Source organism: Falco punctatus (genome assembly GCF_963210335.1).
Source record: "Falco punctatus genome assembly, chromosome: 1".
In the NCBI taxonomy this organism is placed as follows: domain Eukaryota; kingdom Metazoa; phylum Chordata; class Aves; order Falconiformes; family Falconidae; genus Falco; species Falco punctatus.
The window spans coordinates 22001875-22146053 of NC_137580.1; the positions used below are offsets into that span (position 1 = coordinate 22001875).

Below are 144179 nucleotides of genomic sequence, written 5' to 3' on the forward strand. Positions count from 1 at the left end.
AATGAGCATTTACAGCACTCCTCCTCTTCCTAAAATTGCCCAGTGACAACTTCATCGGGTTTATTTGCTCTCTGATCCAGTGGAAATTTAAGAGGGGCTCTGAAAACAGTCACCTTTGTGGCACTTGTCAACAGAGTTTTATTACTATTCTGATCCTGATGGCTATCATGATAAAAGAAGCAGTTCTTTCAAATCATACAATGGATGCAATTTAATAAGTGGTCAACAAAATTGCCATGAGCAAAGAACTCCTATTGTCCTTTTATTCCCCCCCCCCCCCCCCCCCTCCCTTTCCTCAGCGGTCAAATTATTAGTCTCCCATCCCTCGTAACTCCCCGTATTAATTCTCATCTGTGACAATGGTGCATACAGAGCAAGTACTGGGGACATGCCACGTCTCCCATGTCCCCTGCTGCGGCTGCAGTTGCTGCAAGGTGATCATCCTCCGTCCACGACACTCCAACGGAGCTGCCTCTCCTCAACGCTTCATGGGAAGGAAAGTTTTCCACAGGCATGTTTTCTCTTGAGGGTCGTTGCGTCTTCAATCTGAGCAGTTTGACTTTGGTCATACATTTTCCAGCCGACTTTTTTTTTTCCCATGCAGCCAGCCATAGAAGTTTTATCTGCATTTTCCAAAGCAAGGCACTTAGGTTTTTAAGGACATACTTAAAGCAAGAGGATATGTGACAGTGGAATATTCCTGACCTTAAATTTTGGGCAGACGGTGAAATGCCTACCTGAATCATGATCACTTATGGAAAACAAAGATGATTTTCTGAAAAAGAATCGGGTTTTGCACACTTACTTCCCTTGTAATTAATTCCCTCTCTTCCTTTATATATCTTTGTAATACAAAATTACAACGCCTGGCGCCCTACTCCGAGAAAAATGTCACGACCTATTTTTTTAGCGTCATCTGAAATCTTCCGCTCAGAGAAATGAAAAATAAAACCCATTTTAGACTTCTTATTAACAGGAAGAAATGTGCTGGCAGTTTAGCAGTACATGTGAATTATAAGAGCGACAGCATGAAGACAAGCTCTGAGAGATTTATAGCTAAAACAGAACCATCCATACAGCCCTGGGGCTCCCGTTCCCGATCCCAATCCAAATGCCATCTGCCTTTGCCATTGCTTGGGAGAACGGCCCAGCACCAGCTATATTCATCAATATTCTGCCACCTCATAAAGCACTTCCTTAAAAAATGAGGTCTATGAATTTCTAGCTGGGTCTCCCTAGTTTGGGGGGATCTCATAACCTCATTTAAATTACTCAGTGCTTCTTTCCCTGAGGCCTCCACCGACAGATCCAACCGCAGGAAAGGACCGCATACATTTCATAGTAACCCTTCGGCAGGGGAAAAGTTACAAAGGCTTGAACACAACTAAACTGTGTTTCAGCAAATCAACAACTAAACCAAAAACCTAAACTCTTCAGGAGGAGCAAAGGTGTCTCTTGATGGAAAACAGCCAGCCATTGCTATTTAAAAGTAATAGTAGAAGACCCTCACAACCATGCAGCATAGCTGCTGGATGCGTAAATATTATAAGAGGTGGGTAAATTGTTCCCTGAATAAAACCAGTTACCTTAGCTTGTGTAAACAGTCCTATTATTGCCGATTGCACTGACAAATGCTTTGTCTCTTACCTTTCTGTGGACATACCTATGTATGGACATAGGTGTGTTATGTCCAGCTTGTCACCCAGCCCTTTCCCAGATCTACCTACTACCCCACACCATCAGACCAGGGTACTTGGTAATCCCAGGTCAACCAGTACTCCACGACACGGGAGAAAAAGAACATTACCATTTATCCAAATTGGTTTTAAAAATCGCTGATCAGTGTCACTGGGAGCGAAGCTGAGCAGTGCCCATTCCAAATGTCTTGGTTGATGTGGCGCTTGGGGCCATGGTCAGCGGTGGGCTCGGCAGCGCTGGGTCTGCGGCTGGGCTCGCTGGGCTCCAGCTCCTTCCCAGCCTGAACGACGCCGTGGTTCTCTGATCAGGATTTACTGCAGCCTTGGCCCTTCCGCGGGGCCAGGCACCCTCCCCAGGCTCCTCGCACCCTCGCCCGCAGCTCTGCTGGCTTTGGCAGATGCTAATTGCATCCTATCGGGCCCACAGATGATCATCATTCAATGTAATTTGCCGCTTGGCCAATTTTTAAATTATTTTGGGAACTATAATACTTTGTTCTGTAAATGTTTACCCACTAAATATCTGATGTGTTAGTTTCCCAGCATATTGCAAGAGAAATCTGCATATGAATGAAAGGGAAATAGATGCAGTCTCTGGTATACAGATGCACACAAAATTGCGAAGGCTTTGGATCCAGACACTTGGAAGACATTATGTCGTTTCTCTGATTTATCTTGTGTTTTTCCAGCCACAGAAAATAAAACCATAAATAATTTCATAATTTTTGATGTCCGGCTTTTATGAATTCCAAGGGACATTTGTGGGAACGTTTCCCACTCAGCTAGCTTCTAATTTGCTGGAGGTTATTTGAAACTCGTTGAGTATTTTTCCCTTTACAGATAAAACAGCCCCTCCAGGAGGACATGGGAATAAATAGCAAGCAAGGGAGCCAAGCTTGGAAACTTCAGGCACCAGGTAAAGATGAAGATATGATTTTTGCATGCCACAGTTATTTTTTTTTCCTGTAGAATGAAGACTTCTGCAACAGATGTAAGTGCATGAGAAATAGGAAAGATGTTAGTATTTTAGATATAAGGGGGTTTAGTGACCGCTTTAATAAAATTCCTCTCCTGACAGAAAGTGGTCTTACACTGAGGCACGTAATATCACTGTTGGTGCAGGCTGGGTGATCTGATGAGACACTCAGCCCGTGTTTGAACTCCTCCATTAATTTAAGGTACATCTTTAACTTCTTTTAGAGAGGCGCACTGTCCTTTGCTCCCGTAGCTTTTGGCGTCCATCTTCGTTAGGACAATTCACAGCAAGGGATGAACTGGAACTAAACAGAGGCTATGGGCAGGATAACCGGAGGCTTCACAGAGCCACAAAATCCTCAAGGAAGCAGCACCAGGTGCTCAGAGTTACAGGCCGGTAGATTTAACACGCTTCGCTCCTTTGCTACGTTTACAGAGAAAAATCCCTGCAGGTACAAACCCCGTGGCCTTGCCAGGTCCCGGTCATCCTGAGGATTGCGTGAGCTTCAGCTGGAACAAAGCAGAAGAGTCCGCTAGGCAGAAAAAGCACTGCTCTGTGTTAGTCATTAGTAACAAAGGCAATTTCAATCCTATTATCTGAAAAAAAGATGGGACTTCTCCTGTATCCATGGGGCGAGAAGTCCTGCTCTGAAGGAGGAAGACGGACGCGGGGCTGTGGTGGGAGGGGAACACAAGTCCGTGTTCTGAAGGGACATACCAGCCGTGCTGTTTTGAAATGAGGGGAATAACAGATGGAAAATATTATTGCTGATGCACCGGGGCTGTGCCTCTCTGCCACATGCCAGGTGTTGGGGCCGGGGTTTAGGCAGGAGAATGAGCTCCAGCAGTGGGGTGATGGCAACCTCGTGCAGGACAGTAATCTGGAGACCCACTAGACAGGACTTGACTGCTTTATCTCAAAGGTTTTTCGAGGTCAAGAACTACCAAGCAAACACCTAATCTTTTCTTTTAACATAGATCCTTGTGAACCGCTGCTAGCCTGGCACCTCCCTGCACCTCCACGGGGAGGACCCAGGCTGTCTTCTGCAAGAGAAGCCAGGAGTTCCTGCTGCCCCTGATCCTTTTTTACCCAGTGTTTTTGGACAAGTCAGCAGGGCCATGGCTCTGCCCTGCAGGGTTTTGGGGTCCTGATGGAGGGTTTTCCCAGGGGACTGATCCCAGGGGGCTCTGGGCTACCCTAGCAAGGCACAGCACGGAGTTGGGTTTGAGTTGGGTTTTTTTTGTATTGCCTTTCACAGACACCTGGGAGAAATACGGGTGGTTGTTTTCAAGGGGATTAGTATCTGAAATGAGTTAATGCTACAGCACGTGACCTGCTTGTAGAGGACCATAGGAAATTTTCATAAGGTTTAGGCGATGCTTGTGCTTTCTTTCTTTTCACTTCTCTCTGTTTGGGTACTAAATCTATACAGATGGTCATTCCCCAAAAGCCTGAAGAAATTATAGGGATGCATTTTCCACCAAATGATATACTAAACCCACCACAATTTCAGTATCTCACGCTAATATCAGTTCACCCTGCCAAGGGGCCCTAAAGCTTCTGCAGGGTCTGACCGGCTGTGGTTCATCCACCACGGGACATCTTCAGCACAAGGGTCCAACAAGAAGAGAAAACAAGCAGATGGTTGCAAAAGTGGTGGCTCTTCCAGGCCACGGCAGCCAGAATGACTCCAGGTGAGATACCTAAAGGTACACAGCAACTGCTTGTACCTAAAGGTACAAGCAACCCATGGAAAATTAAAAATACCAAGGGGTTTGAATGCTCATGGCCCTACCACCAGGGCAGCAGGGAGCATGGGCATCTCCCTTCACTGTTGCTTGGCTGATGTCCCTCTGTAAAACCACAGCTTTTCTGCCGATTACGAGGCGAGGCAGAACTCTCTATATCTCAAACCCAGGCCCCCCAGAGCCCGGCGGATCAGGCTTTTGGCAAATTATTTCATTATCTCATTGAGGGTTGTGGTGTTAGTTGGGTTTTGGTGGGGCTTTTTTGGTTTGGTTTTTTTTGTGTGTGTGTGTAACTAATATGCAAAAGGTTTCATTCCCTAATTCCCACCAATCACTCCGTGACAAGGGGATTTCTTTCCCTAAGCACGTCTGTTGTCTATTGATGGCGAGGTTTCTGCAGACACCCAAGAGCACTGCTGGCCATCCAGACCGCACCGCACCGCACCATCGCTCCTCCCCAGCTCCCCCGTTGTTTTCTAGACGGGGATTCAAAGCCTGACAAAACAAAGTAATGGAACTTTGTATTTACAGGGAGAATTTAAATACTGTATAGCTACCAGTGTGATTTATTCTAAGAGCTTCTGTCAAAAGAACGTGCTTCTGACAATAAATAAACAAGGTTATTCATTCTTTCCACCAGCAGAAGTTAGACAATTTGGTCAAAATGTGTGGGTTCAAGCCCATTTTCTGTAGTGCAAACCTAAGCTTACTCAACCTAAGCTTATTACGCTTCTTGAGGACTGCATTCAAGCGTGAAGATAGAGTCTGATTTAATCTTCATGGCACACAGGCAAAGTAAAGGGAAAAAAGAGTAACCTACGTTAAGCTCCTATTATCACTAGAAGTGAATATATTGTCTATATATTTAGTGAGCAACAAAGGAACTTTTTAACAGAAATTTTTTGCATCTGCTGCACTAGGAACCAACACCAATTAATTTTGCAGATATTTTATATTTAATTTTGCAATTACTATGTTTTTTGTAATTATCTGTAAACTAATAATTTCTGCAAGTATTTATTTGTAGAGAGAAAAAAAAGTTACTTTTCTCCATTGCAACAAAGCTGCATTGCTCCAGAGCTCCATTTCTCCATTTTCCCATTACTTTTCAAGCATTTGCAACAGGCTGCCTGGGGAGGTGGTGGCATCACCATCCCTAGAGGTGTTTAAAAAACACATACATGCAGCGCTCAGGGATATGAGTAATGGTGGGCTTGGGAGTGCTGGGTTAGCGGTTGGACTTGATGATCTCAAAGGTCTTTCCCAACCTAAGTGATCCTATGATTCCATTTGTGCAGCCACTCTTACGAGAAGTGGCATCTCTTCAGAGCTGGGGTAACAGGAGGCAGCTGCTTCCCCTTCTTTGCCAGAAGTCTCAGCCCTGGGTCTGGTCAGGCCATGTCCCATGTGCTCAGCTCATATGAGACAGCACCCTCCAGATGGTAAATTCATGAGTTCACCACACTGTTCCCACCTTTCTCAGAAACATGGAAGAAGTAAAAAGCCTAATGTTTGCTTTTTGCAGTCATTTGTTCTTTTCTGGTAGCTCCAAGAAAGACATCAAGCATTTAGACCATGAGTCCTTAGCTAGGTCAGATGGAAGACCCCCGGTTGATGAGCATAACACATTTGTAAATAAAGAAATTTACTCTAAGCTGTTGTCAAGGATTCACTCCAGGAGCTGTGGTAGCCCTGTGGGTACGTGGTGTTCACCAAGCTGCTCTGAGCACTTCTGCAGGCTTTTGCTACGTGAAGCAAGTTTTGCAGTTAAGACAGCCTTGCTCCCGTGTCCCCAGCTAACTGCAGGAGAATACCTTGACAGGGTTTCATTATACCACCTGTGGAGCTCTTGACAAGTAAACATACTAGGAAGCGTCCCGCGGACTGTACCTCTTGTTCATTTTGCATTTTTCATTTTCCTGGCACGCTGTGTATTGGTAGCCCTTCGCAATAACACAGACCGTTGTCTTTCTATCACTGCTCTGTCAGCTGCCTTGGGGGAATCAAGAATCAGACAAAACGTACAGCTTTCACTAGCCAGTATTGGCATTGTCCTCCTTCTGTCTGACAGCAAATCCCCTGATCTTCCATATGGGTTTATTATCCATATCAGAAGTGTCTCCATTTTGCAGGCGATGATTCAGGGGAGCAGAACATATGCAATGACACTCCAGAAGACGGTGGCAGGCTGGGGAATGAGCCATAAAGCGTGGGTCAACGTGCTTAGCATGTTTGTCCTCGTTTATATATACATTTTGACTCCTGGGTTTGTGCACTTAATTTCCCTGCAAATAAAGCCACTGACTGAACTCACTCACCAGACGTCAATCCCTGCTGTCAATCAGCTATGCCACAGTATACATCCCAGCAGTGACCAACACTACAGGCTTTTGAGAAAAAGAAATTCAGAACTCACATAAATCTTAGTCTCCAGGGAGTTTTCCCCTACTGTGCCATACTTAAATTTACTCTGCACCGCTGCATTCAACTCCCTGCCTATTCCCACCTCACCTTCCCTCACCACCTGATCCCCAGGTGCCTGGCAGGCTCGCTGGCACACACACCTTTCATGCTTTCCTCGTGTTTTCCTCCAAAACCTAACTGAAGACAGGATTATTAAGGAAGTACCACTGGAAGAGTGAAAAAAAAAAAAAAAAGTTCTATTAATTTTATGACCAAAAGCAAAACCAGGCAGTAAATGCCACCCAACCAATCCCCTTCCAGAGTCTGTCCCCAAGAACTGGATTAACACCAACACGATCCCAGTGACCCTTGCAAAGGAAAGCACGCTGGGCATTTTCTCATTGCTGAACAGTTTAAATACACCAGGCTCTCTGCAGGGGCAGAGCTCCCTTAAACCAGGGCTTGATCCTACAAGAACAAGCATTTAGACCCTGTTCTAAGAAGAAATGTAAATGTGAGCTCAGGCATGTAAAAATTCCCCATGAAGGCTGTGGGACTGTGAGTGTGCTGGAGGGCAAGCGTGCAGTGGATCAATACGCCCTGCCTGGGCAGGCTGAGCAGCTTCTGCTAAGGTTTGAAATACACAGAAACCTGCAGTAGCATTGGGAACACATTTTCTAGACTCTTTGCTAACTTGTCTGGAGCTCTGTCATCCTTAGCTGGTGGTACCAGGAGTATGAAGGAGGAGATGGTAGAGAGAGGAACATGCATCTCCCCATGTTTTTACCTGTTCTCACTAAAAAATATTAGGCAAACAGCCCCAAACAAACCGTGAGACCACCAGAGCCCCGGAGCACACGTGTGTTGCAGATTCTCACGCAGCAGCTGTGGGATGTGCTAAAGCACCAAGAAAATTGCTGCAATATGTGAAATTCTGGTCATCTTGGGAGACCTGCCAAATTGCTCAGGCTCAGAGCTCCAGATTCATCCATCGTGATGGATCCACCTTGTCTACAAGGTAGCTTCTGTGTCAGATAAAAATCTATCTGATGACATTTTATTTTAGAAAGCACCATCCATCCAGACTAAATGAACCTCTTCTTTATCATCTCTTTGGTCCGTCTCCAAAACGTGGCAGAGCACTTTGTAAATGGGGATGTTACTGAAAACCTCTGCCGTGTCAAAACCTTTGTATTCCTTCATGTGTCTCAGCCACCAGCGCCACAGAGTCCCATCTCACCAGTAGTGTGGAATCTCTGCTTTTCATTTCGTTTTAGTTGTGTATCAGTCTTTCTGAGTATTCCTTTTGTAGGGGAAGAGGGATTGAAATTACTTCTATTGCAGTCTATTCTGCTTCATTGTTATAATCAGGAATTTGACAAAATATTTTTTCTCAAAGCCTTTGGCCAGTAAAATTATTTAAGCCGTCAAGATTTCAGTCGAGCAGCGTAAGCAAGGCTATTTTCCTGCTTAGAGCAATGACCAGAAAAGCCTCTATGCATCGCTGTTTATTATACACCTCATTTACTTTGATATAATGCTAATACTAAACCAAAGTTCAAAGCCTATGAAAGTCATGTTTTCCTATGCAGGGAAAGCAAATTTTGCTCATCTGAAGCATCTGAGAAGGCACAATATAACCCTGGCAGGGACAGAGGGTGCTCAAGCCGTGTGCTGTCCTTCCAACACCCGCTCAGGTGCCCCCATCCACGCTCATATCTCCTTCTGAGCCACCCAAACAGGTGGGGAGCTCCTGCAGAAAGTCTCAAAAAAAGGGCACAGAGAAGAAAACAGAGGAAGAAGGAGAAAAAGTGCCAGAAGCAGCACGGAACCATTTCCAGTTGAAGAGACACAAAGCAAAGCAGGACCCTTTAGCTCAGAAGAAAGCCCTGAGGGAACTGCTCAGTGGCCAGGCAGGACTTCCACAGCCCAGAGAAGGTGGCAAGGCACCAAATACCTACTGATGACACAGGGGCTGGGGGAACTTGTGGGAAGAGCCACCCGGGTCAGAAATCACAGGGACCATTTCTTCACAAGCAGTCCAGTCGGACCTGTACACGTTACATTACTCCAGCCCAAAATGTCAATAGGTGCAAGCAGGAATCACCCAGATGTTGGGGGCCATCAGCCAGAGGGCAGACGCACTGGGGCACGTGCGGCTTGATGCCTAGGAAGATGTTAGCACATGGATTCATGGACATGGCATGAGCAGGATTGGCTCTAATAGCTTTGTTTCCTACTCTGTTTCCCAAAGCTTCAGCTACAGACTGTTACTGTTCATCAGAAATTTTGCCAGGCCTAGGTTTAGCTTTCTGCATATACCGAGAGCACAGGAAAAATCACAATGACATTATTTTAATATATGTGACTGACTTCTCCAAACTGTGATCCACCTTCTTCATCCCCATCCAGCATCGTTCTGCCCAGGCTATCCCCTTGCCTTCCTTCACTTAAAACTTTGGATCTTGATTTATCTGTTATCCAACCTATAGATCACAAGTGCTGTGGAGCAGGATAATTTTTCTCTTCCCCCCCAAAAAAAATATTGGAAAACACAATAGATTATTTTAACATTAACGTAATAAGATAATAATGACAAGATTTGCAATTCACCTGTGCAGAAGAAAGCTACAGACATGCAGCCCCTTGCAGACAAAAGGCTCAGGGATGTTATGGGATACTGGGACAAGCCGTAGTCTCCAGGAGAGAGGCCAGGAAAGTCCCTCTCTCATCACCAAGGAACTGGACAAAGAAAAGGACCATAAAAGATCACTTAATCCATCCTTTAGCCCCCAGCCCAGTTCAGATGCACCTACAGCATTGCAGAAAGGTGCCTGACCCTTCTCTCTTGGATTATCAGACGATGCCTGACGCCAGAGCCCTCCCTGCATCTCTTCAACGCCTCGCTGGCCTTGACGTTACACGGCTTGACCCACACCTAGCCAGAACCTTCCTCACTGCAAATTAAGCTCCTTATTTCTTGTCTGACCCCCACATTTTGCCCTCGAGGGTACCCCCAAGACCACCTCCGTGGGGAGGGTGTGCCACCAGTGTGCCTAGGCAAGGCAGGGAGGGCATGTTTTGAGGAATGTTGTCTGCCTTGTGCTGAAGAGCAGGATATTTCATCTATTTATCCTTCCTGAGGACGAAAAAGATGCAGTATCGTGTATGTCAGCTGGCTAACACCTGGATTTCTCGAGGGCTTTTCTAAAGCCATATGAGGATCCCACATTCTTTAACATCCTTCCTATAGCTTTTCCATTTGTTTGCTTGCTTTTTGTCTTTGTCACAGGGGATTTCTTGTCTCTCCAGGTGTCTTCATAAATTGAATATATCTGCAGCAATGGAACTCCCAGAAATGAAAGGCAAAATAACAAGGCTGCAAACCCATGTGCTTAATTTCACAGTCCGCTTCCTCAATAGGGAGGGCAGAAGTGTCTCTTTCCTGCATCCTCCAGCCTCACAGGCCTATATTGGTCAGCAATTTATACTCATCAGCCACTTGACACACATTTTTATGGATTAAACTTTCAGCCTGGAGCCTATAAAATGCCAAGTGACGATGCAAAAATTATTAAAAGCTTAAAAAAACGTGCATCAACAATTACCTGGCCCCATGCAGTTTCACTGCAGGTTACAAACATTTAGCAGCAGGCTTGAATACACACTGCACCTAAAAACTTTAGGAGTTTGAATTCATTTTGGCAGGGCAAGAATTTCAGTTGTGTCATTCAGGAGTAATTCCACTGAGGTCAACAGAACGATGCTGTGGCCGGAGAATTCCCTATTTTTTTCAGACCTTCCTATCCTCTTCCAAATGCAGCTATAGACCTGCACATCTGCAGCTTTTGTCTTTGCACCGTGGCTTTTCTACGAGGCTAAATGTTTGAGTAGCAGATAGTCCCTGGAGCTTCATGCTACATCTAGGGTGTGTTTTCATCTTCTTTGCAATATTTTTTCCTATATATAAGCAATCAAATAGCATGGTCTGGTGCAGCTAAATATCCCACTGTATTCATGAAGTTTGAAGCAAAAAGTGTTGCCAGAACCCACATATTTACCAACAAAATCAGGAGGAAACGTGTCCTGATACGTATCGCATATTCATATCTGCCACAGGAATCGTCTCACAATAAACTGCACTCATACGGTGTGATGGTTTGTATATGGGTTAAATCGAAATAGGACGTTGGAATTAAAACCTTTCTCTTCGGTGATGGTCTGATTCATCTCTGCTGATAAAGGACCTGTGGTGCCACTTAAGCTATAAAACCTGGAGTACCTTCCCCTCACTTGGTGGATCGAAATGCATCCGAAATCTCAGAAGAATGGTTAATCACGGAAGATTTTCCCCATTCTGTCTCAAAAAAGAGGATCTCACAAACCCCTGGCTGTGGAGACCCAGGCCTGGAGCTCAGGTTGTTGTCCTGGACCAGCCGGGAAGCGGCCGATGCTCAGCCCCAGCCCCGGTCCTGCCGAGCTCCGCAGCAGCCGCAAGCACACAGCCCAGAGAGAGGAAGCAAAACTGCCTGTATGTCACCAGCTTGATTTGGGTTTACACTGAGGTGACTAAACTATTGCAGCTGTTTCATCTTGGTGTAAAATAATAGTTCTTTAAGGGGGCATCTCTAAGGTACTTTGTAATGAGCAAGGGCCAGCCAAGATTTACTCTAGAGCCTTTCAAGTATTAACTCCCTTGATTTTCTTCCATAAACGATTGCAGAATACGTTTTGGCTGAAGATGAATGTCACAGAAAAGCAATTCAACAATGCCACTGATGCTCTGAACAACCTTCAAAGTGGCCTTGAGCAGGTTAGTGTGTTAATTTATCAGGTACAAAATATTTGCAATATTTGGTGACTTCCACTCCGTGACTCGTTTACATCTTTCCTGAGTAAGAACAGAGGAAAGGAATACACTAAAGTCTTGAAATGGCAACCGTCCTTCAGTACTTAGTACCTGATTATACAAGTTACTCGATACAACCTACGTTGTATTTGCATCTGACAGCAAGGGAAAATACATGGAGAAAATGTGCTCACTTCTCATCTGGGAAGGTGAGGAATTCCTGAATTAAAAAGAAGAGGGTGGCAATACCCTCTTGCTTACAATATTTAAAAACATGCACACCTTTGAGAGTATAGATGCAGCATAATTAAGGGGTAAGACACAACCCTGCATACCTGCAAATCGCCCCTGCCAGAGGAGGCTTGGGCTGACTTCAGTCTCCTGAAGTCTCTCTCCGGGCTGACTGCCCCGGGACATTATGGAAACTGGGAACTTGGCTCCACGCTTGCATGGACGTGATTCTCCCATGCACAATAGATCTCTGCCTGCACATCCTGGCTATATTTTTATATTGCATTCCTTTGCCATCAGTAACTTCTTTCACAGCTGCATTTCCATCCAGATTTTCTTTTGGTCGGATTTCACATTGAAAATGCTGCAGAGCCACAGTCGATTAGCAAAACAAGGGGCTGCAATTTCATCCCCGAGATTCAGCTACTCCACTTGAATTGTGCTTTTGTGTTTTATGGCATCAACAGAAACATCTCGCTGAATTGCCGCCTTGTATTCAGTTACAGACAGCACTCGGTATTATCCGGCTTTTTGCAAAACGGCATCTCTGAACGTATCCCCAGCACACTGGAAATAAAAGCCTGGACAGGGCTGGAAGAGGGAGCAATGCTTCCTTTTTGTTTTTGCAGAGCCGGAGTCAGTGTTATTTAGTCCCCACACTTCCACTTCAGCTGTGGTCCCGCTCATTCAAGACCACCGTTGGCTACACGGCAGGTTGACGGTGGCTGTCACAAAATGCCACGGGGTGACGCGGGCTGATGAGCTCAGGTGAAATAGCCTGGATACAGGAGCGATCCTGTAAGTTTGTGCTTCAGAAGGCCGGCTGAGGTTCATCCTCCGTCCTGGGAGCTCACCCTGAGCACTGATTACTCCGAAGCAAGGCTCTGCCAGGGTTTCATACGAGTGAAAAGGCTCATTCGCTCTTTAGAGATGCGGCACCACCCCAGAAAGCAGCGAGAGCCAAAAAGAGCAGCTAGCATTTGCCAGGCGGATTTCTTGTAAAAGAGAGTAATTTCATATTCTGCTAAGGAAAAATAAATATTATCCTTATCTTTCGCCAGCCTTCGCCTCCAGCATCAGCACCTCTGATTTTTACCTCTGACAGCGAAGACCTAACTCTGCCCTCAGAGATGCGCATGATCCAGTTGATGTAAACAGGTGAAATCAGTGAGAAATCAAATCTCCTGCACCGCAGCCATCCCTCGGTAGAAAGGTAACATGTGCACACGGAGGGCTCTGCTTTATTAATTACAGATATCATTTACATCATCCCTATTTAACTCTATGTACGTTTCACAAGCATAGCAGCTTTCTAGAAGCCACCAGTGGCCTGCAGCAGCAGGGCAAAGCGTTGCCCCCGCCGCCTACCCAACGTCCCCTCCGCCGGCAGTGGAACCAGAGCAGGCACAGAGAGCGGGGGGCAGAGGCCCTCCAATGCCAGTGTGGGGGCACCCACCAGGTGGCAGGGAGCCAGTGCCTGTTGGCACGGAGCCTGGGGCATGAGGCAAAGGAAAGGGATAGCGACAGGGAAAGGGGAAGGGATAGGGATGGGGTAGGAAAATGGATAGGGATAGCAAAAGAAGGAGAGGGAGAGGGAGAGGGAGAGGGAGAGGGAGAGGGAGAGGGAGAGGGAGAGGGAGAGGGAGAAGAGTAAAGGTAAGGGTTAAGGGGTAGGGGTAGGGGCAAGGGCAAGGGGGATAAGGATAAGGATAAAGAAAGGGACAGGGACAGGGAAAAGGATAAGGATAATGAAAGGGACAAGGGAAAGGGAAAGGGATAAGGAAAAGTATGAGGATAGGGAAAGGGACAGGGAAAGGGAAAGGCATAGAGACAGGGAAAGAGATAAGGAAAGGGGCAGGGATAGGGAAAGGAATAGCATAGTGCAGAATGGCTCAAATCCCAACCGAACTATCTGTTAATAAAGCGTACGTACTGACATTCATTAAAAAACTTCGAACGAGGCAGGTCGAGCTCTCTGGGAGGCGCTAACGGTATTGCTCTGCTTTCTTGTTCGGTTCGGTTTGGTTTTGGGGGGGTTATTTGTTTGTCGGTGGGTGCTGTGCAGGTCACAGCGCCCCGCAGCTGCCGGGGGTCCCCGCGCGGCCCGCCCTGCCCGGCCGCCTCCGCCGGGACACCAGGGGGCAGCGCAGCCCCGGCCACCGCCGGCGGGGACCGCCACAGCGACCGGGACGAGGACAGGGGCAGGGGGGGAACGGTGGGGAGGACAAAGCAGCGGGTTTCCCCCAGGCTGCGCGCGGGGAAAGCAGCCCTGCTGCGGGGAAAGCCCCGCGGGATGCTGCGGTTTGCAGTCCTCGAAAAAGGCATCTGCGGCTGCCGTGCGGAGGCTGGCACAGGGGATGTGGGTGCACGGATGCAGACATGCACATGGATGCAGACACATGGACACGGACGCAGACACAGGGACACGGATGCAGACACAGGGACACGGACGCAGACACATGGACACGGACGCAGACACATGGACACGGATGCAGGCACAAGGACACGGATGCAGGCACAAGGACACATGGATACAGGCACAAGGACACATGGACACAGGCACAAGGACACGGATGCAGACACATGGACATGGATGCAGACACAGACACAAGGACTCAGACACAGACACAAGGACACAGACGCAGACACAAGGACACGGATGCAGACACAAGGACACATGGACGCAGACACAAGGACACGGATGCAGACACAAGGACACATGGACACAGACACATGGACACAGACACAGACACAAGAACACGGACGCAGACACAAGGCCACATGGACACAAACACAAGGACATGGACGCAGACACAAGGACACAGACGCAGACACAAGGACACAGACGCAGACACAAGGACACATGGACACAGACACAAGGACACGGACGCAGACACATTGACACGGACGCAGACACGTGGACACGGACGCAGACACGTGGACACGGACGCAGACACGTGGACACGGACGCAGACACGTGGACACGGACACAGACACAGACACAAGGACGCAGACACAGACACAAGGACACAGACACAGACACAAGGACACAGATGCAGACACATAGACACAGATGCAGACACATAGACACGGATGCAGACAATTTTTGCTCCTCCTCACACCCATCCACACCACCACCACCCCCAAACAACCAAAAGCTTATTTCCAAAGAGGAACACAAATTTCAAAAAATGCTATAAATGGGATTTCAAAGCAAAATACTGGTTTAGGCTGATCAGCATGTTTTGTTTAGATTTAGGCCTTTTAAAATGTCTTTGTAAAGCAAAATAGCGTGCATTTCTGGCAAAAGCTATCCTTCAAAAAAGATAGCAGAAAGAAGCAAAGACTATGCTAGGAAGTACAGGAGCGGACTGTTTCAGCACTGAAAACTTCTTGCCAGCTATTTTCCAAACCCAGAAATGCCTAGAAATCAAGAAGCGGGAAGGGTTTTTCAATCTGTGTGCGTGGCAGGATGTGCAGGCTACAAGTTTATCAAACTCAGGGTGAAACCAAGAAGCATTTTCCTCCCGTAACTTCATCTAAAAGACTGTTCTGATCCCACACCATAAAATCAGCAAATTACCAACCCAAATATTCTCCTGGCCAACTTCTGCTCATCTGCTTTTCTCTTAACATCATTTTTTTGCTAAAACACCTCTTTCCTCTCATGCTGCTATATAATCCCAGTTTCTCCTAGCCTTTGGCTTTTGGCTGAACTGAGCAACCTGCGAATCAGCCTCTCCTTTCCTGAAACTGGTACTTTCAGTGTCAACAAATTTGCTTTTTCCCTTTCACAAAGGGCTGGGTTTCTCAGCCGGCTCCCACCTTGGGGGCTGCTGTGGCCAGGGATAGCCCACTGCGGCTTGCCCAAGCCCTGCCCAAGTTGCGGAGAGGGACAGGGTGGATCTGGGGTTGTCACCACTCTCCACATTAAAGGTTTTGGGAATATCTAGATCAGGGGTCCTCAAACTTTTTAACCAGGGGGCCAGCGCGCGGATGAAGTGGCAGGCAGCCATCTGCGGCTGCTTGGTTCCCCCCCCCAACCCCCAGCGGGGGGGGGGGGGGGGGGGGGGGGGGGGAGCGGGGTGTTTTGTAAATACCAGGGGCCGGATTGAGGACCCTGGGGGGTGTATCCAGCCCATGGGCTGTAGTTTGAGGACCCCTGATCTAGACCAAAGAGCAGCATTGAAATGCCAGGTTCTAACTCCCACAGATACCATAACTCCCCAGCCATTGCCCCTGGACCATGTGGTCCACTCCACCTCTGCTCACTGAGGACTTCAGGGCTCATTTCCTGATGGCTCCTTCCTCCTGTAATACCAGAATATCCGAAGACATATTTATCTTCTGCACCTCTGTAGTAACCCTTCTTGGGGAGCTGGATATTCACCAAGTCCTTCCTTGGCTACTGATCTGGTCTTAAGTTTGTTAAGCAGAGAGCCAAGGGTAGGCTGTAGCGATCTAACCACAAAACCCAAGCGAGCAAAAGGCATACTCGGTATTCAACACCTCGTTTCACAACCTAACAGGTGAAGGCAGCACCCTTTTCCCCCTTTCCCACATGGGTAACCTCTCTGCCTACTTTTTTCCACATCGGCATTTCATGACATTGCTGGGGACATGAAGGTGAACTCCTGTTGATCAGGGACTTTTCTGGGAGGTCATTGTGCCTCCAGATTCTTATGGGGTGAGGTCAAGAATGAGGAGGAAAACACAAATAAAGGCAGCAAGGAGAGGGAGAGGACAGCAAGGCTTCAGTATTTGTAGGAATAGTGGTGTTCAGCTCAACTGAACTGAACAGGGCTGACACACACACACAAAAATGTAAATAAGAAGTATACTGGTTTGCTTTGCATGACTGCTATCTGGAAATGGATAATAATCTCTCTAATGCCACGCATGACATACCTGTTCATGGTCCTGTGGCTGGCAGGGACTGGGCACAGTGTTCTTGGCGATCTCCCGAGAACTGATTGTTCCGTACTGAGAAATGTCTGAACCACGCAGACATGGGAGGCTTGAGGTCCTGCCTCGACACCCAGATCTCCCACAGGCACCGAAGGTGGACCTGCCACTTTGCCTTAACTTTAGGACAATCGTGGAGATTCAGGTAACTTGGCCTAGAATATAGTTGAACTCGATCATTGATAGTCAGAGGGGCTAAAGGCTTGGGAAATTAATCTTAAAAGAGAGCAGCAGAAATGGTGTGTTGCCTCCGAACACCCTCCAGCTGAACAATGCTATTTTCCTTTAAACTTGACCTGAGCAGCTGGGCAGTCTCTGGCTGTGCTCACACACCACCCATGCTCACAGCTCCTTTATTCCCCATTCCCATCCTGGGATTCAGCCAATGTTCCCAGACATCAGTATGAGAAAAGGGGTGTCTCCCCCCAGCAAGCACCTGCAGCATGGCCATCGCAGCATCCCGTCCTTGGGGGGTCCCACATGGCACAGGGCACCTGCCTTCCCTGCATCACCCCGGCAGGAGACCTGGCTGCCAATGACACCAGGGGGGAGAGGGAGAGATGTGGCGGCATCGTTAGTGTATTTCTTTGTAACATAAGGAAATGAATAAGCTGATGATTCCCAGAAATTCCCATTGCACAGAAAGATCACACTAACAGAGGTGGGCCAGCAAGCTGGTATGTTGCAGGCACACGCATAAAAAAAAATATATATGTTGCACAGAATGATACAGGTCTAATACTCAATAAATAGCTCAAAAATGGCAGTCAGGAACGTCTGTGGCAATATCTGATCCCAGCCAAGAGCACAAGAAGAGTGATGTGGGTGAGAGAGGGGAGGGCATGAGGGGAATCCATCAGGATCCCTACACAGAACGTAAGATCAACCAGTAAGTGGTGTAAATAGTCCCTTCTCTCCTGGAGCAGAATGGGGAAAATTCCACACACGGCTGGAGGAGGGCTACAGAGCACACTTTTTTGGGAGGACAAAGATTGGGAAAATGATTCAAGGACATAGAGGGAGCATGAGACAAAGTAGAACTACAGCCAATGCCATGGTGGGACAGCCCTAGATCTGATGTCCCGTAAGCTTTCACAAACGTGTTCCTCATGCCACACGATGGAAAACCAGAGAAAGAAGGCGGCCACATCCTTGCTCTTCCTCTCTCACCCCTCGAGACCTACTTCTTTGTCTCTCTTACAGCAACAGCAGCATGGCAGATATATTCAGGTATGCCCTCAAGGCAACTGGACGTGTATTGACTTACGTGACATTGTATTGTCTGGAAGAATCAAACTTTGCCAGCAGTGTAGTCCCTTCCTCCCACCCCCAGGAAAGCAGGGCTGCCCACAAGCTGTCCGTAAGAACAGATCTGGGGAAACTGTTTGGGTCTATACCCAAAGCAGAGAGGCAGGTTGCCCTCCAGAGGAAGGCCCCGTGGCAAGTCTCTGCCCTTGCTCTTACTCCTGAGAAGACACACTTGTGGGGAGCCTGAGCTGCCTCCTGCCACCATCACTCCCCCACCCGAGTTCCCCCAGCTCTGAAGCCCCTCCAAAATAGCTTCCAGAAAAGTTATACAGGCTACATCCACCCAAATAACTTCCCTGATGGGCAAAGGTGGAGAGGGTGAATGATGATTGGGATCCAGGTGGATCATTCTCCCCCTGGATTACAACCCTTGGGTCCATTTCCAATACGAGGGGCTGTTGATCTCCAGGCTGGTCAATAGAGCGGTATTTCTGAGGGGGGCTGCTGGCCAAGCCCAACATGGTGGGACTAGACCGTCTCCCTGGAGCTACCTTCCAGCAGTTCTCGTTGATGTTACCAGCACAGGAATGGCCCTAGGTTGTCTGTTCTTCTCCTTTCCCATAAAACAACAGATGAAAGAAGCCAGGGAGAAGGCTGATCAACAGCTGAGAAAAACAAGAGCTGACTTGACCTACTCGCAAGACATTGACGTATGGCCACCCTGGGCACTATGATGAAAGGCAAGCAGGAGAGCAGCACCAGCCATGGCTAAAGACCTGCTTCTCACCTCAGAGTCACCCAGAGGTCACAAGCAGGCTGACAAAATACACCCACAAAAGCAGAAGGCATCATCCCAGCTCCTTTGGTGTGATCTGAGAAGATGCTCTCTGGAGGTTAGGGGATCCCAAGGGTTGCTGGCGGGAGCTGCCTGTGGCCCTTCCCCATCTGAAGGACCAGCATGGGGTGGAGGAAGAAGAGTCTTGGGTCTCTTATCTGCACAGAGACTCCCAAATTGTCTCAGGACCCTGTAGCCCAGAATGGGATATTTCCTGAGGATCAGGTAAAGACAAAAGAAGCTAGTGGCAAGGAAGTTGGTCACAGGTCTGGGAAAAACCTGTCCTAAAGGAAGTTGCTCTTACACTATCTGATCAATGATGACAATTTATGACTTAAAAAAAGTTGTCTTACCCACAACATTACTGTAACCTTCTTAACGAAAGGTTTTTTCTTCACACTTAACTTTCTACAGCAATCCCATCGGTGGTCCCATGGATAGACTGGAATGTTTCCTGGCATCGGCTTGAGGTGATCTTCCCTTTATGTCCACTAAAGACATACTCAGAGAAATTAAAAAAAAATAATTAAGGAACCTGATGAGTCTTTCAGGAATCCTAAGTGCCACACAGAGGTGTGGATTCATTTGCCTTTTTGGCACAAGCATGGAGTCATATGGTCCCTGCCCCTCATTATTGTCATTCCTTACCCAATACTGTTTTCGCTGCTCCGTCTGCTTTTGTAAGGCTGCTCCAAAACAAAAGAAACAAACAGGGAATGACCTAGGTTTTATTTCCACCGGGTTATTTTTAACCTGGATCTTCTCATCGCTTTTGTTTATGGTGCAGCTGCACAAAAAAAGATGTCTCTGCACAAATGAGGCAGCCAGCTGCAGTTCATGTCAGAATGAGCGGGCAGCGACAAGGAGCCCTTAAAAAAAGACAGAGAAAGCTCTTGCACCTAAGTAACGAGTGATGGGATCCAGGAAGAAAGAATTGTTGCCTTTGCTGCATGCCGCAATCAATCACGCTACAAATTCCATATGATTTTATCTAAAAAACAACCCGCAACATTTATTTTTCCAGTAAAGTAATGCAGTTTTTTAATTCATGCATCTCCTTGTTGTCACACTTCTTTCAGCATTGCCAAAAGACCCACCATCGCACCTTCTTCTGGACCGTCTGACAGAAGCTGCAGAGCCAAAACCAACAGAAAGGAAAACAAACATTTCTTTCATCAGGAAGCTTACAGGCAAGGCTTCCAGTGCTGAAAGGTGTTATCTGCAACAAAACCAAACTTACAGCCTTAAATCTGAGCTTGGAAACGTTCCCTGGGCCAACAGTTCCCCTCTGCCAGAAAGCCAACAGAGCCCAGCCAGGACATAAAGGGCATGTAGGAATTACCTAAGCTTTCCACACAAGCAGAACTGGGACAGCTTCTGGCATAGCTATGGTACCATCAGGAGTGATACCCAGGACAGCAGTACTCGGAGGGCTGGGAAACGCCAAGGGGCTTTGGCAAAATGGTAAATCAACACTTGATATGCACAGAAACTATACAGGCTAAAACAGTAGTGAGGAAGGTTGCTGCACTAAAAAGGGAAGATACAGAAACATATGTAAGAGGCATAAAGGTTAAAATTAGAAAAGCAGGGCACAACAGAGAAGAACCTCTTATAAATATAGACCAATGCTTTAATACCTTATCAGGATCTACTTTTTCTAGATATATTTGCTGTCTTTATAGTTTTCCCATGAGTGCCTCCTGGAGCTGAAAAACTTCTTCCTTGCTCTAAATCTCGCAGGAGTCAAAGAAAGGAATTTATTCAAATCCTGTGTCTGAGATTATCACATATCTGCTGCTTAGTTTCAAGAAGTAAACAAGTTGTTTGTGTTTGGAATGAGAACATTTTCTTCCTGTGAAGCTGCCAGAGGAATTTGGTGCATCCTTCAACAACAGACTTCAAAAATGTCTGTGTAGGCTTTAGCCACCCTAAAGTGCAAATAACAACAACAAAACAAAAAAAAGCAGCATCCAAAGTGGAGATCTAGCACCTCTTTCCTCACTTCAATATTTAGTCCAAACTTGACATGTGAAATCGGATTAACGATCTTTAAAGCCTGATATAATACCACTGCAGGTTCAGCCTGTAACCGAAACTTAAAAGCCAAGCCTCGCAATGTGCCTCCGAGCGAGTGATACCCAAGATAGCAGGGAAAAGGACAAAGCTTTGCAGTAACAAAGGGGAAACTGGCTTCCCAGGTCTGATCAGCTATTTATTTCCTCGTGTCTTGAGTAGATAGGAAGGTCTGCAAGCTTTTAACCTCAGCCAGAGGTTAAACCAGAGTATAATCTTGCATACTCAACACGTATCTACAATGACAAAGGGCTGCCCCTTCCAACCCAAACTGTTTCATGAGCATTCAAAGTCAAGTTAGACAGGGCTCTGAGCACCCCATCTAGTGGAAGATGTCCCTGCTGACTGCAGGGGGGTGGGCTGAACGGCATTTAACAGTCCCTTCCAACCCAAACCGTTTTACAATTATTGCTGAAGCTCTGTATTGAATCATAGAATAGTTAAAGCCCATCCAGCCCACCCCCCTGCAGTCAGCAGGGACATCTTCCACCAGATCAGGCAGCTCAGAGCCCCATCCAGCCTGGCCTTGAATGTCTCCAGGGATGGGGCATCACCCACCCCTCTGCGCAGCCTCTGCCAGTGTTTCAGCACCCTCATCAGAAAAAATTCTTTCCTTGTGTCTAGTCTGAGGCTACCCTCTTTCAGTTAAAACCATTACCCTTCGCCCTGCTAAAAAGTCTGTCCCCATCTTCCTTACAAGCCCCCTCGAAGTACTGGTAGGCTGCAATAAGGTCTCCTGGAGCCTTCTCTTCTCCAGGCTGAGCAGCCCCAGCTCTCTCAGCCTGTCCTCATGACAGAGGTGCTCCAGCCCCGACCATTCCGTGGCCTCCTTGGGACCTGCTCCAACAGATCTGTGCCTTTCCTGGGCTGCAGGCTCCAGAGCTGTGGACACACAGCAACAGCTCATTAATTGCCTATTACACAGTAAGGTATTTTATTTTGATGCATCAGTTCGAAATGTGCTGCTCTTTAATTTTGTGAGTTCCTTCACATTGGGAAAGGCACATGGGGGAGTTCAATTTTGCTTTGTACTATTATTTTAGATCCTTTCGTTACATCAGGTTTATCACGTTACAGTTCTGTTGAGGCAGTGGTTACTCCAGCCTCATGCTGGTGTAATACACACCTTTTGTTCTCCCTCCTGTTTTTCCTCAGGCTGAACAACTTCCATTCATTCTCCTTGTCCATTTCTGGAACTATCTTTTGTCCATTTTGTCTGCTGAGAGTGGCCACAACCCCAAGGAATGACACTCATCAGTTTACTTGTGTAGGTTCATTCCCAAGCACTGGGCTGACACATGCACATAGGACATCCAAGAGGATACTGAACATCTTCATACTGACTTACTGCAGCTCATCTGAAACCAGCCACTTACTCAAGGTGTCCTCTTCTCCTGCTTCAGCCTTTGGTCCTTCTGTTTTTGAACGGCTCATGTAATTCTGCATTTTCTTAGAACACCAGCACAGGTAAACACATAAAACGTTGCTTGTATCTCTCCATTCTCACACTGCGCAGCCCAGTCAGTGCAATGCTGCGTCAGGCAAAGTGGGACAAGTCATTCTTCCAGATTGCAAAAGAAACATTTCATTTTCACCCCTATCCCTCCATGGCTTCCTAATCTAGGCTTCGCCACTTTGTTTTTCACGGTGAAAGATTTCTATATAGAGGAAGAAGCTGTCTGTATGTATTTAGCTATACTATCTCACAGGCCTTACAAATAACCTCCCAGTTTTACGAGGTCCAGCAAGATTTTATTTTTTCATTACAGAGTCTAGAAACATAAACTAAAATTTTGGCCTCTAGTTTGCCCTAAGTGATTCTTAAATATGGAAGAATGCCGTAAAATGTCTATTTCCATCAAACTCAGACAATGAATTACACAAAACTCTGGTAAAATTGAGCTTTGTCATGCAGTAATCACTAGCAGAACAAGACAAATGGATGCACACCAGCATCTCCCTCTCCACCTCATGTGTCGTCACTATTGGTGCAGAGATGTAACAACTGCAAGATGTATTAGTCTCTTAGTCAGCAATAAAAATGTCTATATGCAGATTTGAGATCATGCTAATTCATAATGAATTCTGCATCTCTCCCCATCCAGAAAAGGAAGAACAGCAGCAACAGGAATCTACACTACCTGCAGTGTAGCTGGGACATTTGCTCCCAAGGGTTTGCCTGTACAGATATCTTGGTATTTAAAACCATTTTAGTAACACTGACAGAAAACTACCACAAGTAACATAATAAAGACAGCTTCAACTGTGTATCTGTAACAGAACATGTCTGCCAAAACAGACTATCAAGCATCTTCATCTGTTACTTGGTATGAGGACCCTTAGCAAAAACCTTCGTATAGAGTGGCATCCAAAAGTATTTATTCTGTATCAAGCACTGTATCAGTGAAAGGTCTTCAAATCTGCTCTAGAGAAATGCCCCGAGGAAGGCTGTGGTAAAGAGATGGGGTTTTTGTTTCTGCAATATGATGGAGACTGGGTAGTTCTGAGAACAAGGACTGAGCCGTTAAGTTGATCAGATCCCGTATAAATAAGATACCCAATGCAAAGTTCCAAGGTGAATCATAAAAATTAATGTGGCAGTTAGGCAGCAGACTCAACAGATGACCAGACGGCTCCAATGAAAGCATCAGACAAATCTTAACAGTGACATGAAGACACTACACAAACACTCGTTTTAGGATGAGTTGACTATGGCATCATAAACTGAGTATTACAAAGAAGAGGGCCCCAAGCACCTGGGAAGATGTGTGAAACATCTGGTTTATGAAATACTGCCGGATATGCATTTGACTATTAGACTTCCAAAAATCTTCATGCTCATATGCAGAAAGTCAGTCTATGTTGTTTCTTGCTTTAGCAATCACTCCTCACCAGCCTCGTTTCTTACACCTAGACACACAACTGCTTCATTAATATACCATCATACTAGTATTAAAAAGCAAATTAATGCTCCACACAGTGCAATTATGCTGTGTTTGTTCAGTTGCTTTTGTCTGTATTTTTCATAGACCATACTTCCATGACAGCACTTCTGATCTCATTGAAGGCTGCTGTTTGTGGTTCAAACAATCTGACACACTTTAATCAAAAGATCCTTCAATCCAAACTCCCCAATTCATGCTGAAATGTACAACACCGTTCTTCTGAGGAGCGATTCCTCAATTAACTAACAACATCCCAAGGTGTGTTTGGTATTCCTAATCTCTCCATTTTTCTTACTCCTGTATAATACCCAAGTAATATAAACCTAATGCATCTGCTTAGGCACAAGCAACACGTGGAGACAAAGAGTACCTCCCACCAAACACCGTGAGGTCTCCCTGACTATTCAAGCTTCTGTCCGCTCAACACATGTGAAATACAATCTTTTCTAACCAATTTTTGTGTTTCATTATACAGTAACTGAGAAGACCAAGATGGGAGATTCATGACATGCTCTGATTTTAGTTATTTTACAATGAAATAAAAATCAGTATTGGATTGTTTTTGTTTAAATGACCGAACACCTGCATCCCTAGCTTTATAGCACTTAAAGGTGTAATTTCCATTAGGATAAGTAAGCTTCAACTGGTCTGGGGTATTTACCGAACAATGGCAGAGGGTGTCTCAGAAGATTAACTCAGTTTCTTTTAAGACTGTCTTCTCTGTTCAATGCATAATTAACAGCATTGATCAAACAGGGGAGTAAAACCTCAGACTTGGTAGCGTGATTTGGTATGTCTGGAGTTACACATGTATTTTTAAACATGCCTTTTTAACATTCCTCCAACAATCGAGCCAACTTCGATGCCAGCTAAGCACCAATACCCATCACCGCTAGGTTCTTTGGCTTGAAATACAGGAACATTTGCTCATTATGGCAATGGGGGAAGTTTTCCCCTTGTTATCCACATCGCAGACTTGGAATATATACCAAAATATACCCTGGGGGGGGTGGTGGTGCTGTGTGTGTGTGTTTTGGTTTTGTTTGGTGTTCTTTTTTCCTGCATTTCCCGAGTAAAATGTCATAATTATCCAAATGAAAGGAAGCAGTTATGGTCTTCCTGAACACAGCTCTCTTCCCTACCAGTGCTGCTGGACTGGAATAAAAAAGTATTATTTGTTTATCTTTACAGCTCTGGAATAAGCAATTCACAGAAGGCAAACATAAAATTTCTCTGAGGAAAATTCCTTCTCCTCCTTCTCCCCTTTTCCTCCCAAGATCTTTGTCCTAATCCTTCATCTCACTTGTGAACTTAAAAAACCTGAACAGTGTTCTTCAAAACCCAAGTGCAATAGGGTTACACACCTAGACCTTGAACATAAAAAGCAGCACCATGACTTCATATTTAAGTAACTGAACCTTCTCATTAGAGGTGTTGCCTTCTCTCTCAGAAATCAGGAAGTGTCACCATTCCAGGGAGCCACAAATAGAAGTACTTGATAGTACTACAGCACACTTCTTTTTGTCCACATGTGCACCATTCATCCCAGTACACAAGCTGGAACAACACAATTTCTTGTATAATACTGGATTTGTTATATCTATCTTTTTAAACACACATTCCCCCCACCTCCAAAACAGAAACACATGTCAAAGAAAAAAAAAGCTGTGTGATCCCATTGCAGGAAAAATGACAGTGTCTTTATGATGAAAACTACATTGCTAGAAAGAAGATTCACCCCTCTCCCATTTGTTGGCCAGGAGCCATCTCCAGTGTTGTACAGCAAGGACAATAGGAGTCGTTTGTCAGGACACCAGAACACCCCAGAAGTTTATTAAAAGTGCTGATGTCTTCTGAAAAAGCACCAAAGCAAATGAAGCACGGCTCAGCTCCAGAAGGAATCAAATGGCCACCTTCTGTTTCTTACCAATACAGATGGTGCATGTGTATTAGATTTCATATACAAATAAACCCACTTATAGGTCCCCACACAAATTAAGAGAGGAAATTCAGCACTCTGGAAATAACAGGGCTAAGATTTTGCTTAAATATGCATGCATACACTAGTATTTTAATTGTGTCTCTTCACTACAGGTATACAGATCAGGCTAACTACAGCAAATACTGCATACTTACCATGCACAGAACAAAATCAGAACATAATCAGCTTCATGAAAAGTGCTATCTTTCAAGAACATCAAAAAGATTAACACAGAACAGTATTAAAAACCTGATTTTGCAAGTCATCTGGGGAGTAAGACAAAACTGCTAGACATTCATTGATTTCCTTAAACTCCAAATACTTGATAAACGTTTCCAGAACCTATTTCTGTAGGTGATAATTAAACTGTCTTGGTTTTATGGCTGCTTTCTTCTTGAATCATTGAGCTACTCAAAGGAAATCAGAAAGCAGCATACCAGAACCTGAAGTGTCTCAAGCTTCTTTGAAAATCTTTGTGCAAGTGGCATGTGGCTTCTGTACCTCTTACTGTGGCTATTTCTTGCCTGCTAGTTTTGCCCACAGAATATTTTTTCTCTTGGTTGCTCCAATTACCTTTCATTTTACACACAGATACTTGGGAGAGCCATGAAGCCTGTTTAGAAAGCTGCGTGAGGGCTGCAGGTGACACAGCTGTGCTACCAAGGGACTCCTGCTAAACAGCAACTAATTTTGCAGCAGTTTTACTCTCCTCCTGTCAGACATTTTTTGTGGAAATGCTCCCCCTACTCCATTATTCCCCGCTTCGTCCAATACAGATTTCTTTATTACTGCAGGGGGCTGAAATAAAAAATAACTATACTATCAGATCATATCTGAACTTAAAAGAATATGATTTTGAACATAGCAGCTATTTCTATAGGTTAGGTGGATCAGGACCCATCCAGAAGTTCGGTAATACAAATAATAATGCAGCAGCTTCGTCTTTTTGCATCTGAATCAGGGTGGGTTTATATCTACAGAGGATATTCAGAAGTCAGTCATCTCATCTAATACCACTGTGAAATTATCTTTTAGTTTTGCTTTCTAAGAAACGGGCATAACTTCACATGTACAGAAAAAAACCCACACTTTACCAGGAATGTTCACATCATCTTTAAAAATTTGAACTGCCTTAAAAATCTGGTTAAGCATTCCATCTTTCAGTTGATTCAATGCTCCTACAAGAAATAGGTCTACATTCACAAAATATAGTAATATTTGATTTCAAATACGTATCATGTATCACTGCATGTACTGAGAAGAAAGAATCTGTGTATCCTAATAAGCATTCCCATCTATATACACCCACACGCTGGGTACTTTAAAATAAACAGCATTCATTTGAACAAAAATATACTTCCAACAACAGAATTTCTCTATTAAATCCATGTTTATTGCTTAAGTTTTATCACAGTGGAGATTAAATTATGCTTAATCATCCGGTCAGTGCTTTTGTACCTTCTTTGATGCCAAAAAAAACATTTAAACCAAGTCATTCATACACTTGAAGTCTTATTACCATCCCACCATTCATCGCCTCTGTGTGCTCCTTTAGTTGCCACAAACTGCAAGATTGTAAAAAGGTATAGCTAATAGGCTTATTTATAATACCATTTTCTTCAAGTATTCAGAAAGCAGTACAAGTAGCTGTACTGTATATTAGAAACACATCTGTACTGTTATTTATTGCTATAGGATAGAGGCTCCTGATGGAATGATAGTGAAATATTGCATCACTGTGTATGAAGATGATCTCAGCGTCCTGTAATCATCACAACTCTTCCCACGTTAGTGAACGACACTAGGTAAATGGGTTTCTTTCCTTTCTCTTTCAGGCATGGGATTTCAAACTACAAATAAATAAAGCATACACTCACAACATGTGTAGTGCAAATTCCAAGTAAACAGAATGACATGGAAATAAACTCATAGTTGCCAACTTTGGTTCAGCAGGGCAGTTATGATTTTATGCCCAGCGCCCTGCATCCCCACCCTCGGTGCGCACCACCGCCAGCGTCCCATGTCGGCGACAATGATTGAAAAAGATTGTTGCAGGGAGGGGCCGTAGCAGGGGAAGGAGGAGACGGCCACCTCTGCAATCCTTGCGCTTGGGTGGCCAGGCTTCGCCCCACGCGTCCCATCAGACCTCAAAAGGAAGGCTGGTCACCCACCCGGAGAGCAGCCTCCCATCCCACGTCGGAGAATTCGTATTGGCAACTATGCGAAACATGGATTGCGTGGCCCAGACTAATAGAAAGTAGTATTTTTCCAGATACAACCATTGAAAGAGAACATCTACAACGCTGCGATTTAGAAAGAACTTAATAATGATGAGAATTAATAGGAAAGACATTCAACTTTCAGGGGGTGGGGTGTGTGTGGGGTGTTTGTCGTTTGTTGGGTTTTTAAACAAATCCCAAGGACTGGTTTGATTCTGCACAGCTCTGGGCCATTACAAAACTTTCTGCATTAAGCACAGGGCTAGATTTTCTTTTTTTATTGTTGTTGTTTGTTTCATTTATTTCTCTTAATTATGCAAAACTACTTCCCACACTGCCGTATTTTAAACTGAAATAAAACTCCCTAATATTTTCATGGTATAAATTATATATGCAGAGAAAGGCAACAAGAAATTTTGTATAAATTAAAAATTAGGATATATTGCAGACCTGCTCAAGACCCTTTTCTCCAGAGTATCGGTAGTGAGCAGAAGAAGAGTCATGCAGCTTATCAGTAAAATGAGTACATATTTTTGCCATTTTTCTTCAGTGCTCATTTTAAGAATTTTTTTTCCTATAATGTCTGTGTTCTCAGTCTGCAGCTTGCTATTACTTGCACAAAGACTGGGAAAAATTATTTGTTTAAACAGCATTCTTACACAACATGTTGAACCTTCAACAAAGGAAACAGAACTAGTACTAAAGTTCTCTCAGCTAAAAGATGGATGGATATATTAAAATAATAAAAAAATAAAAGAAAAAAAACCTCTGCAAATAAAAAGAAACCTCTCCTCATTCAGGACATACACATTTAGCTTTTAAAAACTGAAAATTCATAAATACGGTCATTGTATAACTTTAGAGAATTAAGGCTTCTAAAAACTTCAGTGCCAAAATAACCTCTCTGCATCAGCATTTAGAATAAAATATTTTCCATTTTAGGTTGTGCTTGCCTTTTTTTTTTTTTTAAGACTTTTCTTAGTTCCATAGAATTCTGTCACATAATATTACATACTGAAGGGGAGTGTTAGAACTGCTTATTGAGGTTTTAAGTAGTTGTTAGACTAAGTTACAGCGATAAAATTCGATTACTGATCTGATTCATTACTACTTTACATGGGGCAGTTGGCTCATTTCACCTTTTTTTCATGCTTAATGTGGCCGTTTCTTCTATACTTTCCATTTGGTATCCCATTCTGGTAATGTCCATTAACAGCACTATGTTCGTTGCTTGACCAAATATGTTTGCTTTGTTTGCAGATAAATTTTGTTATCCTGGCCAAAACAGAATAAAGGCAGGCAGCACCTACTAGTACAACGAAGGCAATATCCAGTAAGAAATACTGATAGAAAGAGATGCTGTAAACAGCGGCACGTAGATGTTGGGCTCCGTTGTGACGGAGGATGTAATTAATCCAGTATACAGTCCGGTTAACAGGATGACCAGGTTGGTCTTTGTGAATCTCTGACAGCCTCTGGGCCTGCTGTCGGTAGCTACAGGGAAGAAAAAAAAAAAAAAAGGGAAGAAAAGAAGAATTGTCAGCACACTGAGCAAATGCAAGCCTGCAGACACATAAATATGTTTAAGCCTCTTCAGATCAAACAGCGTATTACTGTAGGACTCTGGCAACCACCAGCATACAGAGGGCTAGACACGGCAAATAATCTGTCTTTAAATCAGTTCTTACAGCTCATTGATGAAAAATGACTAGAAAAGCAGACCCCTGTGTGACTAAAGGCAGAAATCCACCCTCCAGCAAAGCGATGAAGAGCCAAGCTGACCTGCTGCCAGAGGGAAATCTAGTCCAAAATGAATCCTATTGAGTGAGACACATTTGCCCTTCCGCTGTAAAGTGGCAACATACCCTGTCTAACTCTCGTTTGTGTTATCGTGCAGCTGAATTACTAGAGGAACACAACAGACTATTTCCACTTGAGTCCAGAGTTCAGCCGAGAACTTTCTTCTTCTCAGCAGGCTGTCCCCAGCACCCGATAACGTCAAATTCCTTCTCCCTCACCACTGCTGCAGGGTCAACAGGTTATCCATGTAGGACTTGCCTTTAGACTAAGGATAATTGCACAATGGTAAGGTGATGCAACTGATGTTATCAAGATCTCTTTAGCAACATTCCCCTTCCGCTGTTGTCTCCTTTCCCAAAGCAAGCACTGCTTTTGCTCCCATGAAAGCAAGCAGCATTGTCAGCACTGTACTCCAAAACTATGGTTAGCTCAATACAATAGACCACCAACTAACATGCCGTTATTTTTAACCTGGAGATGGCCTGAATATCACAGGTATTTAAAACAGAATAGTTCAGAACAAACTTGTAACGTGATTCTCCTTGCACTTTAATATCCCCGAGCAAATTTGTTTGCTGGAATTAGAAAGAGTTATGAAACCCAGCTCATGGGCTTTTACTTACGATGTAACAACAACAAAAAAATCTACAAAAACCAGACTGAAGTCCTCATATTCATAATAACTTCTTAGAATATTGTCATTGTAACAAATGGCCTTCCTGGTCAGAACAGGATTATTCCCACCCCCCCGCCATCAAATCACAGGACTTTAGAAGAGTCACTCTTTTTTAATACCTCCATATTTTTAGCTACAATCCAAACATGCCACCCTACATTCGTATAGGTGTATTTTGCTCCAGGCCCCTTCAGCAGCACAACAGACGCTGCTAAATATGAAGTAATCAGGACACAAGAAGAGACCTTGGTCTGCAACAAGGAACATGTCAGTACAGGTTTGTTTCTATAACCTTTCTGCCCTTCACATGGCAACTGTCACAAAAAACAAATGAGAAAATTGAGGTTTGGTACACTGAGCAATGAGTTTAGCAACTACACAGAAAACTGATCAATTGAGTAATCTTGTGAGATGGGACAACCATCCAAAGACTTGCCCCAACTGTACACACCAATAAATTCCAGCATGCATTTTCTTTTTCCCCTTGCACAAAGGTTCTGTATATGCATACTTAATCTGTCACAATTACTTAAAATAAAAGCAAGAAACAATCACTCATTCCATACCTGGGATCATTTATAACTTTTACTAGGGCTTCATACAATTCGTTCTCAGTGATGGTCTTCCAGTTCAGCAATATTCCCATGCCTTTGGCCTGCACACGAGTCATAGTATCATAATGATCTCCAAAAAGAGGAATCCCCACCACTGGGACCCCATGGTACATGGTCTCAAAAATGCTGTTCAAACCCCCGTGACTAAGAAAAGCCTTAATGTTAGAGTGACCTGAAAACAGAAGAGGCATGATGATTAAGAAAAATATTTGTATTTCCTTAATGTAAAGTTATTGAGGCAACTGGGTACTACACATTTGTCACCATGTTTCTACGGCTGCAATTCAGGAAGGCAAAAATGAATGCCACTGGTTTTGAAGTTCTTCTCAAACCACTCCGCTGAAATTTCACATGTATTAGATTATTTCCTTATACACTAAGAGAGAGGGAATGACCAATGCAAAGAAAATTCTCACGTATACGAGTTGTGTAAAATTATAAATGGAATAATTAATATACATTGTTTACTCCTAAGCAGCTGCAGATGGTGACTACAACCAGTTTAGCAACACAAATGAGCCAGGGAGAGAGCATTTTTCCTCATTATTCATATGAAATACAACCTACTTAATGACAGGACAACTGACGTTACATTCTCTCTAAAGCTTCACATGCCTTACTCCAGGCTAACAAGATCTGACAATGATGATAACCTCATGTAATGGAAAAACGAGACTGCCTCAGAGCAATTTAGTAACCAAAACAGATCTACCTGCTTTAGAAGTCATTTGCCTAATCACTACATTATGATAAATACGCCAGCTGACATGCACACACACTGATGCACACACATGCTTAATGCATTCATCGGCGCCCATCATGCACTAGAGCTGTTTGGCAAACACACAAACACCCAGGTATCCCAGAGATGACCTTAAACATTCTGTCGCCCCTCGGATGTGCAATGCATTCAGCTACCCTTCGACAAGGAAGGAAGGGGAAAAAATAAAATAAAATACATAGACTAACATATAGTGTTTACCAAAAGATGGGAGAATATCAAGTTTCATCTCTGCACCTGAGAACTTGGAGTACCTCAGCTTAGTTAAACAGAAAGGTTATTATCAGCTTGCAACACGTGCCCAAGTTCTGTTAGAGCTTTCTTCAGAGAAAAATAGATGTACATATATACAGATCCCTAAGACTCGTTTTGATGCAATTTGAACAAATTTCATACACTCAGTTTTATGACACTTCCATGAAGAGGCCAGTCAACACCACACCATGCTTTGTTGTAACAGAGAAATTAACAGTTACAGTCATCAGTTCCCTAAAATATCAGATTCAAGAAAATTCCTACTTATTTATCTTTGATAATTATTTTTTCCTCAAACAGCATAGCTTCCATGGTATATAAGACACTTGTCAAATTTTTCCTGTTTATTAGGCGAAATGGTCCTTGGAATAACTACGTCCTTCCACCCTATTAACTTAAGGAAAAAATGAAGTTAGTACCAGGGAAAGATAATTAAGATCAGGGAGGTGTTCGATTTCATCATCTTGAAATTCTGATGAATTCCATATCCTTGTTCTAGGGCTTCCATTACAGAAATTATCTTAGCTTTATGGCTGCTAATGCAGTAGTATATTGTTGAATGAGTAACCCGAACTCAAGTGAGAATAAGCCATATATGACCAGAATAGATACTCACCAAGGAGGTCATTTTGTGGCAACCATTCTATAAGCTTCGTATTGTTGCCTAAATTCCTTGGTTTGTTTCCTGAAAACCTAAAACAATAAAATCAATTGGAAGCTGAGTTATCAAGACCTCCAAAATCAATAAACTCAATCCAGGGAATCAAACCAAATGATCCACAAGCCCTAACCAGATTTCCAGTTACATGGGGGTACGTTTACTCACTATTCCAAAGAAAACAAAATAGGCTCAACCAAAACGCTGTAAATAGCTAGTAACTTCCAACTTCATTCATTTTCCTTGCAATCTGTCTTGAAACAATGTTTTCTATTAACACAATGGCAATGCAGCTCCTTCTCAAAGCACGTATGTAACTCTTCACTGTGACTGGCATGAGGTGTTCCTTTAATTTCTCTGTGATTCCAGGTCCATTGCTTTACTGAAAACTTGGGCTGGTCCTAGATAATTAACTCCACCAAGAACACCCTATCAGCACACAAATCATAACCCCTACCATCAACACAAGGCATTCCCTTTCAGCCAGCCAGTTCCTTGTAGCTCCTGATAATTGACACCATCTTATTTTGAAATAAATTACTAATACCAGGAAGACAAAGGCTGACAGCTCAGCTTATGAGGCAAGAAGCTATTGATGAAAAGTTCATAGAGATCAGACTGCAAGACAAGTGTATTTTTCTTACTTGCTCAACTGCCTAAAACCCAATGGCAACATCTTACTCACCTGGGGGTTGCTGGAAAAGTTTAACCCATAAAATACAGACTAAAAGTACAAACTGATTTACATATTAATGTTATATACAGTTAATACAGAAAGTTAATTATATTGTAAACAGAAAAGAAAGAGGGGCAAAAATTACCAGTGACTACTAGAGGATAGAGCTGTTTTGTGACAGCTCCATCAAATGACTTAAAAATATTCTAGTTACTAGAAAGCATTAGAACTGCAACTTCAGAAAGAATCACCTACATATTCCCAATTAAGCAAGCCATACATCTTTACAACTGGCTTGTATGTTCTGTATGTTGAAAAAAGCCTATGTTACTCATGCAAAGTTAAACAGAAGTAAATAAACTGCGCTACTGTTTTGGCTCTAACTAGCACTCCGTAATTACAAGCATAAAAAACTACAAACATTTTCTTGATTTGGCATTGTGACATAAAACTACCAAACAGTACTGCCACCTTTCTCATATTCAGAAATGTCTTAGTATAAAAACCACCTGTGTCCAACACAGGCCATCAGTGATATGAAGTGAAAAAACAATAAAGAAAAGTAAAGCTGGACTCATAATTTGGTATTTAATTATGGATCTCAAATTCCCACTGGGGTGACTGAAAGCCACTTGCTCAGCTCTCCCAAAGACTATGTCTTACACCTAGTCCCAGGGACATCTTCCCATTCCACAATTCGTGATGGAAAGAAACAGCAGGTGGGTTCCCTTATCCAAAAAGTCATTCAGCAGGTAACAGATTGCAGATAAAACCAGAACAAACCAAAAAACAGAACAAACCAAAAAGAGCATTGGTAAGGAAATGTGAGTGAGGAAAATGAAATATTTTAACAGAACGCTTCAACTGAATTAGTTGCTTTTGCATTAAAAAAGCTATCCGCAAGAAAAATCCATTAAAATTGATTTATGTACTACAGAAAGGGGTTATTTCCTACAGAAAAACATTCCAGGGAAAACATGATAAAAGGATAAAACAAAAGAAAAGTAGTAAGATCAACTGGGACTAATAGCGTCACAGGCTTCATAAGAAGCTTATAGCGGCTCTAACACAAACAAAAACTGAGGAGATCTTTACTACAACTACCAAAGGTTCTGTGCCATTGCCTGAAGAATTTCCATTTTCCTGTTCATTAGTGGGGTTCACTATTTCAGTTACACACCGGTGAAAACGGTCCCTAAGAGACGGCAGGGAACGGGCTGCTAAACAGACTGCTAAGGCAACTGCAGAAGCGCAGCTGTCATAAATTTTATGACATTTATTATATGGAAACCAATGGTTCACACAGACTCTTCTGAATTACGTTACAGAGCGATGCTCCATGTGAAGCGGAGCTGACTGAACAGTTCTTGGATTTTTACAGTAAGTTGAGAGCACTACTCAAGATGTTTTTAGAGCTGAGAAAGCTTATTACTGGATTTTTACTCCTGCAGATTTTTCTTCTTCCAATTTCTCACAGAAAAAAGACCAGCGAGAAGAACAATTATGAAAGTCTATGTTTACAGATAAAAAAGAACAGGCCCAAAAAAGCAAGGAAAAGGAAGAGAAAGAATAAAGAAAGCTTAGGATTAAATTAGCAGGATGACATTCTTGCTCCCCAGGGTGGCTTCTTTAGCAGAAATGATGACAGCATGTCACAAATGTTGTAACCTCAGACTCTCTCTTCACTGTCCCCATTCCTTCTAGGATATAAAGTCCGCACAGGAGTATAACCTATGACTTATTAGGCTGCAAAATCCTTCTTATAGCAGGGGACCGCAACATTTCCACACAGAGCGTCTTTCAAAAGAATCAAGTCCCCTGTGCCACCCAGACTGTCTCAATTTCAGCTTCTGCAACCCTAAATCAAGATGGCACAACAGGAAATAAAGAGTGTTTCAGGTCACCCCACATACAACTGTCATGGCACTTACCTCCAAATAACTCTCTGAGGCAGTCTTGCCAGGGCATGTGCTAACTTATTTGCTATCTCTTCTGACAGGTACTTCACTCCAGCTCCAAATGAGACGAGGACAAAACCATTTTCATTAGCACCATTCACCCACGTCTGGAGGTCCTGTTGAAGTGAAAATTTATACTGAGCACGGTAGAAGCGTAAGTAAACCACAGAAACATGAAATACACGTGGCTTTGGAAGAACAATTGTCTGTTCATGTTACTTCACAAGGCAAGTTTCAAAAGTCACAAACATTTTAGAAATCAGCAAGTATAATGACTCAGTACTTCAGAATCTACGGTACAGGCTATGGACAGCGCAATTCCTCCAGGTTTCATTTAGCTTCCATATTAACAACCAGTTTCATTCGATAATTTGTCTTTTCTTAACTGATCAGTTGACACATTCGCAAGTTAACACATTATATTTTAACGCATCAAAATATGAACAGATCTATCTTGTAGCATCAGCCTGGACACACAGCACAGGAAATACACTAATGAAGTCTGGGACTTAACTGCGATTTCTAGCCTTAAAGGAAGTGACAGAGCCTCAAAGGAGCTGGTCTTCTTTCATTTATACAAAATAATAAACACAACTTGAAAGAAGACAGAGCTTAAAAAAACACCTTCGGTTTCCACTGCTCCAATATTTCAAGTAGTAACGAATACTGCATCTGCACAGCAAGTACAGGGTGAATGCCCTTCTTTCTTAGACTTACATACTTTAACTTACTTAGACCTAACTGACTGCCTCTTCCGCAGTGTTAAACTTGTGTATATTGAATATAATAAAGGCCAAAGCCCTTTACATCCTTACGCTCATCCTCCTCTTGTCATTACTCTGAAATTGAGTCTCTTGCAACACAATTTTTGCTGACCCTCTTGATTCAAGGGCTGCCTCAACTTCGGCAAGGAAGGCAACAAAGCCAAAAGCAGAGATCTGCAGTCCTGCATGCTCTGAAAGCAGAGCCAGCATCAGCCTCCTGGGGGTAACCCAATGGTCACACCGTAAGATTCAAGTTCAGAGGCAGCAGCTTTTACAGCAGCTTTTACAGCAGGGCACCCCGTGACTCTTCCTTCTGCAGCAGAGTCGGGTCGCTACCTTCAGCTGCACAGGGCTTTGGGGCTCTCACCAAGAGATGCTCAGCTGACACGTGGTCACTGCTAGGAGCACCCAATGCACAACCACGGCTGGTCCAGGGTTTCATTGCATTGCACACCTCAGTGCCTTGGGTCTAGCTACAGGTAACTGGGCAAGTCACAGTTAAGTTGCAAAGGAGACTGCAACACGCAAACGCTGAGGGATGCATTGGTGGATACAGGGTTTGTGTCACTGATGACAAGGCAAGCCAGCAGATGCCACTACCAACTGCCACCAGGACAGAAGGGGCTCGGCAGGGCCAGAGGAAAAACCGTCCCAGCATAAGACAGCGAGCACAGCTGCCAGCTAAACAAGTCTCAGCCACAAGAACAACACTATTTGGCTTCAGGGCTGGAAAAACGATGGGGAAAAAAAAAGTAAAAGCCTCAGTGTCCCCTTTCCTGTTGAAAACACAGATTTAAATTCTAGCTTTTCCAATGCAACTGTTGGCAGGGGGAACTAAAAAAAAACCTGTGTCACTGAAATACAGGTGTGATCAGTCTGCCCAAAACTATCTTCTGTTTTCCAGGATATGGTTTAATTCTGGTCTCACCAAATTTAAACGTAAGCCAGTTCAACACCAGTACGGCAACAGGAAATGAGTAAAAAGAAAATTAAAAGCCCTGTTCACAATGCACTTCTTGTCCTGATAATAAATAGCAGGCCAGAGAGCAATGGAGTAATGCTGTGCTACTGTATCTGAGCACAGAACCACAAAAGCTACCACAAAAACCAGCAGGCATACCCAAGATCTGCACATTACACTGGGGGTTGTACATGAGTCTCTGCTATACAGTGAAAAGGGGATTCCATTTCCTCTAGAATCCACACCATTTCATTTTCCTTCATCCTTTCCCAGTGCACTTTTCCGTATTTTTTCCCCCTGCACCTGTGGAGGCAGGAGGAAGAAGGAAAAGGAGAGGAAGTGTCTGTGACCTGCCCTGAAGCAGAATCATTTATTATGGGCTGACATGAAAGTTTCCAAGTGGTTTTGTGATTTGTTTAAAGTTTGTACTTGAATTTTACTGAGGACCTAGGGCATGCTGCAAATGTAATTATATTATAGTCACTTTTACTTAGTGGTTCAACTAGTTACATCTTGAACCATTTCCTATCTGTTGTTTAAAGCCAAATAGAAAATAACCTTTTGGGGGCTCTAGGACAAACCATTCTGAAAAGCAATCAAGTACCAAGCTGTAAGAGACAGCTCTCTGCCCATTTGTGACATTCCATCAAGTTATATCCTGGGAGCTGAACTCATCTGTTACAAAGTGGTTTTCTTCAGACAACTGGAAGAAGCCCAGCATTCGCAGGCTCTGGTCTTCATAGGTCACTCACCAACCCTGATACCTACTGGAAGTTTCTAGGGTGCCTTCCTGATGACAACTCCATGCATGACACAGGTGCTCCACAAGTCAACAAGAGGAGACACTCTGCTGGACCTCACAGACACAAACAAGGAAGACCCTACCTGGAGTGCAAAGGTCAGGGGAGCCTTAGCCACAGCGACCATAAAATGAAGGAGTTCAGGATACTGAAAGGACAAGGAAGATAACAGCATCTCCTGGACCCCGAGAGAACTGACTCTGGCCTCTTCAGAGACCTGCTTGGAAAAATGCCTTGGGATACAGCCCTGGAGAGAAGAGGGGTTCACGAGTCCTAGCTGATATAAGCACCACCTCCTCCAAGCCCAAGCATGGTCCATGCTAATAAAGGTGGCAGCACATGTGGCAGGAGGATGAATAAAGGAGTCACGGCAAGACTCAGATGTAAAAAGGAAGCATACATGAGGTAGAAACAGGGAGAGGTGGCCTGAAGGGGGAGGAGGGGGAATATACGGGCACTGCCTGAGCTTGCAGGGATGGGGTTTAGAAAGCCAAAGCCCAGGTACAGAATCTGGTAAGGGACATGAAGGGCATCAGCAGCAAAAGGAAGGTCAGGGGAAGCATGACCCCACTGCTAAATGGGACAAGTGACCTGATGACAAAAATAATACGGTAAAGGCCAAGGTTCTTCACACTTTCTTCATCTCATCCTTTACCAGTAAGGCTGGCCTTCAGCAATCCCAGGTCCCTCAGACCAGAGAGAAAATCTGGAGCAAGGAATATCTAACTACCTTCAGTGGAAAATCAGGCTAGGCTACTTTTAAATGAAGTGACCACACACAAGTATATGGGACCTGATACAATGCAGCCAGAAGTGCCAGCAGGCATCCAGGAGCTGGCCAACATCACTACAAGACCACTCAAATATGTCTGAAAGGTTCATGCAATTGCAGGAGATTCTCGCAGACTGGGAGAAAAAAGAAAGAAAAAAAAAAAAGAAAAAAGGAGAAAACCCAAGAAAAATAAGATAACATCACTTGCATTTTCATGAGGGAGGATCGATCCAGAGAATGGGCTGCTCAGCCTCACCGTGATCCCTGGAAGGCAATGGAGCAAATAATCCTGGAGGTCATTTCCAAACATCAAGGACAGCATGAATGGAGCAGTCAGCACGGATTTATGGAGGAAAAATCAGCTTGGTCAACCCAACAGCCTTCTACATTGAGAAAACTGGCTCAGTGAATGAGGTGCGGCAGTGGGGGTTACGTACATTGGCCTGAGTACTGCTTCCAGCACTGCCTCTCACCATAGCTTCACAAACTGATGTACTGGCTACACAAATAGACAGCGAGGTGGGACTGAAAACTGGTTGAACTGCAGGGCCCAAACAGTTGTGGTCAGTGGCACAAAGTCCAGCTGGAGGCATGTTTGCTTTTAATAAGCACAAAACCAGAATAGCTGGCACCATGGATCAAACATTTCTCATTCAGCACTGCAAATTCCTACCTGTGACTACTTATTCTTGGTCACACAGGTTTCTGCTGCGAGAGATCAGTCTGTTCTAGCTCAGGAATGGCTCCCAAGGCTACTGCTCCTCTGTGCTTAATCAGAAAATCTTCAAGACTTCATAGCTCCAGTGTATTCACATAGTATGAATTACACATCATTAAGTAAATATAGAGGAAGTACAAAATATTTCCTTGTAATGGAATTTCTAAAATAGCATTAAAAAATCCCCATGTATACAACAAATAGCTATCATGTACTTAGAATTTTATGTAGAAGGAGAAAAAAAAAAAAAGAAAGGAACTTTACTAGGTACCATGGAATTAAGAGTCACCCTACAAACAGGCTTTTGCATTTTATTGTTGTGCAATAGCAAAGCAACCTGCTTTCTGTTACTATAGCTGATTTCATAACCAAACCTTTGTAACCCTCCCTTTGAAGGTAATCCCACTGCTTCAGTGGAACATAAGCACATACAAAGGACAACTTAAAATCTTGACAAGTAAGACTATCCTTGCCATCAGGCTCAAAAGATGTAATTTGTTTGCCATATTAATCGGGATTACATAAAAATATCAAAATCAGTGGAATACAAACTGTTTTATTTTGCATAAGCTGAAGCCTGTTATCTGAGTTTTCCCTCTCCTGACACACCAAGTGCAGCAATACACAAATGCACCCTTGCAAGCTCTCAAACTGGGATCCAAGCAACAGAAGTTTGCATGGTAAGATTCTAATTAATTTCAGAAATCAGGCACGCTTCCCCTACAGAGAGGTGCATACAAGAAAACGTTAAGTGCAGTGAGGTTTGCCATGCTTAGAGTTGGTCAGGTGGAAATCAGCTCCAATCCAACAGGTACATAATGATTAACACAAGTGCAACCGGCAGGGTCTTAGCTCAGACAGAACAGCCTACATGGCTGCCAAGGGCTTCCAGACCAGAGCTGGATGATGCCTGGCCAACCCAAATCAGAAGCAATGGAACTTGAAATTGTCCTCTGGGTTTCTTTTAGGATGCTAAATCAGAAAGAATATGATTCCAATTCCTCACACAGTCACAGCCAAAACTGTTCTGTGACAACCTTGAGAAGATCCAGAAGAGTTTCAACTCAGCTTGCTGTATTTTGACATCAACTGAAAGGTTCTGTCCTCCTTCCCTGCCTCAAATTTGTCTTAATTTTACTCAAGCTTTACATCGTGCTGATAGCTTGCTTGCCCGCCTTCTGATCTGCAGGCCCCTTTCAATCTGCTTCCCCAGAGGGGTGCTGGAGATCAGTACCATGCACGGACTGTAGAAAACTAACTACAGACTTGTCAGGACAAGGGTTCTGCTTGTATACATCTGTGTAATTCCTGGCATAACACAGTCTTAATTAAATGGGATCACTATGCATTGCTAAAAATGCAAGAGTTGGGTAAAAATCAGGAAATGAAGAAGGGGGGACTCCTTGTAGAGCTCCCCAAGTTCGTGACCTGCAGGAGTCTTTTATTCTCAGGCTCCTTCAACTTCTTATAGTTATTTCTCCTGACAGCTTTTCAGTACAAACTTTCTAAACTGAAGATCTAGTGAAACTGAATCCCAAGCGAACAACATTCACAGGTCTTCGGTTGCAGGACAGATCTGAACGTCCTGGTACAATTAGCCAGGCCACAGTACAAAGGCTCACTATTTCCTTGTACTTTCCCTGTTCTTTGTGTGGCGTACAAGATATAGAAATGATAGAATAGATAAAAAGCAGGCTACGATCCTGGCACAGGAAAGAGACTAAATACTTCATCAGCATTATTACTATGGCTATGTACGTCACCTCATTGGCACACACACATTCCTAACATTTACTTTAGGAGGTGCACGGCAGTAACTGATGCAGTACAAGCAGTGCAAAAATACAAGCTTTGAGCGAGTCTCACAAAATCTGAATCATGAAAGAGAACAAACCAATGCCACAATTTTGTTTGCCTACAATTTCTGCATATCTAGCCACTACAGGCTTTAGTCACCTTCCTGCCTGACTTTCCATTCATTAAGCCCTAACGCCCCTGCCAAGACCATTCTCAGTGAAACCTGCGCTCCAACACCGTATGTTAAAAAACTTCGCAGACACCTAGGCTCATTCCCTATGAATTCACCCCATTTTCTTAAATCCACTTACACTTTTGACCTCCGGCACATTTAGTCTTTCCGATCAAATTATGCACCATATGAAAATGCACGGAGTCAGGATGAGTCAGAGCTGCCTTCATTAAAAGCGGTATTCCCTGTTTGGGCAGCATTTTACAGCTCCTTGCTTGCAGCCTGGTTTAAATGACGTTCAGGTAAATTCAGTGCATTTTTTTTTAACATAAGGAAAGGATACTTCACATTTGAAATTACAACTTTTGCTAAACCAACAGTAAAGGTCTGAGGAGGGGGGTTATTAAATTCTGAGCTGCATTATTGAGCCTTCCTCAAACTACTCCTTGAACTTCAACTGAACACAGAAGGAAGAACCTTTGACTTTTGCAGTTAATTCAAACTCTATACATACATTGTGAAGACAAGCACTTCTTTAAATTGTTACCTCTTTCAGTGACTGTAGCAGAGCACCCAATGACTCCTGCCCTCCTCAAGATACAATTATTTTCAGGTTTTGTGGTACAGGAGGAAAAACTCTTGCCTCAATTACTTCAAGTCCTAGCATAGCCAGCAGACAACACTGCTTCGCTGAGGCTACTCTGCAAACTTGACAAAACGACCAGCAGCCTAGAAACAGAGACCTGGCTTTCCCCTTCCAAACTAGGAAGCCTCAAACACTTATAACCCCCAAAGCTTGATGAAATTGAAAGCAAAATTTCCAATAGAACTTCTGAAAAAAACTTAAATCGTGCATTCACATAACTTGCAGCTGAAGAAGCATTAAAGATTTAATTCTTCTTGGTAGGTTCACACCAAAACAAAGCTGACATTAATGAAGTATTAAGCTGGATGCACAGGTGCATAACGGGATTTTGCAGAAATTATAAGACACTTTAATACAGCTGAAAAGTCTGGGATTGAAGAGGTATTTGCAACAATGACTTGAGTGAGGGAGGCTGTTTTCTCCATGCTCTCTCAACAGTAGGTAGAGAGGCTCGCCCAACAAATCCGAGCACCTACCACTAGACACATCACACCTCTTCTTGCCCACCCCCATCTCCTCACCAGGCACAGCACAGCCCCAGATGAGTTTAGACGACGTGAAAGACAGAAAAACTGTCAAGCCTAGTACAGCACACATTCAGTTCCTGAACTACATTTTGAACCACATTTTCTAACTGAATTTTCAGTTTCATCTAATTATAGCTTTATATACAGTCCCAGTAAAATATCATCTAATACATACGTTAATTACTGTTTTCACTTGAGTTAAATGATTTTAAAATCAATGCATGCTAAGGTATGAAATGCTTAAGGGAGCCCCAATTACAACGCTGTGCCAAACCCTGTCAGGCCTCTGCCTGTTTTCATGCTAACTCCTGTGCAAATGCATGTTCTTTGAGCAAAACAGTAGAAGGGACTGAAATTACAAACTTCCTTTTGAAGCTCCCTACCTGTTCATTCAACTATCTAGTTTCACTTCTGTTGACTGACTGATCCTGGCACACTTAAGTCCCAAAGGAGGTACCGATCCATCTTTGACCTTACTGCGCATCATGATGTGCTTTCTACACCCTTTTAGTAAGTGATAATTAAACACACTTACGTCTCACAGAGAGGTATGGCACCTGCACAAGACCAGGCAAAGGCAGTCAGAAGGCCACTATTCCCTTCCTTCCCCAGGCAGGGGGATTTCACATGGTAGCCCACCTGCCTTGTGGCCATTTCACCCCTCTCAGAAGCTGCATGCTTGCTTTTCAAACCCTGCCTGGCATTTATCATACACACCGTTCACAGGCTGCCTAAGCAGGCTTCTTTTTCAACACGGGCAGTATTTTATTGCAGTGAGAGCTCTGCACAGGAGCAGACACTACGACCTTGCCTTGTTCTCCTTTCCAAGTTTGGCTGCTTGGAAGTAACGATTTCTGTGTGACACTACGTTACTGAAAAGTGAAGGTTTTTGAGTATGTACTGGTCTTTTACTGAGCTTCTCCCTGTGCTTGCATCAGGAGAATAAGCACTTATTGATCTATGCTGTATATATAGGCGGGGGTGGGCGTGGGTGGGTGGGGTTAAAAAAAAAAGAAATAAATCTTTTTACCATTCTCAGACAGGAATGCTATTGTGCCGACCCTACTATGTGAGCTTTGTTCTGTTTGATTTTCTAATTAGCTATTCTTAGCAGGCTTAGATGCTAAATGCACAGCTGTGACTATAGAGTGAGGACCCAGCTGGCAGTAACCAGTGGTGCCTAATACTGAGCTTTGTTTCAGATAAACAAAGTACACAAATACAAACATAACCGGGTTTAATATCCGAAGCTTTCCCTGTTCAGCTGCTCAATTCAAATGTGCAATAGCACAAATGTCTGTTCTTTGAATATGGTTGCAAACCACCATTCCCCAATGGAAAGCACAGGCATACTATGCAACTTCTGCTACAAAATCCTGCACGGAGTAGACAAAACCAGATCTATTTCAAAATAAATAAATTAGAAGCCACATGAAGTGATCTTTAGAAAGGAGATACTCCCTGATAAATAGACAGAAAGGTACACAGGCCATTTTATCAGTGTCCTAACTTTTCTGGCATCTTCTAAATAGTACTTCTCTCGTGAAATATTCAAATGCTGTATTAATCCATTTTTAACCCAATTTCAGATTTTACCAAAAACCCAACGCTTCAGCACAGGTGGTTAAATGGCATATAGATGCCATTATACAACCTTTACTATCACTGAACAAACAGGGTCCTATTACATAATCGGAAAGTTAAAAAGTAACATCTCAGTCTACATCAAACCCAGAGAAACACCATCACTTTAGGCAAAGTATGCTGTTTGTATTTACTTATCATGAATTCGTAAATCAGTTTACAGCCAAAAATAGGTGTGTTTTTTAATTTGCTCTAACGAGCAAAGGCCATGGGACACCACAGCAAATACCTGACTGCACTGAGCAGAGGATGGCTTGCACCTCCCTGACTCAACACATCCAGCTGCTTTCTGCTGGCTCAGCCAAACATCTCCGCATCGGCTGGCGTGTATGGCACGCTCTGAAGGTTATTTTTCCACTAACTAAATCCCTGCCTCTTATAAGCGATGGCCACAAGGCAAATGTGCTCATCCCATTTTATCAGGGTTTGTTCCTTTCCATATCATCAGGCTCAGTCAATTCAATTAAAGCAGCCACGCTGCTCCCAGCCAGGACAAGATCCTTCCCCACCCCACCATTTCCCTCTGGATTAACTGCAAGTTAATTGTTGTCCTTCCTCGAGTACACGTTGCTGTCAGCCACCAGCCTCCTCTCTGCTGAAAACTCATAACTAAAACATTTTTTCTCATCGCTCCCCCTCTCCTCTCCATTTATCCTGCTGCCTGAAGTCCAATTGAAACCTCTAAAAATGAAACAGAAAAGGTAGGGTATTTGTAAAGTCTCAGTAAGTTTCTATATTGCCTTCCCTTAGATACACTGAAGTTGGCTGACCTGTGCCACATACTATTAAGATGCTGATAAATCTCATTCTATTAATGAGATCTACCATACGTGAAGTCCACACAGTTAATATTCATATTATTTCTTCTTATTTTATAGTTCATACTAGCATACAATAAGATAATTCTAAAAACAATACTTTGTAGACATTAGCCTAATGCTACAATCTGAGTATGCTTTTAAAAACTCCTCTATTTTCTTGCTGGTTGAAGCCACGCTAACACTCTCAGCTGGGAAACAAACTGTTAAGATCTGAAATATTTTCTATTAGGACCCCAAGCACTAGTAAGTGCACTGTCATCACGTATTAATGTAACAATGCTGTTGATAAAGTGCTTCTTCAAGAATATTAGACAGATTCAGCCCTGTCAAAATACAGACTTTTTCATTTTCTGTTCTTCACTAATTATTTGGTGTATATATACTGCATATTTGGCTTATCAAAATGTATTGAGAGGAAAAAATGTATCTTGAAAGCCTTATGAAGCTTTCAATGTCTAAAATGTTGCATTTTCTCATACCTGACCTCTACAGCCTTTTCCCATTTAACATCCAATTCTGACAAAATGTTTAAGTCCATTTAACTTCAAAGAGGAGTGTAATTCAGACTCAAAAACACGGGCAAGAAATACAGTCCCACAAGCCCTTGTCTTTTCTCCCCTACCTCAGCCCTCTCTAGAGTTACAGGCATATCCAATGAAGCCTCCGAGAACACAGTCTACCTAAAACTAGAGGTCAACCAGAAAAGCGCCGTGCAAGTACTTCCCTGATGCAACACCTTACATCAAAAATCCATTACTCACTGGACCTTTGGCAAGCACCCTGGGAAAGCAACCTTGCCTTTCAAATGAATGGAAGGTAGTCCAAAAGTAAGAAGCCTGCCCTTCAAGAGAGGTTATTAAAATCACTGCATAGCGTAGCATGCGCAGCAGAGGTATCTTCAAATCCAGGATTCAAATTAAAAACCTTGTTGACACTATATTCTGTTGAATTTTTTGGGGGGAGGTATTTTTTATTTTCCTAAGCATGAAGTCCTGTCTTATTAACTTGCAAGCATACACAAAATCGTTTTAAGATTATTACATGTAAATGCAAACCAAGGTTTTGCCAATCCTTCCGCAATTTCAGTAGCTGCATATGTAGTGGAAAAGCTGTACAAGTAACAGTTAAGAAGTATGGAGATTGTTTTTACCCACTCCATCTATAGAACATCGGGTCAAATTGAACTGCAGCAAATACAGTAAGACGACAATTGAGAAGAAGCTGAATTTTAAGTCCAGATCGCCTGCCTTTAAAGACACTGACACACTGCCCCATTCATAAATCCACATTATGAACTAAATTAGGTGGGAAATTTTGTCTTTCTTCGTTCCAGTAAAAGACCTGTGCTCTGTAGATGGTAGGAGATCTAATTCTAAACTGCAGCATTGATTTAATAATGGTAAGTTCTTCTTCATTTCCTCTTCAGATTAAATAGCCTTCCTTTCTCCCTGGAACTTACCTCCTTCCTTCTCTCTTTTTTGAAAATAGTTATATACACATGTGCATATATATACACACACATATATATTTTAATATAATATTTATCTATTTTAAACAGGACATCAGTCATCACCCCTTCTTTAAAAACAAGGTTAAGATCAGCTGGCTTCTGAGCCTGTGATAAGATCTCACATCCTTCAATAAGACCTCCCTAATCTCCTCTTCTGCTCCTCCACTTGGATGGGGTGACCTGAACTGCATTCAGAAACTCTTAGGAGGGCCCCATCTACTTGTGTCCCCCCTTGCCTCTGTGCAGAACGCATGAAGAGAGATCAAGCATGACAGTGGCACTCGCTGGGCAATACCCTGTTCTCCCCTCTTATGGGAGGCCGGGTCCAGGCACAGGCAGGGCTGCCCGCACAGGCGGCACAGCATTATGCAGGATGAATACCCACAGCAGCTACCAGTTATCCTGCCCCCAGCTCCCCCAGACCAGGGTTACCTGACTGACACAGCATGCTGCCCTGCAGCATCCCCCAGGCATGCTGCACACAGCCCGGGAACACCTGGGGAGATGCAGGAGAGCTACAACTGGCAGCAAAACAGCAGGCAAAGGTTAATACCCAATTACAAAGGTGTGTGGCTGCATTAAAAAAAGTAATTATTTTTAAAAAACTGTTTTTAAAACTCAGCAGTTTTAAACAAGTAAAATCATTAGAACAACACTGTTAACAGAACTGCTGCTCAAGGTGCTGTTGTGACCTACAAGCAGCTCACCGTCAGGACACGAAAGAAGACTTTACTTCAAGTCATCTGTAAAGTACATCCACTGAACCTGGGCACTGAAGAAATTCCTGTACACCAGCTTTCAGCCAAACATAAACTGACTCCCTGAAACTACAATTCCCTTGAAGGCACGCTTTTAGCAGGAATGGTATCATTTGGAAGAGAGATGCTTTTTTAGGCAGAGAAGCTGAAGATCCATTACTAGTTTTCCCAGAGCTCTTCAAAAGGTCACGTAAGAGGCGCTTGAAGCCACACTGTGGAAGAGATTACATACCACCTACTGCTCTCAGGCACTAACACTGGGGCAGGGACTCAGGTATGGAACTGTACCTTCTCCCCACCCATCATGTTTGGTTCTTCCTCAGAAACCTCCATCCTCTCCTGGAGGCCCCAGCCAGACGCCTCAGCACCCCAAACAACTGGTACCATCTAAGACTAACCCAGCCACAGGATATACAAATGCCCAAGCAGATTATTAGCCGAACACAAGCTGTCCACTTAAATAACCTTAAAGCAACTAGCACATCTGAAAAAAGAAGTTGGCTTGATTACAAAGATTATTTTTTAAGTCAATAATAATAATTAGGGTTGCTGCTCTTAAACGACAGCTTTGAACATGTCCCAGATTATACAAACATGGTGTTCAAACTCAAGCACATTCCAAATACTACAGAAAAAAGTATGCCTCCAGAAATAATTCCCATCTTCTGTTTCCCTACATAATGTTAGAATTTATCCTACAGGATGCTAAAGAAGTAGATCATGAGGAAAAAACACTAGCTCATTTGTCGTACATACAGGTCAATCAAAAACTTGCAAATGACACAGTTAAAGCACTGCACATTACAGAAGTGAGTAAATCTTGTTGATTAGTGCACTGCAATATGAAAATCATGAATTAGAATACTTAAAAACAGAAAACCTGTTTATAATAGTAGTTTATATTATCCAGATTGATTTTTTTTTGTAAATGGAGTAAAATAACTTGTTGCTTTTAACTTACATAAATTGACCTATGCAACATCCAAGGTGTGAACCTTGCCTTTTCCATTCCCAGTACACACATTCATTTGAGCTGAAGAAACAACCACGTCGTACTACTATCCATGAAGCAAGTAAACTTGCTTTTTGATGGACAGCACAGGCTTGCTGTAGAGGTTTTCTGTTCCTTCATCAGATCACTGGATGCCAGCTTACATTTCGCATGTATACTTAGGGGACCTGCCTTCCTGAACACATTTTACTGGAGATACTTCACCGACTTCTGAAATCAGCCCCTCATCCTTTTTTTCCCTGTGTCTTACACCACACAGGTAGATGCTGAGTCTTCCCAAATTTTAAATGCAGCAGTATAGCAGGAATAGACACGGTTTGTCAACCTAGCCAGACTGGAACATCTGAGACTGGAGAATACAGCAGTTTTATGACTGGGTATCTGGAGAGCTCAGGCAACACTTACCTGTGTAGCAAAAGATTAATTGTTAGGGGTGTGGGGGTGAGCTTTATGTGGAAATACTATTTCAGAGACAAAATACATGATCATATGGTTCTGTACGGAATTTGCAGTGCCCCATAATCTCTATCAACCTTGAAAGACTTTTTGCCTCCCCAGCTGATAATTACAGGCATTTTAAAACAGCTCTAGAATTGCTTCACATCACCAGAAATTTATGGTCAAAAGTAGCTCTAGAAGAACTGTTCCCCAAACTTTGAAAAAAAGAAATTAAAAACCCGATGGTGCTATGCCATGTGCAAAAAAATCTACTGCTACAGTCTGCAAGAGCTTATAGACTGTGCCCTTGAATTTGAATTTAGGAGAAAAATCTGATCTAAGGAATAAAATGACTCTTCCACCTTATTTTAAATACCAGTATCTGCTAACACACACCTAGCTAACATACAACTGTCAGCAAGCCTCCCCCAAAAAAACAAACAACTTTTTAGTGAAGATATTTCAAAGCCACCAATTTGTTACATAGATGTAGATCCACAGAACAACAAGATTAGATAAGAGATCTACAGGGAGGAGCAAGGAAGTTCCTGTAATTACTATTTGATGACAGCTATGGCTGAAAGGACAGCTTCCAACTCTGAAACGTGAACACCCTCCTTTGTAGCATAAATTCAGTTTACTCAGGTACGGAAGAAGTTACAAAAAAAAAAAAAATGAACTGTCATTTGCTTCTCTTTTCCCACCAATGATAAAATGGCATTCAGTCCAAAGTACCACCTCAAGATCAGTGTTGTAAAAAGGCATAGTGTCACACAGAAGTAGTTATGAAACTTTAAAAACTGTGCTGATGTGTAAAAGCAGCTGGTCAACTTACAAACTACAGGGTATGTGTCATTTTAGTTTGTGATTTTCTTAATTATTTTTTTTAAACAGTGACACTAATCTGTGTAATCTCAAGTACAGCTAGCACTGGCCATTAGGAAAGTAAACGTTCTCTGGAAAATACTGCCGAGTAACACCATACACTTAATAGTTTAAGTCAGCAATGACCTTAAACACTCGATATTCAATCTGTCTCCAGCTTTTGATCTTTTAAGGCTAGTTCTGCTTGCACTGTCCTCTATGCAATTCAAAATACACTCTTTTTGGAGTTCACTATACAAACCCTGGGCTCTTTCCCACGTGCGCGGAAGATTTGAATCACTTGTGGGCAACGGGTGCAGCCACATTATCCATCTCCTTGCCTCTTACAGAGCACCCTATTTATGCAAGAAGCACCTTCTAAATCCACACACTTTAACCAGCAAAAGCAGCATGTTAGCTACCACAGAATACGAATAACTGTGCAGTGTCCGTTGCCCGCGCCAAGGTTTGTGAAGCAATGCTCAGCCCTTCCACCACAATGAGAGAGTGACACAAGTTACACTCAGCTTCATCCATCTGCAGCAGGGATCAGAGCAGCACAGAAGGAAACATGCCCATCATCGGGAATTTCAGTTCGACACGCTGCCTCTCTGTAAAGGGCAAGACTAACCCTGCTAGGCTGAGAGGAAAGCTCCCAGCTGCCCGTGCCATGCCGTGCCGCAAGGTGCTGCAGGAAGCCGGGCAGAGCGGTGACCTCCAAAGGACCCACTGCTCTCCTTGCTGGCTCTTGGCTCCCGCTACTCGGCATGCTGATCACTGCAACCACGCCGAGGGACACTGCGTCAAGCACAGACCGACATCAGGGCACTGACTCTGAGGGAGAGCAGAAAGGAGATCGGAGCCTGGTGAAGGCTTCCCGAGATGTGTGTGCATGCTGCAACCCAAAGACACGTTTGCAGTTTGCACACTGCAGCCAGGCGATGTGTGCTGCAGTCATAATTGCTACAAAGCTCAGCAGCAGCTAAAAATCATGCCTGCCACGCGAGCTAACTGCGTGATCGGCTACTGCTGGTTTCTGGCCTGGGCAGGGCAGTGAGGCTATGCCCCGATACGGCCAGTTCCCTTCACGGGTGACGTGCGAGATGCGCAGCTAACATACGGTCCCTGCAGGGACTGCAGCCTGCCCTTACCTGAGCACCGTGCCAGCATGGCAGAGACTCTGCACATAACTGTACACGCTCCAGCAGCTTGACTTTGGCTACATCTATTGCGGTCCTTGATCTGAGCATCCCCCACAAAGCATGTCACTTAAAGCCACACAAAAGGCCAAATGCTGCTGCAGACCCCCGCATGTCCCCCATATGCAGATCCCAACAAGCATTTGGTTCACAGGTGAAATAAAGCTTCCAGCATAACGTCCTCCAAAATAAATCTTGTTTACCTGCACCAAAAAATACTTTACAAAAGGAACCTGAATGCAGTAAGTGGGGACGACTGGGGGATTTACAAAACCCTTCCACTGCCCTGAACCAAAATATTAATGCAGATGGGACAGGGACAGAGCAAAGCAAGAGTTAGGTTTTCTTCCCCTCACATGCACAACGTTACATGACACAGATATTCAGCAGCCCCTGCTACAGGCTACCTTTAAAGCTGTGTTTTTCTAACTTCTCTTCAATGAAAGTTTAAGGAAAACACAGGTGGAGAGACTAAGCAATCGCAATCACAACAAAGAGCTACCACATCCCCTAGAATTAAAGAACGGCCATCCTGTAACAGTTAAAAGGCCCTGACCTTTGTCTCCTCTTTGCTTAATGACTACTCTCTGCCTTTTCTTTTTAAGATGTTGCTTACTAGGAGAAACACAAGAGCTCTTCAGTTATGTACAGGAATTCCAACTTGGTTAAAAAATTTTTCCTTTTTCACTGTATCACACACACACCCCCCAAAATAACAAACTCCCTGCTGATGAGGCAGTGGTGCCACAGCTGAAGTGCCTGAGTATTTTGTGTTGAGCAGGTATCTTGGACTTGGAAAAAACCATACATCTCTAACCAGAAAAAGTAGACCAGGCTACTTCAGAGAATGTAAGAGACCTGAATGGCTTCTAATAGTAGCTTAAATTTGCCTGTTAAAGCTGTCATCTCCAGCCACACGCTCCTCTTTTCTGATGATCATCGGTGGGCAGGAACATTGCTTTCCTTTACAAGATTGCTCCTGAAGCATCACCATTTCCAGCCCAGCACAGAAACACAAACCAGCTCTACTTCTGGCTCACCTTAATGCTCCAGACTAAAAGCTGCAGAAAATAAATTAGCAAAGGCCTCTGCCTTAAAGATGCAGCAATAGCTGAAAACAGTCACAGCACAAGCTGCCCAAAATTTAATTTGCCAGAATAAAGCAACAGTTATAAATTTTATCTAACTGTTCAGTAAAAACAAACTGATTGCCCAATAATTTACCTGCAATACATACCACAGTGGATTATGCATAACAGTTTAGGCATGGACAAATTATATGGTAAAAGATGAACACACTTTTCTGTCTCTCGCATTCAATCAAATCCTGCGCTTAGATTATTGTAAGAATGAATTGCCTGATAAAACTGAAGAGAAGGTAAATGATGCCTCAGCTCACAAATAATTACAGGGTTTGGGATTTTTCCTCCTGTTGTAATAAGTATTTGCCAGCCTGTACTCTACCTACAGGTCTATTTCAAGGTCACTGTTGATCTGGTTATATTAAACATTTTACTTACTGTTCCACCTTCTTGCATCATAAGATATTGTAACAGGTTAACGTCTGTGGTTCCAGAGTAAATGTGGAAAGTACAGAGAAATATATTCTCAAAAGGCTCCAAATACGTATGTGCATGTACAAATAACATCTCTGTATCTATACACACACACACACAACTGTTCTCAAATCAGATACTTTCTTTGCTCTAAAGTGGAGTGGAAGAAAATGGAAGGAGCAGTTTTCTTTCAATGTTTTTTTTACCCTAAAAACCAATCTACAGAGACCAAAGAATAGACAATGTTAATGTCCTACACAAATTTATCATGCAATAAAGACATTTTTCTTTGTACAGAACAACAACAACAAAAAATTGGTTGGGAAAACAAAGAGCTGAAAATCAATCCAGCCAGCAAAGTTTTCCAGGAGAGAATTGGGCTGAAATGTGTTTAGACAGCACAAGGCTACCTTTAGTTCACTTTTTCAGGGTACCTGTGCAGCCTGACACATTCTAAACACAAACACATTCACGTACAGGAAAAACCAATTAGAAGCAGCACTGTTATGATGATCTCTGATGACACCTTGGAGAACAGACCATAGTATATGCTGGCATATAACCACTAGTATGTTCAGAGTACAATGCAAGTGCCTGCTCTCATTCAGCTCAGACGCATTTAAAGTAAACAGAGGAGGAAAAAAAAGATGAGGGAATTGGCTCAGTGTTCCACATCCTGCAGCCCCAATCTGAGAATTACCTGATGTCTTCCGAATCTGTGAGAAAAGTTACTGCTAAATCACAGTGCAAAGGATAAAACAAAACACAACACACCCCTCTTCCACAACCAATTTTCAGGCTAGAACAGATGAAAAGCTGGCCTGGCAGTTTTCATGCAAAAAGCAAAGGCTAAATGAGGCATTTTTAGACATAAATTGTTAAGCACTGCAGGTCTACCTACCTATTTATCAACCAGCCAGAAGCTTCCATTAATAACCATCTCCAAGTCAAGATCTATTTGTTTACATATACACAAACAGAAGTGTAAATGACATGGTTTTCTGGGAAATTTTGTTCTGCCTGTCACTCACCATTGTGTTGCTGAACAGAGGCAATCTTGAGAATCAGGTATCAGGTATCACAGGTACACTGAAGTAATCAAACTTTAATTATTAATCTGTGCAACCAGGATTTCCGGAGTGAGTACAGTCACTATCACTATTTCAGTCTGAAGTTCAGTACCTGATGGCCAGTAATTGTACAGTAAAAATTCTATCTAAGTATAGTAGTGGTGCCACTTATGTCAACTCGCATGATCTCCATTTCTTGGCCTACACACAGTTTCTTCATGCTTGTATACACCTCATTTTAAAGATTTTTTTACCTATCAAACCAAGGGAAGCAAACTCTCCATAAAAGCACTAATACCATGAAATTAGATAGTATAAATCAGCGGACTTCTTTAAGTGCAAGCAGAGTTCATGTCCATCATTCTCCCTTCTTTCCATTTTAACCCACGCTCGGTCAGAAGCTACAGATGTACTTCCCAAGATAGCGTGCACTGTTTTTTCCTCAACCATACCATTAAGCACCTTACTCAAAAGCAAAATACTTCCTGTAACCGCAACACTCATTTTGATGAGTTTGTGTCTGATAGCTCCCCCCAGCCACCACCTCAAGCTACCCCCAGTGACTTCAAAGGTATATTTCACCAAGCAACACCAAAAGACACGAGATCCCATTTGGAATTCACTGCTTAAAAACTGCTGCTGATCATATGAGGTCAACCAGATACCACAGAAATTACTGTGAAGCTCAGCAAACCTTACTTCTGGCAGAGGGCTGGCCGGTTTGGTAAGGATTCCTCCCACATAAACAACATTGGGTAGCGTAGGTCTCGGAAACTCCAGTGCTACATCAGTACAAAGCATCCACAGGCTGGATCCATGAACCAAGTCATACATGGACCGTTCTGGTAGAACCTTGTGTTTCTGCATTATCCTTTCATATTTTGGCAGAACCAAAAAACTGACTCCAAATCTTGAAATAAGATAAACAACAGTATTTTTAATCCTCTCAAATAGGTTCATGTGATCTGTGAGCAGCGAGTTAAATTCTGGAACGTAAGACAGGGGAGCTGGAGCACCCACTTCTGCTGGATACCAGAGGCCAGTGGAAAAGACGGCGTATTTAACCCCTAAAAGATGAGCTATAACAAATCCACACATCTCATTGGGATCTACCAGGAGCAGGTCAAATTTTTCCTGTTTCAGGGCATGCATGAGGTTTCGGTTGCCAACGATCATGTCGCAGTTCTTGGAATAGTGGTCCAGGATATCGAACAGTTCAAGGGCTGTCAGCCTCCCCGAGAAGATACTCCTCATCTTGGACTGGAGAAAATCATCCGAGGTGCTGCTGTTAAAGATCCCTGGGTAGCGCTGAAGTCTATAGTGATTAGATGGAGGAATCTCTCTGCCCTCAGAGAGGAGAAACACTGTCTGGTGACCTTGGTCATGCAAGGCTGAGGCCAGTGTCTTGAAAATATAAAGATGGCTTTCAAACATAATTGGCGGCACAACAACGATTTTGGCAGCCCTCGCTATCCCGACAGCACTCCACAGGAGAATGAAAGCTGGAGCGTACGGCTTCATAGCTGAAATGAGAAATAAAACCATTACATCAACAGAACGCAGGTTTGCATGCTACCTGGGAATTATTTTTTTTTTTAAAAAAAAGTTATTATGAGGCTGTCCCATAAAAGCTATTCACACCTCCCTATTTTGAAGGCATCTTTGCAGTGGCCACGGGGAACAAGAGTGCCACTCAGCTTCAGAGTGCATTTGGTAATGCTTGGTTTCCAGCGAGAGCTGCATTTTCTCCTCCCTCTTTCCATTTTTAATTAAGGGTAGACGAGAGACTTCTTCCAACACCAACACAGCACCTGCATTAAACAGCAGCAAAACCAACTGACACAATGAGGTTGGTACCCTCCACGGAAATACCTCATGCACTGCTGCTGGATTATGTATGCCATCCAACACCTGTAAGATCTTGTAGGATCTGCAAGCTAGATCCTGCTACATTTGGGATTATGTTTAAAAGCACAACTGAATTATTGTCATTGTAATATATTAAGTGAACAAGAAAGATGCAAAGCTCAAAGACCCAAAGGTTAAAATCCTGGGTTTATTTACACGAGACCAAAAGGATGCCCCCTCCACTGGAATTTCTAATATGTCCATTTTAATTTTGCAGCCTTTAAGCACCATACTTCACAGTACTGTTAACACTGCTATAAGCATTTCTACCACAAGGTCTAGTCACCCACAGCTTTCAGGCTGTCCTCCTTCAAGGCGCAACTCTATTCTGATTTAAGGTTAACATTTTCTGTAGCTTTGTCTTCATGTAAGCCAATGGGCATAGAGAATATAAAGATTTTTTCTTCTCCTAAAAACATGCAAATTCATGCAATATTTTTCTTTAGTATCAACACTGATCAGACACACAGGAGTGGAAAGTCAGAATCTGGCAGGAAGATGCTGCCATCGAGTAAGAAACAGCTACTTCTACCTTTCAAAAATTGCTCCTTGTGTATAAGAACAAGTGAAATAACAGGAGTTAGTACCACATACACGAACACCACAACTTCTACTGAAGCACTTTCAGAAGTACTTGATTCTGAACCTACTTCAATCAGCACTTGAGCATGCACTCAAGCATGAGCCTAACCTATGCTGAAAACAACACTGCTGTCTTAAACACACACAGCTCTGGACAGCTGCAGGCTGCCAGGGAAAGGGAAAGTACCTTCCCCCACCATGTTTTGGAGAGTAAAGCCCATAAAACACGGTATGCACTAGATGAAAGCCAAGTGCATTAGAAGCACAGAGAGCACATGTCAGAGAGCTCCTTAGTCACTGTAACCCTCCCCAAGACAGAGAAACAAGCACAAGCCAAACCAATCTGCTCTCTTCTCATGCCAAACTCACATGGAAACCTGAGTCTGTTGCAGTGTCTTTTATAAATAAGCACAGAGACAGGTAACACTGCTAACTCAGTCCTTGTTACTGCCTTACAGTGTATCTTATAACCCTCCTACAACAGATTGCTCAGGACTTTTAATATTTTTTTTTTGTGTTCTGTGGGTTACAAGCTCACCAACAGAGCATCTCATATTTGTATTGCTACTATACAATATTGAGTTTTCTGAAAGACACCCCAATTTTCTCCTACACCAGCTTCTGCAAGTGGCTTGACTTTCAAACATTTATAATCACGCACCAAGCCCAAGCAAAGCTGGAAAATCACCACTAGGTACACTGACTATTCAAATCAGGTTTCTAATCTGCAATTTTTCTTATTAAATTTGAAGCTGCCTCCACACCTGTGTTCAGAATGTGTTAGCCACTACCTTGGAAATTACTGACCATCCCTTAGAAAACTCTACCAATTTCAAAGTAATTATCACCAGCAGCAGTGTGTGCACACACATACATGTGCACAAAAAAGTCCACTCAGGCAGACGCTTTTTTTTTTTTTTTTTTGGAGGGGTGGTGGTGGTGGGGTGGTGTGTGTTATTCTTCCCCAAGACAAAGCCCACAGCACAAAGATGCACAGCAAAACCTTGCGGTACCCAGGAGCAAGGAACTGAAACAGAGAATTTATTGAGGTCTCCACAGCACCACCATATTCACAGGCTGACGTAGCATTCTGGGAAGCACTCAGAGGCTTTGCTGTTTCTAGGAACAAAGCTCAATTTTGCAGAGATAACACTTCAGGGGAAGAGGGAGGATATTATTTGCTGCAAATATTAGCAGTGGCATATGAGAACTTCACTATGCTGCACCACTGTCACTGACATCAGGAAAGATTGATTTGTTTTTTAAGCTGCTTCAATTAGGGTGTTGGAGATTACCCTGAAACATCTTCTCCTTGGCAAATAGCAGTAGTTAAATCAAACCAAACAGCAATCCTATTCACTCTCCAATGAAGTTGGAAAAAGCATTCTTACTACATGAGAAACAGCTTACCTCCCAGCATGAAGGCCTGACCTGCCAGTGACGTTAAGGTATTAAATTGCCTTTTTAGTTTAGGCCTTTGCTTTCATTGGAGGCTTTCTAGAAAACCACAGCACCCCACAGAGCTCAGCTGCCCTCCCAGGAGCTCCCATTCGACGGATGTGCCAGCACTGAGCCCTGCTCACCATCCCACTCATAAAACTTGCAGGTTTTAAGCCACAGCAGAAGGTTGTGCAAGTGCGTAAGTACACAGGCTTGGCATAGAGTGCAGCACTGTACCAACAAGCCATACTCAGCTGTCTTCAACAGAGCCCCACTGGAGGTTAATGCTTATTAGGTTAAGTGTGGTTTTAAAAAATAAGTAAAAAATTTTGTCAATGAAGTAGCCAAGAAAAATTACTACTCAAACTTGGACAAAACCCATTATTGATTACATCTCCCCATGCTATAAGCATTCCCACGGTATTAAGTTGCTGCTCCTGTCAACAATATCAACATTACAAAACCATGAATGGAGGTGTAGGATTGGGAAACTCAAACAGTTAATGTTTCTATCAGCAGTATAAATCAAACGTACCGGGAGCCTAAGGGTTAGTCATGATCCAACAGGTTGCCAGCTGCAGGCATGCCAGCTGTACTTTGATCTCCTGACCCAATACAGGCCCCGAGCACAGCACAGGAAGATACAACCCTTAGCCCTAAGGTGTTATTTTCCACAGACGGGGTTACACGCATGCCACCAAAAGCCATGGGAACTACAGCTGTGCTTCTCTGGGGCCTGACAGTAACTGCCCCACCGCTCCTCATGCAGCAGCCATGGTTTAAATGGGAACTGCACTGGATATTTTACTTTTTATGAAGGTGCTATAAAGCACTACCTAACTAACATGAAAATATAACTACGAGCAATTTATCAAACAAATTATTCCTCCTCTTGTGGCGTACCAGTGTCAAGAGGACACAACACACTTCCTCAGGAGTCTGTAGTTTGCTGTATCTTCAGAACTGATAAAAAAAATCACTTATCAAAAATTGTTACTATGTAACTGCCCTTTTCAATGCAAGCATCTTCCACAGGGACAGGAAAATCTATGTACTGGACCTGCCAAGCCATAGAGATAGATATTAAACACATGATACTATTAGAGAAATGCTAATTAAGTGACAATTTTACAGGGAAAAAGAGCATTGACCTTATATTGAACTTTTGGCAGGAACTTGCAGGATGAAGCCTCATCATTTCATCCCCTGGCCAGGCAGAAGCCAGAAGAGGGGAGCTTGGAAGGTTTGTATTAAGCAGGAACAAGGGCAAGATGTAACACTTTGTAAGCCACACAATCACGAGCTAATTCTCATTTCGCAGGCTGAGAGACAGAAAGAGGTAGGTGCTTGGTGCCATCAGCAGAGCAACACCACAGGACTAACCAAGCTCAGCTCCACTCTCGGTCCCAGATGCCTTTTCACTCTGACCATCCTTCAGCACTGGACTCCTTCAGCACATCAGATATTTCCACCAAGACCGGGAAATCTGCAGAGGCTTGTAAGCAGTTCCTAGGCAGAGGGGCTTTATAGGCATCAAGGAGATGATGACCTGGTGCTTAGTTTGAAGCCAGCTCATCACACCCAGAGCACACAGTCATACTCCAGCAGTGAACGCCCAGAATGAATCACTTGCCAAAGTAAATAAAAAGAATCAATATTCAATGCAACTGCTTTTCGTTTCTGAATGCTAGGAGCATGAAGAACAACTGTCAAGTGTCCAAACATAAAAGAGAAAAGAAAACCCAAAGCCAGAGGATAATCCATTTCTCCAAGATCGTTAATGATATAAAACCATCTTCTGTCTTGAGTCCTTCTGCTTAGGATTTGCCTCCATTAAATAAGACTGTTTTGGTGTCTGAGCTGGTATATAACATGCTTTTATAAGAGAAGAAAAGAAAAAGAAGAAAAAGCCGAATTTTCTAAAATTTTTAACAAAAACCAAACCAACCACACCCACAAAATTATCATTGAGTTGAAGCCATTACTACTTTCAGCCAAAAAGCCCTACAAGCAATGGTATGGAGGAGGAAAAAAAGAAATTCAGAGTGGCTTTATATGAGTGAAACCAACTGCCAACTGTAAAGAGCTCACCTATTTGAGTGCAAGAAAAAGTTAGACATACCAAGAGGTTAAACATTAAACCTATTTCAACAGCTTCCCATAGTTAACAACCTACATGTGGGTTGGTTTGGTGGTTTTTTTTTCAAATTAAAGTAGTATGAGTTTTAAACTGTGTTAGAGAAAACCAAGCACATTCACAGAAGACTGCTGGAAGGATGTTTTCAGCTGACCAAAACAGTTCTAAATCTGGCTTTTTTTAAAGAAGTATTTTTCCATTTATCCATAAAGACCAAACAGGACCTAGAACAAGATGTGTGACTACACAAGAATTGGTGACTTTCAGAGGGAAAAAATACAGGGGAGGATCCTTCCCTCCACACCCTGTCCCCTCATTGTTCACAAAGGGGGAAATATTCGAAAATTGGGCAACATGGAAAGAAGCTGAGCAACATGTATGTTTATATAAATTATATTAGAAAGTCTTAATGTTTAAGTTAATATTATAAAAATTATCTAATACTACAGTCATATGCCAATCCTAAAAATGGTTTTAAAATAAACCCAATTAATAATTTATGTAACAGTCAATTACAGTACTTGGAACACATACTGAAGATCAGATTTACTGTCAATCCCTAATAATCTGCTGATGATTCTACAATTAAAGCTTACAGGAACGTTTGGGTTTTTTTCTGCTTTATACCACTGGCTACCTACCTACTATTTCTGAATCTCACAGAAATAACCATTCTCAAGCCAGCAATACCACTGTCAGAGTCTTCCTCTGTTGCAGTGAGACCTAGAAGCAGAAGAGGCTCTCAAGCACCTCCACATGCAAAACACAGCTTGAATTCAAACTGCACAAATGTTTATCACTACTCAAGAAAGTAAACAGTTCTTACACACTTACACAAACTCAATGATATAGAGTTCTTTTTATTCATGCGTAACGCTCCCAATTTCTAAAGCAGCAACAAAAAAGTTTTACAGGGATTGAGTTCAGTGATGCTATTACCTTTTTTTAAGTCTTGCTTCCTTTCAGCCTTTCTTTAGATTTGCTAAGGTTTGTTGAGTTTCCCTGGGCAGTTTGGTCAGAAGACCGGAACCTCTGCCTAGAAAGGTGCCCTTCATACTGAACTGCGGTGCTCTGCAGCAAAGGAGCAATCTTTCTAGCTGCTGATCACTCACCTTACCCAACAAGCTCAAATTACTCATTACAATTTAACAGATACCAGTACACATTAAAAAGAGCAGGCTTACCAACTAGACTTCCATCTCTACAAATCCAAATGTGGATGCTAATGAGCACTGCAAGGGCTCATGGCTCATGCCCAAACGGAAAGCTAGTGATGTGCATCACTGAGGAGTATAATTATCAAAAAGGGGGCGAAATTTGAGATTTGCATGCATTTCAGCAAATTGTGCGTACTGCAAACTGCTACCAGAGTTCTAGTAACATGCAGATTTATTACTTAGTCTTGCTTACAGTATTGTCCCCTTCTCTTTACTATCAGTTCATTACACAAAATCATTATTTTAGAAGGGAGAATACAAACCTTGCTTTTAGAGCTGTAAACTCTCCAAAATGTTGCATTAGTGATCTGAGCCAACTGGAACAAAAGGCAGAAAACCAGAAAAAAAATCTGGACAAAAAAAAAGTGTTTTTTTTATCAGCAACTAAACTTTTTAATAAAAGTTGCAAATCTGATGCAGTTTCTACATAGGCAAGAGTGGATCTTGACCCATTATCAGTTACATACTGCAACTGCCCGCGGCATGCTCCATGCATCCAGACCAGGCTGCTGCAGAGCTGGTTGCTTTTGTTTCACCAAGCCAAACTTGGTATCAGTTATCCCATCAGCTCAAGTCTCCATCCCAAGTCAAAAGCCAGTACCATCAGCAGTGCAGTGTCACCTCGGCAATCAATCCCACGCTACCATACCCAACAGCAGCACTTACCACAGGTAGACATATATAGTGCATTTACTTCTTCCAAGACAGTATGCATTGTAGCTCTAAGGGACATGTGGTCAAATGTATGGTTAAGACAAATGCTGAGCTAAGTTGTGACTGAAAGGCAACCAGTTACTGAGAGCACTACAAACTCCCTCTGAAAAGCACGTTAGGAGCTACCGGCTACGGTTTACTACTGGTTTTAATAAAAAGCAAGCACTAAAGAGGAGAAAGAAATTAGCACAGATCTCAGATTGTTACCCGAGTTATCGAAGCTCCAGTTCTGCCCTGCCTACCCAAAATCCCACTGACATTAACTTATTTTATGCGCAACCCGTTTGCTTTAGCTGTTATTAAACACAGTTTTACAGTTACAGCATAGTATCCAGCCTTCACAGGCTTGTAAATGTTTCAGTTAAACAAACACAGACCCATACCCCACAATGCTGGTTGTATGACCAAAGGCCCTGTAAGCAAAACATTTTATCAAGTCTAAGACAGCAAGGACTGACTAACAGAAAGGATTTACAATTAAGTATAAAGCTGGAAAAAGAAGAAAATATTCCAACACAAACAAAAGGTTCTCTAACACTTGTTACAGGATGATTCAGTAATAAAAATACAGCTAAGATTTGGTTTGGGTGGGTGCATGTATCAGCCACTTGCTAGCAGCTGATATTAAAGGCAAATATATATATATATATACACACAAGCATGAATGCAGTGCATTGATTCAAAACTGGGGAAGAGCGAACAGAGAAAAGGTCTTTCTTTCTATTTGTGACATCCTCCAAGATGTCTCTTGAAACAATACAAATAATTTTTAAGTCCCTCTCAAAACATTTTCTTTAAGAGAATGTAATTTAATACGAGTCCACAGTATTTTTTTTTCAGGCACCAGAGCAAGGAAATGCTACCTATGTGGAGAAACGCACTGACCAAATTATGTATAACAGCACATCTCAGATCACAGGAAGATTTTAATTAGCGGCATAAGAGACAACAGTAAGAAAGTCTATGTTCTCCAAACGAAAAGCACAACTTGACTCCTAAACCCTTTAGGCTGGCAATTGTAAAATATGTTCTTAACCTATAAAACTGCTTGTTGTACTGTACATATTCTGTAGGTAATAGGAAATACTACTCCATAATCCTTTAGGAGCATTAAAATAAACCAGGCCCATAAGCTGACTTCAGGCAGCAAACTGAAGTTTTAAGATTAGGAAGCAGTTGCTACTAAGCAACCCATGTGCCGTAAAACAGATGAAAGCATTACAAATGTGTGAAGGCACAGAGCCTTGGAGCAGCAAACCATTGTATTATCTAGGAAGAGACTCTGGTAACAGGTATTGCAAAACCTTTGGATTTATACTCCTATCACACATCTTGCTACTAATTGCTGAGGTAGCGCATACTAGGATTGCTATTTCGTGTTGCAATGTTTTAGATTAAGTGGTAGGATCTAGTTTGTAACTACTGCCCTATTTCAACCAAATGAAGAAATGAAGAAATCAGTGGAAATTATTAGTAAGAAATCACGTGTGCATAAACAAGGGCAGGCTATTGCATTTACTTTGTACAGTTTCTTGAACAACAGCTACGTCCTATCCAGTGAGTACAAGAATGCCACATCTACAGATAAAAAGAGGAAGATCTACACGCATTACAAAGTCACTGTAATCATCTGTCAGACTTACTGTGTCAGTTATGCAAACAGAAAAGGAGTTGTTAAGAGGGAGTAAAAAGGATATGCAATTTATGAAGCCCCTTTCAGTAACAACTTCATATTTGTGTAACAGGTTTTACCAAACACTGAAGGATTTTATGTAAGCTTTTGCAGTCGAGAGTCACGGAAAACTGATTTTTACAATCCTTGCTCAGAAGACAGCAAGATAGAAGAGGTACTTCTCTTTCAAAATACAGGTTTTACAGTTAGTACACAAAATATTTTCAATAGACAGGGTAGCAGATAGATCTTTAATAAGCTACATGGAGATAAACACTTACACAAGGCATAATGTCATATTAAGATGAATTTACAGCAAGGGACTAAGGTATAACATTCTTGGTAGCACTCTGCCACCAGCTTCTGAAAGAATTGCTTTTTAAATGCATTTTCATGGTTATGGAAAACCACCCTAAACTTCTGAAAATACCAATCATTTTCAAAAAGATTAAATATTTACAAAGATTTATCTTTATTCTTTGAGTAGAGGAAGGGCTTTAAATGAATCTTTATGGTTCTGGGAACGAGTCCTAAACTTCTGAAAAAGATTGATCATATCCAAAAGCATTTAAGGTTTGTAATTATCTTTATTATTCAATGAATAGGTTCTAAACTTACCAAGATTTCTGAAGTTATTAACAGTAACACATCCCAGCTTTTAAATGAAGTCACTTACAAACCATAGCAAGGTCCACATACTTTGGGATTATAATACTTCAGCATTGACAGCATCAGTCAAGAAGAGATTTAGCTGAGAATAAAGGATTAAAATCTAATTAACATTTTCATAACATGAAGTATGTTACAACGGGGCAAAGGCACATTCTTCTTCATATGACTTATGTTTCTTAACACACTAAGCACTAAAACTGAACAAACAGTATTCAGTTAAGAACACATACTTTATTTATTGGATGTCACTATTGTACCAGTATTCATTTTCAAAAAAGATTCAGTCCAACTAACTGCATGAAAGTGTGTTTCATAAAGATTTTATACCCTATGAAACACTACTCTCATAGACCTACCAGAAAGGTATTTTGCATTGTTTTAACTAGCCTCAAGAATACATTTTAATAACCCAAACGGAAGTAAGAAGAGCAAGTACAGCAAGTTCTCTTTTGTCCTGCTGCGCACTGGGCAATTCAAACAGGGTATTTTAAGACTCCTATAATCTTTTAAGTCTTTCATCTTATGTAGCAGGGATTAGCATTTGCAAAAACTAGTCTACCTGTCAATGTTTTGTTAAAACTGAGCGCTATTGCAAATTCTTCCATAAGGCTTAGCCAGGCCTAGAAGAGCAGCATGAAGAAAAACCCCATCCTTTCTGCTGCTGGCCAAGGTCTAAAGCAGTACAGCGAGACCAGAACAGGCTCCCGGCCCCAGCACCTGCGGAGCTGCACTGCACCCCCAGAACTGGGAGCAGGGGGGAAGATGGCACAGGCACGTCACTAGGACAGGTCCAGTCGGGCTGCGCTTATTACTTCAGGCCCCGCGCCAGAGCAAAGCTGACCATGTATGCACGTGATGCTGCAACCCAGCTGATGCGCCACCCTGGACCTCCGGATGGAAAGGAAGCACAGTGCAGAAACCTGAGAATGAAAAGCCTGCTCCAAAAGCTATGTGCCTTCTACTGATTGCAACCCAACTCGGTGTGAAAGCCACTCAAGATTTCTCCACATTGGTGCGCTCTATTATGCGGGCCTTTTCCTTGCTGCCCGCAGTTACTCTACCCCCAGCACCTTGGAACGATAAATGCTTGACTATATATAGCAAAAGAGCCATCTATTTGAAAGCGAGACACGTATATTCCTTGCAGAGAGATTTGTGTCGTTCATTCAAAACAAGGTAAGGACGTTTTCTGGTAAATTATACATCTTCCTCACAGCTACTGCAAATTCAGAGATGATGCAGTATTTTGGCACCAATATACAAGTCCCTTGACAGTCTCCTTAACTTCTGGAGACCTTTCCTCCAGGTACTGAGATCTGAAAGCAATGTTCCTCAACCTGCTGCAGCCAGAAAGGAAGCAACCAGAAGTCATGTTGTGCCATCAAGAGGCAGGGCTATTAACACAGAGAAGTCAACAGGTTACTCCACATTTCCTGAAGCCACCGGTAGTGTTTTAAGATGGATCACAAACTGCTGGCCCTGCTCCTGCTGTGTGACACTGCACTGCCCAGAAGAGCAACAGAATATTACCGCAACGTGTTTCATGCTACACAGCAGTTAAGAGCAGAAGGAGAAAGAAGAAAGCTTTCTAACTGCAGAGAGCATGGGGCACAAGAGGCACAGCAGCTGATGGACTCAAAAATGCGCCCACTGAGGGGCCAAAGCCGCCCAGGAAGCCTTCTCTTCCTCACCGGCATCAAAAGACAGGCTGAATCAAAAAGAAAAAAAGAAAAAAAAAAAACAAAAACTGTCCTATTTTAAGCACTTTCATCAGCGACAGATACTCCTTCAATAAAATGACTCTCCAAAGAAGGGACTGGAGGAAATGCCAGAGCACAACTTGGTAGCAAGCTGTATTTGTTGGTGCAACAAATGCAGTCTGTAATTGTATGCTGCCATCACACAAGCATGAGTTTTGCCTCATGAATGAGCCTCAGGATCTGGAACATTAGTTTCAAATTTGAACATGTTTTACTGGGATTTTTTTTTTAACTTTCGTAATTGTTTGAGGGGATGCTTCATTTTTCACTATAGTTAGCTTCAGCTTGGTACAAGCTCTCCCTGGTCACGCCATCACATGACACCTAGAAGCACTGAATGAATTTCTTTGTTTGGTTTCTGACTTCATCCTATAGCAAATAACTACATTTTAACAAGCCAAACAAACAATCACAAGGGAAACTATAGCAGGTTTGTTTCTGCAAGGGGAAATACAACTTTGAATATAGTTAAAATACTTGATTTAATAATGTTTTGCTCTTATTCAGCTCAATTAAAATACATGAATTGCTCAAGACTGCATGCAGCAACACCACACGCTTCAAAAACATTCAGATTGTACAGTCTGTTCATCATTAGGCTCTATTTTGAAATTTACAGGTCAGGGTTCTTAAAACAAGCCACTGTCTTGCTTTCAGATTTGTGTTGTATAGTGTCTGCTTTGAACTACCTCTTAGTTGACTTTAGTTCTTAGAATAAAAGTTCTGTATCTACCAGCTTTTCTATGTGGTTTAATCTTTAGACTCAAGATTTTAAAAGCAGGATCGCATTACTTAAGAGTGAGAAGAGACAGAAATCAACTTAGGAACCTTCTAAGAGGTGCAGACTACATTCCACCAAAGGGTAAGAAAAGATGGGGGGGGGGGGGGGGGGGTAGTCCAGCAGCTGCATAAAGATCTTTATATACTAGAAAATAGCAGGAAGTTTCTGTGTATCAGTAACTGACTAAGACTGGATTAGAACTTCAGAAATAAAAGGGTCTAAACAAAGGGTTTGTGGTTTTTCAAAGACAACGTGAGAAATACAATCTAATAATTCAAATATTAAGAAAACAAAACATAGATCCAAAGGTTGCAGAGCACCAAGATAAAGCTGATTGACAACTCTAAGATTATGACTCACAGAGGATGATCCGAGTGTAAAACCAAAGCAAAAAACCTCAACAATAAACGATCAAGTGCTTCTACATGTGCATGTTTCTGTTCCTGCTCACTGAAACTGCACTTTCTGGGACGTGAGATGATCTTCCTCCACTTCTGGAAAGCAACTAGAACTTTTTGAACACTATCACTACATAATAACAAGTATCTGAAGGGGTTTTATAACGGAAACATGCTCTTAACTACTGCTATAGGCTACCAAGTTATTTCACTAGTAATGATTTCATGCAAGATTGACTGTTTAATATAAAGTATAAGATGAGATTAAATTATTTGTAATATTCCCATCTTTTTGAGCATACTGTCATGAAATAAAGCTAACTGATAAACAAGCAAAACAATTACGAAAGTATCACAAAGCACAGTAATTAAAAATTCAGCATCATGAATGGTGGCAGCTTTAGGCTATACTCCTAAATTTGAGACGCTGTACACCAGACAAATTTATTTCACAAGATTATCAACTTTGAAAGAAAAATTTGGATGGTCATCAACTGTCCTTGGGCAAGTTTCCACGCAAGTCCTCACAAGACTTATACCAACAGTTGATGTTTACAGACTTTCAAACCCCATGAGCAATGGATGCCCCAAACACTGGACTGGCCTATCTAGCCCCGTTACTGAAAAACACCTGAAATTTCCCAGTTTAGAGCACTGGGAAGAAAAAATGTGTGTAAACAAAACTTCCCACAAATATTTTATGCTTGATCTCTTATGACAGACTTCTGTGCCCAGGGACCAAACACCATACATATCAACAGACAGCTCTCAAAGTTCAGTTTCTTTGAACTCAGCAACAGGAAATAACACTCTTGCAATGACCAACAAGGCTTAATCAAGGGTCTGATTCTCTAAAAAAAAAATCTTTCTTGGTATTTACTGGTGTACAAGTTTTATTTAGACTACCATGACAGTCTCCCCCAATTTCACTCAGGCATAAAAGGCTTAGTAGAAGAGAACCTTGGAAGAAAGCAGAAGAGGCTGAAATCTTTCTTGCCAGCAAGGTATGGAGCAACAGCAAGATTCCCACAGCCTGTAACTCATGTCACAGACTATGAGCACAGCAGGTTTCCTGTACGAAAGGCTGACCCATCTCTTACACCACCACCACGTTTGCAGTCACTGCTACCTATGGCCCACAAGCTATAAACAGTTTCAGCTGGTGCCCCAAGGACCATCAGGAACCAACACAAGCCTGACTTGGTAGCCAGGCAGCAAACTGATACAAACTGATTGAGTTGGTTTTCAAAACAATGGGAGTGATCAGAGTATGCATTTGTTTCCAGTTTAGCTAATCCACCTCATCACATCTTCCCATTTACCTTCACAGCCAAACTCCCTGGCTATCAGTTTGCCATTCATGGAGGGAACAGTACTTGCAGCTTTAAAAAGTTCAGACTGCACTAGAAAAATCTCTTCCTTTGGAAGAGTCGTGTGGCACTGGAAAAGGTTAACAGAGAGGATGGGGTACCTCCATCCTCGCAGGTAGTCAAGACTTGGGACAAGAAAGAGTCACAGCTGACATGATGTTACATTGTCAATATCTGTGTTGAGAGAAAATTTGTACAAGACCTTCCACAGGCCCTTTTACCCAATATTCCTGACCTACTGACTCTCTAGGCACCGGAGTTGGCAACTTCTTCATTCCCCCAATGGTAATTCCTGCAGAGGCAGTGCTGCCTGCAGCACAAACTCTACCCCAAGTACTGCCAATGCCAAATACCACCTACAAACTCTTCACTGGCAGTAACCTTCTAGTCAAGAATGCTCTTGAGAAAGATACTGCTACCAAGGTCCAAGTTTAACATCTCAGCACACCCATGCTATTAAACAGACAAAAAAAATGTACTTTTCAGCACCTGTTTGCATTGTGATAAACTGGCAGAATTGCTTCCCAAGCAAACTTAAAACATAAACATTTAACTACTCACATACGGCATCTACATTCTCTAACAACTATCCCATTAAAAAAAAAAAAATTAAATCTTACTAATTTGAAACACATACCATGTAAACTACCGCCACAGCTCAGCAGCAGCTCTTAAAGGAGACGGGAGAAACCAGATTAGGTTTTCACTCGAAAGAATATTTCATTATAAGCATTTCATACTGCTGGAAATTAGATTTATTAGGCACCATATCTCCTATGTTTCCATGCATATTCCTATATCTATTTCCCACATTTCACCTTAGACAAAAATATTTAATCAAAGTGGGGGAGGGTGGGAGAACATTTTCCATGAAACAAAACAGATTCAAATTAGTAACTAAATCTGCATTCTCAATCAGTTCAAGGACAGGCGTAGCCAAGAGGAGATGTACAACTGCATTCAGAAGAGCAGGTCCCCTCTGCCAGCACCACACATGGCAGAGAACACATCCCTTTACACTGCTGGGTTTGAGAGCTGCAGCGGGCTCCGCAGCCATACTTCCCACTTCACCTCAAAAGTCGACTGTGCATCTACATGCTGTTTAAATTACTGTAATGTTTACAGCAGTATTCTGGCCAAAATTCCTGTTCCTAACCCAGATTATCATTCAGAGCAATACGCTTCTTTGATCCCACTCATAGTGTAAGCTAGGAAATACTGGAGCCTTCTCTGAATTTTAGAATTTCTCATTTAAAATATTAAATTGGGAAGACAACAATGATGGCCTGAAAATAAAGTTAAGGGCAGGTAAGTAACAACACATGAGTACTGGCCACAGAGGTTTTTCTAACACTACTACTCTACTTTTTTTTAAAGTCTTTACAATTCCTTTTTAAAATACTTTTATTTTTATGATTTGTGTTCTTGGCATTGAATTACAAAGCCTATTTGTTTGATTTAAGTCAAATAACTTCCAGCTTCTAAGTTGGAGGGAACCATGAAATTCAGCATATGTAACTGCATCTCAGTTTTCACAACTGAGGCCTTCTATTTCTGCATTTACATCTGAAGGTTGTGCTACAGCTATGTACTCAATCCTCACGTGTAACAAACGTATGAAAACTTCTTCAAAACTGGTGTAGATGTATGGGTGAAAGTAACTTGTCTAACGGAATACAGTGGAATACAGTATAATTTAAGGTACTCAGGTGGTCCTTCACCTTATTATGTTCACACTGATACCTCCCCCTAAATACACTGAGCCACAACCTTCACAATTTTTTTGTTTGATTTTTAAAAAGAACAATGTTTCACCAGGGCATGAAGGCTCATTTCCAACTCAGTTCAGAATCTGAAGCTGACTCAAGATTTTCCATTAACTCACCCTTCAATTATCAAGCGGGAAGGGAAATCAGTCTTAAGTCACTTCTATCTCATGAAGCTGAACCATCCATTCACAGGAGGAAAGAACAGCATAGAGCGAGGAAGAAAGCTGTACTTGCTCCCCTGTACAAATAAAATCATGAGCTTGACCATAAATAACCATGTTACTTATGAGAAATTGTCTTAACAAATCAGGTTGTAACTACTTTTTGCAACTCTGAACTGTATAATTTAGAAAACACATTGTCTTTCAAACCACTGCCATTGTAACGGTTACATTTACAGTTTGTAAAAATGCCAAGTTTGGTGGTATTTTTTCTATTTACCATCATGTCTTCCCATATAAAACCCATCTTTTTGAACTGAGCTAGTAGCTAGGTTTTTTTAGAAAACGAACAATCTACTGATCACAGAGTTCAACATTTGGCAAGGATGTAAGTGTTCCTTAGTCCCAGGTATAGCTGATTAGATGTACTGTTTCTAATAGCTAAACAATTAAGTTACTCCATAAAACCACAGGTAGTGTCATCAATTCTTCTCATATTGAGGAATTAAAAACACACACAAGATTTTATGTTAAAAACTAGAATTTTCAAAAGCTTCCTAAAGAACAGAGTTATTACTGCTCCAACACACTGGCTCCAAGTCAAGAACTGTAACACAAAATCTTTCATGTAATTAGCAAAATAAAAAATAATTTAAAAATAACAGTGTGATTATGTAACAGCAAAATGGAAAGCTGAAAATTGTTCTCTTAGATGATAAAACATTATGAAAAGAAGTATTTTAACGGACCTGCAATGAAAAATAGCTGTGATCACTCCCAAGAGGTTTTCTTTACAAAGCATTAAAAAAAAAAAATAAAGACTTCTTCCCTACATGGAGTATTAACAGGACCTCACACTGAGCATTTAAGATATATACATTCCAAGTGTCATAAAACACTAAAAATATTTTGTCAAAGGATTCAAGGAAGCTTATGTCACAAGTTTTGGAAATTTACTCCAAGCATAGCTGTCCCGAGGGAAAAATGGAAAAACCACCACACATTTCAGGACCGAGAATTGCATGAAATTGTTCCAGTGTATTTCACTTCCTGGAAAACAGGGAAAAAATGCCTATTCACAAACATTTTGAGCTGTATCAGAAGGTCAGTTTTCAGCTCAAAGATACTTTCTAAACCAACAAGAACAACAACAAAAAAACCAACACCCCCCCCCCCAAAAAAAAAGGATAAATCCATGCTGAATTTTTAATAAAAACCTCAACAAAAGAAGGTGATTTCAAATGCTTCTCATGTACCAGCATTTCTCAAACACAATCCTATAATCTTCTTCAATATCACTCTGTAATAATGAAAAGGAAATTAAAGCATTTCTGTTAAAAGTTACAATCTAGAGAGAAAAGCTATCTCATTTAGTAATGATCTCTTCAATATGATCTTACAACAGTTGTCTCAACAGCTTTTAATACTGTAGTGTGATTTTTCTAGTAAGTAAACAACTAGAGACTCAAGATGGAGTAAACTGAGATGAATTCTTGGTACTAAAGCAACTGACTAATGCAGTGATGTGGAAAGAAGGACTGACAAGAGCCCAAGGTAGAAAACACAAAAGAAAGTAGGTGTGAGCAATAAAACACTCAGCATTGAAGTCAGAAATAATGTTCATGTTCAAGAAGGTCTAGAAATAATCAAGTCAGGATAGGCATTGTTGCTACAGTTATTAGTATAATTAATTGCAGAACATATTTTAAGCAGTAGGAGCACTCCAGCATCACAAATCCTCTACACAAGTCTCAACAGGTACAGAACAGACCATACACAAAGCTACGCTTACTGGCATTGTTTTATGGATGATGAGGCTTACCACAGTACCTTCTCACTCCACGTCTGCACCTGTAGCAACACACCTACCACACAGAAGAAAAAAAAAAAAAAAAACCAAACACAACATTGATACATTTTTTTTTTCCCCATTCCTGGAAAGAAAACATATTGCTAGAAATCAACCAAGTCAAATTATATAAGCAGAGAATTATGGTAGGTTCTCTTTATTTTTTCTCCACGAACTAATTAGACCATGTTGTCACAATCCACAGCACCCCTGGGACACGTTTACAACCCAGTACGGTTCCTCCAAGTGAACCAACACCATTATCATTCCAAAGGGCTGATTTGGATAACAATCTCTAAAGTGATTCAGATATGATAAACATAGCATTAAAATTTCATGAACACAGTAATTCAGACTACCTTCAATTTCTCTAAGCTGTAACTAAAATAGCTAAATTTATCACAGTGTGCTAATCTAGAGTTACAACAGAGTCCTGCCTTGATCACAGGCCAAGCCCAAACTGTAGGTGCAATGACTGCCAATGAACTATGTAACAGCCCCTAGCCATTCACTAAGCTGAAGTTGCCACCAGGGTATAAAACCATCCCACCGCTTTACTACCACCTCCTCAGTGAGTCAGCTGCCCTCCACTCCACTCACAGGCAAGAGGGCTCTTGCAGAGCTCAGGTGACAGCACCCTGTGCAAAATGAAGATGCGGGGATTGTCTCAGATGCCCTCTCCTCAAGCCCTGGTTAGTCCCATAGGCTCCTCCATCCACATCCTACTTCAGAACCACCCAACTGCTTAGAGCACCCTAAAAGTACAAAATGTAAGGGGCATTTACAATGGACCTAACACAATTCTCACCTTAGAGTCTATTACCTGGACACACAGGACAACAGTAATTTTCTTTCCTTGCTCCCTGCAAGGAGCTTCTGTTGATGGCAAAAGTTGTGCAAAAGTAAAAAATAAGACATAAGCATTTCAGGCCAAGTACTCATTTCCTTGTATTTCAACAAAAATACTTTCACAATAGTGTGAAAGCCATCTGAGAGGGTGTAAGACTCTAGCACAAGCTGGTTAGTAGTTTTGAAAAAAACGGTCACTGCAGTATCCAGTGTTCAGCCTGGATCAATGACCGAAACAAAAGAACAAAAACAAGGAAATGTGAAGTAAAGGTTAATTGCATACGATGTTGTGCTATAAAACTAGCTCAGCTAAAATATAAGTGACCTTGTGCGACAATTGCTTGGAAAAGCAGGCAGGCAGCTTCACACAGGCCACTTAACCAAGACACTTTTTGGAATAAACGTCTAGAAACAAGTGATATCATGTGAGTTATTCCTGAAAGAAAGTCACTTTGTCTTAACGTGAAAAACAAAAATACTGCTTCCAAGGTCTTTGCTTGGGGGGGGGAGACCCTTCAAGGATGTTTAGGAGGTACCCACTGCTGTTCATCTCCATGCAACTCCGATGAGCATGCAGAACAGGCTGCGCATTTTTTAATGATTTCCCATTGTTCCACAGCCAGTACTAAAACGAGCGCATAAACAAGCCATAAAAGACAAGACACCGTTTAATATCTGTTTAAACACCGCAACTTTATTGGCGTATTCCCTTAAAAGTTGACGCTTCGCCGTTTTCCTCCGTTTCGCGCGCCCGGGGAGCGGAGCAGCCGTTACGCAGTGCCCGCCCCAGGCGAGGCGGCTCCCGGCGGGACGGGGAGCACAGGGGAAGCACCGGACACTCCAGCCGCGTCCCAGGCCCGGCACACACGCCAGGGTCCCCTCACCTTACACGCTTCCAAGTTTTCCAGCTCTTCCTACACCCACGCCGGGGACCCCTACGTTATACGCCTTCCAAGTTTTCCAGCTCCTAACTACAAAGCGTCCCCGGCAGCCACCAGCCCGGCTTACATAACTTCGGGCCGGGCTGCCCCTCACGGCGGTACCCGGGGCCGAGCAGCCTAATGAAGAAGCGGGCAAGGCCAGACGCAAGGCTGAGCCGAGCCGAAGTCGGTGGCCGAAAGGCAGCGCCCCCCCACCCCCTTCCCCCGGGCCTGCGGCAGCGCCCGCGCGAGCCCAGACACGCGCCCGCTGCCCCGCGTCAGGTAACGCCAACGGTCGCGGCGCGAAGGGCGCGGCGGGCACCCCGCTCCCGGCACGTACTGTCACCGCTTGCTTCATCCTCCCAACTTCTCCCTCTGCTGAGAAGGAACAGCACGAGTAAGTGTTCGCCTTAGCGCCGCGGCCCCGTCCTCCTCCTCCTCACGGCTCTCAACTTCCTCAAGGCGCAGCGCGGGCACCTGCCGGGCCTCCAGCGCCGCAGCGGGGCCGCCCCGCACCTCTCCCCGCTGCGGCGCCGGAGGGCGGCCGGCCAGAGCCCGCCTGCCGCCCGTCCGCCCGCCCCGGGAGGCCGTGCCACACAGGTGCCATGCCCGGCACGCAGAGCCCGCTCCTCAGGCACGGCCGCGCTCCCTGCTGCCCCCCAAACCCCTCCTCTCCCCACGGCAGCAGCCCGACCTCACCTCAGGGTAAAGGCGGGCACGGAGCTGCCGTTGCTTTCGCCCAGGAACGACGCCTCTCGGCACCCCCGCAAGGACACGGCGCTCCCTCCCCTCCGCTCCCAGGTCACACCGTCCCCTCCGCGCCGCTCCCCTTGCTCAGGGACACCGCATCGCCACGGCCTCCCGCTCCCCTGCGGCTTCTCTCAGTCAGTCCACGACTACACCACCCCCCCCGCCGTGGCTCTCCCTCCTCCCCGCCCCCCCCCCCCCCCCCCCCCCGCTCCCCCGCCAGACCCTCCGCCGCGAGGTTGATGCAAGGCGCCCCGGGCTTCCTCTTGCGTTACGGGAGGGGGGAGAATGAGGAAGGAAAGGAAAGCAAGAGGAAAGGAGAAACAAGGGGGAAAGAAAGAAAGAAAAAAAAAAAAAAGGTACAAAGGTGAAACGAAAGCCTCCCTCCTCCTCACCCACGGCTCCCGGGCAGGGACCCTCCGCCCCTCGCCAGCGTCGCCGCCTCGGGGGGCCGGCGGAGCCGGGACCGCCTCGGCCCCCGGCACCCCCCCACCCCCCCCCCACCCCCCGCTCCCCACGGGGGTATGCCCCAGCTCCCTCACCGCTCTCCCTTCAGGGCCGTTTCTCCGCGTCGCTGCCTCTGGTAACGAGCCGAAGAGCGGAGCGAGCCGCTGCCGGGAGCTCCGCTCGCCGCTCTCTTCCTTCAGTAGAGCGGGCGCGGGGGCTGCGCAGCTCCGTGCGGGCCGGCCTGAGGCCCTGCTCCCACCGCAGCACCTCCGCTGCGGCGCCGGGCCCGCCTGGCCCCTCCGCCCAGGCTCTGCTGCACCTGCTGCGGGGTTGGGCTGCCCCTGCGGCGCGGGCCGAGGAGAGGAGAGGGCACCCTCGCTCCGTCCCTCCCTCAACTTCTCATCACTTTCCTCTGCCCCCGCTCCGCTCCGCCGCGCTGCCGCCCCGGCTCCCCACCGCCCGCCGGACGCATACACCGGCGCTGCCGTCCTCCCCCCCCCCCGCGGAGATGCTGCCCCGGGTCCCTCGGCTGGACGAGGCGAGGCTCCCCTCACCCCTTCCCCCTGACCGGCGCGGAGCGCTGTCCTGCGGGTCCCCGGCCTCCCTCCCGCCCCATGCACTGCCCCAGCTCCCAGCACAGCGGGGAGCTCCCGGCGGGGCAGGTCCCCTGTGCCCGCCTCTGGCGGGTGGGACCGGGGCCGCCCTCCGCCAATCAGCCCAGGCACGGCGGGCACGGTCGGCGGGGGAGGCCCGGCCTCCGCGGACCGGCCACGGCCCCTCGCCTCGTAGCAGCGTACGGGCTGCTCCCGTGCTGGCTGGCGGCCTGGCACGCTGCCGCTTGGGTGGTGAAGTGCGAAGCGTGGAGGATTTGCGGGGCACTAGTTGGCACCCCTGTGGGAATCAGCCTGCACCTGCTGGCCCCGTGAGAGGTGCCTCGACGGTAGCCGTGCCCTAACGCTGCCCTCTCGCTGCTGCCTGGCTTCAGTTAGAAACAAAGCACAAGCACTCAATAACACCGAAGCCATTTCTCCCCCTCCATTAGGGCTAGGTGCAGTTGCGTCGTTGATACTGGCTACTCGAGTGATAACGTGGTCCTTTATTTCTTCCTCCTACAGGAACAGGCACTTAGCTCCCTGTTGCTTTGGTCCCTACTTGGAGAAGGCTGACTGAAAGGGGATGCAATGCTCCTGTATCTCATATCTTTCACCATCCTGGAAAGACTTACCAGTAGCCGGCTAAGCTACCACCTGGCAAAATTTAAATACTAACGGTAATTCTCCAATTAGTTTGTTGGTTGTTTTTTTGTTCTGGGTTGTTTGTTGGTTGTGTGGTGTTGGGGATTTTGGGGTGGGGGTTTTTTTGGGGGGAGGGGGAATATTGCTTCCCTACCATTATTCACTTATTATATAATAAGTGTAATTACTTCACAGTTGACAGACAACAAAATTCTTTGAAAGAACAAGCTTTTCCCCCCAGCCCTCTCCAAACTTCATCTCTGCTTGTTTTACAAGTCCAAAACCATTCTGCAGACCCACCAAGCTAAATGCTTCTTTATTGATGTTTTCATGATGGACTTTAAAGGAAATGAAGTTTCAGGCAGTCCTTCTGATTTGACAGATAAGTTAGTCTTTTAATAAAAGTGAAGGTTTAAGTTTCATCAGGCAAAACAAGAAAGTTAATGAAATTTAAATGATAAGAAAACTGAACATAAATTGTTCTTTAAGTTGACCTCCGTTCTAATAAAGATGGCTTGCAAAAGAAAATGAAGCTTAAGTTTCATCCAAATTAATCCAGTTTGAGTCAGAACTTCTCATGCTATTCATTACAGAGCATTTTAGAAACTCTTCTGTTTCTCACATATAAATCAAATCATTAAAGTTTCTCAAATCTCATGCCCCATTTGATATCTAGTTAACATTAAATTACATGTTAGGCTTTAGCAGGTGATACTCAAATCCTATGAGCCAACAGTTGCCTCTGGCCTTGAGGTAAGTACTGAGCTTCTAAAAAGGCGGTTCTGAAGTAAAATGTCCCAGAATCAAGCATACAGATCCACTATTATGTTCAAAGGTTTAGTTCCAGGCAAAGTAAATTCAAACTGTAATGCCAATTGAAGACAATACATAATAGTTGAATAAATTCAGTTACTCTGCATATCTAAACTACCTTCTTATTCCAGTGGTATCTGATTTAGTAAGTCAAATAGAGCAGAGGCATTCTTAGGTTAACAAGGGGCTTAAGTGTAGATTTGAAGCAAGTCTAAATTTTTTTCAGACTTCCCTGAGATACGTTAGTCTCCTACATGCTTCTGAGTATTATTTTTGTTTCTTAGGTAGCGGCTGTAATAAAGCTGATCTTGCTGTGGAAGTAGCAATGCTAAAATGTAGTAATTGGTGCAATTACCAGGGGAACTTTATTAAAATAACTTATTGGACCTTGGTAAAAAATTAAGAGTCTCTTTATAGAATGTTGTACTGAAAACGCCTACAAAGGTGGTGGTATTTTGAGTTTATTGTATACTATTTAATGCTAACTTGGGAGAGATTGTTACTTCTAGGTGGTTTTTTACTCATCCCCACATCTACCTTTCCTGTCAGCAAGTCAGAGTTACTTGATTTTATCAATATTGTGCCTTCCCAGTTTCCTATCTTCAGCAGACCGCCGTAGGTCAGATAAAACATTTTATTAAAAAACAATGCGTTCAGAGTTAATGATTTCCTCATAACATCGCCGTATGTTTATTGTAACATGATGCAGTGATCTTTCATTGGTGCAAATACTCTAACTCAAAGTATGTGATGTCCTGTCTTTGCCTGTTATGGTTACATGCCTTTGCAAAACTGCTTTTATTCCAAACTCCAGATACACATATAATTTTGTTTAACATTTTTGTATTTCTTTCAAAGATGATCTTTTTTTATTTGAGGGAACTACTGAAAGATATGGTACCTATATTACAATAGCACCTGCTTTCAGAGAGACTGATTTTTGGATTGGAAGAGTAGCTTCAAACTTGAACACTCAGTATAAGCTCAATTAACTGTTTTCTAGGTGGATAATCCTGTAATGAATTTGTTTTCCTTCGACTAGTCCAGGAAAACCAGCTTCAAATAGTGACTGTAGTTGAATATCTTTTCAATGGTTTCCTGGTATAGAAAACTCTAAATGTACTAAATGTTGATTGTCTTGCCTTCAGCTATGGAGGTACAGTGCAGTTTGGGGTGAAACCTTCTAAAGTTCCATATCACAATAATTTTCCAAAGTAGTTGAAACTAGAATTATTAATTTGTGTGATACAATTATTAATATGTAATGCCAAGTTTCACCTTGTCACAATTCAATATCTCTTGGAAATACTGGGCACTCCCAGAGACTGAAATTATGGGGTCTGAGCAGATAAAGTAGTATTTTACTCTTTTGTATTGATGTCTTGTAACTGACAGCTCCAATCTTTTATTGCCTGACTTGTTATTTTGATAAACAATATAGTGATTTTATCGTTAAAGAGATGCAAGTGAACCGTAGATTGGTTTTAGATTAAAAAGTGTACATAATGCAAATTATTTGGGATTTTTTTCTGTCTTTTATGATTTATTGTATTTATTACTTGCTGCATACTTACAGCAACCCAGCTGTGCAGACAGTAAAAATAAGGTATCAATTATTAGTTAAGCTATTATTATAAATCTAAGGTGTATAAGGTATACAGCCCAATACCGACACATGAAATTTTTGTCCTGCAGTAAATTCCAGAAGATAACACAGAAATTCTGTTTTGCAGTAACTTTGGTTTTCCAAATTGTGATAAGGAAATCAGATTCCAATGTAATAATGAAAAATCACAAAATCCTATAAATATGAAGCATTTTTGATTTTCATTAAAGTTGCACAGGGCTAACAGACACTTCAGAAGTGTTTTTGAATAACCTTCTATTGTTGTCCAAAAGGACACCTTCATATTATTTTTCAAGAGAGGAATTAATTTAATTTGCTTTTAAGTTGGACACCAATGTCATCAAAGTTATTTTTACTAAGAAATACCATTGTGAAATCTTTCTCTGATGGATTTAGAACTTCATTCTGTTGGAGGAAGGCAAGAGTGCAGCAGCTGCAGAACACTCTTTCCTGTTGTGTTTTCTTCCCATTAGAGATTTTATCGTACTCATAAGAATATAGAAGTATTACACGGTTAATTCCAGGTTTGTGTTTCTTCCAATCTGGTTAATTGGGCTGGACAATATGCGTAATTTAAATTTAAGATTATGTCCCTTGTGCTTTTCTTCCTGATTTGCACTGGTTGTTGGCAAAAGAGGGAGTAATTTCTCCAGTAGACTTCTGGATCATAATGATTCAGCTCCTGAGTTTGTTTTCTTAGTGCCTTATTTTTTACTATAATGCACATACTTTAAGAGTTTCTACAGAGCAAAGTTGAAGTATAACCGTCCTTGTAACTCATCTAAGATAATGTTATCTAATTTTGCTTGTTAATTGGTATGAGATCATAAGCAGCCAAACTAATTTATTTAAATAAGATTTTTAGTTCTGTTGCCTTACCAGTTTGCCAGATGGAACTAATCCTCTGAAATGCATAGCACCTAATTTAACTGCAGTGTTACCAGACAATCATCTCTTCTAGATCTGGTTGCCACATCTTGAGACCTTGTTCACAGATCCCCATAAACACAAAAAGAGGTGTAAGGAAGAGTCTGCCTTTGCTGTAGGCAACTGTTGTTATCTCACATAATTAACACTAACACAAAAGTGACATTGATTCTACCTATGTAGGTGACTCCTGTAAGCGTATATTATGTCTATGAATGGTGGTTCCCAACAGAAAATAACTGCTGTGTAATCACGCTATGTTTTTTGGTTCTTCTTAAGCATGAAATGGTAATTTCTCATTAACTAATGCATATTTGTGTAGCAGCAGAATATGGGGCATCTCAATCAGTTTTTCTCCTAGAGGAGAAACCTGTGATGCAGCTGCAGTTGCACTCTCAGTGCAGCCTGTGTGTTTACAGAACATGATGGTCTATACTCTTGAGTAAAAAACTTAACAAAGGAAGAAGGAATCATTTACAAACAAATTTCAGTGAGATCACATCTCGTATCATTCCTTGTCTGGCAATACTGTAACTTTCTGAGAAGGTTTGTTGACCTCAGGGTCAGAGCACGCTCATCCAGAAGAGTGTTAAAACCATTAATTCCACTTCACTGTGCTTCATTATAAAGGACATACTATGGTCCAAGAAGGTACAGGAAAGGAGCACTTAAAAGTGATTAAGGGCATTGAGCAGCTGCCTTATGAGTAGAGACGAAAGAAGCTGGGACTCTTCTGTGTGGATAGGAAAAAGCTGAGTGAGAATATGGTCAAGATTTGCAAAACAGTGAAAGGGAGTAGAGATAATGGATACACAGCTGTTACTCATTAGGTCCTGTAAGCCAAGAACCAGGTGACACTAACTGCAGCAAGTATCAAACAGATCAAAGACATGAAAGGAAGCTCTTCTGGAAAAGCAGCTGACATTGATGGTTTTTATTACCTCATGGAGTAAGAGGTAAGCTGTTTCAGCAGGTTTGGAAAGGGAGTAGGCAGCTTCATGGGCAATAAGGCTATAAACAATCACCGAAGGCAGGGGTTTACCCTGTAACTGTCCAAATACAATAACTGAGCATCCTGGGTGAGTAATGGGGGAATGGATTATAGGAAGTGACTGTACTGTCCCTGAAGGATATTTTTCTTTTTTGCTGTCAGAAACCAAATAGTGGCATAGAGGGATTTTGTTCACCCTTATGGTATTCCTTATGTCGAGAACTCTCAGCTGCAGAGCATACAAGCTCATGAACTGTGTTCGGGGTTTTTTTTTTTTGTTTTTTTGGTTGCTTTTTTTTTTTTTTTGTCATCTTTGTACTGATTTAAGCAGAGTTCGGTATATGAGATGTTAGTTAAAAAAATCTAAAGACTCTTTTTGGTTTTGTTCCTGTTACAAGGGGAGGTGAGTGTGGTTTTGCAAAGTTTTGCTCTGGAAAATTAAGCTGTGTTTATGTCTGAGTATTGTAAAACCTTAAGGTAGTATAGATATTACGTTGAAATGTAATAAGCGGGCAAGAATTGCTAGGTGTGGTGTAGATGCTTGTTGTGTGAGTAGGGTTTTGTTTGTTACCTATTCTGGGGACTTTTTGTTCATTTCTTTGTTTTATGCTTAGCTATGATTCACTGAAGTCAGTTCAAAACCTGTGCAACTCATTCTTGTGTTCTAATACTTTTCTTGTGATGCTGCACCTTCAGTTGCTTCTTGAATTGTGTAATCCTTCCTCTTGTGCTTTTCAAAATGAATGTGGAAGTAGCAAGATGGATTTTTATGTTCATGTTTTGACAAAATTGTTAGTTTTCAATTCAATTTCAGAAGAAAAGTCACTAAGTATATTAAAAAAAAATCTGCACATGAAAAATCATGCACAAGGTTTTATTTATTATTCTGTTTCTATCCGTAAACTTATCTTTTTGGTTATGATGTTTTCTTTAATTCTTTGGGAGTTGAAATTTGAGCCAACATTTGAAAAGCCATTGGTATCATTCAGATGAAGGTTCAAATACCAGACGATTGTTAATCTCTGACCAAGCTGATCTGTATAAACTCAGAAACCGTCTGTATGGTTTTAAAAGTTGAATTTTTAGTTGCAATGAAGAATGTTTTATTGTTTACAAACGTAATTTGTTATTTTGCAGGCTTTTAAACTGTGTGCAAATAATGCCATTTATAGCCTTCCTTATCCATCTTAAAAGAAGACAAGGGCTATAATTTTATTTCTTTAAGCTTGAGGCAGACAACACGTGACAGATATTGGCAATAGTCTTGTAAAGTATCAAAAGGTATTCAGTCTATTACCTCATGGGAGTAGCTTAATCTGATCAGTTTTTTAGACGTGAAGAAGGAATTATGAAATGCTACTACAATAAAGGCCTTTAGAAGGGGAAAAAAAGATCTTTTAAACACTTAACAAAGACTGGTGCTTTATACCTAACCAATGCAAGCTGCTTTCTTGGTACCAACTGCCATTGTTCTGGTCCATATTATCTGCATATTCTAACAAGTAGCGAGTTTGATATCTGACTGCAGGGGGTAAATCAGTCCAACAAGATGCCTGAATGAACTTTTTTTTTAATGTTTCCTTGATAAATTACTTTAGGGAATACTGATTAGGTTTGCAGGTACAGTTATAACTTAAATCATGCATGATGGTAAGCTGTGGTTTATGCAATTTTCCTGTATAAGCAGAAAAGGTTGGTAGTATATGACTATAAATAAGATAAAAAGTAGTGCTTGGGATGCTCTACTAAAACTTGTTGCTGTTTGACTGAAAGAAAAAAAAAAGGCAACAAAAGAAACAAGCGTATTACTCCAACAATGTTTTATTATATTTGGTTCTTGTGACATTTCTCATTGATGTGAGAGGTCTTACCACACCTGCTAAAAGAAACCACCAACCCCAAAAAGCTCTGTGCATCTTGTTTGTTCTCCTTACCTCATCTGAAAGGCAGGAGTAATGAATAAAGCTAACATGTAGAACCTCAATAGGGACTCGGGGAGGTAGTTAATTGAACAGAGATCTAGCTGGTCATTTGATAGGGGGATAATTGACAAGGGTGTGGTATGGTGTGTGTATGTGTGCTTGTTTTCTGTTCTATAAATGGTTATTAAGAGAGTATTCATAGCCTTAATTGTAGAGTGGCAAAAGCTTGACAAAACAAATGGTTATTAATCTCCTTTAAATGGAATTCTGCATTTCCTCTTTCATGCAGGTGGGTAGTTTTCTTTTTTTTCCAGGTTGTTTTGTTTTTTTCTTCTTCTGTTGTCAGAGGTAAGATAAGATGATTAGGCCATACCAGGCTCAATGTTGTTATGTCTTTGTAGTCAAAGAAGACACTAAGCAGTAGTCTGAAAAAGTTTGCTAAGCAGTGTTAGATTCTGCAGAAAAGAATTTGTTTCCTTCCTTCCTTAGATGTCTGGTTATGTCTTCTGTCTCCTAAGAGTGCACGCTTTTGTGCTTTGCTTGGTAAACTAATAATGACTGTAATCTTTTCCATTTGTCATGAAACCACCTTTTTTTTTTGAGATGACCTTGGTATGTCTACGTTAGGACTGAGTTCCTGCAATGGAAGGATGATAGTCTCAACCCAGGAGGTCCCTGATTAGAGACTTTTAAGAACTGAGAGAGAGGAGAGGAGGGGAAATCCAGAACAGGACTCTTGAGCCTCCTTTTTAGGGCATTTGCAAGGGGTACAGGGCAAAGATACTGAGTTCAAGTTCCAGTGCCAGGCGACTACTTAATATAAATACACTGTCTTGCTTATATAGAAAGCTAGGAGATGTAGGGGACTGTGATTTCCAGCAACTGGTACAAAACAAAATAACCCAACAGCATGATTAATCAAAGCTGCTAAAGTAATGAAGCATGGCCACTGATGCAAGTCCACACAGCATGGGGAGAATATGGTGTTTCAAGTGCCAGGAGCCTATCTCAACAACTCTGCAGTACTTTGGTAAGTCAGCAACTTCTAGTATTCCTTGCAACAGCTGTGGGCCTTCACTAGCAATGCCTGTTAATCTTGTTATAATTATTGCATTGGGTGTGATGGGAAGCATGCCAAAATCACTCTACGTACCTACCGTGTACCAAGAATTTATTTCCCAATGTTTGGGTAGCTACCACCGCATCCTCATGCCAGATACTCCAAACAAATTCTTCACTTGTGTGTGTGTTTCATTCTGCAAACATTATGATATGCTCTTAGAATGTCATGCTGAAATCACCACCACCCACCATTTTAAAATCTTTGTGTTTCATTTAAAGAAGCAGTCGTTCCAGAAAGTATTCCTTTTTGTTCTTCAGTTTCTACAGCAATAGGCATCTTCACAGAATTTCCTTGTCCCTATTTCATCTTTGTGACATTCTGTACGTATTATCGGTATTTGCCACCTTCCTTTCTTTTGAGCAGCCTTGGTAGTAAAAGCATTCTGTCAAGCTCTCTTCTGAATGCTGCAGAAGCCTTTTTTCCTCTTGCACAAAGTAACGGTCCCTCTTCATCACATCTACATGCTTCATGTATCATAGTAGGTGTCATTCCTTTCAGTTGTATCTAAGAAATGCATCCATACTCTGCAATTCTGCCATCAATATCTGTTTTGGAGACCACAGCCATTCACAACTAAGTCTGTCTCTTTGTTTTTATAACTATTCTGACTAGAACACTTGCTAAGTAATTTTACATTGCCCACCCACCCCACCCACCCCCAAGTGGCTTTACAATTTCTTACAAATACAGTGTGTTATTATTCGAATATTAATTCTGCACTATCTGTTTTTAAGAGTATATCTTGTAACGTTTCCTAAAATGTTAGGTTTTTCTCTGTTCTTCATCTACCTATTTTGTGTTGTTTCTGGGCTTAAAGCAACCAGAAGGATTGTGGGCCTGAATGTATTAAATGAATCGTTTGGAGCAGGGGATCTGCTTTGGAGTAGAGAGCAAACTGCAAGTCCTTTTCTCTCCATACTGCTGTCATTAATTTAGTTTTCAGTGTTGCCTCCTTCCCTTAAATTTAGGGGGTGAACTAAATACCAGGAGAAGGATGGGAATGAAACTTCTAAGATCAAGAATCCATTTCTCTCAAAACTAGAGAAAATAATAGTTTTAAATTGGAACTCTGACAAGCTATAGAGAGAGCTGAAATTTTTAATTATATATATAACATATCTATACATACTAGAAATCTTTTGGGGTTTTCCCCCCCTTGATGGCATACTTACTGTTTTTCTTTCAGACCAAAGGTCTCAAATGAGTGATTGGATTTGTCCATTATTTTTTAAGTTACAATCCCACACACTAACCTTTAAACTTCTTACATGTAATATTTTTATGTAATTCTGAACAGCATAATGTCAAAAGGCTGTATTAAATAGAACAAGGAAATTATTTCTAAACAAGCAGAATGTATGTATGACTGATGCTTATACTTTGTACAAACTAACTCTAGAGAATTGATTTTTAAAGAATTGGGGAAGATAATATTTCGCATTCTTAAAATGTGTTATCTCTCCTTTTCAAATAAGCATTGTTGTCTGTTTTTGTTTTCCAAGTATCTTTTCTTCCTTTCTCCTCCTGGAGGGGAGATTTGTCTCGTATTAATCTTCTTAGTTTATTTTCTTTCCATTAATGCATTCTCATATGTAGTTGTGTGGATGTGGAACTCTTTAGCATGGATCTTGCTTGTATCTTTGACCTATGAAGAATTTCATTAATCACTTTTAGTAAGCATGATTCTACATCTCCTTCACTAATACTTAAGTTTTTCTTGAAACTGCAGTTGCTTTCCTATAACTTTACAGTTAAACCTTGTTATAATTGCATAATCAAGAAACCTAGCCAGATGCTGTGACTGTTAGTTTAGTTTTCTTTTTGGTAAACCTGCACTAGCAATGCAGTTTGTATGCTTGTGACTTCTTTAGAATAAAAAAGAACATATATTTTCTGTTTCATATTTAGAGAATAAGATGAATTAGGGGTATGAATTTGAATGCAGTGAAGAGTTACATTTTAAATCTGAAGTCCTTTAAGATCTAGAACCTAGATCTGAGCCCTATTTTGTTTTGCTTGAAATGAGGAGCAAGAGAAGAACTAATTTTCTTCCCCATACTGACATCTCTGCTTAGAAACCAGTCAATTATTATGTAACTCCATCTGTGCTTATGAACTACCAGGGAAACCAAAACTGGACGGGAATGGATGGATAATTGCTGACAGAGATGTGTTGGCCCTAGCTTGTGATGGAGGACAGGAGGACAGAGCAGACTCACCATCTCTCAGTGCAGAAGTATTCTAGCTGTTCTGCAGTCCTGTGTTGTTGCTATATATATGATCATACAATGTTACGTTTCCTGTGTTTTCCTCCTTGTATGAATGCTCTTTTTCTGCAGGACCTTTTCCTTTACTGAACCTTCAGTTATTTTAATTAAAGCTGTTAAGTGTCTCTCACTGTGTACGTTTATATTAAAGCCCTCTTGGGAATCTTGAATAATATATTGAAGTTTTTGCTATGGGAAATTGTTTAGTTTCATTCCAAGGCTGTGTTAAATATATGCAAGAAGTTCAAGGTGTTTGGAGCAGTGACCTGTTATACTTTAGTTTGTCCTGTTATCCTATTAATCTAGTAGGAATGACTGCAGACCAGCCAATCAAAAGGATATGTTTAGGGAAGAAAATCTGTCATTTAATGAATAATCTCTCCTTCTACACTGTAGTTCTACCAGCCATTTAGGATGGTTCACTTTTATTGGTAAGGCATAGCAGAGCTTGGTCAGTTTGCAATTAGTGTATCTTTTTTTTCCCTTCTCTGTGGTGAGAGTCATTGTGGTGTGGTGTCCATTCCCTCCCCCCCACCCCCTGCCCCCTGCTTGATTATAGACTGAGATTTTTGGGTTTGTGTGCTGTGAATGGAGAAGTGTACCAAAATCCATTACAGACCTGTGTTACATCTGGATTTGAATATTTGGAAGCCTTAATGATTTTTTTCTTCTGCAGAAGAGGGTTCTGCTGCTAAATATTGCCCCTGTAGAAGTTTTGGAATTAGGTTATGGAGACTCTGTGTATCCAGCATAACAGAGGTTCTGGAGCATGGGAATCATAAAATAATTTAAGCTGGAAGGTATGTCTGGAGGTCTGATCCCACCCCTGCCCAGAGCAGATCATACTAGTTTTGGGTGCTTAGAGCCTGACTGCTTGAATTTTGAACATTTTCAAGGAGATTCCACAGCCTGTCTGGGCAACCTTTTCCAGTGTTTGACCACCATGATGGTAATGGGTTTTATCCAGGTGTCTAGTCAGGTTTTCCTGTGTTGGCCTTTGTGTCTGTTGCCCTTCATGCTATCACTGCGCACTTCCAAAAGAGCCTAGATCCTCCTTTATACCATCCCATTACATAGCTGAAGACAACAATAATATCTCCCCTCGGTCTTCTCTTGAGATACAAGACATATGAGAAGCTATTAACCTGCATTCTTTCCATCTTTGCCTGAGTGTGGATTTTGGGCAATAGTGTGCAAATATCCTTCCATGTCTACTCAAATCTTGGGCCTATTTTTTAAATTTGGGTGCAGAGAGGTGTATGTGGTGCCGAAACAGTGATTCCCAGAAGGACAGTGTTTGGAGACTGCATTTAAATCCCATGTTCTTGACTCAGATTAGGTCTTGAAATCTGCAAAGGCTGGAGGGAAGACAGAGGTGGTTCCTCCCTTTGATTTATTTCATGTCTCTGAAATAGCTGAGAAAGCACTCGTGAAGGAGCTCATTGCAGAGGCAGCAGTTTGAGGGATGGAATAAAAACCAAAAAAGAAGAGATGGGATTAGTGAAATTGAAGGCATTGGTAGGAACAGGGCATGACCAAAAAGTTAAGTATAGATGATACAAATGCAAAGAGCAAACTGGAACTAGTGTGTAGTCGGCAAATGGTCACCGAAATCACTGTGTATATCTTAACAGGATCAGACTTTCAGGGATCTAAGTTATAAAGCAGCAGGAAACTACTTTTTTTTTTTTTAAAACTTATAAACACATAGTAATTTATTTGTGGGCAAGATAAGAGTAAAAAAGTTAATACAAATATTGTAAAGAGAGGAGTCATGGAAACCATTGAGTTGCATTTCTCTAGAGGAGTGGGGGAAGATTATTGGTGGAAGGGGGAGGAGTCGTTTGCTTTTCAGCCACTGCTTTGAATAATGAAATATTTATTCCCTGGAAGAAGAAAAGCTGAAACAATAGAGCTGTGTTTATAGAAAAATAGTCATTTGTCCAGACTCTGATTTCTGGTTCATCAATACCTCTTTGTGAGAGGTACTTGCCTGAAATATGCCTTTGTTTCAAATGGAATGCAACCAGAGGCATATATTGCAAGGAGTCTCAGTTGGACAGGCTTAAACAAACAATAAGACAGTGCAAAGGCTGAAATTAAAATGTATATATTTTTTCTGTGCCATGTTCTATTCATTACCTGATTAAAGCACAAGGCAAAACAATACGACTTGAAGCTTCCAACCAGAAGAATTGTGTATCTGTACAGCAATGTTAGATGCTTTCTAAAAGGTAATGCAACATTAATCAAAACACAATTGCCAAGCTTTTCATACGGTTTGTTTGATGAGGTTCTAAATGATGGAAATAACCAGCAGAGCTCTCTTAATTTGTGTCTGTTCGCAAGGACAAACACCAATTTTTTTCCTTCCTCCCCCTGCAGACCACTGAGCCCAGTGATCCATTGTTATATTGGAGGGAATGTGACAGGTGGTAACTGAGATGGCTTTAGGTCGCTCTTAGTGCAGCACATCTATGGTCTCAAAATGACATCTGCTTGCCCAGAGGCTGCACTAGTTTATTTTCTTCTCTCCATGCCCCAGTGTTGTTTGTTGGAACCAATTAAGAGCTGGTAATATCTATTACTACATTGTTGTTGGGTCGTGCCCCTGTTGTGATGACAGTGTGTGTTAAGGCTTCCTTCTGTCACAGAACCACAACATGGCCTAGTCATAGCAGAAACTTAGGACTGGTAACTTAATGGCATATGGGATATGCTTCTAATTTAATTTGTTATACTCTTTTTCTCTTCATACTGGCATGTTGAGCTTGGCTGGTATTTTGACTTTTGATTCTTTTTGCATGCACCATCTAGTGGTAAAAACTCACAAGGAGATTTAGGAATAGGGTTCTATTTCTGCTTCAGTGCTTTTTTTCTGTGTGGTAAATCTGTCTGTCTCTCTCCCTCTCTCCTATGCCGTGCCACCCCACTGCCCCCCCTGGTTTTTGTTGGGTTTTCAGGGTTTTTTTTTTTCCCTCTCTGCTAAAAATAAGGCTTGAGAATTTCCCCGGACTCCTTTCCAGTCTAGTTCACGTTTGGAAACTAATTGGCTGCATCCAATCTCTGTGTTGCCTTCCCCCCCCCCCCCCCCCCCTCCAGAAGCTTAAGTCAAAGGAAATGATCACCAAAAGTTATCTAAGATTCTATAATAAGTGTAAAAGATGACTGCTGTATTATAGTCAGATAAACAGGTGCTGCTGTACCAATGGAACCATGTATCTGCAGTCAGGGGAGAGACGGCTTCTACCACCTATTGTAAAAGCAACAAGATAGAGGAATAGAAATGAATAAGAACCAGAAATTAAGGAACTACGTGAATGATAAATCATGGAGAATATGAATGTGAAGTCAGTGGGCTAAAAGTAACTGAGTACAACAATGCTTATGCGTGGAGGGTTCATTGAGAAGTCGGGACAAGCCATCAAAGAATTTGTGAAATGACTTGCACATGTTCATGACAAGGTTGGCAATAGTTGCCTTATTGTATCCATATGACAGCCTGGTTTCAACAGTATGAATGCCATTATGTCTGCACAAATAATTGACTTACTCTGGTCACCAAACAAAACAAACATATGCAGCCCAATGGAATGAGCAATATTTTATTTTGCTACTTACATACAAAAAATAGTTTTTTTAACAAAAAAGAAGAAATTTTTATGAACAACTAAATTTCATTATTCTTGACAACCACAGTGATGAACAGATGGTGTCATGCCTTGCTGTCTTGCCTGGATCAAATACTTCCTCTGACTAATGGGTTGTTGAAAATCTCTCTCTCCTTCCCAGAATAACATTACCTTCTCTTCCCATCAACACCATATTATAGAGTACCAGAGGTGTCTTTCAATTTCATTAAAAATATAAAGGAAAAAGTGTTTTCTGATGATCAGTGAGTATGCAAATGCTTAAGTGCTACATCCTAACAGATAAATCATGAAAGACTTGTCCTACAGTGTGGTATGACCTGCTTTCTTTGAGTACTTGGAGAGGAAAATATGAGCTTGAGCTTCTTTAAATAGGAAGGGCTTTGAAATCCTGTCATTTTTTTTTTGACCCAGGAAAATGGCATATAATTAAGATTAAAATAGCTTTAACATCGTTGATTCTAGAAATATTTTCAGCCTAACCTGCATTCAGTTTTGAACCAACTGATACCATGTTTCTGGAATAATCAAGAACCAAAAATGAAAGAAAAAAGTTGCTGCACTCCTCAGTTTTATGCTTTTATACATGATCACAGCTATTTGTTACAACGAAGGTATAACACAAATATAGATATATGTATATTTATATATGTTAACTTAGACATAGGATTCATTGTTAGCATGAAGACTTCACTGAGTTCTGCCATAATGCTGTAAAGTTGTATTGCCATATATCTCCCAGGCATGGATGTGAATAAGGGTAAAAGACAGCTGTAGGTACCTCCTGTTTGAGTAAGGTGCAGTTACTTGTCTTTAAAGTACATAGCAAGGAAATACTACGAACAGGCCAGTTTCTATCTGAAATGGGATAGAATCTCATAAACATTTACTTAAGTCATAAAAGAGGGTGTATCCTCAAAACATGAAACTTCAGGCTATTACCAGATCTTAATTCTTGTCTTAGCCATTGGAAAGGATCACTGCTTTCTTTCTGGAACAGATGGGACAGAGGCAAAAGGTGGCTGAATAAGTAAGGTCAAGTCAGATAATGAAACAGTGTCTTTACAGTATGTGACGAGTAAGGACATGATACTGACAGTGACTCAGAAACTCTTTTGCAACCTATGATGCACTGTGTTGACTAGAAATAAACCTCAAAAACTCAACTCCAAATTTTAATTAGGTGTGAATTACCACAAACCTTAAGACATCTATCTGTGAAACACTGTAAGTGTGATGATTAATGTGGTCATAGTGTAGTGAACTACAACTGTGAATTTTAGACAGGAGTTGCTGAAATGCTTTTAAGTTGCATGGTAAACGTACATTAAATTAAACTTGTGCTACCTGTGGCTTCTGGTGTATAACGCAGTTATAGCTTTTGTTGATCAAACCATGTATGTGGAGTTGAACAAGTAGTGCAAACAGTAAGAAAGTATTGCCACTTTTTTCTTGAGTGTCAGCGATGAGATTCTTGCACAGCAAGTGTCCTGCTTCTACTTAGCTGGAAACATTTGCAGATGGTAGTACTCCTATATCTTGTGTGCCTTGTGAGTGGCTGTAGTGCCAAGGGCAATGAAATACAGTCGGGGGGGGGGGGGGCTGTTCCAGACCAGTCTCTGCATTACAGTAGTTGACTTATAATTATATTGTGAGTTTTGCTAGGTCAGTGAACTTTCTAAGGGCAGGAAATGGAAATTTAATTAACTATTGCATTACTAATCATTAACATTGTTAGTCTAATAGGGGATTTTAAAAAGGACTGTGTATGAAAACAGATAAAGATCCTAGTCCAAGAGCCATTAAGGGTCCTTAATACAGAGGCAAAAACTATAAACCCTCTGGGCACAGGCTGTAGTTAGGTATAAGTGTGAATGAAAATCAGTGCTCTGTTTGCCCTCTGATAGTGGGGTAAATTTCCATTCATTCTAGGTTTCAAAAGAAATTTTAAAATACTAGCATGTTATCATAAAATACTTAGATTTTTCACTTGGAAAATGTTAATTAATTTTATCTTATGTTAAACCTCCTGAACATCTCCAAGTATCCACAGCAACTCTTCTCTTATAAGAATACAATGTAAATGCCTATATATTGGCTTTAAAACTCTACTATGTAGTTTCACTACAGTTCCGAGCAACCTCTATGACCATGTGTAGAGACAAGTAGCATGTACATTTGGATGGCTGTGTAATGGAAAGGAGAAGTTTTCATATGAATCTGGAAAAACATAGGCTCTGTCTTGCACAGAGGGTTGGTCAATTCCAGCTATGGACTGACAATATCATCACCATTGTTTCACAAGAAGAGTATTAAAGCTTTTCACTTCTGATGCAGCTCTGATAGGGTAGAAAAAAAAAAAGCAACCATAAAGTTCTGCTGGAATTTTGGCAAATTTATATTGTACAGATCCTCTCTATGATACACACAATAAATATACAATGTGACACATTTTCTCTTCCAGCAGATTTAGGCAACAAAATTCAGCAGACTACATCTATGTTAGTTCTCATGTCTAATCAGTAACGGTCTGCCAAGCATGGTCCTCAGAGGCTGGTTCTTTATCATTAACATACAGTTGCCAGAAGTACAGCTATCCAGGAAATTTACTTTGGCTCAGAAAACAACTGTTGGTGTGATGTGATTTACTCTTCAGGAAAACATTCCACTCCGCAGAGCCAAGATATTTTTAAACAGACAACTTATTTTCAAAGGCATACTTCAACAAGCAAGAGGGACCAACTGTTTTGACTATATAGAGAGGATAGGATTGATAATAAAGGTGAAACAGCCATCTTTATTTCCTTTTTTTGTGTATGCAATGCATAGCACCACCACCATTTGACTGATGGTACTAGGAACATAAATGACATCCCATTGCATCTGATACCATGGCAGTATATGCCTTGAAAGGAAACACAGAAAAAATCTGCAGACTGAAACAGAGAAGACAAAAGCACAGTAAGCAAATCCTGTTGTAGAAGCACATTGTACCTAAAATGTTGCAAGTAAAATGTATATACATGAACTTTGCCAGAAAATACTAATTCCTATTCCAAAATTGCAGCACTCTATTAGATTAAGCCTTTAGTAACAGTCACATCATTAGAAAAAATGAATGCTAAAGATTTGAGATAGAATATGATACTTTTTTAAAAATTTGCATCTAAAGGCCAGTGTTATATAGTCTCACAAAGTCAAGTGATGTGCTAGAGAAAGAATTAGTTTATATATCAGCTATATGAGATAGAAAGTTACAGTTAATGCTCCGACATCCCTGTTGTAGACTAATCTCTTGGGTTTTAGAGGTTATGTTTACCTGGCCAAGTTTTAGCTCAGTTGGGGCCTGTAACAATTCAGATTAGCCCTGAAAATGAAGGAACCTTACTGGTATTCTGCTCTTTTTACACTCTATGCCCCCACACGGCGACCAAACAAACAAACAAAAACAAATAAAAAAAACCCCAGCAACAACACCCAGACAAACTCCTGCTCTGTAAAGCAGAATCATTTATGAACATTTCACATACTTGCAGATTCTGCTCAGGTTAAAGGCTAAATAAAAGCAAGCTGTTTATTTAAGGTCTTGTGTGTCAACAGGGTAGAGGTGGAGTGATGGCTGTTGCTCTCTTCAGTTCTGTACATTTGCAAGTCACTCTGTTTTGTGCAATTTCTTGGTTTGGCCGAGTTGATTTTAATCTCTGAGGTTGCCTTTGCAATACCTGACTGGTGATTGATGAATAATTTTATTTCCCAGTCATAGTTGTATTGTTGCTTTCTTTTTGTTTGTTCTTTCTTGGATTGTTCTGTGTAATGGGTGACAGATTAAGTTGTTTTCTTTCTTTTCCGTGATGCTGCTAATCTTCCATTGGAAAGGAGGGGTACGACACATTTCCAAGAGTCAAATTCCGCTATAACGCAGCTAGGCTAAAATAAATGTTGACTGTCCACTGATCTGACTACCCTAACTGGTAACTTTCAGAAGAGTGTGCTTATTGGCAAAGATCTTTCCAGATATGATTTTAGTGATGGCTTTGTTCGGATTGATGTAAAATAAGGCATTTACTGTTATTTCAGGGAGGAAAAGAGAGCTGTTATGCAGCATAGCTGCACATTTCCATTAAAAAATGGATGAACCTCCAGAAATACCTCAGAATTAGCTACCATGTAACGTAGTGAAAACACACACGTGCCAAGCAAGAAAGCAGACTTAGTGCTGGAAGAATTTATATGGAAACAAAAATATCTTCTCAGTTTTAAGCTCCTGCAGTAGTTTGTTTCTGCTTCTGTACCTGAATACCTCACCAGATACATGAGATTTTGCTCGTGTATCATTGTATGCAAATTGTTTAATTTTCTAACTTGCAAAACACTTACATACAGTAGTCTGTGAATTTAATCTAATGAAGATGGGACATATCCTAGGCAGATTAATATTCTTCTTCAGAGGGCAGAACTCACGTGGCCGCATTATAAAGTTTCACATTAGGAAAGAGATTTTTGCATGCTCTGTCATCTTATTCTGGTATTTTCCAGTCTGTGTGAATTCACACAGGTAACCTTTTACTGAGTCCTCTGTGATTGCATGCCCAAAGGCTTGCCTAATACAAGACTACCTCACCCTCTGAGCTTTACCTCTCTTGCATCCCTAGCCCTTCACAGCAATAGAATTACTATCTTAATTTACTGTGAAAATCTTTGATTGGTGTAGCTCTTAGGACAAGTACCTGTGTATCTTGCTCTAAAGAGCCTATTAGCCACACAAGGCACTGCCGCAGAAGTGCATAGCAATTATTAGGGGGAACACAAATGTTATTTGAGAAATTGTACTTGGTTCAACCTAAGGATTTTGGTCAGGATGAGCTGGATAAGCTTTTGGGGAGTGCACTTCCCTCCTTGCATTAATTGCAGGAACAGAACAATGAAATGGATTTATTGGTGTAAGATTATACCTTACACGGTGTTTTCAGTATGGAATTCTCCGAATAAGTTGTAGGTCTGTGGTTGTTATGTCTTTGGCATGAGATGCTTGCGTGTGTTTATATATGTATATACACATACACAAATGTTTTATGATTTTTCACGTTCTTTTTCAGAATCACTTTAGTCAGCATTGTTGGTAATATCTTGGAATAAATGAGTAAAATATTTTCATCTGTTCTTCTCCTTCAAGGCAGATCAGCTGTGAAGGAAACACTGTGAAATGTGTTTACAGAAACCTACTAAGTAGAACTCTCAAATGCTAAGCATTGTCCATGGGTGGCTTTTTCCCCCGCTCCTGTACATTTTCTCTCTTTCTTTCATACTTAAGATATCTCTGTGCCACTTGGTCTGTTTTTTTTCTTTACTTTTCTTCCAGTTCTACCTAACTAGCTTTTACTGGATTCTGTTTCCACTTGGTTTGATTCCTTTGTCATTTGCCAATTATAAATAAATTATCTATGTAAATAATAATAGTATATGTATTTAAGAAGATAGTCTTAACTGGGAGATGGATCTGGACCCAAATGTTCAATCTTTCTCTCACTTTCCTTCTGAAACATTCTGGTGAAATTTGGATGAGAATTTAAGCATGGAACATGAAATTGTTAGTGTTTCTTTCTTTGTGAGATACCAAAAAGACTTCAGTGAGGCTTAAATATGGGCTTACTACTTAAAATCCATAGTTTTAAACACTACCTCTTAGACTTGGCAGGGGAAGGAAAGGGTTGTTGATATGTGATACTGTGTAAGGAATCTTGCAGTAACAAGCTCATGTGATATGAGCCATGCTGAGCATACAGATTTCCTGTACAATATTCAAGGACATCAGGCACTGGGTACCATGTAACTTTCTCTTGGTTTTAAATAACTGCAGAAGTAATGTTGTCTGCCTTTAATCCCAAGGAAGATCTGAACAAATATTTCTATTCTCTTTATTAATGGTATAATAACAAGTGTTTGGCAAAAACGAATCTCCTCTTAATCTTCATGCTTGTCATCCTTACTCTTAGGCAAAGGTCGCTGGATCATGTCATAGACTGGTATTTGCCTTGGCAATCAGTGTTGTCCTAATCTATTTACAGTGGATGGGCTGGATTCTCCCCCATACAGGCCTGTAAATGTCAGTGCACTGATATACAGCTATGCTAGAGCATCATCAGTTTAAGAGGCATTAGCTTTTGCCTACATGTGGACCACTGGATTCACAAGTATACTTTGGAAGATGTTTCTGTGTGTGACCATATTGTGAGGACTTTGAGAGCAGAAATCAGCAATTCACTGTTTATTCTTTACATGAGTAATTGGGGGGAAAAAAAGCTTAATAGCATATACATAATTTCTTTGCAGCAAAGAATGGTTTTCTGGGGAGTGGGAGTGGCATCTAGATTATACTTCAAAACGAAAATGCAAATGCTGCTGACTATCATGGCTCTGTCACAGTAACTTAAGTACTCTACAAGAAGTTACAGAAAGTTTTCAAAAAAGATAATTTCCTAGTACATTTTCCCTGAGAAGAACAGCATCTTTCTTGCCTTCCTTGACACAGGAAGCTGGCTGCTGTCTGTCTTCTGAGATACATCTTGAAAAGATAGTAGTAGTGAACCGGGGACCTCTGATGAAGCAGTGTTCCAAGAGCATTATATTAGAAGATAGCACTCTGAATTTTGGCTCAGAATGAGTGCACTGTCCTTTTATTGTATAACTTTACAACCTTGGCTCTGATAAAATTACTCTTGAACTTTACTTCAATGCATGTACTCTATTAAATCTGTGCTATTCTGCTGGTAGGTAAGCTAGGGATCTTCCTGCTTATTGAATGTCTGTAAATGCTAAATGAAGCTCAGATGCGTGCTAGGGCTTATTGTGGGATGAGTATGAATCATCATTAAATCACATCTTACCTGTTAATAAATGAATGTATCTCAGAAGGTGCTGTATGTTGAACATACGTATGGGATAAAAATGTCACAGAACAAAATCTTGGGGGGTGGTGGGGCACTTTAAATCATATGGGGAAATGTGTTATCCTTAGGCAGCATTTTTCATCAAACGGAGCTTCAGAAATATAACTGATAACAAATATGGTGATATCAGTACAAGTCAACCCATTCTCTCTACCTGTCTTCTTTCATTCTTGTGAACCAAAGTTGGTACAGACCCACCTTAATAGGTAGAGAAGTTGAGTAAAAAGCTGCTTTGTCTCACCATAAGAGCATAAAACAGCTGAGTGGATGTAGTTCTGTAAATAAAAGTAAAACAATAGGTGAGCACAACCTTCAAAATTATTGGGCTACAAGGAAGTCAATGAATAAAGATTTTCATTACTGGGGCTATTGTAGAATTCAGTCTAGATTTTTTTGCTCTTACTGACTTAGGAGACATATGAAAGTGGTGGTTTGCGAGAATCCTATAGAACTTCTGTATAGCAAAGTGGTTTGATTCATAAGAAACTAATACGAGTATAAGATGAGTGAAAATTCCTAGCATTACACATTGTCAGTGTATATCCATTCATGTGCTTTGCTACAAGTGTTTTTAAAAAACATTGGACTTGGAAGTTCAAATATGTATTGAGTTAGTACTCGCATACTTGTTAAGTCTGCCAAGCTTGTGGCTGCCTGAAATTTCCACAATAGAAAAGTGATCCTAACAATGAGTAAGTCAAGGTAATTGGAGTAATATGATAAATCAGGCTAGCCATAGCAGAGACTGTCTTCCAAGCATGCTACCATTCAGTTAGTCATTGACATCTTTTGTAAGATGTACATGATCCGTATCAAGATTTTTCAAGTGAAACTGAAGTCTTGTGTATCCTGGTTTCGGCTGTGTGGTACTTGATTGCCGGCTGGGGTTAAACCATGACACTGTGTCATAAGTACCTTGTTCACAGTGCTGAATTAGCCTTCCTTGATTTATGTTGGTTTTTTGGTTCACCTCTCTGCAAAACTGTAGTCTATGAAATAATTTTAGAAACTGCTCCAGCAATATATTTTTGTAAGTATTTCACATAAGAATTGTACTTACCTACACCACCCCCCCCCCAAAAGAAGTGTAACTGCAATGCAATCATAACTTAGAAAAGTGTTAATGTATTTCTGACAGAAGTTACGTTCTCATGCATAATCTGTGTTGCTTGCTGTGTACTTCTGTGTACATTGCCTTTGTATATGTAAATGATCAGTAAAATAATTTTAACTTGAACTCATTTTAACTTGTAACTTAAGCAAATTCATAGCTTAAGTTCAAAAGACTCCAGGTCAGAACTGAGGAGAGAGAGTTCCAGTTTCTTTCTTTGCCAAATTTTTGTGACCTCATTCAGGTTATTTGATCTTTTGTCATCTCGACTTAGTGCCTTTTGACATTAACATAAAACCACTTCTTCCCTAAACTTTATCCACCCATCTTTAAGGCATAAAATATAACTACTAATTTTAATGTTCTCCTTAGCAGGGTTGGGAAGAAGTGCCACTAACTTTGCAGTTTTGATTCAGAAAAGCTATTGCAGAGAAAAATACTAAAGGGTTCAGTTCAAAAGTAGAGATTGACATCATCTGCGCATTGAATAGTGATTCTTGTCAGTGTGTGACATCAAGAAGAGGTCCCGAGACAATAAAAGTCTATGTAAACTTTATTGAATTGACCTTTTCAATATGTGCTTTTAATATTAGAATATAGTTCTAGATATGCAACTGCTTCATATTCTGACTACTAAATGACATTTCTTTGTTTAAAATATAAAGTGACCAGAATTAAAAAATCCAGGGTTTCGAAGTTCTTTTATTGGGAAGAAACTTTCTCATAATGTTATATCTCAGCTTAAAAGAAGATCTTTGACCACATTCCCAACGCAGATTTTAAATATGGTTACAACAAATTGTTCCTTAACTGTATAAGTTCAACACTGAAAGTCTAAGTCAAACAATGGTATGGTATTACAAAACCCAGTCTGTGCTGCAGTGCTTTAAGAAAAGTTGGCTTTGTTGTTTTGGATGTTTCCTGTACAGAGCCACTACCAACCTTGCAGCAGCTTTTTCCAGTGTGTTCAGCTCTGGTGAGGCCACACCAGGGATACTGTGTCCAGGTGTGGGCCCCTCAGCACAGGGGAGATGTAGACATACTGGAGAGAGGTGATTAAGCAACTGCACCATCTCTCCTGTAAGGAAAGGCCAGGATAGCTGTGGCTGTTCAGCTTGGAGAAGGAAAGGCTCAGGTGGGATTTTATCAATGTGTATAAATACCTGCAGGGAGGGTGCAGAGAAGGCAGAACCAGGCTCTTTTCAGTGGTGCCCAGTGACAGGACCAGAGGTGATGGGCACAAACTGAAACACAGGAGGTTCCTTCTGAACAGTAGGAAACACTTTTTTGCTGTGAGGGTAACCAAGCACTGGCACAGGTTGGCCAGAGACGCTGTGAAGTCTACTATGTCAGTGTCAGATCTGTGAGAGATCCTGAGACAGCACCAAAGTACCCTCGAAAAGCATCAGAGCATAACTTCCCTTCAAACATCAGCCATTCTGTGATTCTATTAATGATTCATGAACTGTACACATTGCAGGACCGAATTAGTTATGCTTTAATGCTTTAAGATCAGACCCTCTTACATAGCTATACTGAATTGATGCATTAGCATCGGGAAGTGTGACTTAGCCATTATGCATAGTTAAAATAGTACTAGGTGTAGGAACTTCCAGACAAATTATCTCACCTTTCTGAATCCATGTGTAGTGTTCAGCTGTATAGTTCGGTCTCTTAATCTTTAAAGGGCAGAATCCCATGTTTCTGAGTAGATGCTGTGACAGCGGGGAAACCTGGGGCTGTAGACAAGCAGTCTGACTGTAGGGATGTGCTCTGGCCATGTCTGTGTGTACCTCAGGACAGGCCCAGAGGACACACCAGCCCTGTGTAACACCCCACTCCCTGATCAAGGCAGAAGAACAGGGAGGCAGTTCTAAAGGATACAGCTGAGCAATGAGAGCAGAACTGCAGAGTTTGTCAAAAGCAGTGATCAGCCTGCATCGGTGATCAACATTAGATGCATCCCAAGATGGATGGGGTGAATGGGAAACTGGGCTGTTGATTTTGTTGACTAGATAAGAGCTCTAAAGTGCTCTTTGGAAAATCTAGTTCTAATCTAGCTCAAAATCAGGATACACCTTTGTTTGACCTTTTTTATATGTTTTGTATTTTAATCATTGCAAAGTCTTTTTTTCAAAGTTACTCTGTATATTTACAGAGAGACACTTTTGTGATGCTTATCACATGAACAAATGAAATTGCTATTTTTGATGAAGAAAGCTGATGTCAGGGCAATGCAAATAACTCCTTAGTTGCTTCTGTCTGTGGAGCTCAGTAAGCTTTCTCTTTGATTAACTTGCAGTGAGTGTTCTAACTGTTCTTCCTATTAATATAAATTGTATGCATTGTCTAGGCCTCTAAGAAATAATCATAACGATCTAATAATCCAATGTGCAATTGAAATCTAGAACCCTGCCCATCTTAGACTATTTTATATTTTTCTGTTTTAATGGGATGTTCTTGGAAGAGCTTAAAACCTTTTGTTGTATCTCTTCCTTGTCTCTGACTTCATTATGTCATTAAACACAGTGCACTCCGTATTAGATACCAGGAAATTACCCTTTCAAGGTTTTACAAACAGCAGACTTAATGTCACTCATTAACCAGTCATATGAGCTATTAAAAGCCCACTTTCCATTGACACAGTACTGCTCCCCCCAAGCGGGACTTTGAGAACCCTTGAATTCACCCTAGCTATGGCTGGTGAGAATAAGCATATGGTGTTTACACCAGTTCAATGAAAGGTTAATAAGTAAAGAATACAACTCTTAAGTATATTTATGAACATACATATACTTAGTGACATTTCATAGAATCATTGAATAATTCAGGTTGGAAAGGACCTTTAAGGGAAGGGGTTTTTTTCTGATCATTAAGGTCTTAAAGATGTGGCTATAAGATTGGTAAGTAATAACATCATGAAGTAACAAAAATCCATTGTATAAATCTTTAATCCCTTGGCATTGTATTAGTTATATACTTGCGGCTCTGATTTGTGACAGCATCCAAACAGCATACACAACATAATGGGTAACATACTAGTTTTTAATACAAGTCACATGCATGCACTCCTAGGATGCCCTCAATGTTTCCTTTGAAGTCGGAGTCTATACAGATTTCTTGCCTTTCAAGAGAATGCTCTCAGCCTTCCTTCTAAAGTTAGGGTTTAGTCAGGTTCCTTACTTTTCAGATGCGTTGGTTGCAGCTTTGGCTATATAGTTGCTATCATTTCATTAGAAGCGTCATGCAGAGAATTGCAGTGGGTTTTCTGGGTTGCTTTTGCCAATTTTTTTCTAACTTTTTTTAATGTTGATTCTTCCAAATCTGTTTTATGGTGATTGCAGTAGTACTAAATAGAAAAACATTGTGTTAAATATATTAATCAGTGAAGGAGAGGTGAGATTTCATTCATATCCATAGGAAACAATAGGTATCATTGTTATGATTAGGAAAACCCCAGAAAGCACTGTTTATCCAGGCTAGTTGTAGATAATGATGGCTATTGTTTAGTTTTCATTAGTACAGTTGTTTGTTTAAAGAGTGTTGTGGTACTGCTGCCTTGGGTGCCTGGTTTCATGATTTCTCACGCTCACATTACTTATGTAGTAGACTTGTCAGTTACATACAACAAATTTGGGAAGTTCAAAGAACTATTTTGCACATTCATTAAGGGAAGCGCTTCATACTCACACAGCCCCCAAACTGATGGTGCTTCTGTCTCGGAGAAAAATAGAGGGTATATAGCAGTCGGTTGTTGCAATATTATTTTTTTAAAAACCTTAGAAAGGTATTAATGAGATATGATTCAGCTGGTCTGATAATATTGTTCTATGGAACTAGCAGCCCTGAAGAAGACTTCCAAATGAATGTGAGTACAGACAAGATATTTAGCAGTTTTCTGAAAATTTGTTCACTTTGAAAGGTATGCTTAGAAAGTAAGAGGACAAACAATCAGAACAGTGAGATAAAATACTTAAAACTATTACATTTCTTCTTGTTTCTCAGAGCCCAACAGGGAGACTCCAGTGTAAGCTAAAGTAAATGACAGGGGTGGGACTGGAGTAACTTAAACCACTGGCTGCTTTGGTAGGGATGGCTTGTTAGCTAAACTATGGGGAATTTTGTTTATGAAGAGATTTTATGACAGCAAGACAGGTCCTGATGCTCTCAGTCCTTTTTATTTTTTTTAATTATTATTATTACAACAGATTTTCCTTCTCACAGATTATTTAATAGCTGCCTGCCTGGTTTTACTCTAGTATGTGTTCAGTTCACACAAGTACATTTGCTCTGGACACAAGAGCAGATTTTAGCACCAAAGGATCAGAGGGAGGGAGGTGTTAAATAGTCTTTGAAGTCTTGATTTCTTTGGGTCTTTGCTGTGCGATTTTAGTTCTGTGTCTCTGGCCTTGCGTTAACTGTAGTAGGGAGAAGCAGCTAAGAATGTTGACGTGTCAATATTATATAAATCTATAGAGAGACAGGCTTCTGTTTCTATCCAGTATTCCAGATAGAGGAATATCTGGACTTGGAGGTTCAAGGGTGAGCGAGCCCAAATGATCCTCTGTGCTCCAAAATAACGAGAAGAACTCAAAGGGATTCTGCTGCCCCACTCCTCTTTTCGTCTCAAGGGCACTGAGTGAAGTCAGTTCCTCGTGTTCTGCTGATAAACTTTCCAGAAGTCCATGGCAGTGCAGCACTGGAGAGCAGTGCATTACATCTCTGGCCACCTATTGAACCTCCCTCCCATCGCTCGCTTTAACAGGACTGTTATGACTGTCACAAAGTTTTTTAAAACCAGATTCTGGTGCTGTAGTTTCAAATACTCTGGATGCATGAAAGGATGCACTAAAGAATATTTGTGACACAGAGTGACTGCTAAAATTGTAAAATAATTTTTGTGTTGGATGAGTTTAAAGCAAACAAAAAAAAAAACATTTCCTCCTATTTCACCCCAACAGATTAGATTCTTGTGAGGTCTTTATGGTCAAGTTCCTTTGTAGTGAAGGTATTATATGTTTAGGGAAAAGTTTGATAATTTCCCTGTATGTCTCTTGAAAGAATAACAGCCTTGGGATAGTAAGTTTGAAGTAAAAGTACCAGTCTGAGAATAGATCTAGCTTTGGTGAGGAGTCCTCCAAATTGTTTTAAAAAAACCTTACTTAAAAATCACTAAAATGTGGCATAGAATAACAACATTCTATTGTTGTTATTTATATATTTATATTATTGTTGTATAACAAGATTCTAACTTTTCTAATAAGCTCAGACAATTTGACTGTCTAAGGACACTTAATTTACCATTTTCTTCTGACAATTGATGGTGACCTTAAATACTGGTAAAGCTCCTTCTTTTCACAAAAATGACTGTGCTACTGCTGTGCAATATCCAGTGTGTTGAATCCTGCCTTTGCAAGGGTGAGCACATCCTCTGCACGTTCAGAATTGCCACTTGCGTAATCCCGCTTCCTTCCAAAGGCTCAGCATATCCAGCATCAGAGGCTGTTATTTCTGCTGCTGCTGTGCTGGTTAGTAGACCAGAGAGAGGACATCAATGTATTTTGGCTGTTGTGTTTCTTAATGGATGCTGCTGAGAAATGTGAAGTCCGGTTTGGTATCTGTGGTTTAAGCTGTAACTAAAATGAATCCTTAACACTGAAGATGGTTAGGTAAGCAGAGGAGGAAAGAGATGGTAAATAAAATCTCTGTTTACCTCAGTAGGGCTTCTAACATGCTCTGTGTATAAATCTTACAGTGTTTTTAGGAGACTACTGTTGTTTAATACAAACCTCTGAATAGCTCAGTTATCCTGGAGTTACCCTGCCCTACCCAGGATTTTCAGCTGTTGAGAGTAAGCAGAGAAAACTGTAGTTTCAAAGGTGTAGACTAAATTTGACTCTTCATAAACTGTTCTTTCATGGGTGTTGCCATTCTCCAGCTGAATAAGTCCCTAGGGGATGTTCTCTTATCTCTCCCATTTAATTCTTAACAAACTGTCTCTCAGCTCTGTGTTGCAGGGCTATCCCATTTCAGGTCTCATTCTGGGAATTTTTGAGATACCACTATTTGGAAACCAGCTTTTAAGAGTAAAAAGTAGATATCTGCCATAAAATGTTGATGTTAACGTCCACTCACATTGTTAAAAGTTTTAGTATTCCCCTAAAGTTAGTGACTCGGAGCTTTACTGTGTTCCTGCTTCTTCTGCATTCCTCTCTACAAAGTAATTGATAGCCTGACCCGATGACCTTGTGAGTCCCACTGTGTGCCATGTTAACTTCTTCACAGAAGCATATATAAGCATGAAGATTTTTCTTATGGGATTAAGGATTCTGGGTTTGGCCAGAAATTGTCTTGCTCTTGTCATGCTCATCTATGGTCTTTTGTCTAACACCTGGTAAGCAGGTTTGTCAGAGCAGGAACAAGCCCTGAAGAGCTGTGAGGTTGTGTAGACACAAAGAGTTCACAGAAGCTGAGAATCTAGTCTGATGGATTTACATCCATATAAACAAAGCCAAAAGTTTGTCTTTGTGGGATTATTGCTGTAGAGAGGTACTCTTCAGTGAGACTCGACCTTGTGCAGTGGGACAAGTGTAAACTCTCTGGGGTGGTGGTAAAGTGTGGCTGGTTGGTACTGAAAGTACTGAAATGACATGCTATAGGGACTAACCTATCACCGGTATGAGGAAGATACTGTATACAGATGGTGGAACCAGGGACTTTAATCCCCTCTGACTTGCAAAGTAAATTAATGGAATACAGGTGGCCTTTCATATCAATATATTTGAAAAGTTTAGTATGCTCTTGGCTTGCACCGTTTTGCTGTTACACCTGTAATTGCTAAGGACATTATTATTAGTCTTTGATGTGGTCCTAAAAAGGTTAAAAAAAAAAAAAATTGGTTGATCTGGTGAGCAGAACAGTCACATCTGGTAGAATAAGCTGTACTTAAATGTTTTGTTTTCTGAATAATATACTTTGTCTTGTTTCTGTGCAAACAGAACATACAGCTTATGTTGTATAAGCAGTTTCTTGGTCTCCTGTTCCCGTTAGAAGACTTGAACAAAGTCTGTCAAGGGATGTACACCCTACTGAAGGCCCACGGTGTCCCGGAAGGTGCTAATGGGCTCCTCTGAGTCCCAAGCTGTTGCAAGGTACCCTTTCTAGGTGGTGTGTCTGGTGAAAAAAACATGAAAAAGGAAGAGGCAGAATTACATAAGAATTAAGCAGGAACAAAAGTGAACTTCTGGCTTTCCTTTCATGTGGAAAGGCCATCTAATTTGCTTTTTTTACTGCCTATGAATATGCTCAGATACTGTTTGTTTTTTTAAAAAAGGTGGTGACCCTTCCTGGGACCACAAACTTTTAAAAACTCTTGTGGCTGAATACTGCTGAATGGCACTGGGCCTCATCTGTCGCTGTCTGGGTGTTATTCTTGCCTTTATTATCTATCACAAACTTACCAAGGGAAGGCTGATTCCAGAGGCACGATAGCACTGAGGGAGGGGGGACTGAAAGAAACAACTTCATTTCTTATGTGTGAATAAATGGGACTTCTAACCTACTCTTCTGTCTGTGCAGAGCAAAAAGCAGTGCCACAGGACTCAAGGGCATATAAACTACAGCTTGATGAGTTAATGCATTCACCTGAGCTGCCAGAACTGACTTGGGGCATGCTACTAGCGCAGGGCAAGCTCTGTACGTAGGCCCTGCCAGTGCCATCCTCTGTAGTATTTCCAGATCCTTGATGTTGTAGATCCACTGGAGCAACAGTGGGAAGACTCTGGAGGTGGTTTTTTACACGTGAGGAAGTACTGTGAAACACTGTTGCTGCACTCCTGGTCTTGGCAGATCAAAGGCAGCCTCTTCCTAAGGGGGGGGGCGGGGGGGGGAGTGGTTTATCTGCGGGTATTTTCCACAGGGGAAGCTGGTTGTATAGCTTAATTATAATGAGATTATATTATCAGAGGAAAAAAAAAATTGAAAATAAAAAAGGGTACAAATACATCTGTTTCAATGATGCAGTGCTTCAGGTGTGAGCTATACCAAGGCATTTTTCTTTCTTATGGTGGACTGCGTGCATAACTTGTTTGTAAATGTACATTTTTTTCCCTTGGATTTTTTTTTTTTTTTGAGAGGGTGTGGCTGAGGAGGGAAGAAGAAAAAAGGAAGATAATTCTAAAGATGATTAATCATAGCAAAACGAACTGTTTTGGCTGCAGTAGTTTTCTGTTGGATACTTTTTTTCTGTACTGTTTAAGTTTGGGCTGTTTGCATTTCCACTTATGTTAGTGCATTAGTGAGTAGAGATGATATTGTAACTGAGGTAGAAAATCACATTTTAATAAGTAACTCATCGCACACTTGATGATCATTAGCAGAGATTACCCTGTGAGTCAAAATCCAAAGTACAACTCATGAATTTGTATATGGCAGCTATACATCTCTGATCTGATACTAGACTTGTAATTATTTTTATTGATCAATATACATATTTCTATATATTAATTCAAAACGTGGGTATTTCTCATTTGAAAAATGATTGTGCAAAAGTGTCATTTTCTTTATTTCTACATTCACAGCTGTGTGGCACATTCAGTTCCAGTGAATCTGACATCCTGTAACCAGAATTCCATTCATGATAACAGTTAACTCGGGTTTCAGTTGCAAAAATTACTAGTGCTGCTGAAAGGGTAGGTAGATGTTGGCTGTTGTTTGGATGAGTAGCCAGCTGGAAACCACAGATCTAGTCAATTGTATTGACAGGAGCATGGCTGTTAGGACAGCTGCAGCTTTTCTGCCTATGCTTACTATAAGGACTTTAGCATGAAAAAACTCCTGGAATACTGCACTAGTCATGTCACTCTTGTGCCAAATCAAATTTCAGGTTTGAATGCCAGAACTTTTGTTTCAGGAGTAAAGGTTTAATGTGAGGATGTTTTAACAAATTTATAGATCACACTTTAGTTATGTTAGGTTAGTAGTCCAGGTTGATTAAGGATGCCCTTTGGATTTCTGACTGCTCCAAAAAAAGACTCAGCAGTTGAATGAGATTTGTAAGAAAGTTTGGGAGGATTTCCTGAAGAGAAAAGGTATTGCAGAGGTAAAAGAAGCACAGTCCGTCCTCACAACTTGATCATGCTACTACACGGACTAAAAATTACTATTACAGAAGTGTGGGGAGTAAGGAGACAGACAATAAGAGCCAGATTCACAAAGAAATTTGGAATGTTGAGGGAGAGATATCAATAATGCTACTGAGTGCTTCAAAACAGGTATTTGAGGTGGCCTAGGATATTAAAGTCATTCAGGTAGGGCTGGCAGATGGCACAAGACCTAGGAGAGGTGTGTGCTTTTCTACAGCGCAATCTGGATGTTGGGCAGGGACTCCCAAAATAGCTTTAGGATGCCTAAATGAATCACAGCCATGCTAACAACTGGTTTCAGGGAGTTGGATATCCAAGTGTTCGGACAAACTGGGCTTTGGTTCCTGTTGCATTCTATTCTGGCCAGAATTCTATTCTTTTAGAGTTTTGTTTCAGCTCTGGGAAGCATCTGCAATATGTTACTTTGTGGTCCTATAAACCCAACCTGAATAAATGTTACCATTTCACAATTTGCTTCCATTGGGATAAATTTGGGCCCTGAGTCGTATTTTTTTACTCATTATTTGGGGAAATAGAGAGAGAATGCGCTTCGGTGGAGTATGTTAAATATTGCAGGTGAGAAATTGTTGTCTGGTCCCAGGTGGGACTATTAAAATATGATTTATTTTTCCTCCAGTGTAGGCTGGTCAGCTTCTGAACTGGTCACCTTAATTTAGGGTCTGGAAATTTTCCTCAACAATCTTGCATATTTTGTTAATTGTAAAAATAGTGTTAAATCAAGTTAATAGAGAATTATAGATACAGCTACACTCTTGGTCCGAGCACAACTGGTCACATGTAGAATAGTGAAAAATGATGCACACTGAATTCTTAAGACCTGGTTGTTTCCAAATACTCCACGTTAAAAAAACAAAACAAAAACATTCATTCTGAAAGTTCAGTCATGCATGCACCCTGGAACTGCTGTCACAGCAGGAATAGCCTAATTTGAACAGCTTGAGTAGCATGATTGCTCACAGCATTGCAGCAGACTGTAGGTCAGTCCTCTCAAGGTCTCACAGCAGCATTTTGTTTAGGGTTTTTGTTCTCGCAGGGAATTATGATGCATAGGCAAACTTTTCTATATTGTCTATAACAATAATATTCAGAAAACATTTTTAAAAAAAATTAAATGCCTGCTGTCTTAAAGTCCTTTGAAAAACAATGAAATGGAATCTTCCGAAGCTCAGTAACAGGAGTGTGGTGATATTCTGAAAGAATGCAAGAATTTATTAGAAGTATTCAACTTTTTTTTTTTTCCTCAGCTAAATCACTTTGACTATACAGCACTTCTATCCAAAAAAAAATGTTTCTAGATCAAATCTATAGTCCCCTTTCTGTACACAGTGGTACTCACTAGGCAGTGTAACGTAATATCTGTACATCAGAAATGCTGAAAATAGTGCTGCTAGACCCAAAATAGAGAATGATGGATGGTTGAAAGAAAAAGGTTTGCATTAGCTTTTGATAAGTATATTTGTTAATTTACAGTCAAGCTTTACAATGCATGGTCATGTTTACATAAAAATGGGATCTTTCCTTCTTCCATCCTATTGAGGAGTGTACACTAGCACTTCCAGTGCATATACAGGCTGGCTGTGGGAATGGGGGGGGGGGGGGGGGGGCGGGGAGTTCAGCATATCAGAGTTAAGCAAGGACCTTCCTTATTGCTGCTTTTCAGTATGTAAAGGAGACTTACAAAAAAGTCAGAGAAAGACCTTTTATTAGGGTGTGTAACAACAGGATTAGGGGCAACATTTTTACACTGAAAGAGGGCAGATTTAGATGGGATATAACCAAGAAACTTTTCTACAATGAAGGTGATGGGACAGGTTGCCAGAGCAGCTGTGGGTGCCCCATCCCTGGCAGTGCTCAAGGCCAGGCTGGACGAGGCTGGGAGCAGCCTGGGCTGGTGGAAGGTGTCCCTGCCCATGGCAGGGGGCTGGGACAAGATGATCTCTAAGGTCCCTTCTAACCCAAACCATTCTACAATTCTGTGATTCCAAGCATCTCTCAGGCTACTCTATCCAGCCTATGGGCTGCCTTTCTGAAGTAGGATTTTCTCTGTTTTAATTACAAATTTTGTCATATTCCGTATCAGGTACTTGGGATAGGTCAAAATTGCAGAAATAATTACATGCAACTACGTCAGTGATTATTACTCCTGATACAGCTAATTTATGCATTAGTCACAATTATGTGGTATGAAGGATGTGTGAAGTCGCAAGGTAACAATTAAATGGAAATTTTCCCCTGTAATTAAATGGGCAGTATTACTTTTTAATAACTAAAATTTGAATCCTAAAATAGTTGGAAGCATTTCTTCACCACTGTGATTATGTATCTTAACGAAGCATTATTATTTTGGTTCTGGAAGGTGTCTGAAAATGCAAATAGCAGGAAATCATGCATAGCTACTTAGTCTTGGAAAAGCAAAGATCTGATTTATGTCCTCAGTTTTATATAAAACTGTTGTTTGAGGAATAAGCTGGCTTAGTTTATGTTTACAAGACTTAGAGGATTAAGGCAGTATGATTACATTGTAAGTATATAGAACACATTATCAACGTAAACTTTTCTAAAATGTCTTAAGCTTTAAAACCTTTTTGGGTATTTTTTTTTTCTGTAGCATGTTTCATAGGTTTGCATCTTATTAATGTTCTCATTATAGTAATAGGAGATGCAGCTCTTTCTGTCTTTTTAAAAAAAAATGCTTTCATTGCAGAGCTAACACTGTTATACCTTCCTGTGGAAGTACTGTATTTTCGTACTTCTCAATCCTCGTAGAGAATGTCCAGCTCAAAGTTATATAGCCTGTGAAAGTGGGGAAAAAAAGTGGCATCCTCTCAGGTTTTCTTGCCGTTACACAAGTAATGCCCTAACATGCAATGATGTCCTTGCATTATGCCTATGTTATCTTTTAGGCAGCAGCAGCAGAGGCAAATAATGAAGAAGACCCAAAGAACTAGCTGCGCTGTCAGCACTCCACAGAAAACATGCATTAGTGTTTTTGGGCTGTTAGCTACGTTTCTAAAGTCCAGTCTGTTCCAGCCTAACTCAACTGCAATTGAGGTTGCTGGGAATCAGAATTAGCTATGCAGTTAAAAATAACATCTTGTCATTTTTGCCACTTCTGCTTCTTGGATAGGAAAATGACTACAATTCAGAAGAGGCTATATAATTAACACTCCATACACAAGTACTTATCTGTCTATATACACATAATATTATAGATATCAATATATAGTGTAGAACATGGGACATAGGTTCTAAAAAAACTATGGTAATTAAGATAGCTTATATTTCTGTAAGTAAAAGGATAATAATCTGGGCATCACATATTTAAAAACAAGCAACCGTAGGTACAAGTACACAATGTTTTTATTTATAATTTTTAAGGTATAATTTACTAACAAAAATACAGCCACACAGTATTTCATCTGCCACCCTAAATAGATGTATAGGGGTTTTCTTGGTTGTTTTTTGTTTGTTTTTTTTTTTTTAATATATATAATTAGAATTTGGCCTTTGTTTGCTCTAATATTTGGTCAGGGACTGGGTGACTTCTGTGACACAGTGATATCAACCTGTGCAGAGGCCTGGGTTGGATCTGAACTTGTGTTGGATCATCTTGTTGCATCAGTTTAAGACAAGGTTGGCTTTTATCATCTTAAATTCTTAAATTACTAGAGGTGTCATACAGACTCACTTCTATTCTTTTGATTCATGTTCAGACCAAGCTAATTCCTATTATTTTACTGATCCTGTGGAGGCCATCGACAATTAAAAGTGTTTTCTAGCAACAATGCCATTATACCGTAAGTATTAATTGAATCCAGCTCAGGTGTGCTCAGCACACATCAGCCTAGAATTTGTAGCTGTAATCCCTGCTAATGCTCAGACTATTGCAAATATAGCTGCTGCCATGTAATGGGGAGTTGTAATAGTTCTCAGCTGTATCCACAGTTAAAGATGATTTGCCAATGCTGTTTATACCTGTTGAGTCAGTAAAAACAGCCAGTGGCCAAACCCCAAGGTTTGTTCTTCATGGGCCATGGTCAATAGAACCGTCAGGGAGACTTCTGTAGCTCAGAATAATTGTTGTGCTGAATACAAAAACTAACCATGCAAACTGATGCGCAGAAAGGAATGGTAATCGATTCACTCTGTCTTTAGTTGGGGGTTGTGCTCTTTCCTTAAAAATGAGAAGCTTTAACTTTAATGTGTCTGAAAGACACGTTTGCTGAATGTATTTGAGATGTAACGATACAACCAAGAAAGAAGTGCATTTGGAAATTTTTCATGTTACTGGCATGTGTCATCTGAAGAGCTTTAGTAACTTTCTTCCAAGGTGTTTTAAAGGCATGACAATCGCACTATCAATAGGACAACCACATTTACTTTTAATGTATTTCTTAGAAAAGGGCTTGATTCCATGTTTAAGAAGAAAAAACAAAAGCAAACCTAACCGCTTGCCTTCCTTATGGAGCTATACCAAATAACACAAGTAACTGACCTGAAAGGAGTTGTTACAAACCTGAGATCTTTTTATAAGGAGAACAAGGGGACCCCAAGAGGAGACATGGACAGTGAATGGCCCTGGAGAAGAGGAAGCCTGCAGATGAAAGTGGTAAAGGGAAGCCACATGTTTTTTCCCCATAATAGTTAATATTAATTAGGACTAACAGAGAGGTAGGTTTTCTGATGTGTGGCTTTTCTTGTAGGATTACAGACAGCATGTGTTCTAATCTGATTTGATTGATTTCTAACATTACTTCAGTAGATTGTCTCCTGTTCCCCCCTCAACCATATTGTAACTTTGACCTGCATAGTCTAAAAATAACTCATTAGCTGAAGAACTGTTCTATCTAGAACATTGTACTTTGGCCCTGTAATGTGGAGAATTGCTTTTTATCACAGCATTGGTTATAAATACATTTCAAATGATTTTACCAATACTAAACCAGTTGCATTTTTTTTCCCTATTGTATTTACCAAAACCACGTGATTAGGAAACAAGTTTTATGAAGCATGGCAAGTCAGTAGGACTGATTTATTAGTAGTAAAAAATGTCAAGCACTGAATAATATGAATGAAATAGGAGATGAATTCTAAGAAGCTGGTCCATCCTGATACTCACCAATGCAGTTGGATTACCACTTAATCATTTCACTGACACTTGTAATTCAAGCACTAAGTATTGACTAGGATTTTGGTTTCTGCCTCTTTGATGTTGTAGGAAGGAAAAAGAGAAACATGAGGTTCTGGTAGAACAGGATGGGGTATTTCTTCATTCTTTCCCCCTGCCACCCCCAGCTATTTCTCCCCCAAAAAAGTAGGGGAAAGAGATCTGTCTGAGGGTGAGGCTGTAGGAAGAGATACTGGTAGGAGACTGCCTTGAAATACGTTCTGATATATTCTGTTGACTGTTGATAGGGTGGACCTTGTTTCCTTTGTGAATAAATGCTCATTGAAAGCATGTGTTTCTCCATGAAAACAGCTGGCATATTGCCATGAAACCTGGTGTGTTAAAAGCTGAGCACTCCTTTCTTTGTCACTATATGAACAGCACCTCCTCCTACTAATGTTATTTTAGAGAAGGTGGTATCTCTCTCCACCACAGTTCTATTTTCAAACTGAGAAGTATCTGCAGGAAAATTTTTGTTTGCAGTGGTGTATAAAGTTTGTTTGAACAAATAAATCTTTCTTAAGACTCTGGAAAAAAAGAGAATTAATGATCAACTTCACTTAGATTAGGAAATATCATGAAACTCATTAATGACAGAAGCAGCTTCAACACTATTGTATATTCTTTCTACTCTGTTTTGCTTTTTCTTATCCAGTGTCCTAAATCATAAATATCATCTATTTGCTAAAGACATTTTGGAAATAGCATATATTACTTGAGGTGTGCTCTAATTCGACGGCTCTATAGACATTCAAAGAGATGGTGAAGTGGAAACCTATTATTGCCTAAAAAATATTTTGAAAGCAGTAAAGGAACATTTTAATGAAAGATATTAGCCTCTAGGAAAAAAGTGTGATTTTTTTATTTTTAAACCATTTGAGTGGCTGGAATTACTGTAGTTTTAATGCCTTCCCTCTTTTATTCAGCTAGGGGTGGAAAAAGGCAGGAAGGATCTGGGGTTTCTCTTAAAGCTCCAAAAGCTAAGAGGGGTAAACCAATTTAATTAATCCCATCCCAGTGTCAAGAGCTTCAGCAAGGTAAATGTGCTACGTGTTGTCTATTTCAGTGTAATTTTTGAGACTTCTATGTAATGAGTATTTAGAGTTCTTTGCCTGTGAGGTTTAATTCCTCCCTCCAGAAGTTCAAGATGTAAAAACTGCCAAGTGAAAGTAGAATAGAACAAAGTGCTTTGATACTGCACTGGATTTTTTTTGTCTAACAACAAAGAAACACATTCATTGTATGTAATGAATTTCTCTCACAGTTCTGGAAAAGCTCATTGTTTATTCATGAAGGAAGATCAGTAAGGCCTGGCTAATCCAAGCATTTCTTTTTTATTATTATTATTTTTTTCCTAAAAGGGGATGATTCTTGCCTTATGAAACGGAAGGATTCATAGGAAAATGTGTGTGGCTTGGTGAAGGGAAGATGAATGGGAGTTTCAAAGTGGGTATGTGTTTAGAGGAATTCTAAATCAGACCAGGTTGTGTATCTCGATTGCTTTTTTTTGTTGTTGTTCATGATCACTGACACTAATATCACTTGCATTTTAATGTTCTTATTTGCATTGTAACTGGCCTCTTATTCTAGCAAGTAGTTCAAATGTAAGTCTTTGTTGTTGGGTTTTTTTGTTTGGTTTGTTGGGGTTTTTTTGGCTGGGAAGGCTGGGTGCACTAACAAAACCCTGTAATTTAAGTCTTCCAGGGAAGAATTATGGTATAGGAATGGGGAAAACACCGAAAACTTGTAAAAACAACTTGTAAAAACCAGAAGGACTGGTAACATGGGTGCAAACAAAAGTTAAAATGATGATGGGTGAAAAGGAAAAAATTACCCAGCAGGGGACAATTCATGTGCTTTACTATTTTCTATTGGGAGAGCTGGTTCTTAAACTTCTCTAGAAATATGAACCTGAGGTTACACAGACATTATCTGCATTGCTTTGATGACTGGGAAACGCCGATTCCATCAAGCAGGAAGGAAGAGATGTATGTAGTAGGTGCCACGACCTCCAGGCTTCTTGGCACACAGTGCAGCCTGCTGTTTCCTGGACTGTGACTCTGATGGATGCACATATTGCCTTTTGATCTGTGCCCAGTGTGATTTATGTAGGAACCACCTTGTCCTTTATTTTTTCTTTCTACAAAGTTGCTTCTTACCATATATATTGCCCCTGAAAAATTAAAAAGCCTATTAGATAGTTTAAATAATTTAATTATAAGAAACCAAAGGGCCAGAACTCCCTCTAATCCTACTGAAATGAGAATAAAATGCCAAATAAAAAGGAAATTTCAGCTCGCCAACATTTCATCCTGACAAGGTTCTAGTGCACGATGATAAAATTTTCCGTTCTCAATTATTAAAATCCACTTAAGCAGCAATTCACAAGCATCATGGAACACTATTATCTGCTTCTAATAATTTGTTTCTAAGAGCATGTTAGAAGAATTCAATGTTAAAGGCAATGTAGCCAATAAATGCTGATAATATTTTTTTTATTTTTTTGAGGCAGCACTAAAGCCTTTTTCTTATTGACGTTGTTAGTGCAGCTGCCTCTGTTTTGATTTAGAGTTATTGTTCAATGTAGCTGAGGGAGTGAACTGAGACACTGACAGTGTGGGAGTATGCCTCGGAGACAGACATATCAAGTGAGCTATTTGAGCTGGTTATCAATTGTTAATTGTCTACTGATCCTTAAACTAGATACCTAAACTGAAAAGACCACTATCAGCAACAGATGCAAATTATATGGATCCTGTAGGTGTGCAGGCCCTACAATATAAGTGGGATACTAAATTTTTTATTGCCTCTTTGAGCTTTCATATCTAGGCAGTTTTCCTAGTGGGGGCCTCCAAACCCTATGTTGTTCTAAATTCACTTGTCACTAGAAGATAATACTTGACCTGAAACTGCATTAATGGCTGCATATTGACCAGTTGTCCGTAAATATATTTATTGTTGGCTTTCCTATGTCAAATATGCTTCCTCTGGGATAGCCCAGTGCAAAAACTTGACTGACTTGGTGCTTACCATGAGGATGGTTTCTATGCTACCCTGACTTTTCTGTGTCTCTCTTGAACCACCTGCCTGCTGTTCTTTGACATTCTTAGCCTGACAGTTTTGAATGTTGTTGTGAGTTTAGAGCTTGATGCCAGTACATCTCCATTCAGGTACTGCCTACCATTTTTCTGATGTAATATTTTACTTTCCAGAAGACTTAACATCTTCAAATGGGAGAAGGAAACAGAAGAAATTCATTCTGTCTGAATGTTGCGTTTTCCAAGTAGCAGTGACTGCAAGCCCAAAAGCTGAAAATACTTTGTAGAGGTTCTGTGGCTGTCATTGTTTAGTGTCAAATGTCAAAGCACGAGACTTTGGCAGGCTGACCACTCGTTTGGGATGTCCTCCACCCCCGAATCAACCCTGCTTGCCTTGTCTCTATGAGGGTAGTACAGAAGCTTTCTTCAGTTGCTGCTGAGTGAAATAGCTGAAAATCTTCAAGAAAACTTGCGATTTGGCCATAATGTAATTTCTTGGTTACTGGTGCTTGTAATGATGCGGATTGGTATAGGGAAGCAGAGTAGGCACCTGGAGGCTTTTATCGGATGGGGGCTTTAAGGCAGAGTGAAGCAGATCTGGAGGGGGCTTCCCGACAATAATTCTGTGGCTGTCCCTACAGTCTGTGTGGAGCAGGAGAAAACATTTACTTCCTGTCCCTTTTTGAAACAGCCAAAACAGATGCCAAATTAATCATCCCTTCACAAGCATCCATAGCAAAACTGCCCAAGTGATAATCACTGGGAAACCTGCTTAACTGAAGAGCTGGTGATCTGGTACATCTTTTCCCTGAGCTGGAAATTCTAGATGCCATTTCAACTATGCTGTTTTTAATACTTCAAGACAATACAATGCTATTGTTGTTCATAAAAGTTACCAGTACTGTTGTGGTTGGCATTGTTAGTGTTTGTTGAAGGAGTTATGTGTATTCAACATGATACAGATACTGGATTTAATGATCAAACTTCTCGGAACGTCACCTGTTTGCTTTCAGTGCTATGTGGTAACGTGCTTGTGTTGGGAGTTCGTAGTGCCAAGTTGGAGCAGTCTTTGATTTATGCCTGTGCATGTTTTCCTTGATTATTGTGTACACCAGAGAAGAGAAGCACCACTGGAAAATCTGTTGTGTGATAAGGTTTGGTGACAAGGTATATTGTTCCCCTAGAATGAGCCTGTATGCCTTGGTTTGCTTTACAACCTGGTAAGTGTTGTCCACAATGTGGTACTTGACGTCTCAAAACAAAATTTTTCATTGAATGTTTCTGGTTGTGCATCTGTTCCTGGTTTATCATTCTGTAATACCTACGTTTAGTTAATGCATGTCTTTGTAGCGTCTTCTCTTTAAATGATGACTGGAGGGCGTTTGCTGCTTTACAGAATTTTTAAAATTGGGTAAGCTCTTCTTGTCTGACTTGCAGCCATTTATATCTTCAGAAGTGGGACCTTTGATATGAAACTTATTTATTTGTGCTGCAGGGGGGTTCTACTGGGTGCAGGGCTCGTTGGTTTCTTGGGCTTCATTGAAAAGTAGCAGTCCATATGTAGAGTATCTTTTTTTAAGTGATGCTTTAAGTCAGCTCTCTGAACTTTTACTTTATACAGTCCATACTGTCCTTTCTTTTAGTGTTGGTTTTTTTTTTTCTTTATTTCTAACTGTTAATTAGAATATTGAGTTTCTCCCCTCACCATAATAGGCAATTATTTCTCACCAATTCAGATTTTAAAATAAGCAGACATCTTTCACAAGCCTTAAACTGATGCCCCTGTGGTTTATGATAGTTTGCTAAGAGCTCCTTAAAATGCGGCAGTAGTTTGGTTTTAGCAACAAAAGCTGCAAAACTTTCTTTTTAAGAGGGGTAAGTGCCAATCCACTAATTGCCTTCCCTTCTTCTTTGATCTTTCTGACCAGTTTTTTCTCATCATTGGAGGACTTCTCTGAGTTCAGAAACGAAAGGAGGCATCTTCTAATCAGTCAATTCTCTCCATAATTCTTTTTCCCCAAAGAAGCCAGTTCATAGCTCAGCTGAGCAAATGTGTTTAAAAACACAATCTGGGTCATCTAAACAATAAAACAACTGGATGTCAGCTTCCAGTTTTCTTGCAAAGGCAAAATTTAGGAAGTTAAAGCAGACTTCACCTATATTGGGATGGATATGAGAGATTTATAGCTCATTAAATTGTATATCCTGTTCTGGTGTACCCTTGGTGGTGAGGATATGGGCCATCGATGGGTTCCACTAAGACGCTGTTGACCTCCTTGCTTTGGCATAGGAGCATGCAATAAAGATGAAGTTGCAAATTTGCTGACAGATGCACTTCCTATCATTCATCTGATCTGAAGAGACACTGAATCAACAGAATAAAGATCTCAGGGCTACCTTGCTGCAAACAGCTGTGCCCTTCAGAACGATACCTTTGTCCTTCAGTGTTCATTCAAGTGCTTTTGGAAAATGATAGCCTGAGCATTAAAATAGCACAAAGCAACAAAGTCCTCCAGAGAAGGGGAAAAATACAGATTTAACATAAAATGATACAGCGTTGCTTTCTTCTTTTATCCTTTTGTCTTTAATTTCAAACTTTTAAAAAAAAATTGGTAAGACTGTTCCTTCTGTGGCTGTATCATTGTGTTTAATTGCTTACACTGTTTTGTTGTTGTATATAAAATTTAAAACCTTCCTTATTGCAACTGCAGAAATACCCAATCCAGTTCAGATGTCGTGCTTTTATTTGCACTCACTGATGACAGCTAACATCTTGGAAGATGATCCTGTTTAATCCCTGTCTGGGCCAAGCCCATCCATTGAATTTAATCTACAGTGATTTTCCAGCTGAGTTTAGTAGAAAGCTTTTTCGTTTGTAACTTAACACAAATCCCAAATGCAAACTTAAATGCAGGAAAAAAAAAAAAAAAGTAAATGCAGACTTAAATATGGGGGAATGGAAAGGCAGAAATGAAGAAAATCTTTCATGAATGAACCTTCTTACAGGTGAAAGGCAATTCTGGGATTAATGTTTTGCAATCTAATAAGAGGTAACACTGCTATGTGGTGTCTTCTGTAGAAACGGGGAATGCAAGTCTGACAGGTAAACATTTGTTTTGCACAATTCCTGAGTGATGGGCAATGAATGTTCTATATGCAGCAGAGAGAAATTGGGTGCAACTTCCTTTGTAAATAATTATCATCTGTCTTCTAATAGGCTATAGTTATCAAGTACAGTAACAGTTTCCACTAAGTGGGTATTGTTGAGTGATAAGTAACAATGACAGTCTTGTATGATTATGTAGCCTATGCATCATATGTATGAAATCAATACTATGTGTCATTAAGTTGTGCTTAACAGTTTATTATTTAAAATTGGATTTACCATTTGACATTTCTTATAAGTTTAAAAACGAGCACTATTGAGATTGAAAGTATGCAGTGGTGAATGCATGTGCTATACACCAGCAAGATGTGTATCTAATGCTGCAGATTAATTTACTTCTCACGCTGGTCCCTTACACTAAGCATTCTTGTGATTTAAGTGTTAACAACAGTGCGAGTCATCTCCAAAAAGAGTCATGTCCTTATAGCTCCTTTCTTGGCTATCCCTTACTGCACAAAAAATTGTGGAATACATTGGATACTGTCACTAAAAGACTTGCATATTGATAGTATTTACCTAAACAATCTGAAGTAATTTGACATTTCCCATTCTGTGGGGCAGCTGGTATATCTTGCTCTCAGCATCAGTTACACAAGTTATATGTTACTTAAGTGCATATTGCTTTCGTACATCCTTTTTTTCCATATGCATGTATGAGAATGAGACAGAGAAAATTGTGAAGTAAAACTAAATTATTGCTTTGCATATATACTGCATGATGTTGCTAGTGGTTTCTAAGTTTGAATGTGGTATGTACAGTTGCCTTGACTGAAGTCCTGTTTCTATCATAAAACTATGCAGTGGAACAAATGAAGTGCTGGTATATATTGTTACTGTTCTACTCTGTCTTATGCTAACACATCTTTTAAATTTCCCAGCCAGTAACTATGTTTTGCTTTCTTAAATAGTGGACAGTGATTCATCTTGGGCTGTACCTGAGTTTGAATACTAGGTAACTTGGATTATTTTTTTCTTCTTGCAGAACTATGAGATTACATTGATGTTTATCCCTGCTATTTTGTTACACTGCCTTGAGGCATTTGTTTTGTTACGGTATCCACACCTTTCTGTGCATCCTCTAACAAATTTTTCAGAATTCTAAGCCACTGTCACAGGGACCAGTGTTTTCCTATGTGGCTCTATGGTTTGGTGTGATTTTGTTTTTATTTTCCTCTGCAGTGGGACACAATAAGAGTTTGGATCTGGTAATTACACTGCTAAACTCCTGTGTCTCCTTGTCTTGCATCCTGTCTAGGTTACTTTCAAACAAGTATTTGGCACAGGTGAAGATACCTAGCTGATGCTTTTTTTTTTTCACCTGCTCTGAATCCAGACGAAAAGTCTGCACATTTGAAGTTGCAGCAGGTAGGCATGGTGCTGCCATTTTATAGAGCTTTTAATACATAGTAATATAAAAAAAATCAAGGTTATTGTAACATGCTAGTTCTGTTTGCATAGTTATTTTCAAGAAAGGCTGTGTTTTATGTGATTACTGTAGGGTAAGTTAGTGGCTTAGAAATGGAGTAATCCTGACTGGTGTAATTTTGGGGTGAAGATTCATTCAACTGTCCTGGCAGGTTATTTTATTTTTACTGGGTTAATTTTCATTAGTCTTGACGACATTTAGTTGAAGATGAAACTGTAAAGCAGAGTAGGTTTCCTAGTACTTTTCTGCCCTGGATAATGCAATAGACCTGTGCATCATGTAAGATATCTGATTTCTGCCATCTTCATAATGCCAATATTGGGAAAAGGACTTGAAGCAGCAGACCACAGGAGAATGAACAAAATTCAGCTTAGAGAATGAAAGTGGCTGGGGATGGTAAAGGTCACTGGCTGTTGATTTGGTAGAGCAGGAAAATAATTTTTTAAGCTGTGATTCTCTAGAACCCATTTTGAGTGTAGTGATGAGAAGGAAGGGGGTTAAGTGGTAAGGAGACAGAGTCTTTTTGATCCATACAGTCTGGTAGCAGGCAGACTGTTTAAACAGAAGAGGGGTAAAAGACTTTTAACTCCTTTCTCCATGCAATTGCAAATAGAGCACATAACACTAAGTGGTACACCACCCTGTAGCAGGGTATCAGAGTTGGCTGCTGACCTTCTTTCACAGCAGTTAGTACAAATGTCAAAACAGTGATTGAAGCCCTTGCAAAATCTTCTGTTTAGATGCAGTGGCACGAAAGGATTTCTTACCTTGACAGCTGTTACCTTGACAGCTGTGTGAGTAACCAACCCTTGCATCTCTCTTGTGCTCCATGATGGCACTGAACACAAAACTACAGTGATGGTAGGGATCCTCTTAACATCTCGACCTCTGCTACTACTGTTAGAGCTCCTTTCATTGACTTGTCATTAGAAGCAGCTTAAGGCCACTTCTTTTTTGTCTGCTGAACACTGCCTTGGAAATACCTGCATAGAGTGAGCCCTCTATACCTGGGATTGAACTGGCAGGAATCCAGTGAGAGCAGCCGAGCCTTGGAGTAGTTTTCATTACAGAATGGGAAGAACAGGAGGAGAAGCGTGGTGTTAGTAGGTAGGCAAAATGACTGTTGCCTCCCATCACGGTGGAGGTGATATGTCTTTGGAATGATCCCAGAGCAGTGGACAGCATAAAGATAAAAAGGCTGATCAGTTTACTTACAAAGCAATACTAACCTGATTGAAAAAGTAGTTACAGGCACTTCCCTATGAATTGTAAAGCAAAGCAGCTCTGTGAATCTGAGACACTTTTTGTAACAAGCATCACTTTCTTCACTGTATGATGTCTTGTCAGTGGTTTCAAAGAATGTTTGTGCTGTGCATACGGTCTGCTTTAAGGCTCGCCAACTAGTTCATAAAATGCAACGTGCTTCTGGAGAGAAAATGTGCAATGATAGAGCTAAGGTTCTATAGAAATATATGGTGCATTCTGAAATAATTTAGAAAGAAGTGCGTGAAAGCAGATATATCCTGATGAATCCTACTTTGGGGGGGGGGGCGGAAACCAAACCAAAACAGTGACAGGATACATTAAAAATTCTTGAGCAGGCGGAATACAAGAAATTATCCTGTGAAAAGCATTGGACAAAACAGAGAGTATCAAGATGGTGGCTCTGTAGGGGATGAGGATGCGTGGTTATTTTTTTGTAAAGGGTCAATGGAAAATGAAGTGTGACTCAGAGTATTTTGGAAATCCTGATTAATTTTGTGAATTTGATTTGAAATCAAACATTAATGGCGGCTCTTTGACTGCTGGAACTGGTGTTATGATACCCACTGCAAACTTGTTACAAATACCGGGTCTACTCTATAGCATGCCATTCTGTATTACCACTGGGAAGTGCCCTCCAGTGTTTGCTGGTTTATTTTCCAAAAAGTTTTGCAACTTGCAATTCTTTCATTCTTCTTTAATGCATCTGTTAGATTTATATTTTTAGATATGTTTACCAAAGCGTTGCCAACTTCTGTGTATAACTTCAGCATGCAGGAATGCACTTTTGGATGCTGCTTTCAGTAGAACAAGAAATGTGAGTCTTGAATGAAGGGAGGTACAACCTTCCAACTTCATGTCAGGTGCTTATTCCTTCAGTTTGGGCTGGTGCCAGGAAGGTTGTTTAATCACTTAGGTGACTGCTGTAACTTAAAACGAGCTCCTTTTCAGTTCAATATCAGGCAAATGTTAAATGTTTTCACTGTCTTTTTTGCCTTCTGTGTGCTTTGCTGTTAAAAATGGTCTTGTTGTGTTTTCCATCCATGTTTATACAGTTCAGTACAGATTTGGTTTTTAAAAAATGAATTTTACTTCATAAAATTGCTTTTCCTTCGGTTGTTAAGCTATGTTTAAGTAAACTCTGTGTAATCCTTTATTGAAGATGGTGCAGTTGTTCTATGTAGCAAGAAAAAATGCCGTATATGAAAAATTTAGATCTTTGTCCTGCATAGTGTAATCATAAATATACATAGATCATAAGTATTAATTGCAGGAAAAAGTGATAGTGCCATCTATTGTTATAACTGCTTGGTGCTTTGCAGTTATAACTGCAATCCTGTCTTGTAGCATGTTACAGTATGTCCTTTTTTTCAACAACTTGATCTGAAATCTTCCATGTATTTTTACTTCCCTGTGGCTAATGATACTGTAAGTTTGGCTATTATATGTAGGCCATGTGAAAAGAGAGATCAGGAAGAATACACTGCCAATGTTGAAGAACAAAATGTTAAGGATTGGTAAAGCTTTACTACCTCTATTCTGAAAAGCAGGGATTTTGTGTTTGATAGAGGAATGATTTCTTGAAAAAATATACCTATCTCAGAAAGGTGACAGAACTTTTGGATGCTTCACAGGGACTTGTTAAAGTTTGAAAGCTGAATTCTGCTAAGATTGTGTGCTGTATATACTGCAGCCCAGGACTGCAATCATTAAGAAACTCTTTCCTGCAATTTAATCTCCTAATAGGTAGAGGTGATTATGGCACTGATTGTTTCTGGAAATGAGAAGCCCAGGAATCGGTTTCTGCCTGTAAGTGAAGACTACTGTAGTGTATGCATACAAGGGAGCAAAATTAACTTCAGGGCTCTACAATTAGTCTTTGACTTTGTAACATTTAATATTCCTTTAACTACTTTCCAGCAGTAATGCATGTCTACTCTCAGGTACCTGTTCCACTCTGTCATTAGTATACTAAAGAAAGTGATTTTAAGAGAATGAGGGAGGTCATGAAAAACTGCAGGAAGTCAAAATGTTTAAGAAAAACTTGAAGAGGCTGATATCTTTCTTTACCTGTTATTATCAATATCATTCACCTTCTTACTGATACTTTGGCACAATTAATACCAGGAACCTAGAGCCAAAAGCTCTCTTTTCAAAAGGGAGGAATGAAAAGGAGATTATTGAGTGGGCATGTCACAGGGATTTGATGTCGTTTTCTGAAGTACGTTTATCTTTCCTGAGGTTTTACTGAGGAACATTTTCTTTATAGGGCATGTTACAACATAATGGGTGACACTTAGTGATTGTGTTTTCTCCCTGTCCTGCCCACTCTTCTAGTACTGTTCCCTACAGGCTCATGTCCTGTGTGACGTTCCAAATCCCAACTAATCCAATAACAAAAATATTAAATATACAAAGTTTAAGATTATGTCTAAAATAACTAGCTTTTGGGTTATAGGTAGGGATTTCAATGGTGACTTTCTGTTCCAAAGTTTATACACAGAGCCAAAGCCCAAAACAGATTAATCTGTCTCAGAATTATCAGCATCCTCCAAACACTGGCTATGAAAGTACAGGAATTGTATCCCAATGCAGTTTCTCCAGACAGAATAAAAGATAAACTAGTAGCAATAATCCATTCATAATGTTAGAGATTCCAACTATAAATGAAGTGCTGTATTTTAACTGCAGCTGAATTTTACCACTGAAATAGTATGTGGATAGATTTTTCTCATATCTTTGGAACTGGCAAGTTATGTCAATCCGTACAATATGTTTGAGCTACATAGTTTGATGTTGTATGAGATCATTTAACTTGTGCCATATGGAAGGTCATACTGTAGCTTTCTCTCCTGACCCATGAATAAGGGGGGATGGTCAGGAAGGAATAAAAATCATAAGAATTATGTACAATAAATTCTGAGATGCTAAGAGTTAATAAGGGTCATTAGGGAGTCAGCCACATTCACAATTTAAGCATGTGCTTTGCATCAAAAAGAGTTTACAGGTACATTTATCTAGTAAGGTATTACAGTATACGAACTGTATCATTTACCTCTTGATTTGCTTTGATTCCCTTTACTTAAATACAATTTTATTCAAAACAAACAAAAAAACTAACAAACAAAATGGTTCAATGACTTAAGCAAATGGAAGTGATGCTGCAAGCCATTAAGAGAAAGTAAGAATGACATAAGTCAGAACAGCGTAGCAATGGATGAAGGCAAGACAGGACACGTCTACACTAGCTGCAGAAGAACAAAAGCCAGTCTTGCACGCCAGCTAGATACAAGTGAGCTTCAGCCTGGAAGCTGAATCTGCTGTACTGGTAAGCTTATCCTGCTGTCAGGATAATGAGAAGCTGGACTTGACAAACTGTATCCTGTGCTGCTTTGAACCAGGGGATTGCATAGGGAAGAGTGTCTTTCCTAGCTCAGACTACTTCCTCACAGTGTCACAAAGAAAGAGTGAATGTAGAAACCTTTGTGTTCCTCAACCAGCCAGAGAACTAGCTAAGACCTGTGTTAGGGTAGAATAGTGTTGCAGAGCCAAAGTGGCTTTTTTTTTTGTGTGTGTGTGCTAAATATTGGAAACTTTTGTACTTCCTTCCTCTTCTATATAACTATTTAATATACTTACAGTGCTGAAAGATTACTCTCGTCCCTAAACATGTCCTGTTTAGTAACTGAGACAAAAAATATCACTTGCATCAAGTATTTGTGAGACACAGATTTTATTCAGATTCTACATAGCTACCTAGTGTTAGTGTTTATTACATAATTAAATTGTGACTCATTGTTAGTTTTATACAATCATCACCTGAAAACATATGTACACAATTCTTTTTTTTAGCTACCAAAATAATTGGAATTATTCCTCTGTGGCATGTGGCTCTCTTTTGTACCCCTGTATTACTACCCTACATTGTATTCTGTTACACTATTGTACGCAGTTGAACTTGATGGAATGCATTATGCAAATCTGTGACCGTGTCTTGTGTATCAGCAAGAGAGATCTCTGAAACGTAAGCACTACTGCGAAGTTTCTGATTGAAGTCGAATGTAGTCGAGCACTTGCATAGTCCACCTGTTGTAAGAGGAAGGGGTGTTGTGGATAGTATGAGGCCTTAACTGCTTAATAATGCAAAACAATTAAAATTTTCTGATTCTAGTGATCTAATCAACAGTTTCTAGTGACCACAATAGGTAATACTCTCTGAGAGTGAGAATGTTTGAGAGAATACTGTAATACATACATAGCAGTGCTGAGGTGGGAGGACTAATGTCAAAGGGACAATCCAAGACTTTTGGGAAAATGGTATGTTAGAGAAGCAAGGAAAACCATACTGTACCACCTTGATCCTGTGTTATGTTTCCTATCACTGGACAAGGATAAAAAGTAAGGATGAGTGCCATTAGACTGAGAATTGTAAAACTGCAAGACCAGAGAATGGAAGTTCAGAGGAGGAATGGCAACCAGTCCTCCATGGGACTGCACCAAAGGAGTTATCTTGGGAAAATGGGAGAGGCAAAGATAGGGTTGTGCAATGCACTAAAGCTGGAATAATCTTGGTTAGAGTTGGCCTACTTTATGTCAGCTCAACAGTGCCTCAGGGCAGAAGACGGGGCACAGAATGGAGACGCAGCTGAGCTTGTCTGACACTCAGTTTGAGCTGTCTGTGAGGGCCATCACTGGAGTTATGTGGTGATGGGGGAAATGAATCAATGCTTTTCATTTACAGGCAGGCAAATCATAATAGTTCTGTTTATAATTCTTCACCCAATTTGGCATGCTCAATGTTCTAGGTTTGAGAACCTTGCAGTCTGGGATGTGGTAACAGGCTGTTTCTACAAGCTGTGGATTCATTTGGTGTTAGGCAAACACAGCTCCCACTTGAACAATGAGCTTACTGAGCTGTGGCATATCAGTTACCATGTAGTGTCATAGTCAGGTACTTCAGGGGCTGCTGTCTTTCCAGATATACAAGTAACATCCAAATTCTCTAGTCTGTCTGGGAAAAGTAAAGCACTGTGGTTGGTGTTACTGTAGCACAGCAGACTTGATTAAGGATTAAGTCAAGTAGACTTGATAGTAATCAAACATTCTGTTGTGGTCTCGCAGTTGCTACCCTTATTGATGTCATGGTGAGACAACTTGCAAATGAGTTGGGTAGTTATTCATCATGCATGTCCATACAAACCTATGCCTATTATTTGGGGTGTGAAATCATGTCCCATTATTGAGGTCTGTATGTGTTCCCCAACCTGGAATGGGGATGAGACTTGAATATATCCTTTCCTGCTCCCCTGCAGTGATCAGAGTTCTGTGTACTCTGTTGTAGCTTGAGGACAACCAGATCATCAGAGCTATAGCATGTCATTGATACCACATCAGCCTTGCTGCCTAGACTGCTGCAGAGATTTAGTACTATGAAGACATCACTTCTGCCTTACAGCTGAACCGCTGTACACTCCTCTTCTGTTCTTACAGTCTATGTTCTTTCTACTGCGTGTGCATTTATCCCATTTCTGCCTCATATGCATCCCATCCTTATACTCCACGCCCCTGCTGATGGGAAAGAGAAGGCAGAATCATATATGTGTGGCAAAAACACTGGGATGAGTTTAGGACCGAAGTAGAACAAAACACTCCTGTAGCAGAAAGGAGGAGATTGGTGACTTCCTGGGCTTAGCTTTCCTACTTATCTCAGGCTGAGCTGTAAGTCTGAGACAAACCTGCATTCTGAAGACCACTGAGAATGCCATTCTCCATGGGCTTGCAGAGGCTGAAAGATCCACATATCAAAAATTATTTCTGTCTTGTGATAAAGTTTGACTTAAAGTATTAATTCAGGATTCTAAAAATATAAATTATAATTTGAGATCCTTGCTAGGGTTTTTGAGGTCCTTTCTTAGCTACCATGTACACTGAAAAGATGGTGAAAAGCTTCTAAATACAGGAATGTGTCATATTCAAAATGAGTTGGATATATGCTCCTTAGGCCTTGCATATCATTTGCTTATTTTTTTATTTATTTATTGTGGGACACTACTTAAACCCTAATCAGTGCTGATTGAAACAAAAAGAATAATCTTTGCTTTGTTAACTATTTGAACTATTTTGCAGAAATACAAGCCACGGGTTGTATGGCTGGAGTAGGGCGTATTCATAAGACGTTTATAGGGAGGGTGTACTTCACGATGAACTTATTCGTCACTCAACTTGAAGTCCTTCTTATTCTCCAGGACAGAGCCTGCCTGGTTTTCTGAAGTTTTACAAAATAGAAAGTACAGTGCCAGAATTTATTATTATGAAACTCTAAATTGTATGTCAAAGCAAATGTGGAGGTGACAACACTGAAAAGGATAAACACTTAGAAATCAGTTGGCAAGGCTGCAGCTAAATCACATTCATACATTCATATGATTACTTCACACAAAATGTAGGACAATTTTCAATATCCTGTGATTGTGTTCTTGGTCTGAACCCTTCAGAGCTGTATTAGGTCACGACAAAGTGTTGTGTTCAGCAAACAAATTTATTGTGAAGTCTTCTCCTCCCAGCTCATTAACTACCGTCAACAATTGCGACAAGTTTGGTGATTCACGGCCACCTAAGTGGTTAGCCAAAAACAGTGGGAGCAGGGGAGTTGTACAGAAAAGATATGATAGACTCGATGCCCTCATGTGGATCAGATACTGTCATTTGCAACAGTCGTCAAGTCTGCTGTGCCACGAGGTTTCCTTGGCTTGTGACAAAAGGTTGCTGCAATCAGTCTGCCTTGTTCTTACTTCAGGGCGGTCCGTCTGCTCGGTTTGCTGAGCAGCTGTAGTACCAAGGAGATCCTGCACAGTCTGAACGCAGATCGCACTTTTATGTTTTGTTTTACAGAGTGTCTATTGGTAAGGTAGCCTGTGCAGAAGCACAAACTTCTCAAGAGTATGCAAATCCAATTGGGATGTAAATTAAGTGCTTGTGAGGAAGATTTGATTTTCTTTCTGTTTGTGTGTTACCTATTTCCATGCATATTAGAGGAGGCTTATTGTGGCTTCAGAATCTCATTTCACAATGGAATAACGTTCCTGAGAAAAGGACAGAACTCTTTGGCATTATACGGCACCACTGTCCTCTTCCTACAGAAACTCTTTCCTTGAGCACAAACCATTATTGCACTTAATGTGAAATGACATAAATTGTCTGTGCTGGGTGTATGTTATAAACAGCTCAAAGGTCCCGTGGTACATACAGTTATGTGGAGCTTGCTGGGTTGCCACAGAATAAAAAACACTTGAGTGTGGTTCTAATTCTAAAAGTTGGTTAGTGGTCTCAATAATATTACTATCAAAATAAATACTTTTGAGGAAGGGTGTTGAAATCATTCTTGCCCTGAGGAGTGTGTTTATATTCCCTCAGAAAGTGATAGCCTCTGAATTTAGGCTCTCATAACCTATTGGAAGCTGTAACCAGCCCACTGTGGATGCAGAGGGACTGCCTTCACTGCATGCTCTCTGCTTCTGCACAGTGTGAGACTCTATCCCTAGGAAAAAGAAATCAGTCCTGAATATTTGGGGAACGGGGGCCAGGATCTCAAGTAACTTCAGGCTGGCTGCATCTGCATTTCTACAGAGGCGTGCGCGTATGCGTGCACACACGCAGGCTTCTGCTGAGATGCTTCTCATTCTTGTGCAGTTTATTGCAGTAGGCTGCGGATGGTGCTGACTCTCAGAAGCCTAAAGAATGTCTTAGCAACACGCATTCCCTCCCCGCTGGTCAGAGTGGGCTTTTACAGGAATGTATGCAAACCTCCCCTGCTGCTTCATCTTCCAAAGAATACACAATGTCTGTATTGGAGATAACTCGCATAATTAGGTGCAGTTTGCCTTTTATAAAGGGAGCAGGTTTATTTTCAAAACTTGGTAGTTTCTTTGAAGACCATAAACATATATTCTGTTTGATATTTTGTCAGACTTAGAATATTGATCTAGAAAAAATGTTTGCAACAGTATTCTTCAATAAAGGTAGTTTAAAATGCCTTTTAGTAGCTTTAGTTCCCAGAAACAGCTGCCCACTGCAGAAAGTAGGCTGAAGGCATTTGTTTTAACTTTAAAATAAAAAAGGGGGAAAGAAAGAAAGAAAAAGTATTGACCCTAGTTGTAGGAGTAAAGCTCTATGCTATTCAGTAATAACTATTTATGAAAGATTTCTTCTGTTTACTAAAACAAATGTTATGTATCATGTCATTTGAGCTAATTGTTTAGTTCTACTAGGCAAAAAATGAGTAGGTGTCTTGGAAAATAGCTGTATGCCAATGTCCAGACTGGAGCAAACGAGCTCAAAAAAATGTGTGTAGGCCACATGGTCATCTGAGGATTTGTTTTTATTTTTCTTAGTCCTTCTGTGTTGCTCTGTTGTCTGTACCATGGTAAATTGTTCTGTCAGCAGGATGGAATATTCTGAACAGCTGATTTAATCATGCATTGATTAGATTCCATTTGCTTCTTGAAGACTGGAGGATTAAGAAATTGTGGTGATAAGCACAGTGAGAGCGCCAAAATGGATAAATGGATGGGGGGAGAAGAGAGGCAAGGGGGAAGAGATAGGTATTCCAGCCTGTTCCCCTGGGAAAAAACCTTACCTCAGCAGTCTGTACATATCCAGTCCTGTACCAAGTGAAAGGTCCATTAGGACATCTGCTATTTGCATACTTTACTGTGATGAGGTAGAGCAGTTTGTTTCTGCAGCTGCATTGTTAATATATTGCTGGAAATAACCTTTGCTGTCACCCTAGCTGTTACTGTCTCATGGGACTGGCAGTGTCTGTCCTTTCTTTTATTAACCCACTTATCAAATTTATTACTTATGTCCCTTGACTGAGATTGCCTGCTCCTTAAAAATAATACATGAAGGAGGGGTAGAAAGAAGTGGACAAAATAGTTGGTGATGTTCCTCCACATGCTGTTTAAGGACCTGAAGAGTGACATAAGCATCTAGCCATGTCATATACTAAATTGTGGCTTCTGTTGTACCAACGTTCTGATACTCTCCTGCATTTTCAAACATGGGCCAAGGCTCAGCTAGCAGTGATTTGTTCTGGGTTCAAACACAGCTCCATTGTTAAACTAATTTTGATAGGGGCAAGTACAATATGGAAATTGGGTATTTGTTCTGATCTTTAGTGTTTTGCATTGCCTTGCTGTCCAGTCAGTAAGGTCAGCAGCTGGTTTTGCTGCTTCATGAACAGAAAAACTGCAACATATTAAAATGCATGTTAAGGAAATAAATAGAAGTGTGCTAACAGCAGAGCAAACAGTGGGTTGCAGTAGAACACCATGGTGGTTATGCTAAATGGTTTGTAATTCGGCATGCTATCTCTCCAAGCTGGGAAGTCAATTTTGCTGCAAATGATTTTGAAAATGCCAGACAATGACTTTAGATTTAAGTTGAGACGGACTGAATCACAACCCAGCTATCACCCAGGATGGACATCTAAGTAAGAAAACGGTCATTTAACAGTATTGGTGCTCTCAATCTGTTATTTTTTTCTCGCTAGCTGCAGCCGGCAATGTTACTAGTGGCTCTGGGACAAGCCCAGGGTGTATCAGCCTTTACCCACTGGGACACTGTCTGACCAACCCCTACGCTCTGGTTCCCAGGGGATCCAGATCGGATGCTTGCCTGAGAGTAGTTTCTTCCGTCATCTTACATGTCTGGAGAGTTGTTCATTTGTTTGTTTTGCATGGAGGTCACAGCACGGGATACATAATGAGGTCAGATTACAACACAAAGTCGGGATGCTTGCAGGGTGTGCATCCAGTATCCGCAATCTGCAAGCACTGCCAAATCCCCTAATCTAGATGATGTCATGGAAAAGGAATGACATCCCTCAAACATGCCATGACTCACCAAAACAAATTACCATATGTTTAATGCAGCGTATGTTATTGACTAATAAATCTTCCAATGAAGGTTTAACATGGGTGGTTTTTTCCTTTTGGAAGAAAGCTGCTGGAAGTGCCAGAAACTTGTACGTGCTCTGTGGGTGTGCTCAGGTGTACAGCAGACTGGGATGCAGACCAGCAAGTAATGGGTGGGGTATCGGAAAGAATATGGTTGATGTTTGCAGGTGTCAGAACAGAAGACAATGTGTCATAAAGCAGCATGAGAGAATAGGGACAAATATCTGTCCACCCAAGAATAAATATTGATTTATGTGTGTGTGGGAGAATGGTAAAAGGAGCTAATACGGTGACATCAACATAAGTGTTATAAAATGTGTAATAAGCCACCTCAAAAGCACTGTTACGTAAGAAGGAAAATATTCACCTGTAGCTATACTTTAGGGAATAGCCATTCATTATTCCTGAAGCTACCACTGGTGAAGGCAGATTAGATTCTAAACTGCTAATGAAAAATCAAGAAAACATAGGGAAGCTTAGCTTTTGTGTACTGTTTTCCTTTTTGTCTGTTTATTTGCTTAGTTTAGGTCTTTTTTTCTTGTACTTCCAGAAGGAAAAAGATGTATGACTATCATATTAATCTCGAATAAGATTGTTGAATAGATGCCAGTTCATACAGTACCTAAGAACAGGTTTGAACAGAAACCTCAAATATTTACAAGTTACGTTTTTTAAAGTATGTTCTACCACTCTAACTTACATTTGAAAGAGCATGTGCATGTTGTCTCAAATGCATGCCTGTTCTTCAGAAATTGTTTTAGGATCTGTAAGAGCTTCAGAAATGGCTTTTGCAGTTATAACTATAATTGTGTTCCTTTAGCAGCTTTACTGCTTTGTCCCCGTAATGCTCTTCCAGTGAAGAAACAAGTATAAAAAAATCAGTCTTTTGAGTTCCTTCAATATGTAAATGTGCTATTTCCCAGATAGTACCTGGGGCAGTGGGTATAATTATATAATTACAGATGTGCAATGAGTTCCATACCCCATGGACTAAATGGAATATTCATGTTCCTGCAGATCCTTGCCATAATTTTTCTGCATGCTTTTGAGTCGCGCAAGGTACAGTTCTGTCAGCTTATCAGAACTGTTGAAAAGTTTCCCTTTTTTAGGAAAGGGCATGCAAAACACAAACTTGTTAAACATCATGTGATTTATGTCCTACTGGTGGAAAGTGTGTATATGCTCCCATATATGTGTTTGTTACAATAAGCATTTTCATAGTTCTGTAGCTGGGATATGAATTTAGAATGTAGAGAAACAAATCACACTGTTTCTATAATTTTGTTTTAAGAGGGGGTCTGTTCATGTCAAAGTACAATATAGAATAGAACAGAATCATGTAGGTTGGAAAACACCTTTGAGATCATCAAGTCCGACCGTTCACCCAGCATTGCTAAGTCCACCACTGAACTACGTCCCTGAGCACCACGTGTATGCATTTAGGTTTTTTAACACCTCCAGATTTGAGAACTCTTAGAACGGAAGTTAGGAAAAAGCTCGATTTGCACAAAGGTTGTAAGAATTTGAAAAATCATTTGTTTGCTTTTTAGTACTATTAAGTGTCCTACGCTGCTTCACAGAGAGGAGCAGACTCAGTATGGTCCAAGATGAAGTCCACTATAGTTACTGTAGGTGACAGCAGTGAACTTTTTTAAGCTTCTCTTAAGTAAGCAGCTGTCTACCTAGAAATCATTGCCCAACTATTTATCTACCTCCTGTCCCTATTTAGCCTGAATCTTGGAAAACATTCTGCACATTGGTAATCTGTAATCCTTATCTGTGGGTTCTCATGGCAGTGAAAACTGGGAGTTTGTCTTTCATTGTTATGGGTTAATGGTGTGTGAAGCAAAGCTTGTTATATGTTGTACAGCATAATGCTCAAAATAATTTCTTGCTAAAAACTACCACTCTTTTCCCTATCTGGAGAAAACAGTCTAACTTTTTATTAGAAAAAATGGCTTAACTTAGTACTATAGACTTCAGAGCACTGTAGCTATAATTGTATCTTGGTAGATGTTAGGTATTGATATTTGTTTGGTAGTAAATTGAATCTGCAATCAGTAATAGTGTCCTTCGTTGGTTTAAACATTTATAGAGGAGATACTTCTGCTGATGAGTGGTTTAGCTGGTTGAAGTTTCAGTGATGAAAGTTACTACGTTTGTCGTGCAGTGTGGTGTAGCTGAATCCTGCAGTACCCTTTTCATCCTGCCTTAGTGATACATATCTTATTAAAAACCATCCAAACAAACAAACAAAAAAAAGCCTTAAAGTAGTAGTATCTCATTTGCTTTAATAGGAGAGGTAGGAAACCAGTGTATAAAGAACTTCCTTTGAAACATTTCTTTTGTTTAATGTTCTTCACAAGTAAAAGTAATTGATGCAAAAAACCATTAAGGGCAAACACAGATGTATTCCCACACAGACTTCACTCACATAGGTGGTCTGGGGTGGGGATTGTAGATTGTAAGAAAATATTGAAAGAAACGTTTTATGCTAGGAAAGGCATCTCAGACTGTAGGGATACCGAGCTATTGAAATAAAGTGCATTTGGAATCTATAGGAAAGGCATAGAACCCCTTTTTAGAATTTTCAGGAATAATTAGACAATACTTGTTCCAAGATTGTGTTAGAATATTTGGTCCTGCTTCTAACGAAGGGGGAAGGGTTAGGGTTGGTTATTTGGAATTACTTCTATCGTTCTTTTGAATCTATAGCATGCAACAGCTGCTTTATAAAGTTGAACATTAAAGGAGGTGCTGCTTAGGTTCCTTGTCTTGAGTTCTAGCTTGAATTTACTTGTGGCTCATTTACACCCTCTTGCTGTTGCGTTACCAATGCTCTGAAGTTTAAATAGTGTTTCTCTGGTGTTTACTGTAATGGATGCCAGGAGAAACATTTTATCTTTATATTGCCGATTCGCTTTATCAGTACAATTTTCATTTATTGTGTTCATTAATGAAAATATGAAGAGAGACAGTTCATAGGACAATATCAATAGTGACCCCTTTGACACTTCTATTTTCAACATCTCCTGTTATCATCTCTCCTTTAGCCAGTTACTGTTCACCCAATATTTCTTGTTGTAATCTTTCTCTAGCATAATTATTTGTAATAGAACATTACATCAAAGCCTGAGTTAAGCTAAATTAGATTTACTGTGTGTCCTTGATTTCCTTTGATGTTATCACTGAAATATTCTGCTTTATATAGTCTACATTTACTATGGTCTAGTTGTATCATGCTATCACTGTACTGATAGAACATTGTAAGTCTTTATAGTAGAGTTTTGTTGCAATTTGTTCCAATTCCTTCAAACTATTCATTTCAAAATACCTGAGGGAATCAAGAAAATTGATTTATTTTTAAATTTTATTTTCCCTGCCCATCCATCTTCCTGTTGATTTCCTTTGCTTTATTTTATTTCCTAGGAAATCTCTTCCATACTTAATCTTTTTACCTTTGTACCTAGCAGTAGTGTGTTAACATCTCTAAGAATGAAAATGCTTTACAAATATTAATGAATACATGCACTGCACTTTTGAGAGGCCACAAATATGTCAATCTTTACAGACTGCTCTCACCACTTATACAGTAAGTGTTGCTTGGGATGGCTTCAGTACAAGTATTTATTTTGCTTTGTACTACTGTCTTTACAGTAGCTCATAGGTTCACAACAAGGAATAGTGTCTGGTTCTCATCCAAAACAAACATCAAGCAGATTTTTATTTAATGTGCAGACACAGGACAACATGCAGTTGTCTTGATGCAGTTTTCAGTGCCTATGTGGCCATGTTAGAGAAGGATCTGAGTCTTTTACATGGTTTTAAGGGGACATTCTCATGCATCAGAATAGCTTCCAAGTTTGACTTACTGGAGAATATTTAAATTGTGTCTTTCTCCTTTGATTTTTAATTTGAAAAGTTAACTGAGCAATAAGGAATAATAGGAAAAATGTTAACAGTGTTGTCGAATTATTGCAAAAATAATGTTATGCGTGGTGACGCGTGTCTAGCCAGATGTCATTTAAAAGATCAAGAATGAACGCTGGTGGTGTTAGTTGTGGTACACAAAGGAGAAACAATATAAGGTCTTTTTTAAAAATCGTGACAATGTACATTTAGAGACAGAGATGGGCTGGTGTGTTGTCAATTGCAAAATGTAATGTGGAAAGTAGTAAGTTCAGAAACTTGACAGTGTTTTTAGAGCACAAGAGGAGGAAGAAATTTAACATGAACATAAAGCTATGTAAGTTTAAATTACAATGCATGCAGGTTATAAAATACACATCAAGTTCTCCATATTTTTCTGTAACAGTTGTCATTGGTGGTGTCTGAAAGGTTTTATGTCTTAGCCATTCTACATTGCTTGTTGACTTCAATTGATCCATAAAACTTGATTCAAAATGGAACTTGTCTATCATGCTTTTTGCATAGTATTTTATTTTGCCATTAATCAAAGTATCAATTTGTAAATGGGGATAGCAAAAAGATTCAGCATATTCTAACTTGTGCTAATATGAGCAATACAATTGGTACTCAAAAAGCCTAGGCCTACACGTTCACTTCAAAATAGCATGATGGAGTAAGTGTGTTTATGGGTGTTTCTATTCTATTTTCCATTTTGTGGAAGGCAAGATAGTGTTTGGAGGGAAAAATAGAGTATCTTTACAAGATTTTTAAAATTAAAGTTGGAAGAAGTGCTGCTACATTCTGATATCAAAGCTTAATTGAATTCTCTTTAACACATCAACTAGCAAAAATAAGACATCTCTTAATGCGATGCAAGACAGCCTATGCATGAGAGTGAACACAAAAGCTGTCTCCCTCCTTCCACTACCCTTGCATTAGGCAGGGTTGAGGCACACAGAGTTTTGGCTGTGTTTTTCTCCAGCATGCTAGGGAGTACCGTAAGCCAGAATTTCAGAGCAGCTGGTTTGGTTTTTTTTCTTCAAGAGTGATAAAATGCATACATAAAACACCAGCAGAAGTAAGAACCGTATTGGACTTCTTAATAGTTTCATCAGAACAAAGGTCTTTGTCTTGTTCCTTGACCAGGTTAGAAAAATAGGTGTTATTAAAACTTGTAATAAAAGTTCAGTCTTATCTTCATATGTAATTAATGGAAAAACACTTCCAATTATCCTGCGTCAACTATTATTTCTACAGTGCTCTTGTACAATAGTGTTACTTGGGCTACTCATGTAGAAGATACAGATTTAGCTGCCCTATCCTGCTTTAAATTTTCAGTTCTGATAGCTCATTTCTCCTTTTATATCTCCTTGTGAACAGCCAAGTATGTACAGAGAATTCTTGCGGAGTAGGCTAGCATGGTATGAAATACACATTTTTGGATTGTACCAAGTCACAAATGTCAACATCACAAACATTCTACACCCCCATACTACATAAAAGAAAGCTTATTTGTGAGAATAACTGGTTCTATTTACAATCCATTTCTTGGAATGTTTTAGATATTCTGTAATTCAGAAATAATGGAGCAAGTCAAAATACTTGAGGGTAATAGAAGAGAGTAAACTTTTCCTCTGCTGAGTGGAAGTAATATAGAATGAGGTTCTGGCTCCTTTGTACCCTGATTAGGTAATATGGGTGTGTCCTTAAAATTAATTTTGAGTTGACAGTGAAGCTCTTTCACTTGAGAGCACATGAGAAAAATTGATTAGAAACCTTTGTCATAGTTGCTTTTAGGTAGCTTGCTGCATGTGTTGGGTAGCTGTTAGAACAGGTTTCACAGTGTTTTTTTTAGGATAAATTAACTCTGTGACCTGTTGCTACAGAATAGTGCAACACGTAACAGCACAGGCCAGCCTCTGAGAAAAGATGTATCAAAATCCTCTGCAGTTCAAAATGAACTTCAGTGCAATTCCAGTCATGTGAAGTAACAAGGGATGGAAAGAGGTCTTTTTCTTGCAAGGTGAAGTGTTCTGTCACTGCATCATTTTTATAAGAAAAGAGGAAGAAAAGTAAGCCAAGAATTATTACTGGTGTAGTGTGCAAGTTTGCATATCCTAATAGTTTGCTTTCTGCCCATTTCTACTTGCAGTGCTTTGGTTAGATAGAATCAGAATCATGTCTGTTGGGAAGGAGCTGTGAGCCCAGCGAGCCCACCGCTGACCATGGCCCCAAGCGCCGCATCTGTGTGTGTGTTAAACCCCCCCGGGTGGTGACGCCGCCCCCTCCCCGGGCAGCCTGTGCCCATGCCGGGCCACCCTTTCCCTGAAGACATTTTTCCCGATATCCAGCCTAAACCTGCCCTGGCGCAGCCTGGGGCCGTTCCCTCTTGTCCTGTGGCTTGTTCCCTGGGAGCAGAGACCGACCCCCCCTCACAGCCCCTCTCAGGCAGCTGTGGGGAGCGGTCAGGCCCCCCGAGCTGCCCCCCACTCCAGGCTAAGCACCCCCAGCTGCCCCCCAGCAGCCTTGTGCCCCAGCCCCTTCCCCAGCCCCCTGCCCATCCCTGGGCACGCTGCAGCCCCTCAGTGTCCCCCGTGCAGCAAGGGGCCAAGCGCTGAATGCAGTATTCAAGGTGGGGCCTCATCAGATAAGCAAACACAAAGTAATTGACAGTCAAGATGTCCTTTCAGCATCAGTACATTTCTAAAAGAGGCAGCTAATTCACCGTTCTCAGTATATTTTCACGTGGTGCTTTCATCTTCCTTTGCATCTTCCCTCACCCGAGAGCCACGATGCAAGTGATGACTTTGGGCAGTTCAACAAACCTTGCTGGAGACTGAGCACGGCCTTCACAGGGTGCAGTGTTCTCAGGGGCTAATGTCTCAACCTGTCAATACTGTCATTAACGCTGAATAGTCAAAACAAGTTTTTGCAAGCCTCGGTCAACCTTGGTATATTTGTATTCTATGTATATTTGTCATATGTGTATATTCATCATTTCATATGAATATACATTGGTGCTTCTTATCAATACTTCAGAAAAAGCCAGGTCAGCTGGTTTTTGTGATTGATATGAAAGTTAACCTGATGGAAAAAAGGGAAGGAAATCCTGAGTGAATTATATGAAAATGATGCTGACCTTAGTTTGTGTAATTGCTTTGATATTGTTTTGTTGTTCAGTTGTTTTGTTTTGGTTTTTTTTCCCTTTTCTTTGGGTGGTATATGTGAATAGGGAGGAAAGAACTGCCAATAAAGCTAAACTGGACTAATACCCTTTCAGAAGGGTCTTAGTGAGGATGCAACACAGAACCCTTACATTGACATTTTCTGTAAGACATTTGGTACAAAACCTGTACTTCACACTATACTGAACTCTCTTGTAATCATTCTTATGGCTAGAATCTTCCAGTGTAACAGTTGAGGCTAATTTAGTAATAAAATACAAAAGGAAGGAAGGTTTGGATGTAGTTTCCATTATTTGAATAATCTTTTATCACTTTTTCAGTCCTGCATTAAATATTTTATTTATCCTTTGAAAGTGAAAAGTTATGAGAATTTGATTGTTACCTGCTTAAAAAGATAAGATAAAGCTCTTCATGCTAGCGTTGTGTGACATCCAGTAAATATTTCACTAACATCCTTTTTAAATGGAGGTTGTGTTTTGTAGATTAATTAGAAGCCTAGGTTATCATTTGTATCGCAGTGACGCCCAAAAATCGGAACTGAGACCCTAACGTGCAGGCTGTTGTATGTGGAGAGACATGGTCCCTGCCTTCAGGTACCTCCCATCTCATTAGAAATGATGTATGAGCGTGACACATTATAGGTGGGAAAGATTAGATGGGGGATAAGAGTAATTGACAGCATGATCAAGTTAAGTTGCCTTTGTGCACAGAGCATAAGGCTGTAATTATCCTAGCTATTAGCATGCACAGGCCCGAGCGCCGGCTACCCCACCACCCAAGAAGCAGGGCCCTGTGGAAAGGCTGCCAGCTGACCGAGGCAAGACTTGCTGCTCTTCCAAGATTCCTGTTTCTCAAGTTGGTGGCAGGGAAGAGATCTCATGCAATTGCTCCAGAGTAGAAATGCTGTACTCCTGAACAGTAACTCCAGAGGCTTTTCAGAACTGACACTCAGAGATCTGAAGTGGGACTCACATTATGTAGCTATGAATAAGGAAAGGCTATCAATGAGGAAGGAAGAGTACCTCAGAGATTATGAGATTAGAATGTCAAACTCCAAGAATTAGAGTGAAAAATGTTACTTTAAATTATTATTGTACTTCCATAGTTCAGGAATGCCAATATGCATTATTGTTTATCCACATTTGATTTTTTCTCCCCATCTTGCTGTATATGTGAACATTAAATGAGCAGATTTAAGTAAATGGAGCTGTTAATTTCCTTTAAAATTATTATTCAGTTCCACTTATTTCTACTTAATTAGTGATGGTGAAAAACAGAATGTTCACAACAAGCCCAAGAAAGTTAAACCAGCTGCTTAAAAGGAAGGATGCGGCAGCATGCCTGTAATGTTTTTCTAGACACTTGTGCTTTGATGGAAAACATCCTACTAGAGTAGGTGGTTTACTATCAATTCCTGTGGCATCAGAGTTGGTGATTATAGAGGCAGAATAGACATTCAGTGATCTTGAGATGAGGTTTGGTCAATACGTCCCAAACATGCACAAGAACAAGTGACTGATATCTGAGACTAAGAAAGGAAAGGAGAACTTGGAGAGCAATTAGACTCTGTTTAGATAGCGCTACAGTGACTATGAAAGGAGAATGTTCTATGAAATAAAAAGGGCAAAAAAGGGATTTAATTTGTTTGTCATCTGCTGATGACCAAATGACTGCAGTCATCAGATAATAACCTATGGAGCCTGTTACCTTTGTAGCGTTTCCCATCTCCAGCTTTACAGTCTTTATTGGAAGAACAAATTTCTGTACTGCACTCTTTTCTGTCTTTGCTGTGTGAACCCATGAGTACTCCTGTTGAAAGTCATTCAGAGAAACTTCCATTTTTAAATTATTAAAAAAAAAAATAAATCCCCCCCCCCTCCCCCATGTAACATAGTCATTAGCACACACAGGCCCAAGGAACGTCTGCTCTACTACTCAAGAAGCAGGGCCCTGGGGAAAGTCTGCCAGCTGACTGAGGCAGGACTTATTGCTCTCACCAGATTCATGTTTCTCAGCTTGATGGAAGGGGAGAGATTCCATAAACAGTCTTTGTTCAGTGATTTCCTCAGGCGCCATTGCTTCTCAAAGAGCGAGTCCTACTTGCAGGGTGATACAAGCAGGGGCTGCTTTGTGCTGTTGTTGCCAAAAATGAGATTGTGAGGCAGGACCAGAAAGCACCTTCCACTGTTGAAATGGGTTTCAATAAACTGTCTTCTGTATTAGTGGTGGCTGCTAGTTTGGGACATACCTGTGATGACCCATGGTAGTCATTGCCACGATATTCTTACAATTGATCACTTATTAAAATGCAAGTGTGGTGAGTAATGGTTCAGGTAAATGCGGAGGAAGAGATGGTACCTGAAGAGGTGGTTATGGATATAGAGGTGTGAAGTTGCAGGTCTCCTGGTGCCACTCCCTTCAGCATAAATCCTAGCAGAACCTTAAAGGCAATTACAACTCTTGGAGGACCTCTAGAGAGCAAAAGCAGTATGTTGTCATTCCTCTAGAGAGCGGAAGCGAGTCATGTCTTACTGTCCTGTATTTGTAGGATGTATGGAACAGTGAGTCAGGATGCACGGTACTATGATGATAAGAAATTCATAGGTGTTGAAGGTTATTTTGTATTTATGTCTCCTTATCTAAACCTGATTTTTACATTTCATGCACTCATGCAAATTTTTGAATTGTTTTCCAATTATTAAAGTGTCTGAGCACATAAATAACCTTTCACCTTAAATTCGTATTGCTGTTGCTAAAGAGTCTGAATGCTAGATGATCTCCGCTGGTACTTTTAAATTCATCTTCATGTATGGCTAAAATTTACAATCTCTTAAGTAAATGGTTAAGGATTTCAGTGAAATTGCAACTTATGTTAACCATTATCATCTAGGTGTAGCTGGCATTTAACAGCCTATCAGTCTTCACTGTTGTTGCAGCTCTGGGGTTTAGGAAGGCTGCGTCTTTGCAGAATGCCCAGGAATACTATCTAATGCATTGCATACATGACCAAGAATGTTTATATTTAAGTTCCTTCTCAGTCTTTAACATGTCTATTTCAACTCCTTCATTGTTTTTGTATGTGGTAGAGTGAATGATATGCTTAGCCTTTCAATTTATATGTTCTTATAAGATTAGCAGCATCAATGATTAAAAAGCAATCAAAATGCTGGAGAAGTGAACTTTGCAAAGAGTCACAGTTTTACACTTTTTGTCTGAGCTTCTTCAAAGACCAAAGTAACACCAGTCATTTTGCAGTAAGTTGTCTGATCAATCAACTAACAAATGGCATAACGGAGCTCTGAAACATTTAACTGTGTACAGCTGACTCTGGGTGTGGAAGGGTTCTGTTTTTTTCTTTTCTTTTGCACATTTAAAACTGAAAGTAAAACATTTGGGAAAAGATGAGCAAGAACAGTCATAAGGGCACAGCACACAGTGATTATGATGTGATTTTCTTCTGAAAAATAAGCAGACTAACCTTCACGTGTCATCTTCATGATCATTTAGCTTTGGTGTGCGAAATTAGAACTTTCTGGAACACTGAAGCTCATAGGCTGTATGATTGGAAGTGTTCTGTTCTGTTGTCAGCTATAAATGGAAGCCAGCGGTCAGCAGCAAGCCCTTGGCCTGCCGTGGGAGGTCTTACTGGGGTGGGCTGAGCCGGTGCTTTACTGGCCTCATGACTCATGGAGGAGGAATCACATCACTGAATCGAGCAAGCCAACAGACCACTTGATTCCTCAGCAGGGAGAAAGCGATGCCTGTTAAAAGTTTAAAGATGTTTATTCATCTGAGTGTCATTGCAGCTGCCATGGCACAGGAAAGGTGCTCTGGGAAGTTGAGCCCCTCCAGCAGGTAGGCTTTGCCCAGCTGCCAGCTGATACCCTCTGGTGGATGCAGAGCTTTGGTGGGAAGAGTCAATATTCTGCATTTTCTTGCTTTTCGATACTATTCTGCCCATTCCCCTTCTGTCATTCTTAACGAGGAGTTAAAAATACACTTTCCATTTACAGACATTTCCATATATTTCCAAGAATATACCATGATACTGATTCCAGATAAGGAGAATATTTAACAGAGTTCCTCACTAATAGTGTTCTGTGTAGTCAGACACCTGCAATATCTGTGCCCATGTGTTCCTATATTTAGTTTGCGGTAGTTTTATTCAGAAAGATGAGCTGTTGCTTGTTGTGGTTTAATGAAAATTGTTTGTGTTAAAACTTTGACTTACAGATGAACAGATTTAAATACTAAAATACTTAAACTACTAAGGACTTTACAAAAGGTTTTAACATTGTAGGTTAGCTTGTCTTGAATTTCTCAAATAAGTGAACTTTTCTTTAATCACCAATTACTGAGATATCCAAGAACCATCACTTACTTGCTTTCCTATGTAATTATGGCCTTCAAATCCAGAATAAAATACACCAAAAAACCTTATTATGAAAAATATATTATTTTTCCTAACAAAACCTGCCTGAAGTGTCAGGTAAGCACCTGTGTAGTGATGACAAATATAAAAAGTCCGTATAAACGGTTCCTTGCGTATACTGAAATTAGTGCTACTGGGCAGATACACAGATCTGAAGATGAAAGATGAATTTTCCCCAAGCAGGCAAGGATTTCAGGGTTTACTCACATTCTGCTATAGTTCTTCTTAAGGCTAAGTTAGCCCATATGGATATTTTGATACAGGAGTTCGGTATCTTTCAGCACTCATTCTAGATGGTGAGGAGCCAATGTGAATATCTCAGTATGATATTGTGGTCATGCAGAAAAGTGAAAAGTGGACACTACTTTAGAGGATTTATGAATAAAGGGGGAGTAATCCCTTCTGGCCTTGAACTCCACTGAAGACTACAAAACTGAAGAGAAGAACACAACCACAAAGTAATTCTTTAATTTCTTTCTCACAACTATAAATCCACAACTAGTCTTTATTTTACTTCAATCAAATTAATCCAAATATCTGAGAGTACATGTGATTAAAAAGGCCTGATAGAAACAAGCTAATAAAATAAAGGTAAACTATGCTTGGTTCACTTGTGCCAAGATGATAAACTGATTAGAAAAAGCTAGCTTTACCATAAGAAGTAAATCCTTTGAAAAACATTTTCATAAAGAACTTGATTTTATTGCCATCTACCAGGATATTTTGTGAAGAACCTTCATGTCTTTTTATTCCTATTTAAAACATTTCTCAGATCACATGTTGGAAAGGCTGCAGGCATTTTCATATCTGTGTTAACATTTTGAAAATATGTGCAGCTATACATAATTAATTCAAAGAGAAAAGAGCCAAATTAAAAAAAAAATCTTCAAAGGAAAACTTCTCCCACTTCAAGAATTATTTCTAATTTGAATGTTTTATATTTAGCCTATCCTATTATTTATGTACTTCAATAACTCTTTTACCTGAAGATGTCAGCATTTTACAGTTGTTGAACTACACCCTAGTGAAACAGATTATATATGTAAGTGATTAAAGCCCTGAAAATCATTCTTGTTGAAATAAATGACTAATTTTAATGTGCTCTTGAGAGAAATCTACTACGGCTTAAATGATTCCTCTTTGCTTGCACTTTCTGTGTTCTTTTTCTCATTTTCTTATTTATTTTGCTGTAGAGGAACATTTTTGTGTTAATCTTTCAAAAGCAGAAATTAGGATTATTTAGTGCCTGCTAAATATCTTCGATAATCTGAAATTATGTAAAAGCTAAAGAACCTAGAGGAAGAGAAGCAAACCAGGAAGGCTGCTATCAAATATTTTATGAAAGCTGTCAGGTTCTAGAAGATAATTAGCTAGCCAGTAGTGTGTCCCTTTGCTGAAACATCTTATGACAAAGCTGAGCAGGCATACTGATCTAGAAACCAGAGAGCAAAGACAATCTAGGCTTCCTTCATTTAAGCTGTATTTCAAAGGAAATTTATTTTCATCTGGTAATCTAATTCTTTTTATTTGTGATGCAGGGTACAAGTAATGTAATTTCCATTCTTGAACAGCCAGTCTTTTAAAAGACTAAGAAATCTGCACAATTTCGCAGTTTAGATAGACATCATGGCTACTGAGATTCACAGAAAAGGCAAATGGAGAATAATTATGGTCAAGTTCTCAGTCAGTCCTGCTAGGCTAAAGAAGGGGCATATTTCTCTGATTTGGTGCGCAGGCGCTCTGTTCTGGAAACAGTGCTGTTTCAGAAGAGATTGTGTCAATACGTGGAGCGGCTAGTTGTTACCAAGCATGTAATCTATTTTTCAAGTCCCCTTAGCTGGAGTATT

The 144179-nt window shown here is 40.9% G+C and overlaps 1 protein-coding gene and 2 long non-coding RNA genes across 6 annotated transcripts; 1 reads left to right on the forward strand and 2 right to left on the reverse strand.

The window, feature by feature from the left end:
• Positions 1-276: 276 nt before the first annotated feature.
• On the reverse strand, positions 277-12091 carry LOC308058227. The gene is made up of 2 exons (XR_013925734.1): positions 12009-12091; positions 277-623 (listed from the first exon to the last, which is right to left on the reverse strand). It is a non-coding gene; the product is annotated as an uncharacterized lncRNA (long non-coding RNA).
• Positions 12092-13016: 925 nt separating this feature from the next.
• LOC308058224 lies at positions 13017-25621 on the forward strand. The gene is made up of 2 exons (XR_013925731.1): positions 13017-13117; positions 20032-25621. It is a non-coding gene; the product is annotated as an uncharacterized lncRNA (long non-coding RNA).
• Positions 23424-75248, reverse strand: UGT8 (UDP glycosyltransferase 8). 4 transcript variants are annotated; one of them, XM_080373710.1, is made up of 6 exons: positions 75109-75248; positions 54320-55143; positions 35565-35707; positions 32916-32992; positions 31216-31435; positions 23424-29667 (listed from the first exon to the last, which is right to left on the reverse strand). In XM_080373710.1, exons 2-6 carry the CDS (start codon positions 55139-55141, stop codon positions 29304-29306), a joined length of 1626 nt encoding a protein of 541 aa, XP_080229836.1. In that variant the 5' UTR covers positions 55142-55143; positions 75109-75248; the 3' UTR covers positions 23424-29303. The 4 variants fall into 4 exon arrangements, with proteins under 4 accessions (XP_080229836.1, XP_080229838.1, XP_080229839.1 ...); XM_080373712.1 differs by lacking the exon at positions 75109-75248 and adding an exon at positions 74519-74717; XM_080373713.1 differs by lacking the exon at positions 75109-75248 and adding an exon at positions 74160-74501.
• Positions 75249-144179: the final 68931 nt, after the last annotated feature.

Bases quoted from the DNA above. Each gene is read 5' to 3' on its own strand.
- UGT8 (XM_080373710.1), bottom strand. From the start codon at position 55,141: ATGAAGCCGTACGCTCCAGCTTTCATTCTCCTGTGGAGTGCTGTCGGG. The intron at 32,993-35,564 runs GTAAGTGCCATG...TTATTGTTTTAG, and splicing joins CCTCAGAGAGTTATTTGGAG to GTTTTCAGGAAACAAACCAA. The intron at 29,668-31,215 runs GTATGGAATGAG...TCTTCCCTGTAG, and splicing joins AAAGTTATAAATGATCCCAG to CTACCGACAGCAGGCCCAGA.